At 43.5% G+C, this 143,622-nt stretch overlaps 3 protein-coding genes across 3 annotated transcripts; 2 read left to right on the forward strand and 1 right to left on the reverse strand.

Moving 5' to 3' along the window:
- Positions 1-4,801: 4,801 nt before the first annotated feature.
- On the reverse strand, positions 4,802-5,779 carry MC3R (melanocortin 3 receptor). Its single transcript, XM_041478495.1, has one exon. It carries the CDS (start codon positions 5,777-5,779, stop codon positions 4,802-4,804), a length of 978 nt encoding a protein of 325 aa, XP_041334429.1.
- Positions 5,780-19,421: 13,642 nt separating this feature from the next.
- Positions 19,422-47,518, forward strand: LOC121359458 (formin-like protein 13). Its single transcript, XM_041478403.1, has 15 exons — positions 19,422-19,552; positions 29,111-29,215; positions 30,107-30,193; positions 31,140-31,313; positions 32,680-32,828; positions 34,641-34,802; positions 35,850-35,927; positions 38,187-38,277; positions 38,816-38,902; positions 41,187-41,339; positions 42,284-42,413; positions 42,546-42,578; positions 44,185-44,288; positions 46,311-46,394; positions 47,021-47,518. Exons 1-15 carry the CDS (start codon positions 19,517-19,519, stop codon positions 47,123-47,125), a joined length of 1,578 nt encoding a protein of 525 aa, XP_041334337.1. The 5' UTR covers positions 19,422-19,516; the 3' UTR covers positions 47,126-47,518.
- Positions 47,519-57,914: 10,396 nt separating this feature from the next.
- Positions 57,915-62,248, forward strand: CBLN4 (cerebellin 4 precursor). The gene is made up of 3 exons (XM_041478512.1): positions 57,915-58,229; positions 59,503-59,619; positions 62,051-62,248. The coding sequence occupies exons 1-3, from the start codon at positions 57,963-57,965 to the stop codon at positions 62,246-62,248; spliced, it is 582 nt and encodes a 193-aa protein (XP_041334446.1). The 5' UTR covers positions 57,915-57,962.
- The last annotated feature ends 81,374 nt before the right edge of the window (positions 62,249-143,622 follow it).

A 143,622-nucleotide genomic window follows, 5' to 3' on the forward strand; every position in this document is an offset into this window, starting at 1 on the left:
GGCAGGGCTGGGGGATCATGGACTGATTTGGGTTGGGAGGGACCTTGAATCCCACCCAGTGCCCCCCCTGCCATGGCAGGGACACCTCCCAGTGTCCCAGGCTGCTCCAAGCCCTGGCCTTGGGCACTGCCAGGGATCCAGGGCAGCCACAGCTGCTCTGGGCACCTGTGCCAGGGCTGCCCACCCTGCCAGGGAGCAATTCCTGCCCAAAATCCCATCCAACCCTCCTCTGTTTCTCTCTGAAGACTTGAATCACCCCGTAAGAGTGGGTTTTGCGCTGGATGTGGGGCCAGGGAGCTGTGGATCAGCTGCTGTGCCCCTGCTGGGTCTCAGTGCCCAGGTCCCCCGGTGTCCCTCGTGCTGTCCCAGGGCTGTGGAGCTGAGACTGGGCTGCAAACAGCACAGGGGTTTCCAGTGTGACACCCCATTTGTGGGGTCCTCCCAGATCACCTCAGTGGTTTAGGTGAAGCCACCAAACAGCAAACCCTGGTCCCCACCTAGGCCTCAACAAATAGAAACTTCTTATTTCAGTGGCAATGTAATGTTTGTACTAATGGCCTCAATAATGACCTTGTTTGACTGCAGAGTTCTGTGCCTGACTTGGTTATTTGCCCAGTAATACAAATGCTGTCAATTATGAAATATTTAGACATTATTGATGGGGAAATTGCCTGCACAGTGCTGAGTTTAATATGAAAGAAACAAATGTGTCTGTAATTGGCAGAATATGCTGTGCTGAGTTGACTTAGCAGGATAACTCATGTTCCTGGGAATTCAAATATTTGTCTTAAATATATGAGGATTTCCTAACACATCTTTGAGCAAATGGCAATCCTACAGTGTCTGTGAACTTCTTGATTTTCCTGCAGAAAAACTGACTCAATAAATCCATAATAATGATACCTTTAGATGCAAAAGATATAATTTACCCTGTAATTTCTTAGACCATCTGGGAGAAACTGCACATATCTTGTTCAGCCCAGCACTCTCCTCAAGGAAGAAACATTTCTTGTTATGAGCAGATGAGATGTTGTTTTACAAGCGACAGCTCTGCAAGTGGTGGCATTTCACTGCAGCCCTGCTCAGGGGCAGATTCCCAGCTGGAAATGCTGCTCTGGTTGCCAGCAGGGACCCTGGGGCCCTGCCCTGCCCGGGCTGGGTTGGGTTGCTGTGTGCACAGCCCCAGGGTGCAGGGCTGGGCAGTGGGGCTGGGCTGGCACTGCCCCTGGGTTTGTGTCTCCTGCTGCATTCTGTCCCTGGGGTGCCTGAGCACCACTTCCAGGGCTCCCCTCTTATCAAAATGTTTGTTTGTCCAACTGGTTGCAGTGCAGCCCTGTTCTTCCCTTCCTTTCCCCTTCCTCTCCCCTTCCATTTCCCTTCCTTTCCCTTTTCTTTTCTCTTTCCCTTTCCCCTTCCATTTCCCTTCCTTTCCCTTTTCTTTTCTCTTTCCCTTTCCCCTTCCATTTCTCTTCCTTTTCCCCTTTCCCTTTCCCTTTCCCTTTCCCTTTCCATTTCTCTTCCTTTCCCCCTTTCCCTTTCCCTTTCCCTTTCCTTCCCCTTCCCCTTCCCCTTCCCCTTCCCCTTCCCCTTCAATTTCCATTTCTTTCCCCTTCAATTTCCCTTTTCCCTTCCCTTTCCCCTTTCCCCTTCCCCTTCCATTTCCCTTTCTTTCCCCTTCAATTTCCCTTTTCCCTTTTCCCTTTTCCTTCCTTTCCCTTTCCCCTTCCCCTTCCATTTCCCCTTCTTTCCCCTTCAATTTCCCTTTTCCCTTTTCCCTTTTCCCTTCCATTTCCCTTCCCATTTTCCCTTTCCCTTCCCATTTTCCCTTTCCCTTCCCATTTTCCCTTCCCCTTCCCCCCTGGGTCAGTAGCTGTGAGTATTCCCTCTGTAACTGCTGTTTTGGGGTTCAGCCCCATGGTCCTTCCCTCTTTCCCTTCCCAGCAGGGCCAGCCTTGCTGAGATCCTGCAGCCCTGGATCCATCAGTGCCCCACAGAATTCCAAAGCAGGGCTCAGAGCTGAGGGTGTGCACCTGGGGCTGAACAAACCCACCCCACCTCCTGGATAACCTGGTGCCACGAGGGCTGAGGGATCTTTGGGGGGTTTTATGGATTCTCTTCCTGTCGTGTTTGCACATGGCACTGAAAGTTTGGCTTTTTCCCCTCCTTTTTGTGGAGCTCTGTGGGCAGAGTGGAGAGTTCCAGACCAGGAGCAGCTGGGACAGTGGGAGCTGTCCCTGCCCATGGCAGGGCTGGGACTGGCTGACAAAGGTCCCTTCCAACCCAAACCATTCCAAGATTCTCTGAACTAAGAGGCTTTTGCCCAGTGTTAGAGTCTGTTTTCAGTTTTGTGAGCCCCCGGACTGGTTTGCTGTGGTGTGCTGCTCTGACAAAAGCAAACATGATTCTCAGTGATCTCTCCAGATTTTATTCAGCAGAGTATGTTTTGCATAAAGGCAAAGCACTGTGTGAATCAGTCTTGCTAAAATTGCTTTTAAAAGAGAAAAAAGGAGGACATCAGAGAAATAAGTAGGACATCAGGTGCAACAAGAGCTAAATACACAATAACCTGAGGCAGAACATCATGGCAAACCATGCTCCAGAGTGTAGGGATACAGAACACTGAGAAAAAGCAGAGATTTTTTACAACAGGTAGGCACAGTCTTTGCACACCACAAAAGTTCTGTGGTTCCCCATGCTGATTTCACCTGCCTGTGCCACATCAGCTGCTGCAAGGTGTGACAGGCTGGGCTAGCAGAGCACAGCTTGGTACTGCTGAGCTGGGCTTTGTGACACACACATAAAGCTGAAAGCATTTGGCTCTGCCAGTCACTGGGATTGTCTTTGGTCTCTTCTTGAAACAGGAGAATTTTCATTTGTGCCTGTTCTGCTCCACAGTGAGGTTTTGCTTTTTTTTTTTTTTAATTTTAAATTTAACATTTCTAAAATGAAGGGTTATAGGATTGGGTAAGTGTTGGAACAGAGAGAGTGCTGGAAAGGGGGAAGTCTGGAGGATGTCTTTATGAGAGGAAGTGAGAGCTCAATTAGGGAATTTTGGGTGTGATCAGAGGGCAGCAGAAATAGGGAACGTGAGGTTGGTGTGTGGTGGGACAGAGTGTGGCTGGAGCATGGGGAGAGGTGGTTCTTGGCCCCAGGAGGATTATCCAGCCCATGAGATTGGGAGATGGGGCTGCTCCCTGTGGGGTGCTGAGGATCAAACCCAGGCCAGGAGGTGCAGAGTGGGAAATGTGAGTCTCCAGGGGCAGCAGGGCTGGGTCTGGAGCCACTGGCACTGGAACACCAGCACCAGTGTGGGGCAGAACTGGGGACACACGAGCTGGGGAAGCTCTGGATGCATGAACAGATTCTCACCTGGCAGAGGGCAGTCCCAGAAAAAAAATAGAAAAAAATCAACCCAGTAACTTCACCCAAAATAAGAAGGTGGGGGGAATAAACCAGAGTTTTAAGTCAAATGAGATCTTTGAGATGTTTGAAAGCATTAGACAGCTCTGAGGGTTTGGGGATCCCCCCCCACTGAATGCAAGGTAGCAGAAAGGTGCCAAGCAGCCTTTAGGATGGCTCAGGGCGTTCTCAGCCTGGCACTGGTGGTGCCACTGCCCGTGCCATGTCTGCAGCAGCCCTGGCTCGGGGACACTCTGCTGGCTGGAGGCCACCTGCAGGGTTTGTCCTGCACAAAGCAAAGACTGAACTGGGGTAGCTGCAGGTGCTTGCTTTGTGTGCCACTGGCACAGGGGCTTGCAGAGGGTGGCAGCCAGCCCTGGTGCTCTCCTGTCCCCAGGGCAGGAGCAGCCAGCCCCTGAGTGCAGGCTAGAGCTGAAGGAAGGACATTTATATTGTCCTGCCCCAGGAGATTTATTTCTCAATGGATAAAGTCCTCTCTGCCACACACTTCTGATTCCTTCCGGCTGCTGAACTTAGAGGTGGATCCTTCTAAGGACTCCCTGCAGCTTTTACACAAAGCTGCATTCAAAGTATTTTGCATTTTAGCTCTTTCTGCTGTTCAGATCCATGGATCTTGTTAGTGAGGGTTTATCAAAAGGAGGCTTCTGTGAGTTTTTACAAACATAGCAATTACTACACTGACCAGGGCATTCCAGCTTTAAAAAAATAATCAAAAATTCAAGGGTCTAATACTCTTCTATCACAATAAATAATGCAAAAGCCTTCACATGAGTCAATCCTGTCAGGCAGCTATTGAAGCCACGCTGTCACTGTCACTGTAGTGATAACTGATTTCAGAGCAAGAGAAATGTTTGCTTTCACCCTTTGAAAACTGTACTCAGGCTGCAAGCAGCAAAAATGTCAACCTATTCTTTCATTAAAAGGTGGGTGTAGAACAATGCTGTTATCTGTTGGTGTTTGGAAAAATAGCTTTCCACAGAGGTTAGCAATGAAATCTTTTAGAAAACACTGACTTGTTGGCAGTGGCATGGAGATAAAGCAACAGGCACAAATGAATGCTAGAGGGAATATTATCTCAGTCTCTAGAAAGTGGCATTCCCTTTCAGGATTCCTTTTTCCCAGCAAGTTTTTGAAGCTGTTTTGTAAGCCACTCTGGATTTCCTTCCATTATAACTATTTAAAAAACGTCAAATAATTCAGTTGAAACCGGTTTTCACTCTAAAAAGTAGGAAACAAGGCATCATGTAGGAGGCTTTTGTCTTTCCTGCACCCTTCCTTCAGGCACTGTGTTTAAAGTGAGCTGCTCTGTATCTCAATATATACATCAATATATTGATATTTATACACCTAGGGCATGTTTTTTCCACCCAAAACCAGGTGTTTACAGCATGCACTGTCCCACACTCATGCCATAGCAGCAACACACGATTTCTTTGAAAGTCTTCCTCATCTCCAGGCTCCTGAAGGCGTAAATGAGCGGGTCAATGACCGAGTTGCACATGATCAGCACCAGGTAGGTGTTGAAGTGTGCGGTGTAGCAGATGCAGTAGGGGTTCATGGGGCAGGAGATGATGAGGATGAGGTGGAGGAAGAAAGGCGCCCAGCAGACAATGAAGACCCCCAGGAGGATGGTGATGGTGACGGCCCCCTTCATGCAGGTGCGCTGCGGGGGCACGCCCTCGACGGGCAGCGCCGCGATGCGCTTGACGTGCAGGCGGGCAAACAGGAACATGTGCACGTACAGCGAGGCCATCAGCAGCAGCATGGTGAAGAACATGGTGATGAGACACACAATGACAGTTTTGCTCTCCGAGTAGGCAATGAAAATGATGCCACAGATGATGCAAGCCACCCAAATGAGCACAATGAGGGTCAAGGCTTTCTTCACTGTCATGATGCTGTGGTAACGGAGGGCATAGAAAATAGTGATGTACCTGTCAATGGCTATAACCAAGAGGTTGCAAATGGAGGCTACCAGAGAAATACAAATCATTGAGTCAAAAACATTGTCCATGTGCTGGATGAAGCGGTCGTCAATGACCAGGTAGCCGTTGCTGAGGATTGCGATCATGACGGTCTCCAGGGCGTTCGACATGCTCACCAACATATCTGCCACGGCCAGGCTGCAGAGGAAGAAATACATGGGGGAGTGCAGGTTCCCGTTCTTCAGCACTGCCAGGATGACAAGGATGTTCTCCAGCAGGCTGATGATCCCCAAAGTCAAGAAGACCTCGGCTTTGATGAAGACCTGCTCGCAAAATCCATCGCCGCTCCGGTTGGTCGGGATGGAGTCGCTGAAGTCCTCGGTGGTGTTGAGCAGCACGGGCTGGAATGAGAATGCAAAGCGTGTGGTGTTCATTGTCAGCAGAGCAGCTGAGCTCACCAGTGACTGGGGACCTGAGGCAGCACAGGTTAAAAAGAGGAAAAAAAAAAGAAAAGGGAAAACGAGTCCTTCCAAGCTGCTGCTGTGCATATGGGGTGCAATCAAGCAGGACTTTAGTCACTTTTACCAGGGCAAACATCAAACAATCTGCATTTACAGTGAATTTTATGCCAGGCTGCTCTTTCCTTTAGAAGAAAGTGAGCTCCAAAGCCTGTAGGCAGCAAACAGCTCTCTCTGCAGGGAGGAATCGGCAGCAGGACATGGCTGGGCTCAGCTCTCCCGGTGATGAAAAGCCGGGAGTTTCCCCGTCTGCCGGGGCAGCTGGGCTGCCAGCATGCTGCAGCTCAGCCAAGCATCTGTTGCTATTTCAGTGGGAAGAAAGGAGACGAGAACGAAGGGATTTATACATGCAAGAAAGAAAAAACAACTCCTACTTCACCCTGCGAGCAGAGCATTGGCCACTGGAGAGCGAGCACCTTTGTGAGTGACAGCTGGAGCACCTGGAGAGGCATCCCGGCACATCCCAAACCGTCTGGCGCCCTCTGCAGAGACCCAGCAGCGTGGCTTGGCCGTAAAATCCCTCTGCAAAACGGGCTTTTCATCCGGAAAAACTTTCTGCCTGCCCCGTGGGAGGGTTTGGGGCAGGCAGGATGCTCGTACGCCCTCCGTGCATCTTTGGGTAACCGCTAGGACTGGTCTTAACTGGGATTGTACCCATTTAAACCTCGGCAGCATTGAGGAGATTTTCATTTATCACATGTAAGCAGGCAAGCATAAGGCAGATTTTCCTTGCACTTCATTCCTTGTATATTTCTGTGGTGCAATTTTCTTAGTTTGATTTTTTTAAAAGCACTTGCTGATGTCTAATCTCTTCCCACCTCATGTTTTTGCAGAAATACTTTAGAATCAAGTGCAATGTCACTTATATTAATGTTTGGGGCTTCTGTTGCAGGTTTGTAGCTTTAAAAAGTAACAAATCTCTCTCAGTTTCATTGTGAGCTCGCAGAATTATTGTCTTGCACCCATAATTCAATACCAAGAGGCAGCACTTCTCAAATTTAACCTCCAGGTGACAGATTTACAAGGACAGTGTCCAGTGCAGCAATTTTAAGTGAATAAATAGCTGGGGATTTGCTCACCAAGTGGCACAGGTAATATGCTGGGATAGGAAGTCATTAAATGTGTTGCATCATGAATTTCTGAATGTATGTGACAGCAGGACAAGCTACCATTTGCACTGAGGTGCAATTTGAAGTGGAAATGGAATGTTGTACACCCAAGTGGATTAATGGCACCATCAGCTTTGCCATTAAGTACTAAAAATAGTGGGCTGGAGCCTCCTGTGTGATAGCAAACTCACACTGGCTCTGAGACATGTGCTGAGAGGGGGAGAAGCTGTGTCTGCATGAAAGACAGCAACATGTGAGCCCTTATTTCCAAAAGGGTTTCTCTGCTCAGCACTGGAAAACCTCCGTGATCTGAAATGTCACTAAATATTTTGTATTCTCCTTATTTCCAAAAGGATTTCTCTGCTCAGCAATGGAAAACCTCCGTGAACTGAAATATCACTAAATATTTTGTATTCTCCATATTTCCAAAAGGATTTCTCTGCTGAGCACTGGAAATCCTCCGTGAACTGAAATATCACTAAATATTTTGTATTCTCCTTATTTCCAAAAGGATTTCTCTGCTCAGCGCTGGAAATCCTCCGTGATCTGTCACAAAATATTTTGTATTCTCATCTAGAAAGTTGCTTCTCCTCAGCTGCCAGCTCCTGCTTCATGTCCAGGGATCCAGGGAGTGACTGGATTATTGCAATGTAAAAATAATGGCAATTGCAATTATTGCAAAGCAGGCAGGCTGCTCTCACATCCACCCCAGTGCTGCAGTGGATTTGTGTCCTGGCAATGCTGCTCTGCACCTGAGGAGTGGAAAATTGCCAGAATGATGTCACACAATCCTGTCCTCAGTCTCCTGGACAGTGAAGTCCACTCGTCTTGGACAGGAGAGCAGAGTAAGGGCAGAGCATTGCTCCAGTCCGTGGTGTAGAAAATGAAATTATAGCTTGGTTTGGGTCTCCTTGCCATCAGAACCTGGTGAAGAGAAGGTTGGAGAGTTAGGGATGGGAATGTCTGTGTGTATTCCCCGAGTTTTCCTTGTCCATTGCTCTTCCACCTCTTTGCCAAGGCCTGGAGGGAAGGAGCTGCAGCCTGGGGCTGCTCAGGGCTGCTGGCAGTGCAGATCCACCGTGGAAAACAGCCTGGCTGGCCCAGCCAAGGCTGGCATCTCTGGGCTTTGTTGGCTCAGGGTGAGTCAGGAAGCTCATGGAACATCTGAGGGTTTCCTTGCAGCTCTGGCAGTATCCAGAAAGTGTCACCATCTGCTGAAATCAGAGTCTGAAATGCCCTCCTCACCTCTCGTCCTGCATCTCTGACCAATGCTCCGCTCACAGCCTGCTCTCCAGGCACATTTGTTTGGCACCCAGGGAGCAGAGTCCTCCTTCAGCTGTGTTCTTGGTCACTCCCTGGACCCAAACCCCAAACCTGTTGTTTTTCCATCCCCTGGTGAGTGAACAGTCCTTGCTGCTGTCCCTGTAGTTGCTATGCAGCTGGCACTCCTGGAGCTCTCAATGTTTGAGTCCCACGGCCCTGGGGCCAGAGGCCAGGGGAGAACGAGTTCTTGGGAGAAAAAACATCCCTTGCATCATTGTTCACTCCCTCTCTGTTTCCCCTCTGTATCTCCTTCCCATGTTTTATTCTTTCAGCCTCCAGGCCAGAATCCCTGACCTGTTTTGTTCCCTGCAGATGGAGAGGAAATGTGTATTTCAAAAACCTGGCGTGACTCAGGCTCTCACAGCTGTGCTCATCAAACAGGTAGGAAAGAAATCTCTGTGGGTTTGGCTGACAGAATCCCCCTTCTCTGAGTATTTCTTAGAAGCTTTCACACCCCCAGAAGTTTATAGGGACAAGGGGGGATTCTCATGCTTGTTTTACTTGACCCCTAGACTGATTCTGACTGCAGAGGAGCTTTTCAGCCCCCAGAGAGATTTACTGGGGGTGGGTTCTGGAGATGGGCTTCAGGGTCTCAGCTGAGAAACAGAAACCTTTTGGGATGCACCTCGAGCTCAAAACTTTTCTGTGTGCAAACTCCAGCACTTGGGTGGGCTGCTGCAGTTAAAACCTGTTCTCTAACTAGGGCACTTTTACTGAGGAAAACACCCCCTGTCCTTCTATAATGATTGTTTAAAACCCCACAAAAATGATGTTGAAGGCCCAGATTTGACAATATTTATCAGCAGCCTCATCCTTTTTAGAGCGTGTTCAGGGGAAAATTCCCCTGTGCTGTTCTGTATTCGGGGCTCCTGAGCTGTGCCCCTGCCAGGGATGTGCAGGACCCAATTCCCATTCCTTTCTTGGCCAGAAAAGGTGAGACATCCCGAGCACAAAGCTGGATTTGTCAGTTTTGCACTGTCAGACCTTTCCTTCAGCAGCAGCCTCTGATCCAGCCCTGCCACCATCTCTGCCTCTCTGCCAGGGCTGCCCTTCACTGTCTGAGGCTTCCAAACTTGAAATTATTATCTAGCCCAAGAATCTCTAACAAAAGTTTTATGTGCTTCAATCATAGCAGATGGATCCTTTGAAGAATCCTGAGCAATCCTTAAAAAAAGGTCAGGACAACCTGCCCCGAGCCCACAAAGATGCAGTGGGTTAAATGTGGAAATCAGATTTATTGTGATGTCTCTTACATTAGTCTCATTCATGTTCTGTCCTAAAATAACTCCTTTTCTAAGAAAAATAAGCTGTAAATAAGAGGATGTATGCACAGTCAATGAAATATTAGCTGTGATGAAGGGAAAGCAAAGGTTTGGTTGTTTTGTCTACCAGAAGAAATGAACAATTTGCCCAGGTAAAACCTCTGCCATGTTTTACAAGGCAGTTAAAAGCAGGGCTGATTTTTTTTTTTTTATGCTGTTATTTCTCAGTTGTTTCTTCATTAGTGGAACTATTTAATCTTCAGGGAAAGGTAAAGAGAAAGTAGCATTTACTGCTCAATGTGGATCATGGAATTTCCTAAGAGAATTCCCCTGTGATGTTGTTGAATGAAAAATCTTGTTTAACGCTTGACATGAGACTAGGCTGATAATGGCTGATAAATGTGTATCACTTTCCTTTATTTTCACTCTTTTTAACAACAGTTTCTGCCAGACAAAAGTGGCAATTTTAAAGGAAATTAGAGGATAATAAGCAGATATTTTCTCCCATGCAGCAGGGAATTATTGTTGTCCTGAAGTTTCAAGTAGCCAAACCAGTGAGTGAAAAACTCCTGAAGACCTTTTCTCTGTGTTATTCTTTATGGGAAAGGACTTAAAAGATGAAATATTTTCTCTCAGCAAAGCAAACGATGCTGGTTTTGAATTCTGTGCCCATTTCTGGAGTGTGCACTCGGGTTTGATTGGGAATATCTGTGAGCCCAGGCTGGAATTCACCACCTGGGCACTTCACAGAGGCTGCTCAGAGCTCTGCTGACCTCTGCTCAAGGGCTGCCTCAGTAGAGTTTAAGTTTTTGATAATGGAATACTTGACAAAATAAAGGAAACTTCAGATCCTGAAGAAACTTCAGCACTTGTAGAACATGAACTGCTTGACTACTGACTTAATTAAAGAAAAAACCTCTTTACTAATTTTCACTGGAACACAGATCACTCATTATGATAAAGAGCAGAAACACACTTTGGGGCATTTTCTATGATTATATAAAGTGATTATAAAATACATAAAATTATATAAAATGATTTCTAATTCATGATAACTCAAAAATTATCTGGACTTAGGAGCATCACAAGAACCTGGCAGGTGAGGAGATCAAAGTAAACACACAGGTGATTAAGTTCTGTCCAGTGAAATGCTGTGTTTTTCTTCAATATCTTGAGGTACCAGCTTTCCAAGAGCAATTTTTGTCCTGTCAGAGTCACAGGCTTCAGGATCACTTGCAATATCAGGTATTGAATACAATAATGGAAAGATTTCCATGCTCTTCCTCCAAGAAGTTGTAGTTCCTACAGCTCCCAGTCATGCCCATAGCTGATAATGTTATTTTCTAGTCTGAGGCAAGGATGAATCTGACACCAGCTGAGGTCAGTGGAAGTTAAATTTGTCTGCACCACATTGCTGGCACAATTTTCACAATGGAAAGGTAAATCCTCACCTTACCCAAGGAGCTGAGACCCTGCTGAAGCCAAGCACCAGGAGTTTGCATCTTTGGGATGTTATCCACTCAATTTTCCTTCAGCAAGTGGGGAGGCAGCCTGCCAAACTGTGATTAGTGAGGAGAAGGAGCACGAAATCCTGATTGCAATGAGGGGGCTTTCAGATGAAGATTTCTATAATTTCAGCCAGTTAAAAGGTTAATTTAAGCAGACTCAACTTTGGGACATTTTGGACAATTTTCCTTCTCATCCCTGCGTAAAAGGAGACAAAGCAGACCTGATTGCAAAACACTCCCCAGCACCTGCAGGTGCTTCTCATGTGAAAGGGATTTTAAGGACTTTAGACTAATAATGCTCAGTGTCAGTTTTGTTCTCTCATTTGCAGAGTGAGAGACAAGCAGACGTGATTGATCCAGCTGCATTCTGCTCTTCAGCTTCATCAGGGCCAGATATCCCTGGGATATCTTCCTCATCTCCCTGGAAGCTTCCTGAATCTCCTTGCCCTGTGCTGCTGGGGCTGAGGGATGGGTGAATTTGGCATTTTCAAACCCGACTGCTGCTGCTGACTGACCTCATTCCTGTACCAGAGAGAACTGAGGGATTTTGGAGGCTGGAAAGATTTAAAGATGATTTTACTGAGCTGTGCATGCTGTGGGTGGAGGGATATTGGGACCAATGGTTCTGCTAATGCTCAAAGCTCCTCAGTTTGTTGCAGGACTTGCAGTGCTGCAGCTTTCCAGACAAGAAGGACAGAAAAAAGCCCCACAATGAGACCCAATCCTTTAATTTTATTTACCAGTTAGGCCTAACTTCTGCCTTTCTAATTTAGTCCAAGGGTTTCCTGCTCTGTTCTTTTTGTGTGTGGAAGATGGTGTCCTATGGTTATAAAAATTCCCACTTCAGTGCTTTTATCTGCGCTGGTTTTGCCAATAACTTCTAGGACAGAGAGAGACTGGTTATTTGTTATGGTTTGGGGATAACAAGGAATTTGCTGCCCTCCAAAATGTTGCTCCTCAACAATAAAATGGGAATTAAATGTTCTTCAGGGTTAGAGAGTTTTGTTATTTTTTTTTTTTTTCCAGATTCTGCAGTTTGCAAAGGGAGCCAGCTGTTTTCAGTAATGTCAGACTACAGGGTGACAATACAGAATATTTTCTGTCAGAAACAGAAACGCCTTGATTTAGAAAGCAGAATAGATTTGGAAAGCCAATATGATTCATGTAACCTTGAATGAATTTATTATGGAAAACAGAAGTGACAACTAGCTATTCTACTGTTTCTTTCCTTCTTTTTAGTTTCAGTCGAAGAGTACAAGGTTATTTACACATCTTTGAGTCTAATAATAATCTATAGTTAGGTGTTTCTGAATAGCACATTTTCCCATTTGGCACAAAAGGAGAAGCTGAGGTTAAAGTTTTGTTTGCTCTGAATATTGTCTTGAAAAGAAAAGGGGGTGTCATGAAAAGGTTACATCTGTCACTCATCCTGCACCACTTCTGATGGCAGAAATAATGGAATTGCAGCTGATTTCACACCTTTGTGGCTGCTTGGAAAGCTCCCAAAATGTTCTGCAGCCTTGCTCTTCCAGGCCAGTGCCCTGGAGGACGCAGGTGCCAGAACCTCCAAGCAATCAAGCCTGACCTGAGGAGCTCCCTGGCCCACAGAAGAGTTTTGTGTCACTGCTCCACAGCCTACTGCAGAAGGGCAGAGTGACCCCTCAATGCCCCCCTGCTCCTCCCCAACCCCCTCTTTGAATCTGTGCTCTGTTATTGTCTTCTGGTGGTTATTCATTATTTTTGGATAGAAATCTGTCTTGGTTTGAAAAGGCAGATTTATATACAAAAGGCAGGAGCCTCCCTTGAAATGGAAAATGTAAACTCTTTCTCTCCAAACTGTGATAATTTTGAAATTAAGGTGCTCTCAGGGGAAGATGTGAGGATAGAATACACACCCCCAGCCACGTCTTTTAACCTAATAGCTGTGTCTAGATATAATATCTAGAGATATTATCACTTAGGATTTTCTTGATTTGAGCCATGCCAGCTTGAAATGCTTGTGTGGAAGGAGAGCCTCGGTGCTAACAGGGTGTCCAGAGATCTGTCACTGCTGCAAATTCACCCCCTGCCTCGTGGGTTATTGTTCCTTCCCTGGCTAATTAAGTGTCAGAGCATAAAATACTGCTTTGAGCATTGTGCAGAGCTGAGATTCGAGGCCAGGTACATCATTCCTGTATCTTAACTACAAGACAGGGGTTTTTTTCTCCTCAGTTTAATTCTCCTTTCCCTCTCACTCCTTGAAAAGCAGAGCAGGAAGCTCACTCAGCCTGGGATCTGAGTTTTCTCCTCTGCAGCAGGACAGGGATTTTTGCTGGAAATTTCCTTAATTTCCCTGTGAAGAGGGAAGTGAGGAGTGAACACAGCCAAGCTGTGCAGACTCCTGCTCTTCCCATTCCTCAGCAAAGAGCCTGGTGATAAAAAAGAGCAAAGAGCCTGAATAACTCCCTGAAGCAGAGGCTGGAATTTCCAAAAGCTCTCAGTAACAGCCTGTGGCTGGCAAACATCGATGGCTGAGGTTTCCTAAGAGCAAAAACACAGGAGAGGGCAGAGCTGAGTGCTCCCTACAGTGTAAAACAGAGAATAATGATGAATTCTTCCTGGAGGGAACGCTGCCAGGTCTGGGCTCAGTTTAGCCCTTTTCAGATTTGTGGCTGCTGCTGCCCAGGATTGTGTCCTCATGGCTCTTTCCCTGGGGATGCTCCCCAGCCCCTGTGCCAGAGTGCTGCCCAAAGGTGAGGTTGATTTCCATGGATTTCAGGGCTCTTCCCCTGGGGATGCTCCCCAGCCCCTGTGCCAGAGTGCTGCCCAAAGGTGAGGTTGATTTCCACGGATTTCCTCCTCTGAACAGCAATTCTGTCAGTCCTGGTGGAGGAAAGCTGGCTGGTGTTCTCTGTGCCACAGCTTCAGGAAAGATGGCCCTGCACTCCTGCTTGCTGAAGTTGGGTGTTTCAGTGCCTTGCTTGGGCTTCAATTCCACCACTGGATGTGAAAAGGGTGAGGATTTTGGGGAGTGCTTGGATATTGTCTGCAATTCCTGACTGCAATGGAATTCCCTGTGCAGGGCACAGGTGGGTGAGGAGCTCCAGTGACATTCCTGACCTGGGGCACAGTGGGGAACCTTTGCTTTATTCTCATCTTGCTGCCCAAGACTGAAAACAGGGCCAGGCACTGGGGCAGAGCTGCCCCAGCCTGTGCTGTCCAGACCAGGCAGGTAAGGAGGGGGGGAGGAGGCAGCTGCAATCTCCTGTTATGATTTTTAATATTTTGTAATTAAAAAAAAATTAATATTTGGTTTGCCAAAACCAGAATATCTGTTTTAATGATGAAAGGACTGAAGTTTCAAAAGGAGGCTGCAGGAGAAGGGGCACCCCTTGGTCACAGAGCTCTTCCAGGAGGAAAATCCACCCTGGACCATGCAAGACCCTGGCTCTGTGCCCCTTTAGAGGGTGCTGCTGTTTCCCAGCTTTCAGAAGATGGTCCAGCTGCCCTCAGGACTGCTTTAGCTCCACCTTTGATTCCACAGGCAGTTCCTTGCTTCTTTCAGACCTTTCAGCAGGTGCTGCTTGCCCCTGCAGTGCCGGCATTCCCGGAGCCATTCCCTGGCACAGTCCCTGAGAATCCCTGGCTTTCTGACTCCTCTCATTTAAACCCACAAACTCTTCAAAGGTTTTGCTTTATGATCCGCTTTTTATAGCCTGAAATTCAGGCAGTTTCTGGTGCCACCTTGTGTCACAGAGGAGCAGATCTGTGGAGCTGTCACTTCCTCTGGACATTGGAATATTGTGGGTTTAACTTCTTGACTTTGGGGTGCAGCATCAGAATTAGCAAGGTCAGATCACCAGGGAGATTCAGAGGGTGACACTTCTGCATGAAATGAGTTTGAAGCAGTTGAAAAATTAATTAAATTATGAATTGGTGCTTTGGCTTTGCCTGGAATTGTTCAAGGCCAGGTTGGACAGGGCTTGGAGCAACCTGGGATAGTGGAAGGTGTCCCATGGCAGGGGATGGAACGAGATGAGCTTTAAATTTCTTTTTCAACCCAGAGATTCCGTGTTTCCATGATTTCCTCTATTGCTGTTTGCTGCACACAGTGAGGAGCTCAAAGGAAATTGCTCAGGTAGATGAAGAATTGTTATTTTTGGAAATGTGTGGGCTGTCCCTTTCCTTGATGCTGAGCCACTGTCCAAGGCAGAAAGCTGCTGGGAACAGTTTTGTTGTTCAGAATTCAGCAGCTGAATAGTTTGTGCACTATCAATTGAGGGAATTACTAATAGCTCCATTGCTAATTACTGATTTGCTTTATTTATGTGTCAAGCTACCACTGTGCTTTGCAGATGTATTGTAAAATAAGTGAAAAATAAGAAAAGAAGCCAAAAAATGACACTTCCATCAATCAGGCCTTGTGTACCAACTTCTTCATTGCAATGAGCAGATGAATTTTCTCTACCTCCAAGTTCCTACTTTTACTTTTTTTCCTTTTATGGATCCTCCCATTATGCATTCAGAATACTGAATTAATTAAAAAATTAACTCATATTACCCCCCAAAAATTTAAACTCATATTTTATGGGAAAATATTTATTTTGTGGCATATCTGGTGAAACGTGGTAAAAGTTTAAATCTTCTTCATGAGTGAGGGTGCTGCAAAAATGGGCAAAATTTGTGCTGAGCATCACTAGATGTCACCCTCGACCTGAATTTAGTTTCACAGGAGTTTTAACTTTAAATTACTCCTGTTCTGTTCTCATACTCCCCCCTCTTTTCCCCCCACCTTGCTTTTAATGCATCTTCCAGTTCAGTGCAGCACAAACTGTCGTGCATCAATATTTTCCTTGCTTAAAACCACAATCAAAATTAGGCCAAATAGAAATTACTGGAATCTTCAATACCATCAATTTCTGTGCTAGATCAGCACTGAGGAAACAGAAAAAGAAAAATCTCCTGGAGAGGGTTTCTGTCTAACGGGTCTGGTTGGATTTTGTTCAGATCTTGTTGGAATCTCCATCGTGGGAAATGAAGAGGAATGCTGAGGTCAAACCCGCATAAAGTCACGAGGAGCTCTGACTTCTTCTCTGTTCCAGCACCATTTCCACAGGAAAAAAAAAAGAAAAGGCCCTTTTATAAAACAGGCTTAGGCAGTAATTTTCAGGTGAAGCAAGTTTTCAGGGAAAGGCTTTGTTTTTCAACTCTGAAATTCTTTGTGAGAGCATTCCAGCCCTGCTGGAACATTCATGCTTGAATGAGAGGCAAAAATGTGTTTATGAAGTTCATGCTGTGTTTATGGATTTATTTAAAGAATAATTTCATTCAGGTCTCATTTTTTTAACCTGAAATAACTTATTTAATGACATTAATTTCTTAGATATGAAAAGGTTTAGGAAAATTCTTTAATGAAATGAAAAAGAGAGTTTTGCCTATTAAACACATCTTTAGGTTGACTGAAAACATACTGGTCATAGATTTAGAGTTTTTTTCTTTAACTTCCACAAAAAGCACAGAACAATGAGTCCACATGGGGTTATCTGATATTGGAAAACCCTTTGGGGTTTAGAATTTCAGGAAGCAGGCAGGGAGTTTGGTTTGTGGCCTGTGAAGTCACTGTGAGATAACAGAGACCAGGAGATTGGAGGGGATGCTCACACCTCGTGGCTGGAAGGAAGTTTGGGAAAAGGTGTTCAGAACCTCTGGGAGTAAATCTGAGAGAACCCAGTCCTTTTAGCCTAAAACCCGTGAGGTTTAGGGAGAGAATTGGGATAGTTCAGCCTGGAGAAGCTCTGGGGTGAGCTCAGTGTGGCCTTGCAGGGCCTGCAGGAGCTGCAGCAAAGATGGAGAGAGGATTTCCAAGGGATAGCACACAGGGAATGGCTCCAAACTGACAGAGAATAAGTTTAGATGGGATATTAGGAAAAATTTCCTCCTGTGAGGGTGGTGAGGCCCTGGCACAGGGTGCCAGAGCAGCTGTGGGAAGTGTCCCAGGCCAGGCTGAACAGAGTTGATGTTTTTCTACAGCAAAACTTGCACTGCTGGTCCAAAACATTCACCTGGTGCTTTGCTCAGGCAATGCACAAAGAGTTCTTGTTCTTCCAGGTTGGTTCCAAGCCCTTTCTCCCATGATTTCCATCCCTTCTGGAGGGTGGTTTGTTCCAGCAGGGAATTTGCTGCAGCTCCTGATTCTGGCATGTGCTGGAATCCATTCGCTGAGAGCAAAGAAAGGGAAATTACACCAGAGCCTTTATTCAAGGAAGGTGTAATTTAGGGCTTCAGATTAATTGAAAATGTTTGCTCCAAGGGCAGCAATTGAGCTCTGCTCTGATTAAGTGCTTGCTCCCAGGCTCTGTGGCCTTGCAGAGGGGAAGGACCCTCACGTCTGCAGAACCTTTGTGAGGAAAACCTGTCATTTCCCCACTCTGAAATGTTCTGTGCTGCTGAAATCATGTTAGGAAGAGAAGTTCCTTGGGATTCTCTAATTTCCAAAGAAAATTGTTGTTCCTCAAGGGCTGAGCGTTCTAAGGGGGAACAGGCCAGTACTAGAAATGTGATTCTGAGGGAATTAGTTGCTATTTTATTTTAACCAAATGGCTTCAGATAATTGTCAAAGAAAGGTGTTTCCCAGGAATCCTTTTTCTAGTTTAGTGAAAAATTTCCATCTGTCACACTGGACACAGAGCACTCAGAATTGAGGGCATTGAAAGACAATCTTTTATTAAATATTTCTTCAGAAGAGCTGGATTTAGTCAGGCACTGTTATATTATTGGCTGTGTTAAGCTAACACTCCATCAAAGAATTACTTTTAATCAGTTCAAACGATTAAACCCTGGTTATATCAGCATGTATTGACCTTCCATTTAATTTCCAGTGCCTCGAGTGATCTGGGAGAGTTCTTTCCTAATCCTTTCTCTTCCACTTCTACCTGCAGAGCTCTGGCACTGATGGATGGGATTTGTACTGTGAGGGTGTCACTGTGATATTTTCTGGAAAAATCCCTTCACCAGGATTTCTCTCCTGGGAAGCTGAGAAGCCTCAGAGAAAAAGGAAAACAATATTATCTAATTTGCTTCTCCTGTATTTTGCTGCTTTGGAATGTGTTTGGAGGTTGTTTACCCACAGGTGATTGTTTCATTGGTTTCATGTGAATTGTGTTTACTTATTGGCCAATTGGGGTCAAGCTGTGTCAGGACTCTGGAAAGAGTCACGAGTTTTTCATTAGTATCTTTAGCTTTCTGTCTGTATCCTTTCTGTATTCTTTAGTATAGTTTAGGATTCTTTAACATAATATAGATCATAAAATAATAAATTAGCCTTCTGAGGACATGGAGTCAGATTCATCATTTCCTTCCAATGTCAGGGCACCCCCAAATACAAGAGTGGGGGCTGAGCCAGAGCCCACCCTGGGCTCACAGAGATCCAGTGGCACCTGCTCTGCCCCGACCCCCTCAGCTTCCTGTCTTGTTTCTGTTAAAAATCTGCTTTTAGAGCAGCAGAGGAAGGAACTCAACCTTCATCAACCCCAAACGTTTTCAATTCCTGTTGCTTCTTAAAAACTCTGCTTTGCATTGACGTTTCAGAGTTTTTGATTTTCTCCTCTGCCTCTGCTTGGAGGAGAAGAACTTTCAAAATGTGCAGGGTTTCACCTTCCAGCTGTGTCTCCTCAGAACTTTCAGCCTCCACATTGATTCTGACACGGGTTTGTGATGTTGCAGGAGTCACCAGAGAAAGGAGGGGAAACCAAGGTGTGCTTTCCCTGCAGCTGCTGAACAATTTTTGTCAGGGCTGGGGTTTGATTTCAGGAATGCTTTGCTGGTAATTCCCTCTCCTAATCACAATTCTCTCCAGAAGTACAGACAGCAAAGAGAACGTTTAAAATGCTGTTTATCTTTAGAGGGATCTTGTGCATTAAGCTGCAGGTGCTCCCCCCCAACGTGCAGCTACCCATGCTGGAGTTTGAGATGTGTTAAAATTGCTGCTGTGCATAAAAACACTGCTGGGAACATTCAGCGTTGTGTTTGTAGTTCCTCAGGCAAACTCCCTTACATTTAGCATGGAATCTATGTGGGAACTGACATATGTTGGGTGTTCAGACAGATGCAATGTAATAAATCATAATAAATAGTAATAAATCACCATTTCAGTATTCAGGGCTCAGTGATTTCAGGAAGGCTCTGGAACATAAATATCAGTTCAGGAAAAGCAAACAACTTCTACATTTTTTTTTTTTTTGGGTCTTTCCACAGAGCTGCCATAAGGAAGGAAAGCATCATTATTGTTTCTTTCAGTTCTCAGCATAAAAGGAAGTAACACTTAATAAAAGCCATTGGCTGCAAGATTTCATAAGAGAGAGAGGCAGAGAGAGAGAGGAGCAGCATGCTGTGGAGAAGCAGGAGTGATTCATGAATAAACTGCTCCTTGGCACCCTGTAGGATACTGATGAAACAAATAGAATTTCCCCAGACATGGATAATACAAGAACAGCAGACACTTTTTCACAGGTAAAGCACAAAGTGTTATGGCTGGTGTGGAAGTGCTGCTTGTTGTGTGTAGCTGAGATGGTTTATCAGAAACTGGGGGTGACTTTGTGCTTTATTGGCAAGGGATTTGCAGTAGGTTTTGGTGTAATGGACTATTATGTGATATGAGCTCAGCCTGCTCTAATATATCACAGAGTGTTTGCAGAAGGTGTGCAGGAGACAATATTTTTCTGTGCTTTATTCTTGAGAAAGTTGAAATGTGCAAAGTTTTCCTGATACAAGGAGAGAAAATCAGTCTTTCTCCTGCCATGCTAGAGAGGATTTATTAACACCTTATATTATCTGTGCTAAAAATTTCCATAAGGTAATTGGAAGGAAGAAAAAGTGCTTTGTATTATAGGCAAAAGCAGTCTTTTGATAATCCTACAGGAATCTGAGGTGATTGATATGCCAGGATTGAACACACATCAGCTTGCAGCACTGTGGATTTGTCTGAGTGCCTGCCACACACAGAGACTTGGAGCAGTCTGCTTGTTTCAATATTTGGGATAACTGAGTCGTGGGAAGCTCTTCTGTGCCTGGAACAACTGATGGGATTGGCAGAGGGAAAGAGGAATCAGGGAAAAGAGGAATCGGGGAAAAGAGGGGATTGGCAGAGGGAAAGATGAACCAGGGAGAAGAGCAGTCAGGGAAAAGAGGAATCAGGGAGAACAGTCAGGGAAAACAGGGGATTGGCAGAGGGAAAGATGAACTAGGTAGAAGAGCAGTCAGGGAAAAGAGGGGATTGGCAGAGGGAAAGATGAATCAGGGAAAAGAAGAATCAGGGAAGAGAGGAATCAGGGAAAAGACCAGTTAAGGAAGAGAGGAATTGTGTTGTGTGCAGGCTCTGAGCTCTCCTGGCCAGCCAAGGGTGAGGGCTGGGTGGATCCAGCTTGCTTGGCTCCCCTTGTTCCCCAGGTGTGAGAGATTTGCCAGGCCAAGCTCTGGCAAACCCCAGAGCAATCACACAGACGAGGAGGAAAACAAAACCTCTTTGTGGCTTTCTGCTTTGTCACAGGGGAAAAGGGCAGGGGCTGCTCTTGCACATTTTGGAAGTTTTTCTCCTCCGAGCAGAGGCAGAGGAGACAATCAGAAGGGCAGGGATGGGTGACCCAAACACTGGATTCTTGAGCTTGCCATACATCAGTTGCTCCAGCTGAAGTGCTGTAAGATTGCAGCTCGCATCTGGCACTGCTGCAGGAGATGCTGAGGCGCTGCCATCCCTGTGGAGCCATCCCTGTTGATGCCAGAGGGGTTGGGAGGGCACAAGCCCAGCCCTGCAGGGATTTTTCCCCTCTCCCTGCTGGCCCTGGCCAGGGGTTTCTGGCTGGCACAGACACTCAGGCAGCTCAGGGATCTCTCATCTTCCCTCTTGCTCTGCTGGGTGCTCAGGGGCAGCACAGGTGTGGAAATAATCAAATGCTTGCCTCCAGAGAGGGCTTTACTGACTGAGAACAAACAGGAAACCAGGGCCAGGTGGTGCCACTTGTCACCGACTTTCACGCACGGAGCTCGGCTTGCAGGAGCACCAAAATACCCACAAAGGCAAACTGTGCCTGAGAAAAACCAGTTTGAAACTTCTTGTGAGCTCCTTTTAAAAGCAGGCTTTGTGTTTTCCTGAGGCTTTTCATCTGAGAGCTGCTAAGATCATGCTGCAAGGTCAGAGCCTTTTGCCTTTCCACCCTGCTTTACTCTAATCAACTGCTTTAAAGCACTTTATCCCCGTGGATTTCCCCTACAATTTTCATTGGACTTTTTCTTAAAGGCCACCTCTCTTAGATGATTGATTTTTTTCCCCCCTATTTCTTTTTTTCAATTTTTTTTTATTTCCCTGGTCTTTTCTAAGGTAGTTTAAAGTGGATTTTCACCGTATACTTACCACGGGATTAATTCTATTTAAATGAGGCCAAATGAGCTAATATTTTCTGATGTGTGTGTTCATGAAGGTGCACCCAGCCTTGGCTGCAGCTCTGGTGGCCTGAGGGACAGGCCTGAAGCACATCCTCTCCTCCTCACACCCAAACAAAGTTAAATTTCCTGCTCCTGAGCCATTTGGAGCTCCATGTTCCTTTCTCAATATTGCCCAAATTCCTTGGAGATTCATATGTTGTTACAATTATTCACTCCACACCTTCATACCAGTAAGAAATAAATTACAATAAAATATATTTTTATATACCAGTAAGAAATAAATTACAATAAAATAAATTTTTATATACCAGTAAGAAATAACTTACAACAAAATGTCTTTGGGTTCCTCCAGCTCCTTCTGGAAGTGGCAGAATGAATATTCCCAATATTCATTTTCCTGGGAGCACAATGAATATTCCCAAGCCTTTTTTTTTTTAACAGAAATTATTTTCTGACTTTAAGACCCAGCTTAAATAGATGTCCAGGTAGCTGATCCTGAGGAATTGGCCCATTTGGAAAAAAACAGTGTATTTTTAAAGTGTTGAGAACTGAACAGAACAAAATCATTTATAGAGACAAGGATCACATCCTGCTGAATCTGTCAGAGTTCAGGAGGAGATGGACAAGGAGAAATTTACCTCAAGATTTTGCTGGGATGATTTATGAACAACCCAGAATCCTGGGGAAAGGAAAAGCCAGGTCAGAAATGATACATCAGCAGATGGATGCTCATTGGGTTTTTATTTTTATTTCTTTTTGCAAGCTCTTAATCCATGTTTTGATTAGTACATAATGAAGGGCTTGTTCATTAAATGTTCCAGCTAATTAAGAAGAAACTCGTGGACCCCTGGATCCTCAGTTAAAGGTGCATGAAATCACTGCTGCTTTCTCTCTGCCACACTTCATACCTTTTGCTTAGCAGGTGTTAATGTGATTTAATAAACCTCCAGCAGGATGAAACCTCTTGTTCAGCATTTAGCAATTTTAGCATTAGATTTAGAATTAATCTTTCTGTTACAAGACATGAGGGCACAAGGTGAGGTTGTGAGCAGAAGGATGCATGTTTTTCTCCTAAAAAATTAGATGTGTCTGTAAAATAGCCCAGCAATCTTTCTTTCTTCACAAAATTAATTTTACTCTCACATTAATAAGCAAATATGATAATCCTTGATACTTCTTATCACTGTGGATTATTTAAATTGCCATCACTAAGGGCACAGAATGCTATTATTTTAGTAGCAAACTGAAATGCTCCTGTATGAGCCACCTCCTTTATTCTATTTCAGTCCATTTTGTAGCAGAGCATTTAAACTGTACCTCAAGAAACTGCTGGGTAAGTTCACACTGAAGGATTGTTTTGAAATCAGGTCTAATTTAAAATATTCAGGCCACAGACTGTGGTGATGCTGAGGCTGCTTCTGACAAAGCAGCAATGGTGCCTGGAGGAGATTTCCAGGGAAATCTCTGCCTTGGAAATAAAGGCTCGCAGGCTGGATGGAGTTTTCCAACATTTTTAAATCTCTGCCTGCCCCTTTCCCCTGGAAAAGCAATGGAACCTTCAGTTCTTTGTAGGTTTGCACTGAATTAAAGTGCAAAACAAGGTTAGATATGGGCCAAAGCATTTGTTTAATTCTTCTTAAGGATGTGCAGTGATAAGAGACTCCATAATTTTCCTTGGATGGCTCAGTGTTATTCTTATATTTTCCAAACATCTCAGCAGAACCTCTTTTGTTGTAATTTCACTCTTTTGCTGGAATGTAATTTCTCTCTTTTGCTGTAATTTCACTCTTTTGCTATAATTAATTTCTCTCTTTTGCTGTAATTTTCTCTCACATTTCTCATTACCTCACCACAGAGGGAGCCTCCTGCTCCTTCCCTTATGAACCCGTGCCTGTCCCAGGCTGTGAAATCCCAATTCTTCCCTTGAAAATCCCATTTTTCCAAAGCTCTGCTTACTCTCACTATCCAGAGCTGGATCATCCAGCTCTTTTCATGGAAATCTTCCCTCCCATTCCAGCAGGATCAGTGCTGAGCACTCTTATTTCAGTGTTTTGCTGCTGTCTGGAATCTCCCCGAGGGAAATTCCCTTTTATTGCAGCAGCACCACGGTGGGAACTGCTGTCACTCTGCAAGCTGCTCAAACTTCTGGGCTTTTTCTGCAAAAAATATGTTCTTCAGCCAGTGCTTGTGAAGCTGGCAGCTCCTGCTGAGCATCCAGATTTTTTTTCCCCCCCCTCTGCTTGCTGAATTATAGATTATTGCTGCTCTCATTTGTCAAGGTTGTTTGGAATTTGAATCCCCCTCTCAGTTCTCTCCAGCTGCCCATCAAAATCTGCAAATTTAATAAAAATAATCTGCAGTCCTTCAGCAGATCACTGATGAAACAGTGATCAAGTAGCACAAAACTACATCAGTCTCCTGTGCAAGCAGCTCCACGCAATTTATCCTGAATTTTCACAGTGAAATTACTTTCCAAGTGTCATTTTCCTGATGAGTTCTCAGAGCTGGTGGAGCAGGAGGCTCCGTGTTGGTGACTGAGGGAAAATCTGAAGTGTTTTCCTCGTGTGAGACCTAGAAAGTGTCATTTTTTTCAGAGGGAATTTTAAGAAATGTTAAGGCTTCGAGATTTCTCAATATGGTGGTATTTTCAATACTGAAAATAGTTAAAATTGTTGGCATTGTGACCATGCTGTGGACACTGGGCACCAGTTTGTAGCTTCATGGTTTTGAGAACTGTTCTTGGAGATTTTGATGTTGTTGCAATCAATCACTCCATACCTTTATACCAGTAAGAAATAAATTACAATAAAATGTCTTTTGGTTCCTCCAGCTCCTCCTGGAAGTGGCAGAATTTCCAATATTTTCATGGAAATCAAGCTCCTGTTTGATGAATCCCTTCTTCTTTGAATAAATGTTGACAGGCACTATTCAGCCAGATATGGATCTGCAAAAAATAATGCAAAACATTATTACAGATGGATAATTTAAATGATGAATAGCAGCTCTGTTTGACAAATAATATTAGTCTGTCTCTGGGCTGCAAAAGGTGGAATTGCCACATAAAAATACCACATCAGTCACCTGATTTGGGATTTCATGTAAATTGAAACTGAAGGCCTTTCAGATACCCCAGTCCTAGGAGAAAACCACTGCCCTGGAAATGTTTGGGAGCACTCAGCACGTTTTGAGCTGAGTTCAAACCCAGTGAAAGTGAATAAATTAGGAGAGAGAAGTTGATAAAACCAAGCTGGAGCTTTAAGGCAATCCAGATTGGGTCTGTTGTCTTGAAAATGACACATTCAGCATGCAGGCACAGCGAACTTCAGTCAGATTTATGCCTCAAAATTAATGAATTCTCTGTAAAGCAGCAATTAGCCCTGACCTGATCCTTTTCCTTGGAGCCAGAAGCTGCTGCTGGAGGGCAGAGGATTTGGAACAAGCCCTCCCAGCCCCTTCCCTCTGCATCCTGCACACCCAGGAGCTGCTGGCTCTTGCTCCTGCAGGGAGCAGGTGAGGCTGTTCAATGTTTCATCAGGACAAGAGTAAGGAATGCTTAACAATGAAAAGCTTGGCTAGAGCTGAATGAAAACCTCTCTTCGGTGCAGGGAGCAGGATTTCTGCATGACTGGGCTTTGTTGTCTCAGGAGATGCTAGAGCAGGGTGGGTGAGCTCTGATCTCCCCCAGGTGTGCCTGGGATGTTGTCTGACCGTGTCACACCAGTGTTTGTGACACTTCTGTGGGATGGGGAGCCACATTTCCTGCTCTGTGCCTCCAGAGATGATAGAACAGGGCTGGGTGAGCTCTGATCTCCCCCAGGTGTGCCTGGGATGATGTCTGTCCCTGTCACAGCAGTGTTTGTGGCACCTCTGTGGGGTTGGGTGATCTGTGATCTCCCCCCAGGTGTGCCTGGGATGATGTCTGTCCCTGTCACACCAGTGTGTGTGACACCTCTGTGGGATGGGGAGCCACATTTCCTGCTCTGTGCTCCCGTGGGTGCACATGCACACATCCCAGGAGCATTTCTGCATGGGATTGCCTCATGCTGTGAGATAAGAGGAATAAGAACAAGCTGAGCCAAAGCCACCATTGGCTCCAATTCCTCTGCAGGCAGTGCAGGGAAGGGCTCTCAGCTGGCAGGGGGATTGTCCCCTGGGGAAGCCCAGAGAGCTCAGGGGGTGCCCAGGAGCCAGAGCCATCCTGTGACCCTCTGGGGCAGTGAACTGCAGGGTGAGGGTCAGAGAGAGCAGCCAGAGGAGCACGTTTGGTGTTTTACCCCTGGGCAGTGCCCCAGGTGCTGGGTGTTCCCTCTGCCTCTCATCCTGCTGTCAGCATGACCCCGAGAGTCTCTTTTCCCAGCCCAATGGGTCAAAGAAAGAGTCAGAATTCTTCAGCTCTGGTTCACAAGGTTGTTTATTGTCTCTTATCTAAAACATTCTTTTTCAGACCCGCAGAGCTCTGCTCAGCAGGTCTGTCAAGGGCACACTGCCACCCCCTGGGCTGGTGTCCACATTTTATACTATGAACTACGTGTACTTTATTTATCATTATTTTCCAATACCTATCACCTGTGTTAGACTGTCAACTTCTATTCTAAACCATTCCAAATGCGCCACCATCACCCAGAAGATGGAGGCTAGGAAGAAGGACAGGACAACACCCACATCCCTCCATCTTGCCTCCTAGACTCCTATAGTAAAATCCCCAAAACTCCATTTTTCACCCTGTGTTTCGTTCATTATCACTCTACTTAAACTTCTGTGACTTGTGATTCTTCACACAAGGTTGGTCATTTGCTCCATGGGTTAGGATTGAAATCCCAAGTGTCTTTGGCCCCCTGCCAGGGGCACCAGAGGGGCATCCTGGGCTCTGACATCTGCCCTGCTCAGACCCTCCTGGATGATGTGGCTTTAACCCTTTTCCTTCACGGGCTCCTGGCAGATCTGGGATTTTCCCAGTGGTGTTCTACAGCATCCAGACTCCCTGCAAACCCTCTAGGGGATCCTTTTAGGTCAGTGGGAGAGGCAGGAAGGCCTGGGAGGGCACTGCTGGCAGCTGCCCCAGAGCAGGGCAGAAATCTCCTCTCTCCCCACTAAACACATTTTATACCAGGCCAAAAAGAGAAAAACCTCAGCTCTCCTTCCAGAGAAAGTCTGGAGCCCCAGGCTCTTCCTTCAATTGTGAGTTCTTTCAAAGCACTTGTGTGGCTCTGCTGAATTTGGGGAGGGTGATGACAATTTAATCTGTTTTAAACAAGCTGCTGTAACCTGGCAGGTGAGTGAGTGCATTATTAACACAATCTCGTGTATTTCCTTAATGTGCCTGCTTTGTAATAGAAGAATTTATTTTTGTTTCTAAGTTTTGGTATTCAGTCTTGTATGAAACATTCAGTTTGGTTGCTCCAGTCACATTTTATTAGGCAATATAGCACAGACTGGCTTAGTGGCATTTTGGTGGATAACATGACAAATTTCTTTTCTTTTTAAGAAAAATGTAACCAAAACAAACACATGACAAAAATTGTGTCATGCTGAGAGAAAAGCCCCAGAGACACAAAATGATAAAGGTCAGGGTCTGGTACAGAAGTCTTATTTGCAAGTAAAAATACCGTGAAATGTGATTGTCAACAACCTAAGTGAGCCAGGCAGACTTCTGACAAATAATTCTGACAGTTCTCATGAACTGAAAAATGCCTTTTTTACCTCTCTTGGCTTTGGAAATGTTTCCCTCCTGCTTCCAGATGTGCAGAGAGTTAAGAGAGGTGTAAAATAACAAGGTGCTGTTAAAAATAACCTGCTCCAAGCAGAGTTTCTTTTGTGCTCCTTGGGGATGGATTCTCTGTCAGGAGTCTGACTCCCTAACAAACCTTCCTGGATTTAAATACACAGAATGATTTGTTTCTCTTTTGTAAACATTTTTTTCCCTTGTCCATTACTAAGCAAATTAAGAAATGTTTCTTCTTGCTCTCACGTCTTGGGCAGAAATGAATTTGAGTGTAGAAGAGACTTTGGTGAAGGTAAGGAGAAAGAAGAGTTGAGTGCTGAGTTGAATCTCTTCCTTTCTGCAATTTTTTTAAAAAAAGAAAATATCTTAAAACATTAAATTTGAAAAAAAAAATGAGAATTGTCATTGTGCTGCAAAAATTCTTTGACTCTTTCTCCAAAAGGCCAAAGAGGCAAAAACACTTCCTGAGTTCAACAGGCTCCTGCACTTTGGGGCTGGCACAGCTTTGCCTGAAGGTAACTCTGTTTTCCAGTTCAAATAGATCCACATTCCTGTTTGCTCACACAGAGCCTGTCCAGTGGGGAATTGTCTTGTCTGTCACAGTCATATTTTATGGAAAAATCTCTTTGCCCAGGATTTTCTCCTGGAAAGCTGAGAAGCCTCAGAGAAAAAGGAAACCAATTCTTATTTCATTTGCTTCTGCTGTGTTGTGCTCATGTAGAATGTGAGAGAGACTCATGTTTGGAGACTGTTTACCCACAGGTGGTTGTTTCATTGGTTTCATGTGAATTATTTTGATTTATTGGCCAGTCAGGGCCAAGCTGTGTCAGACTCTGGAGAGAGTCACGAGTTTTCATTATTATCTTTTTAGCCTTCTGTCTGTATCCTTTCTGTATTCTTTAGTATAGTATAGTTTAGTATTCTTTAATATAATATAGATAATAAAATAATCAATTAGCCTTCTGAGAACGAGGAGCCAGGTTCATCATTCCTCCCTGCCTCTGGGAACCCCACAAATATTGAGAATGAGGAGCCAGGTTCATCATTCCTCCCTTCCTCTGGGAACCCCACAAATACGACACTCATCCCGATCTCATCCCACCCAGTGCATGGGAGGTGTGAAAATGTGGCCATTTCAAATTCCAGCAGCAAGCAGGGAGGTCACTGTGGGGAGTGGCTGTCACACAGGGTCTGTCTCAAAGGTTGTTTTTCCCCCAAAACCCCGGCACTGCCTTGCCAGCAGTGTCACAGCTGCACTCCTGTGCCCCCCGAGCCTCCCCTCTCCTTTCTTCTTGGCTTGGCTCCTGTTTGCCATCACAGCCACACCTGCTGCACTCAGGAGTGACAGAAATTCCTCTGGGAGTTCACTGGCAGCTCAAGCTCCTGTTTTGGGCAGAGAAAAAGGGGAAGTGGAACTCTGGCTTTTCCTGTGCTTCACTGAGTCCCCGTGGCAGCTGCACCTCCCCGTACCAACAGCAGTTTGCCCCCTCTTCATCCTGAGCATTTCAAATGCTCCTGATTTTTCTTTCATGTTGTCCTGTGTGCAGGGCTTTGCACTCAGGATGAGACAGACTGCCATGCAAAATTGATGTTTTCACTTCTTGCCAGGGTTTCTAACTCAAAAGGGTTTCCCCCTGGCAGTTCTATCTCCAGATATTACCAACACATCTTCTGAAGTTGTAAAGGCCTCTGTACATTTGATGTCATGTGGACTTTGACCAGGTTTCAAAGGGAGATTGTATTTGCTGGGCAGGTTGTCAGTAGAACATAAAATATGAGTGAAATTGTAATTTTATGGCAGCTACCGTGGTTGTGTCACAAGCACTCTGTATCCTCCACAGCCAGATGAAAAACCAGTCTCTAAAAACATTTGATTGATCTTTTTTTTTTTTTTTTTTTCCTCCTAGTTAAGCCAGGAAAAAATCCTCAAAATCATGAACATGGTGAAAAATAAAGAAGTGAGCATTGAAGGAGCTCTGCATTTGGCACAGAAGGAGGTGTATGCTGGAAAGGTGAGGCTGCTCCTTTGATGAGTTTGGTAACACGTTCAGATGTTCTGGAGAGCCCTGCTGAGCTGAGAGGGTGTCTTGGTTGCTCTCCAGGATACAATCCTGGTTTGGGAATCACAAAGAGCCCAATTCCCAATCCGACAGGGCAGGAGCAGCTGGCTGGTGCTGCCTGTGCCCTGTGTGATGCTGCTCCATGGAAATGCTGGCATTGCCTGGGTTGAGGAGCTCAAACCCACACAAGGGTTGTTATTCCAAGGGTAACAACGAGTCCTGCATTAATAAATGTGGGGCAGAATCCCAGAACTGCAGAATCACAGACTGGTTTGGGTTGGAAGGGACCTTAAGTTCATCCTGTACCACATCCCTGCACTTCCCACTGTCCCAAGCCCTGTCCAACCTGGCCTTGGGCACTGCCAGGGATCCAGGGCCTGCCCACCCTCACAGGGAGGGATTTCCTCCCAATATCCCATTAAACCTCCTCAATTTCAGTGTGAAGCCATTCCCTGTGTGCTGTCCCTCCATCCCCTGTAAATCCTCTCTCTCCATCTTTCCTGCAGCTCCTTCAGGCTCTGCAAGGCTTCTCTTCTCCAGGGCTCACCACCCTCAGAGTAAAGAATTTCTTCCTCATATTCAATCCAAACTCACTCCCTGTCAGTGTGAAGCCATTCCCTGTGTCCTGTCCCTGCCCTTGGGAATAATCTTTCTCTCCACCTTCATTAAGGTGATTAACAAAAGTCAGGAGGATTTTTCCATCTGTCTCCACGTGGAATTCTCCTGCAGGGCTCCAGTGTTGTTTCTGCTCACAGAGAGATCTCACCTGAGCACAGCAGGATTTGGGTGGCCAAACTTCATCCCAGCATGAGATGTGTTCCTGATTTCTGTTCTGCTTTCCAGGATCCCCAGGATTTGTTAACTGGCTCCCAATTTAACTTCATTATCTACAAATACAAACACTACCGGTGGCAGAAGCGGATTCTGCAGGTAACCTTGACAATTCTCACTTTTGGTGCAGTGTATAAAATATAATAAAGCCAGCTTCTGTCAATAACACCTGATGGTGATTTCCTGTTTCATGAAGTCAGGGACAGAGGTTTCATGTTTTTTGCTGGATTTCACTAAAACTTCTTTCAGTTTGGACAACATTTGATAGTGAACAATCCAAATCATGCATGCTACGGGGTGGTTTTTATTTACTACATCTTAACTGTACAAAATATAAATTTTCCAGCATTATCCACCATTTCTTGGAATGAAAAGATTATTTCTTTAGACATAAAGTGGAAAAATGGAGAGACGTGTAGTAGATGTGGAAGTTATCAGTCTGGGAACCTGGATTAGCTTAATTTCAGTTCTCTAATTACCAGCAGCCTTCAAAAGTCAGAGATAATCTTGAGAAAGGTTCTGCTTTGGAGGTTTCCTGCTAGAAACAGGACCGAGGGAAAGGGCACAGTGTGGGAATTTGGTGGTGTGGTCTGTACAAGTTTTAACTTCTAACTTAGAACTGCTTTTCTAACCCCCTGCATTTCAGAGACCGAAGGAGTGAGGAACTGGACGAGTGGTTCTGCTGTTAGTTTGTGCTGAAAGGGAAGTTTCTGCTCTGGGTTTTGTGAGACAAGGAGAATTTAAAAAGAAATAATATCCCAGAGTGATAAATTGATGCATATTCATCAAAAGAGACATGTGGAAACACAGCTTGCAAGGAATATCTGGGCGGTTTTGTCACTAAAACAAACATTGGGCATTTTGTCACTAAAACAAACATTACATTCTTCATGGTGGAATGTAATTTTAAAATTATATTTATTCTGCTCTTTTATCTAAACACCTTCACCTGGCAAAATTGGGATTCTGCCTTTGCCTTCCAACAAAGATTTAGTAGTTTTTTTAACATCACTTGCCTGGAGTGATGCAGAACTTTCTCTCGCAGCTTGATTTCAGCAGCAGGACCATTTTTAACATCGAGAAGGGCACTATCAGGAAGCAGTTCCCTTTCTCACAAGTCAGAGGCTGCGAGGACTCGGAGAGGAGGCGTTTCAGCATCCTGTTCCACGGCAGGCAGCACTACGAGCTGGAGGCTGTGTCCCTGGATGACAAAAGGAAGGTGAGCTGGGGAAAGCGCTGCAGTGAATCCCAGCTGGGTGGAGGCTCCAGCACTGCTGGGCAGTGTGCAGGCAGCTGTGGCTGCATTTTCCTCCACAGAGAAAAGCAAGGCACAGCTTCCCAGCGATATTTTCTGGGAATCGCAGCAAGGAACCTCAGAGAAAGAAAAAACAATTTTTATTTCATTTGCTGTGCCTATGTTTGTGCCAAAGTAGAATGGAATATGAGGATTGTTTACCCAGAGTGATGGGGTTTTGTTTCTTTGACCAATCTCTGCAAGCTGTGTCCTGTCGGTCAGGAGACAGCCACGAGATTCTGAGCAGGGGAGTTGAGTGCTTGTGCAGATTCAGTTTAGATGTAGTGTAATATAATATAGAATAATATAGAATAACATAGAATAACATAGAATAATATAATATAATATAATGTAGAATAATATAACATAACATGACATAACATAACATAACATAATATTACATTATATTACATTATATTATATTACATTATATTACATTATATATAATATACTACTATTATAATGCTATAATACTATAATATAATTCTATAATAATACTTTGTTATAAAACAATAAAGTAATTAATTAGCCTTCTGATATCACTGGAGTCCTCCTCATGGTTTATCCCTGCCATGGGGGTCGCTTTGAATCCTATAGGCAGGGCAGGAGGGATGGATTTGTTCTGCTGGGACATGGAACCAAGGCAGTGTGAGCTCGGGGTGGAGCCTGGCCTCAGATTTTGGCACAGTTCAGAGGAGATGTAAAGGCAGCTCGAGATGAGATGGGAGAGTGGGGGCAGCTCTGCAGCCACAGCATGGCTGGAACTGCTCTGGAGTGTTAAAACAAGCAAACAAAGCTGGTGATGTGCACAGCTGAATCCTAATGGAGCTTTGCAAGCACTTTTTGTTCTCTGTATAAGATATTTCACAACGTGCCCCGTATTAAGGATGAATTAGGATTGTCCTCATGCTGAGAAAAGAGCCAGTGGTTCATCTTTGAGCATTGTCTGAGAATTTCAGCTGAATCAAGCCGAGTGTTGCGTGGGCTTGAACTGAGATGAGCAGAAACTTTGTCCTGGACTGCTTTGTACATGAATTTAAAAGTTCTGGTTTACAGTAACCCCTTCAGAGTAAAATTATATTCTCCTTAGACTGACAGGTTTAGGATTGTGGGGACAAAACCAAATTGCAGTTAAGGAGTTTTGCATCATAGAAAGACCTGGGTTATTTTATGCTGATTTATTTTACCCATTTGACTGTGGCCCTGTACTTGTAAAATCCAACTATTGATGCCTTATTCAAGGGAATTTATGTGGAAAACAGTTTTCTCTCTGCTGCCACTTATTATCTAGATAATCTACCTGCTGAGCAGAGTTATTCAGAGCAATTCTTACAAGAGACCAGCAGAGTCCTGCCCTGGGAGAGTTGCAGAATGTGATGTGATCCACGAAGGGCTGCTGGATCTGCAGCAGAACACCTTAACCTCCACTGAATGGGTGAAGTATGAGCTCTGGATTTTGTTCAAACTTCTGATAGATGCATTTTGATTTGAATGTGCTGATAGTAATTTTATTATTTAGTTGTTTTTTGAAGTATAAAGGTAGATGCCCAGTCTGCATGAGAAGGAAGCGCTACAATGAGCTGCCAGGGCACCCAGAAAACCAAAGTTGTGATCTGGAGCCTGCTGGGAGCATTGGCAGCACAAATCTCTAATGGTGATGGTGCTCAGAACCAATTTGATGCTGGAACTTTGTTTCTCTCATGACTTTTTCCCTCCATTCTCAGTAATCCAGTGGTTTTCCATGGTTTGCTCCCCATTCTGAGACAGCTCCTAAAACACCTGGGAATTTCTTAAACCATCAAAGGAGAGGAAGAGAGAGGAAAGAAATTCTGTCTAGCTAATGAAAAAAAATTCACATTGTAATTATCTGCACAGAGTAATTATCTCAAAAGACTTCACGCTTCACAGAAAATGATTTTAATTGGTTTTAAAAGGCTGCCACTGTTTGTGCTGTAAACACACCATCCTCGAGTGTGTCCAGGATTTGTTACCTTGCAACACTGAACAGGTTTGTTAACAAACAAAAATTGATTTCTATTTATCTTGTGAAGCAAAGCCCTTGTTGTGTTCTTCTCAATATTAATCCTCTCTCTTCTTCCTTTTTTTTTTTTTTAATTTTTTTTTCTGGCAAAGTAAGTGATGGTGGGAGCATCTGGAGATCCAATTAAACCATAAGTCCATGCTGGAAGAAAGGAGAGTTCAATAGCACTGCCAGCCCCATTAAACAATTCTTATCACTTTGACTGCTTGTATGGGAATTCATGCAATTTTTATTTTATGTTTAATTTGTTCTGGAGCAGCTAAACTTACTTAAATTCTTCACAGAACACCTCAATCAACCATCCACACCTTGAAGAGAGAGTGGAGGGAGAGTTTTGTAGAACTGCCAGAATGAAAAAGAAAGGCAGAAACCCTCCAGAAAAAGGAGGAGGCAAAATGTTAAATAAGAATAAATCCACAGCAAAGCCCAGCCTCTTGTTGGGACCTTAGTTAAAAGAGCAGGGCAGAATTCCAGAGGAGAGGCCAAAGCACAGGACTCTGCTGCAATGGAAGCTCTGCATGCTCAGGCCATTTCTTCCAGGATTAATTATAATTTAAAGAGCTTTTCTCTAAATTTTGGCACAGTCACCTCTGCTGGAAGCCCTCAAGAGCAGAATACTTTAAGCCTTTCCTGCCTAGTGACTCCAGGGAATGATGGGTCCAGGATGAGTTGCCACGGAGTAACAGGAGTTCCAGGAGAGGGATATTGGGCTGGATGATGGGGAACTAAATTTGGGGATTTGTTTATAGCTTGGTGGAGTGAAACCTGGAAGGCACAGAAACTCTGGAGCCTTATGCACTGCTGGAATCCACAGATGGATTCCTTTAAAAGCTCAGAGTCCCAAAGATCCACTACCCCAAATAAACAAGAGGAGCAAATGGAGAGGGAGGGACAGAGCGTGGCTGAAAAATCAACAGGACTTGAGTGATTTTGAATTGATGATCAGATTTAATTTTAGCTCTCACTGGGCATGGCAGGCTGCTCAGATTTTATGTCACACTTTCTTTAGGTGTCAGATGAAAACAAGAAACTCTCAAATAAGAACATCTCAAAGATTTTATTCTCTGCTATTGATATTTTTGACTGTTCCATGGAGGATGCTGTAAAAATGTGGAGATTTATTGACATTGGAAGGTGCTTTAACAAGGGCCAGGCTGTGTAAAGAAGACAGCAGTGAGGAATGAGCTGTGTCTCCATCCCTTGTCCCCCAGGTGCCTGGCAGAGCTGCGGGAAGGAGAATTGGCCTTGTACTGCCTGGGGCTGGGGGGCAGGAGCCCTGCAGCCACAATTCCCCTGGCAGCTGTGAGCGTGGGGGAGAGCAGGGACAGTGGCTGCAGCACCTTCTCCCTGCACACCAGAGACCACCACTACCTGTGAGTACATGATTAATGATCTGGTGCAGCAGAGCTGTGGCCACATTTCTCTCCACAGAGAAAAGCAAGGGACAGCTTCTCAAGGATATTTTCTGGGAATTGCAGTGAGGAGCTTCAGAGAAATAAAAGACAATTTTTATTTCATTTGCTGCGCCTGTGTTTGTGCAGAAATAGAATGGAATATGGAGATTGTTTACCCAGAGTGATGGGGTTTTGTTTCTTTGACCCATCTCTGCAAGCTGTGTCCTGTCAGTCAGGAGACAGCCACGAGATCTGGTTGAGTTCTTGTGTAGATTCAGTTTAGATGCAGTGTAATATAGAATAATATAGCATAATAAAGTAATTAATTAGCCCTCTGATATCGATGGAGTCCTGCTTGTCATTTCTCCCTGCCATGGAGGTTGCCTTGAATCCTGTACAGAGGTGTCTTTATCCTCAGCAGTGAGAGTTTTGGCATATCCTTATTATAATGGACATTACTCAGACCAAAAGTTAATTTGTTCCTGAGAATTCTGATTAATCTTCCTGCAAGTGCTGCAAACCACAGTCCTTAAATTAATGAATAAAAAGATAAAGTTCCAAAATGCCAGTAGGTTCAAAATTCTGGAGATTTTGAGTGGAACACTAGAGGAAAATGAGAGTTCTGAGAGATTTCCATGCTAAATTCAAGGCCAGTGTAGGAGAAAATACAAATAAAAGCAAAGTTCTCTAATGGATTCTTGTTGAAAAAGGACATTCTTGCCACAAAGGGAGCAGGTATCAGTAAGAGACAAGAAAATCATCCTCAGATTTGTTTTTCCTTCATGACTGCTATGTAAATTTAAAGTAAATATGAAGACTGAGATTTTGCCTTATGGTAGCAGGTGCTAAATATTTTATATTCTGGTTGTTTGGGGTTTTTTTTGTTTTTTAAATTTTTTTAAAAATTCTGCTAAGCATAGATGAGATACTTTGGTGATTTCTGTTCCCTTGAGCATTTCCTTCCAAGTAACCCCAGAATCCTTTTTCTCCAGACATTTTTCTTAAGAGTTTCCGTATAAAACCAAGTGAGCTGAAGGACAAACTCTTCATCATCCACGAGGAGAGTGGTGGGCTCACAGATGAGCAGATTACAGCACTGAGAAGGTAATTTTGGGGGGAATTGTTTGGGTTTGGGACCTTTTGGAGAAGGCAGAATCTTCTGCAAGTGATGTGAAGTTTGGAAAGTTGGTTGGGAGAGGAGGAAGGCAGAGAAGAGTTAAAGGAGCTTTGTGGGATGGTGGGAATTGGGAATATTTGTGTGAGTGGCAGGGATTGGGGCTTTAGAGCAGGGTGGACATTTCTGCAGCTGGACAGATTTCAGTGTGAGCAAACTATTGGGGTGTGAAATCCACATGAACTGGATTTTATCTTTTTGAATAATTTTGAATAGTTTCCTTCCTTGTAGAAGGAAAGGAAAGAAGTGGGATCCTGGAGTGGGATCTGTTCCATCCCAGTCCCCCTGTGATATTTGGGGCATTTTAATAAACATTTTTACATGCAGAAGCTTGGTGTGAAACTGATTCTTGCTTCAAAATGAGACAAAAAATGAATGTTAGCTAAAGAAAACTGGGGAAAAGAGGACACTGACAGAGAAAGTGAGGAAGTAAATAATTGATGTTTCTGTTGCTTGAGGAATCAGTTTAATTTTGGCCTTAAAATCCTGATCTGAGACAGTAATTTTGAAGTCTGCAGAATCAGATCTGTGTTTGGGAAGTGATGTCAGGGACATGAAACATGGAATTAATGTCATTCTGTGTCATGCTTTTTGAGGTATGAAGGGACATGGGTGGGACACTGGCTATTTAAATGGTTTTGATTGAGTCAAAACCAAAAATATCCTTGTTAGCAGTGTCTTATTAGATAATAACTCCTTAAAAGTTAAAAGGGTATTGTGACCTTCTGAACCACGCTGTAATGATGTGAGCTGAGCTCACCCTTCCTACCTGTGTAGAAAATAAGAAAAATAAACAGCATTATCAAAAATCAACTCAAAAGTCCCATCTCAAATTCCTTCCAAAATTCCCCACAAGTGAATTGTCACACTCAGGATTCAGTCCTGGCACTGCAGCCTCAGTCCAGGATCTCCAGGCTGCTGAAATTGCTGTGGCATCACTGATTTATGGCCTCTGGGGTCTTTGCCATCAGACAATAATAATAATAATGATGGCAATGAAGCTTGAAATATCATATTTTTTTTTCCTTGAAGTCTTTCTTTGATGGCAATAATGCTGAGGGAATATTCCCAGCAGTGGAATGTGTAAGGGGTATTGATTGTTGTATTGCTCTGTGCTGTATAATTTCAAGGATTCAAGCCATGTTATCTGGCTTCAAGGATTCTGTCCCTGGGATTGTTATTTACTGCCAAAATCGATGAATCCATGTGCAAATCTTGCACTGAGAGGAAGCAATTTTTTTTTTCCATCCTGAGAGTTTTGAGTGTAACTGAAACAGTTGAGATTCATCTCAAAATGAAGGCTTGTGTGGTGTTTGTGAGGGTCCCAGGACGAGGGAAGAGATGAATCTGACTCCATGTTCTCAGAAGGCTGATATATTATATTATATATTATATATATTATATTATATTATATTATATTATGTTATGTTATGTTATGTTATATCATATTATATTAATGCTATACTAAAACTGTACTAAACTATAGAGAAAGGATACATCAGAAGGCTTAACAAGAATGAATAATAAAAACTCATGACAGTCCAGGGCTGGAAAGTTCCTCTCAGTGCAAATTGTACCTGTCAGGGTGTCTGAGCCAGGGCACAGTGTCAAAATCCTACTATCAGAGAGTGAAAAATATTTAAAGATGTCAAAAATCCTTCTATCGGAGTGATGCCTTGGGCAGGCTGAGCTGGAACAGAGGGTGGACAGAGCTAGATAACAGAAATGATCCTTGTGGGTCCCTTCAGCCCAGGATATTCTGTGATTATGAGATAACAGAAATGATCCTTTGTGGGTCCCTTCAGCCCAGGATATTCTTTGATTATGACATAACAGAGATAAGAAAGGATCCAACCTCTTTGGAAATCAGGGCCTGAACTCCTCTATCTCATGATTTCACCTTTTTTAAAATATTCTGTCATTCTAAATTCTCTGAATGTCTGCAGGTGGACATTCTGGCTGTTTTCAAGCCTTATCTACATGGAATCATCTCCAGATATCCAGAGGTGTCTGCAGATCACTCTTGCTTCCCATCTCCCAGTTGGTTCAAATGCCTCCAAAGGATAAGCAGTAAATATGAACCACAAAAACCACACAAAATGTAGGAAACTCCAGGGCAAGGAATGGCAGAATTATTTTATCAGAATACAGAATGAAAAGGACCCCTAATTTTAATTTTCTCTTCACAGATATTTGCCCACACCCAAAGATGCAGAAAGGTACCTGTCCTTCAAGGGGCCTTGCTCAGAGCTGCACGTGGTTGACCAGTTTATGTTAGAGGTGAGGAGTTTCAATGTTAAAAGACACCACATCCTAGTTTTAGGACATTCTCCAAGCTAAAACCACTGCAAGAAGCTGTTGTTTAGAACTCAAATTTACAGTCTCACCCAGAATCAGTATGAAAGGATTATTCTGATGAAGACTTGGGACAGATAGATAACAAAAAGAGAATAATGGATCCCTTTGTGTCTCCAAGTCACACTCCCTCCTCTTCCTACAGAGCATTTATCCTGATCTAAATCTAGATTCCCAAAATCTAGAAGCCATAATCTATAAAATTACAGGTATTTAGCCATTTTTGCTCACAAGAAAGGACTGCACTTGATTTTAATCATGTCTGCCCAGGAGCATACAGTGAATTTGCAGGCCTGTGCCAGAGTGTATCCACAGGGTCAAGGCCCAGAATAAAATGAATAAATGAGCACAGAAATTAGGCAAACAATGGCCCAGCTGAATTGCTCAGTAAATAATGAAAGGAATATGCATGTTTTGGTATAAATGTGAGTTTTTTATTCCTGTTCTGCTCCATTCTGTGCAGATGTGTAAAATCCCCCAGCTGGGCCAGAGGCTGGATCTGCTGCTCAGCATCCGTGAGCTCCCCGAGAGCATCAGAGACCTGGAGCCTGTGAGTACTGGAGCCCTCCTGGTGTGTCTGTCATCCTGGCACTTTGATAAGAGAGGCCCAAATCACACATTTCAAGGCTGTGTAGTTTGGGAGGATTATTTTTGGGGTTTTTTTTTTTCCACTTGTGTGTTTGATATCATCCTTATTCCACCAAGGTTCAGGGTACTGGGCGTGGCAGTAGGAGAGACTTCCACAAAAGAGAGAGAAAAGAACAGGAAGAGATCTTCAACATTTTACTGGCGATATTAAACCTTCCTCCTTTGGATGAGGCAGAAGTGAATTTCACCTTTAAAATTCAATTCCCTTTGTGGGGAGGTTCTGGCCCCATGAGCTGAAAGAATCAGTCTAAGGCAAGGAGGAAGTTCATTTGACAAATCTCCAGGAGATTTATTATTTCCTGAAGACTGAAGGAGCTGTTCCCCCTAAGGATTACAGCTCTGGACTGCAATTTTTGGGAGCCAGAGCCCAAGTCCCTCTCTGCCTTTTCCCAGGATGACCTAGGGGTGGGGGGATGCAAACAAACAAGTGCCACTCTGGTGCCTGGGTCCTGCTGTTCCAAGCCCTGCCTTACCTGCCAGCTTTTGTCCATGCTTTGATTCAAAACAAGCATTTCCACACCACAAAAATGCTTCAGAGGTTTTGCCCTCGTTCTGCACGGGAATGAAAAGAAAATGTGGAAGTTCTGTGAGTTATCCTTTGCCTGGCTGTGATTCAAAGCACAGTAGCAGTGAGGGAAGCTCGGAAGAGGAGCAGATGGAAAGCACAGGGGAGATGCAGACATTCCTGACCCTGCCTGGAGCAGCTGCACCTCTGCTGTCCTCCACTAAAGCCAAATATTGAATATTTGGAAGTAATTCCATGCACTGTTTGCTTTGATGGATATTTAATGTTCACTGAAGAGCTAATTAGTGTCTAAATGTGTTCTTATACACGCTAGCACGTATTTTAAACCACAAAATATACACCTAAAATCCTAAGGGGCAATGTCAGTTTTGGCTTTCAGCAACCTCTGGCCCTGAGCTGGGCTATAAATTCTTTAACAACAGCTTTCAGTGCACCCATGTGCTTCATCCTCTCCCTGTTTTTAAATTTCTGTGTTGGTGACTGATGAAAAGAGGTGTGGTACTAAAAAAATACAGATTTTTTAGCTGAAAACAAAATCCCCTCCTGTGCCTGTAGGCCTAGAAGGGAGGTGGCTTCCCTGGGAAAACTGAATTATACTGAGTTTGAGTACAGGAATTTATTATTCTTCCTTGTGGGGAAACTGTGCTAAGAATTTTGATAAGAGCATTGAGCTGGTGTAAATGGAAAGGAGGGAGGTGAAGGATGGAGCTCCAGACTCTGCTTCCCCTGATCCCTGAAATTTGGGCACCCAAACAGCAAAAGCCTTTTGTGCACAGGAGCTGCAGTTGTTTTGGCAGCCACAAAGGATGTGACTCCTTTTTGGGGTGGCTGTGCCAGCACAGCTTTGTCTGGGGGAGTTTGGCCTTGCTGAAAATCCCTGAGGGATTTTGGCACTCTAGGACACGAAACAGAAAGACGAGGACAATGGGTTTTCTAAGGTGAAAAAGAGGGAAGTTTAGTTCTGACTCTAACATTTATAGACTTCCAAAAGTGACAGTGGGTTGGAGGGTGACAGTGCCACCTCTCCAATGGCACTGCATAAAGCAACAGTCCATCAAATTTCTCCCCCTCCAGAAAAGAATGCAAAACAATTATTTACATAAAGTCTGTGAGAAAGTTTGTTACAAGAAGGTCAAGATCAGAAGGCTTAGAAGAACTCAAAAGAACAGGGTGACAGGATTGGGACAGGGAGGTGGGGACAGTGAGGGGTGGCACAGGGGGCACAGACACCACGGGTTTATCCCCATTTTCAGCCTGTCTGAGGAAGGTCTGTCAATGTGTTTGTGGGTCCCAGGACAAGGGAAGAGATGAATCTGACTCCATGTTTCTTAGAAGGCTGATATTATATATAGAGAGAAAGGAATACATCAGAAGGTGAGGAGAGGAAAGGAAAAAAGGAATGAATTATAATAAAAACCCGTGACAGACTCAGAGAGTCCAACACAGCTGGACTGGGATTGGTCATTAAGCAAAAACAATTCACATGGAACAATCAAAGATGCACCTGTAGGTAAACAACCTCCAGACCACATTCCAAAGCCATCAGATTGTCATTGTTTACATTTCTTTTCTGAGAATTTTTCTCAGCTTCTCACGAGAAAAATCCTGGCAAAGGTATTTTTCAGACAATGTCATGGTGACAAAGGTCTGTGTGTTCCAGCTGATCATCCAGAACATCCAGGCAAGCAGGCAGCTGCAGTCCAGCCCCAAGTTTGTTGCTGTCTTGGAGTACATTTTGGCCATGGGGAACCACCTGAATGAGAAAGCTGGGAAAGAGGTGGCCAGAGGATTCCGACTGTCATCTCTGGCCAAAGTGAGTAAATGTCTTCTTGTGATTAAAGTCATCCTGTTCTGAGGTTTGCTAGCCTTAGTAGGCTAATATTTGTTAGCATGTTAATGCTATAAAATAATAAATTTAATTATTTTCATGCGGAGAGAGGCAATAATTCCTAAAGAGGAGCTCAGATTTTACCACCTGCCCTGGGTTAGAGGAGAATAAACTGCTGTTGAGCACTGAGTTCTCTCGTGCCTGGGATCACAAGCTGTGCTCCCCATTCAGGCAGCAGCTCTGGCTCTGTGCTGCTGAATGTGCCTCTAATGAGGCAGAACATCAAAATGCTGCCTGCCCTGATATTAAAATCCCTTGGCATCAGGAATTGTGTGAGCTGCAGGCCCTGGTTAGACAGCAGGTATGAGCCAGGAATGTGTGTGAAGCAGCAACATGAAAAGCAGAGGTTTGATTCTGTTGTTTTCTATTCTTGCCAAATACACCTGGGTGTGGTATTTTGGGATCCCCACACGATGGTGAGGAAAGGAAGGAATCTGACTCCATGTTCTTAGAAGGATTATATTATATTATATTATATTATATTATATTATATCTATACTAAAGAATAGAGAAAAGATACAGACAGAAAGCTAAAGGATAACAATGAAAACTCATGACTCTCTGCTCCAGAGCCTCGACACAGCTGGATTGGTCAATAAGTAAAAACAATTCACCTGTTGGATAAACAATCTCCAAACCACATTCCAAAGCAGCAAAACACAGGAGAAGCAAATTAGATAATTTTGTTTTTCCTTTTCCTCTGAGGCTTCTCAGCTTCCCAGGAGAGAAACCCTGGCGAAGGGATTTTTCCAGAAAATGTGACAGTGACTCCTGGGTTCTGTCAGCATCTCTGCTGATTCTTTTTTGGTGTTTTATTTATTTTTGAGGGCTGATAGCTCAGGGTGTGTTTTTGCTCTGCTCTGTTGCAGCTCTCTCTGCTGAGGGGCAGGGACAGGACGTTCACCCTTCTCCACGCCCTGGTGGAACAGATCCTCCTGCACCAGCCCGAGCTGGCCACCTTTCCTCAGGAGCTGACAGAGTTTGAAGCTGTTCCTGATGGTGAGAGGAGGGAAGGGGGGGAAATAATCAACAAATAAAAAATGAAGTCCTTCAACTTCTGTGCTTCTCACTGTATAAATGAAATTATCATTATAAATGTCATCATCATGATTTTCCCCTCTTCCTTTCCAGCGTCCATGAAGGGCCTCAGTGCTGAAGTTGATGGTATGTAAATGTGGTTTCTACATTCACAGGCAGATTTTCGTGCACTGTGCAGTCATTTGGAACGGGTTTTCACTGCACCTCTGTAGTTTGTAAAGAGAGTTAAAGGTTCAGAACATTGAGGTGAAGTGTTGCCATGGAGATGCTTAACCTGCCATGTTACTGTGAGGAATTAAAAAAAGAAAAGAAATATTGAAGTGCGTCCAGGTGGTTTAGAAATGTAAAAAAAAATGTACTGGCCATGGTAAATAGAGTTTATCATAAAATACAAAAGTTAAGTGGTACAAGTGCTCCATTACAGTGATGGCTGGGAGGGTCTCTGGGAGATGGGAGTGGGAATGCAGCGGGAGAAACTTCCTGGAGTTCGAGAACTTTCTGGAAACAAACTGGTTTCCTTCTCTGAAAAGGACTCCAGCACCAGTGAAATCAACAGGAGGGGCAGAACAAGGTTGTTGAAATGGAAGATGGATTTTGTAGGATGGATTTTGTAGGATGGATTTCCTGCTCTCCATGGAACAGTCCCATGACCTGTGAGCTCAGTGGGTTTTACACTGAACCCTTTGAGAGCTGACAGCAGAGTGTCAGTGGGTGGAAAATTTTATGTTGAAATCTATAAAAATCTGTGTTTTGAAGGTGTGACATGTGTGTTGGCCATAAGTCCAGACCAATATTGCCAATTTCAGCCTTTGGTAACAGATCTGAATGATGCTCACTCTCACTTTTGGGTTGGCAAACCCTTGCACCCCTTCTGGGCCCTGGGGTCAGCTCTGGGAGCAGCTCGAGGCTCCTGCAGTGTGCTTTATCCTGCTCCAAGGAATTCCAATCCACCTTTTAGGAGACAGAAATCACTAAATGCAACATTTACCTTCAGTAAACAATTCAAAACCAGTGAGTATTTTAAAGGCAGTTTTGGGAAATGCTGGGCAAAGCTGTGAAATGGGAACAGAACTGTTGGAGATGTTCAAAGAGGGGCCTCAGTGGTGCCTTGGGCAGGCTGAGCTAACCCGAGGCATCACCAGGGCAGCCAGGTGGGATTGCCTGGGCTCTTCCCTCCGTGGATTCCTGCTCTGCCAGGGCAGTCCCAGCAGGGCACAGAGGGAGGAGATGCACCAAAATCCGAGGAAGCAGCTTCTGCCAGCTCCAGGAACACCCTGGAGGAGCTGCAGGAGCTGCCAGAGCCCAGGCTGTGCCCTCTGTCCCAGCTGACAAGAATTCTTACTGATTTCTTACTGTTCCACAGAGGATCTTTATTCTTTTGTCTTTAAAGGAACCCAGAGTTTCCTACACAAAATGTGGCTTTTCAGGCTGTTATTTCCACGGCTGATCCCAGTGCTCATCCTAGGGAAGGTCAGGTTTATGCTGCTGCATTCCCACGCTCTCGACCTCTGCATTATCCTGCACTTGCAGGGATCGGATCACATTTTTTTCCCTGAGGAAATGCCTCCTTCAGGAGCTCTACCTCCCACCAGGAACTTAGCACTCCTAGATAAATGTACTGCAGACCCACATTCTCTTTTATTTTCCTTGTGCCCTAAATGAGGCAATTGCAGCCCTTTGGACAGCTCTTCATGCTGGTGAAATTCCTCATTTTCTGTTCCTTTTTTTTTAGTTTTAAAAAAAGAATTGGAGAACCTTGTCCAGTGCAGGAGGCTCCTCAAACCCAAAGCAAGCAAGGCAACGCCCCAGGAGTCCCAGTTCTGCAAGGAACTAAAGGTAAATCAAGCACAACCTCCCTGTGGGCTGGAGTAAGGGAGGAGTAACCTGGGAGTTAGTGCTGACACCTGGGAATAAGGAGAATTTGAGGGAAAGTGCCTTTTTATTCCCTTCTGAGGGTGTCTCATGTTGTCATTTGCAGTGTGGGAAGGGTTTTCAGGGTTTCTGCACCCTGTTTTCCCTTCCCAGGCAAGGATGAGGAGCAGGCAGCCCTTGAGAAGCACTAACAGGAATTTTAGAGTGAATTTTAAAGAATTTCTTCTGCCCTCAGATAGAAGAGGGTTTAGAGAGGATCAAAGAATCATGGAATGGTTTGGAAGGGACCTTAAAGATCATCCTTAGGATCACGCCCTGGACCACAGAATCATCCAGTCCTGATTATCCTTCAATCATTTCCAATCCTTCAGGTTGGAAAAGCCCTTGAAGAGCACAGAATGCAAAGCCAGCAGAGCTGACCCGTGTCCCCAAATGCCACCTCCCCTTCCTCTGAGCCCTGCAGGGCTGGGGGCTCCACCTCTGCCTTGGGCAGCTGTGCCAGGGCTGGGAATCCTTTTGGATGGGAAATTCATCCTGAAATCCAACCCAGCCCTGCCTGGGCAGCTGTGCCAGGGCTGGGAATCCTTTTGGATGGAGAAATTCATCCTGAAATGCCACCAACCCTGCCTGGGCAGCTGTGCCAGGGCTGGGAATCCTTTTGGATGGAGAAATTCTTCCTGGAATCCAACCTAAATCTGCCCTGGTCAGCTGTGCCAGCCCTGCAGAGCCTTTTGGATGGAGAAATTCATCCTGAAATCCAACCCAGCCCTGCCTGGGCAGCTGTGCCAGGGCTGGGAATCCTTTTGGATGGAGAAATTCATCCTGAAATCCAACCCAGCCCTGCCTTGGGCAGCTGTGCCAGGGTGGGAATCCTTTTGGATGGAGAAATTCTTCCTGGAATCCAACCTAAATCTGCCCTGGTCAGCTGTGCCAGCCCTGCAGAGCCTTTTGGATGGAGAAATTCATCCTGAAATCCCACCAAGCCTGCCCTGGGCAGCTGTGCCAGGGCTGGGAATCCTTTTGGATGGGAAATCCATCCTGGAATCCAACCCAAGCCTGCCCTGGAGGGCTGCTGGCAGCTCAGGTGTCCCCACTCTGAGTGGCCACGTCCACCTGTGCTGTCCCACACCTCTTTGTGCTTCCAGGTGTTTCTTTCACAGTTGTTTCGTCTTCTATAAATAACATTAATTAATAGTTACTACTGTTAATACTGCATAAATGTTTAAAAAAATATTCATTTCCTCAAACACTGACTACTAATATATTAATTATATAATATAAATGTACTGATTTTTATAATAAACATTATTTATAAAGTATTATTATAGTATTTATAACCAATTTTCATTATAGTATTTATAACCAATTTTCATATACTTTATCATCTGTTTATATAATCAGCTATAAAACACATATATTTTCAAGATCCTACTTTTTATTCTCCAACTACTTATACTCACTTAAACCAAGTTAACCCTCTAATTAGTCCCTACACTAACTCCATAGTTTAACTCAATACTAGCTCATAATTTTAAATGGTTTTCCGAATTCAAAAAGAAAAAAAAAATCTAAAATCTGGGTGTTACAAACAATGCAAAATGAAGAAATTTTATTTCCAGGCTTGTTTCTAAAGCTCTGTTTCTGCCCCTTAAGCACCTGGAACTGGCAGTGTTTGTTGCACAGGAAAAAAGGCCAAATATTCTGGAAATCAGGGCCTTGTGGTGCTTCTCTGGCTCTGCCACTTTTTAGGTTTTGTCATTTTATAATACACTTAAAATTCTCTAATGTTAATGTTCCTTTTATTTTTTTTTTTTTGTCTTTGATGTCTTAATTCTTGCAAGGGAATGTGTGTGCTTCTCTTTTGTGAAATGTGAAATTTTTATGACATGAAAATCTCACCCTGAATGATTTTGTTTTCACTGCTGTTTAATTCCTGCTTTAATCCTATGCTCCTACAGCAAATTAAGGAGTTTTATTTTATTACAGGATTTAATTCAGAAATATGAAGGAGATCTCTCCCAGCTGTCAAAAAGATGTGAGGAAATGAAGAAGCTTTATAGCAACGTGCTGGTACATATCACATTAAAATGCAATGAAAATAATGCTACATTTCTTTTTTAAAAGGGAAGAAAGGAGGGGAAAGCAGTGCAAGAAATTCCCACTTGCCATATATTTATTCTGGCTGTAGGAAAAGAAAGAAAATCCCATATTTAACAGTGGTCAGAGATCTTAAGGAAAGGGACAGAAATGCAGTGGTAACCTCTGAAACTGGAGCAACATCCCGGTCCTGGGATTAGGACATTTGGTACACATTTTCTTTCATGAATGGATTCACCTACCAAGCTGCAGAGCCAGAAAACTTCAGGATTTGCTGAATTTTCTCCTCTCCAGCTGGAGATTTGTGGTCCAGCCAGAGAGATTAACCCAGGTTACTGAGGTAATTCAGTGTCAGCTCCCTAGATCACTTTTATTTGGGATATTTTGGATCTCAGTTCCCTGGAGACTTCAGACAGCTCAAAGTTTGCTTCTTCCTCCTCTTCCCCTTCTTCTTTTACCTCTTCTTTCTCTTTTTCTTTATATTAATATGAACAATAATGGAGGAATTTCACTTTTCTCTGCTCTTTGAATTTCATTAAGCTCCTGGCTTGGATCACTCAGGTGTGCTGAAGTGAAATATTCTTTATTTCCAATTGCAGGTGAGGTTTGGGGAGGCGGCAGACCTGGACTCCCAGGAGCTCTTTGGGGGGATCTCTTCCTTCATCTGCGAGTTCAGGAAGGCTTGTGCTGAAGTCACACCATGAGAACACACATTTTATGGGCAGGTGAGGGAAGGAGGAGCCCAGGAAACAATTTTTAATTGTTTTTTTCATTTATTGATAAGCAGCACCTTGCCAAGCTCACCTGTGCAGCAGAACACCTTGATTTTGAGAGACATTCCATTTCAAATCTGTAATTTTATGTGGTATTTAACCTGTAATATCCCAGGTCACTGATGATCCTCTCAATTTTGTGCTTTTTACCTTGAGATTCCCATATATTGAAAAAACCCCCACTTTTGACCTTTTATAATTTCTCTTTTCAGTCATTTCCTTTGAATACCCTGACTTCTGACCCAGTTTTAATTATTATTTTCATTATTCTGTATGGTGATCTAATTTCTAGAAAATACTTCACACATTTGTATAATGAAATGGGGAGCTGTTACCCACAGAGGGGAATATTTAAACAGATTCTTGTTTATTTTGCTATTAAAACATTGCAAACTTACTATGTAATGAAGAAAGTGTCTGGCTGAGTGCTTTATTTTGCCTTGTCCCCACTAAGCAGGATGAAAAAATAGCACTTTTTATGGCAAATGTCATGTATTTTGCCATAAATGCTACAGGAATTAATCAATATATAAGAGTTGCATTGGCAGGAAGAGAAGAACATCAGAGCAGCAAAATAAAAACTGTCATGAAGCATCTAAGGAATGGATATGAGAGGGAATTATCCATGGTTTTTATAAGGGGAAATATTTCTGTTGTGTTTGTTGGCTTTTACCTGTTTATAATTAGAATAATTACCTGGAGCTCAATGTATGGGAGGAAAAGGAGGCCTAGAGATGCAAAGACAAAAATGTGTTTAGCATTAAAAGCAGCAAACAGTTGTAAAAGGGCATTGATAAAATCTGGCATTTTCCCTCCCAGGTTTGCAAGCAGTGTGGGCTGAGAGAAAAGTGAATCTGATTTCTTTCAGGAAAGTATTCTGATTTATTTTGGGCCTTTCTGCCCAGGGTTTGGGCTTGGATGGAAATGCTGAGCACGGAGAGGAGCTGGGGCTGAGCCCCTGAAGGCTCAGCTGGCCTCAGCACCCCAGCAGCAGAGCCCCCTCTGAGCTGGAGTTTAACCCTTCCTTCTCCACCAGCTGGAGTTTAACCCTTCCTTCCCCACCAGCTGGAGTTTAACCCTTCCTTCCCCACCAGCTGGAATTTAACTCTTCCTTCTCCACCCAGCTGGAATTGAATCCTTCCCCACCCAGCTGGAATTTAACACTTCCCCACCTGGAATTTAACTCTTCCCCACCCAGCTGGAATTTAACCCTTCCCTCTCCACCCAGCTGGAATTTAACTCTTCTCCACCAAACTGGAATTTAACCCTTCTCCACCAGCTGGAATTTAACTCTTCTCCACCAAACTGGAATTTAACCCTTCCCCACCCAGCTGGAATTTAACCCTTCCCCACCAGCTGGAATTTAACCCTTCCTTCCCCACCAAGCTGGAATTTAACCCTTCCTTCTCCACCAAGCTAGAATTTAACCCTTCTCCACCCAGCTGGAATTGAATCCTTCCCCACCCAGCTGGAATTTAACCCTTCCTTCTCCACCAAGCTAGAATTTAACCCTTCTCCACCCAGCTGGAATTTAACCCTTCCTTCTCTACCTCAGCATCCCCTCTGCTGCTCCAGGTGCTGTCGTTGTGTTCGGGGGTCCCAGGACGAGGGAAGAGATGAAAATCTTGACTCCATGTTTCAGAAGGCTGATTTATTATTTTATGACATTCTATTATATTAAAAATGCTATACTAAAAGAAATAGAGAAATGATACAGACAGAAAGCCAGGAAAAGATGGGATGGGATGGAATGGAATGGAATGGAATGGAGTGGAATGGAATGGAATAAGGAATAACAAAAACCCGTGGCTCTCAGAGAGTCCACACAGCTGGACCATGGTTGGTCATTAAGTAGAAACAACCAACACAGACCAATCAAAGATGCACCTTTTGCATTCCACAGCAAAAGCAGATAATTATTGTTTTTCTTTCCCTCTGAGGTTTCTGGAGACAAAAAATCCTGGCAAAGGATTTTTCAGAAAAGACCATGGTGACAAGGGGAGAGCCCAGGAGCTCAGGGGACAGAGCCTGGCTGCTGCTGCACAGAGAATTTCAGGGCTAAGGGTGACCACCAGCACTGCAGGGATGCTTGGACACTGCTGGAAGGTGGGGATGGAAGATTTTTTCCATGTCTGAGCCAGAAAAATGTCACATTTGGGTATTCCAGCAGTCTTGTTAGGGCTGTGCTCCCAGTTACCCTCCCCAGAGGCAAAAGGAATGCAACAGAACCAAAATTAGCACTCCTGAGACTTATTTCACATAAAAAAACATTTGCAGAAGCAATTCAAGTGTTTAATTTCACACCAAGCTGGCTGTGTTTGCCTCGAGTCAGCATCAGGGCAGTGACACCTGCAGGATCTGCAGCTCCCACCCCTTGTTCTGCCTGAGAGAGGAAAATTCAATTCCTTCTTGGTTCCTTGCAGCCCTGTTCCACAGTGCCCTGCCCTGAGAGCACCACTGCCAGCCTTGGATGTGTGTGAGCACAGCTCCAAAATCTGAATTCTCTTCATTTCCATGGGATGTGTGTGATCAGCCTTGGATGTGTGTGAGCACAGCTCCAAAATCTGAATTCTCTTCATTTCCATGGGATGTGTGTGATCAGCCTTGGATGTGTGTGAGCACAGCTCCAAAATCTGAATTCTCTTCATTTCCATGGGATGTGTGTGATCAGCCTTGGATGTGTGTGAGCACAGCTCCAAAATCTGAATTCTCTTCATTTCCATGGGACTCCTGTCAGATAATCCTGGATCCCAGAGCCATTTCCATGGCTTCAGGATCCCTGCATCCCTGAGCAGCATTTGTGATGCTCATGATAAGGTTCATGGTTTTTCAGCTCCAAAATCCTGCTAAGTCTCTTTTAACTAAAGATTTTTTCCTTTTTTTTTTTTCTCTCATTACTTTTTTTCCCCCAAGTCTTTCTTCTCCATTATTCTATTTAACAGCTTGTACTTTTTTTATAGCTCAGCTGGCAAGGCCTCTCCCAATTAAAAATATATCCTGCCCAGTGGTCGATAGCTGTGCCTTTGTGTGAACATCCTGGAGCATTAATTAAAAAAAATTAATTAAAAATTTAAAAAGTACCTTCTTGACATGAAGCTCTATCCCCTTCAGAGAGCACAAAGCTTTCCTATGGAGTGAGAGCTGATTCCATTTTCCTAAATAAGCTGCTCCTTCAGTGCCTGGGAGCTTGAGACATCCTGATTTATATGTAAAAATAACTTGCTCCCTACCTCATTCTTTATTTTTAAACTTATTTAGCATAAGGCTGGGGGTTTTCAGCTCTCTTAAATTGTATTGTTGTGTTTTAGTGGCATAGAGAATAATGCTTTTTACACCTCAACATTTATTTGGGATTATACAGATGAGCTCCAAGGCTCCCTGTGGATAATGTCCTGGGAATCCCTCCTCAGCAGGTGATGGTTTTATCCTGCAAAAGTCATAAAAGCTTTGGGTGATGCTTCTCTTGGTGGAAAATATTACTTTAGGAGCCGTCTGACCTGCAAGAGCTACAGGCTTTTTACATCTTTACATGTTCTTTTTTTATTTTTACATATTTTTTCCCAAAGAGCTGATTTTTGGCATATTCTGGAATATGAAATGTTAGTGAAGGTGTTACAAGAAGTTCTGGTCTCTGAAATTAATCCCAATATTTGCCTGTGTGGAGCTGTGGGGTCAAATCTGTGCTGAGTTTCCTCTGCTGACAGCCCAGCAGTGTCAGAACCACTGGCTCCAGGGGCAAAAGGAGATTTCTTTCCACGTTTTTTTTTTTCCTTAAAATGCTCATTTCTGGCAGGGTGACAGGAGCAGCAGGAGTAGGGAGGATAATTTCTCCACCTGATGTTGGACAGGAATGGCCTTCAGCAGAGCCAGAGCTCAGAGCAGCCCCACACTGGGCCTGGGGCTCCCAGGAGAAATCCCTGCCTTTATCCCAAGTCTCAGAGAATTTGAACTTGCCCCAGGAAATGCTGGAAGGAACGGAGCTGGTCGAGCTGCAGGTCACTGCAGGGATCTGAGCTCCCACAGGGGCACCACTCACAAGGGCTTTCCAGGAATTCCCACCTTGAAATACAAATATATTTCCCCAGGGGCAGAATTCCCCCAGGGTTTCTAACCAATAATGTAAAGAGCAGGGATTATCCAGCACTAGAGTCAGTGGGAAAAATTTAACTTCCACAAATGGACAATTATATCCCAGGGCAGAGGCTGAACTTTGCTTTCCAGTTTTCCTCTTTTTTTTTTTCCCCTTTCCTACTTGAACTGCAGGCACCAGGCAGAGTGCTGCTGCTAATTTGTATAAATGAGCAGTAAAATTAAAACTGTGGCCACTTGGAAGTTGTTCTGTGCAGAAAAGCTTTGATATCACTGATGAATGCTGGTTTCTGGTTTCAATTAAAGCCTTTCTAATCCAAACTGCTTTTAGGAGGAGGAGGAAATGCTGTTAATAAAGAGAATAAAAGTGGGGTTTTTGAAAGGGCTCTTGGGTGCTCACTGTGCAACAACCAAAGCTGGAAGAGTCCTCAGGAAATCTTCCCGTGCTCAAGAAGCTGTTGGCTCAGGAAAACCACAACCAAGTTTGGAACTGCTCATCTTAAAGAAGAAAATGTGGGAAACTCCAAACCCTGGGGCTGCTCTGGTGGAGAGCTGAGGTGCCTCAAAGAGCTCCTGGACAGAGCCTGCCCTGCCTCGCTCCCAGAATTTGGGATGTGGATATTCCCAGTGCAAGGCTCCGGTCCCTGCACGAATGGCTCAGTCAGGCTGCCAAAATGCTCAACTGGTAAGTGTTCTCCCCAAATTCAATGCAAATATGAATTTTTTCACTGTTTAGAAAGCTGAACCAGCTGCTTTATTCCCAGAGTAACAAAGAGCAGGAGAGACTTTGAAAGCTCCAACTAATTCAGGGGTGAACACTTGGTGAAAACAAGATTTTCTTTAGCACTGACTTGAATCCTTCACCTGCCAGCAGGGTGTGATGTGTGTGAGCAGCACAGAGGTTTTGGGTGTGCACAGAAATGATTGCAGGCATTGCTAAATGAGCTTTAATCCTCCCCACTTGCTGCCTGTTTACCCAGGGATGAATTTTGCCCACTGGGGACATTTTATAGCAGTAATTAAACAAGAGAAAGCCACAAAGCAGCTAAATATTGCTTTAAGCTCATTTGACAAATGAGACATTTGAAACAAAAGGTTTCAGCTGCAGATTTGAATCCCTGGATGCAGTTTAGAAATGCTGCAATGTGTTCAGAAACAGAAATCACTGACACTTTTGCATAAGGGTAAATAACTGATGAACTCTGCTGTGGTGATGTCATTTGCTCATAAGCACTGACCTAAAAAACCCCAAAGGTTATTGTCCAGAAAGATCAAGTACTGATGAGCAGATTTATACCAAAATTCTTCTTGTAGCTCCTAGAAATGTTCCTGAACAAGCTCTGCAGGACTCGGCCTGAAATGATGCAATTATAAATAGAAATTTGCTCAATTCCAGCCCAGAACTTTTCTCAGGCAGTAAATGACTCCCAGATAAGATCCCCAGTTGCTGTCATCAGTGCTTACACTGAAGCTTGCTCCTTGGAATGCTGCCATGCAGAACAATCTGATCTCTCCCTCTGCTGTCAGGAATTCAGCTGATTAGGAAAATCAAACCCCACCCAAACCCTTCAGATGATGGAATTACTGAACCTGCCCTGTGCAAGGACAGAGCAGGGGCTGCTGTGCTGCCCCTGCTCTCCAAGCAGCAGCTCTGCAGTTCCTCAGCCCAAAACGCACAAAGCTTTGTGGTTCAGGTGCTGTAAATCCTTTTTCTGCATTTGTCTCTCCCTTTCTCCAGGCAGGAAAGCTGTGCTGACACCCTCCCCAAAGGGCTGGAATTCATGCAAATATATAATGGAAATACAATAGTAAATAAAAATGAAATTTTGCTTTATAACAAGTTTGAAATGCAAATACCTGCTTTAAAAGCAGTTAACGTGTGTACTTGGTTTTTTGCCTTAAGCCACCTGACCTCTCTTTATACAGGAGGTTAAATGTGTAAATATTTCCTGGAAATATTTTGAATAAACATAAATACGAGACATATCAAGCTATTTGTGGATAGTTTAGTGAAGATTAATGACGACATTTGCAAACAGCTGACAGCTGGGGTCTCAGGGGGAGCAAGAGGAACTTCCAGGGTCGCATTTTCTCTCACTTTTATACTGATGCAAACCCAGACTGAGCCTTGGACTCAGAGCAGCAGAAAAACTGGAATATTCCCAGACATCCATCGAGGAGTAGGTGCTGCTGGAAGGACTGGCAGCATCTGCCTGGGAGAGTTTCAAAGCCCAGTTTTCACCTGGTGCTCAGCTCTGGCCAGAGAGAAGGTCTGGCTGCTCAAAAATGCTGAATGAAGACCTCAGATGGCAGAGCTGTCAGCAGATCTGAGCTCTGCTACCTCTGCACATGCAGGCATCCTGCTGACTCATTTTCTTAATCACCTCTGAAATTCACAGGCAGTTTGAAAATTCCCTTTCCTGAGGAGGCCATCAGAACACAGATTTATCATAACAGAATGTCAGGGAAACTAAAGCAGCCCAACAAATACATGTAGGCAATTGGGTTTTATTGTTTTCTCTGTTCTGCTGCTGCAGAAAGTTACAAAAATTCCTGAAGATGGGATGGACTGAGGTGAGGTGCATTAAAATAGGCAAACTACAGAAAAAGCTTACTTAGAAAACCAAGGAAAATTGGATTGTAGATTAAAATAAAGCAAGGAAAATCTAGGCTTGAGTCTGCACCAGAGTGAATTAAAGACCAAAAACCTTCCACTCCTTGCAGTCACGTGTGCAGCTGAAGATTTCATTCTACTCCTACAGGATCCGTTTACATTTTATGCTCCTATAAATGGAGTGAAATTTCCTTTATGAAACATTCCAGGCAGTGAAATTTCCTTTATGAAACATTCCAGGCTGTTTTTAAGAGCCACCAGGCTCACTGGGCAGGTGAACTTGGGCTTGCCCAACAAACTGAGCAGCACAGAGCCAGGAGCCAGCAGGCACACGGACACTGCAGCCAGCTGCAATTCCAGCCTGAAGGGATGCCAGAGCTCGGGAATGGCCTGACCATGAGCACAGGTGGGGATTGCCATCGCTATTATGGGATGGAGCCCCCCTGCTCCCCCTCAGCCCCATCTCCTGCTTAGGGTGGGCTCGGTGCTGTGCAGAACCTGGGGGGGACCCTGGAGGGGCTGGGGGTGCTCAGCTCCCTGCAAAAACCTCTCCAGGCTCAGCAAACAGAAGGGAAATATAATTAGGCTGAAGAAGAAAAGCCTGCAGAGGAAGAAGGGCTCTGTCACAGAGGGGTTAGAAAGATTCCCAAGGCCTCCAGGCACAAGAGGAAGTCTGAGGCAGATTATTCCTCCCTTTTGTAGGGCAAATGACTAATTATACAAAGCAGGATGTTCTGTTTCAGAAGAGATTTGGGAGGTATCATGCAGTATTGATGCAGAAATTGTATTTAATGAAGGTTTACAAGGCGAGAGGTAAAAGGAAATGTAAATGCAAACATGGTGTTTTATCCTGTGGCTCTTCCCTCTGTCAGAAATCTGCCTCAGTGCTGGAAGTCTCCTGTGAAACAGCAAAATTCTCCCAACTGGAGGCAGTTTCAGACTTCCACAGTGTGTGTCCAGAAAGGGAAAGAAGCTGTGAGCCTAATCTGACTGAATTTCCATTGTTGTGTGCTGTTGCTATTTATTTTACTCATTTTTCTTTCAAAGGAAGAAACACAAAATCCCTGTTAGAGGGAGCTGGATCAATACTGAGGAATTCTTTGTCAGATAAAGTAAGAGCAATCATTAACCTCGCTTCTTGTGAATTAAAAGCAATCTCCACTTTTCAGCTCACCTCTCCCACAGCAAACTTCCCTCATTTTCTCAGCAATTAAAGCCCAGCTCAGCCACCCAAACAAGGATTGCAGCAAACAGCCTTGGAGCCCTCTTCCTTCTGTTTGAGTGGGAAAAAAAGAGGTGTTTTCTGATGTGGATCAGGTATTTTGGTGGTAGGGACTCTCCAGGCTGCTTCCCCAGGTGTGGATTTGTGGATAAGGGGTATTGTTGATAGCCCTGATGTCTCTTGGAGCAGCACGTGGAGAAAGTTAGAGCCACAGCCCAGCTCTGCACTGCTCCAGCTGTGGGGCCCCTGGCCGAATTCCAGCCCATTTTACTCCAGTGGAAGTCATCCAGGAGCTGGAGCTGCTGGAGAGAGCCCAGAGGAGGCTCCAGGGTGGGCAGAGGGATGGGGCAGCTCTGCTGGCACAGCTGGCATTGTTCACCTGGAGAGGAGAAGCTCTGGGGTGTGTGGATTTGCAGAGCCTGAAGGAGCTGCAGGAAAGATGGAGAGAGAAGATTTCCAAGGGATGGAGGGACAGCACACAGGGAATGGCTTCAAATTGGCAGAGAGCAGGGTCAGAATGGATTTTAGGAAGAATATCTATAGAGACACCTGATGTCATTGTCCACAGCAAAGCAAAATCAAAACCCAGTTTCTAAAATGATTGTAAAGTTTTTAATCTCTGACAAATGATTGATCTTTCAAAATCATCAGCAGTTTCAAGTTCCAATTGAAATTTCTGTGCAGATGGAATTATATTTGCTGCTACTTGTGCAGTGTTAAAAGGTTATGGACAGAAGAGGTTTGAAGCAGATGTTGAAATAGTGTGGAACTATTTGTACATTTCTATTTACAATAAATATTTTTGCCACAGCTTTGTCTTGTCAGAGTCCTCATGTGCACAGGAGTGAATCTTTAAATCTGCAGATCAAGTTTCTACAAGAGGTACAAAGCTGTGCTGCAAGCATTTGTTTGATTTTTTGTTTCCTTTCCTTGCAGTAAATGCTGCTTCCCTGCTGGACCCTTCCATCCATCTTCGTTGTGTCACTGAGCAAGAGGCTATTGATGCATTCCTAGAAAACAGAAATATCTTTGCCTCTTGCCTGATCAATGGGATTCCTTAAAATTTGAGTTTGGCCTCCTGAATTTTAGGGAGCTTGATGCTTGCTAAGAATTTTGGCTGCTTTATGGTTTCTCAAAGATTGGCTGAGTTCTACAGAATTAATGCTGCACCCTCAGCTCTCCACACCAGCTGAAAACCACTCACCTTTGCCTACAGAAAGCTTTGGTGTTCAGCTGAGAGTGGATTTTGGTGTTTTTATTCCTCCTCTTACTTTCCTGTTGCTTCTTTAATTTCTTCTGTCTGCACCCAGAGATGCCTTGGCCAAGCAGGGAATGGAGGCTGCTGCTGGTTAATGGCTGACCCAGGCTGTATTCATTGCAAAGCTTTTACAGGCACAAAAAATTTCTGTACTGAAGGCATCTATCTAAAATTAGATTCAATTCCCTCAATTTCTTACAAACCCTTGGTGGTTTTTTGGTTAGGATGGAAATCTGTGCAGCCAGTTGTGCTTCTGGGAGCTCAATGCCATTTCTGTCAGTCCTTGAAGTGAGGTTTAGGTAACCCATGAGATTATTTCAAATGGGGCTGGGGGATGCAGGAAAGATCTTGTCTAGAAGCCACCACCAGCACCAAGCCACTCATGTTTTTAATAATCTCCAAATTCATGGGAGAACTGAGCTAAGGCACCTGCTCAGTCTCCCAGTCCTTCCAACACACACCATAAAAATAAATCTGTGTTAGACAGAGGTGTTAAATCCCACCCTAAGCATTGGCAGCACCGTGTGGGGCACTGGCCCCGTTAATCCTCACAGGGCAGCAGGACAGCCCTGCCGCTAATCTCAGGTGTGATTTGAGCAAAGCTCACATCGGGTGCCTGCCCCAGCTGCACACACCTGCCCAGCTGCACACACCTGCCCAGCTGTGAACACAAACACCTGCCCAGCTGTGAACACCTGCCCAGCTGTGAACAACTGCCCAGCTGTGAACACCAACACCTGCCCAGCTGTGAAAACTGCCCAGCTGCACACACCAACACCTTCCCGGCAGCCCCGTGCCCCGGAGGACTCGGGCAGGTTCAGGTGCTGCCTCTCAGGGAGGCTGCAGCTCTTTCCCACCCTCCTCCTCCTCCTCCTCCTGAAATCGGGGTGCTGCGATGTTCTGGCGCTCTCCCTCGGGCTGTGCAGCCGCCCCAGAAGTTGCCAGGGAGGACAGGAGCGTACGAGAGGAGGGGGCGATTCCCAGGGGAGCCTCTCTGGGGCTGAAACCTCGCTAGGTGAGAAGCGGGCAGGTTTGCTGTGACCTCAGCGCTGCGGAGGGGGGGATTTGTGACGGGAGAGCGGGGGAACAGGGACACAGAGAGAGAGGGAGGGAGAGAGAGGGAGGAAAGGGGAGTGTGCAGCTCTGCCGCTGCTATCAGAGCAGGATCTGGCAGCTTTGGGAAGCTCCCACTCTCCGCTCCGAGCATCCCGGATCCGCAGCTGGAATCGCCGGCATGGCAGCGCCAGACGGGCTCATTGCTCCGCCGCCTCTCGCTTCTCTCTCTCAGCAATAATTCACCTGAGGGCTTTTCTTCACCCCACCTCCCTTTCGCACGCTCTTTTTTTTGATGTGGAGCGAGGGGAGAAAAGGGCGTTCTGGACAGAGCGCGTTTCTCCGGGCGGCTTTTGGCGGCGTCGTTTAAAGAGCTCGCCAGAGGAGCCGGGGAGGGGAGGAAAAAAAAAAAAAAAAAAAAAAAAAAAAAAAAAAGAAAAAAAAAAAAAAAGAAGAAGAAGGCATAAAGCGGTGGCAGCGGGAGGAGGAGAGCAGAGAGGAGCGGTGGCCGGAGCGGGGCGCGGTGCGGACCATGGGCTGGCGGCTGCTGCTGCTGGCCCTGGCGCTGGGCGGCCGCGTGGCCACGGCGCAGAACGACACGGAGCCCATCGTGCTGGAGGGCAAGTGCCTGGTGGTGTGCGACTCCAACCCGGCTCCCGACGCCAAGGGCTCGTCCTCCTCGCCGCTGGGCATCTCCGTGCGGGCGGCCAACTCCAAGGTGGCTTTCTCGGCCGTGCGGAGCACCAACCACGAGCCCTCCGAGATGAGCAACAAGACGCGCATCATCTACTTCGACCAGGTGAGCGCCAGGCACCGCGGGCTGGGCGAGCATCCCCCGCAGCAACAGGTGCCCGCATCCCGCATCCCGGCCGGGAGCTGGGAATCCGCCCCCGGGAGAGGGGCAGGGCAGGGCTAGCTAAGCCTGGGGATGCACAGGTTCCCCGTTTGCCCCCCGGGTGCGGAACCCGGCCGCTCCGCGGCTGCGGCCCCGGGAGAAGCGCGGGAGGCGCCGCGGGAGCGGCAGCGCTCGGTGGCATCAGCGCGGTGACATCGCCCCGAGGGGTTTGGGGCGATCTCAGTGTTGGGTTTACATGGTTTGTGCAGCTTTTGAGGGGGGAAGAAGAGAGAATTGTAAGGGAAAGCCCTGTAACTTTCGCGGCACATTTGGCGGTCCAGCTCCGCTCAGCCCAGCCCCGGTGTTAGCGGGCAGATACCAACACGCGTTTCAATCCCAGCTCCCGAAGTCATTGAGACTGATGGCTCTCCTTGTCCCTACACCCTGCTGTGCTGAGCAGTCGGTTGTGGTGGCAGCTGGAGCCAGGTGTGCCCCGCAGCTTAGTGCTGGCACCGAAAATCACCCCAAAACTCCATGGACAGTCCTGGAGGCTTCCGAGGGCTCTGCCTGCCACAAAGGAGCCTGGAAATGTCAATTAAAAATGAAGCATAATTAGGTGGTAAGAGCAAAATGCAGTCATTACAGAGGATATGTAGCATATGGGTGATGCACTCATCTGGTACATTCCCCTCTGTCACTTCTCTCTGTTTAATTAAACCCTAATTATTATTAGTGCTGGTGCAAACAGCAGATTCTCGCAGCCAGGCTGTGCTGGCTGTGCCAGGTGCTCCAGTAACTCAGCCTGGCTGAGAGCTGGGTTTGCCTCCTGCTGTTCCTGCAGTCCTTGCTCACACCTGGCTCCTTGGGAAGGCAGCGTTGGCTTGGCCACTGCTCTTCAGCCAAAATCCACGTGCCACTCCCACAATTGGTGGTTTTATGTCATTTTGGGGAATGACGAACAAAAATGCCTCTTTAAAAACATGTGTGGAAGAAAGGACTTGAGGGTATGGTGTAGTAGCAAAATAAGAAATAATTCCCATCTTAGTTTATCTGTTGTCCTATAAATAAAACTAAATACCAATTTAATGAGTTATTCCAAAGTAATAGAGAGAAAATTAATAAACCAGCGTAGGTGCAGGTTAAATTTTCCATGGGCAAATGGTTTCTAAAGTAAATAAATTTTTCTTTATCACTCACTACCTGTACTAATCCCCATGCTGTATTTTTCTGTTTGTAGATCCTTGTAAATGTGGGCAATTTTTTCACGTTGGAGTCTGTCTTTGTATCACCACGGAAAGGAATTTACAGTTTCAATTTTCACGTAATTAAAGTCTACCAGAGTCAAACAATTCAGGTATGTTGATGAGTATGATTATAAAATCTTTATTTAAATGGTTTATTTAGGATAGACTATTGACTGAGCACAGGAGCATTTAATATGATTTTAAGGAAAAATAGCTTCATTTACAGCAACCTGTGGTGTTGACTACCTAGCAGTAGAGCCCATTAATTGAAAATGAACAGAAATAAGGCAGGATCCTCACCTCAGATAAATCACCACAACTTCACTTCCATGCCATGAATATCTGGGGTGACATAAAGCATTCCATAGAATGAATGATCCAAGAGTAAAAGAGAGCTCAGAATTTCCCTGACATGCTGTTGAAGAGTCGTGTTTGCTCCAGGTTAAACTCACAGTGTGGAGCACAGGAGTTCTGGGTACCAGATTTGAGTGGTTTTGGAACAATTTGTGCCCTGGCATCTGGTGCCAGGTACCTGGTTATGTCCTCAGTGTGCTGAGGACCAAGGTTGGTTATATCCTTGTAGCAATGTCTTCTAGGGAACCTTTACAGCAATTTAAACTCCTTTTTTTCATCATGTAATGTATAAAAAGTGTGTGATGTATTAGAGAAAAGGGGTAACTCTGCACTCCCTTCTGTAGCTTAATAGCAACGGAGCTGCCTGATAAAACACAAGAGGGAAAAGCCTTTAAATTCCTGAACATCCCCTTGCTGAGCCAACAGCAAATTCCTTAAGTAATTCCTTCATCTCCCTGCCAGGTCACGCAGCTGCTGTGACACCTCCTGGCTTCCCGAGCTGGAGGAACCTCTGTGGCTCCCCTGGTTTCCAGCCAGGAGAGCTCCAGGTCCACTGAATGTCTGAGCTCTTCCTGCTCTCTGCTCTCCTGGGTGGGTTTGAGGTGTGCCAGGCTGAGCTGAGCTGGATTTCTGCAGGAGCAGTGCTCAGGGATCTCTCTGTGCCTCTCTGGGCTGCTGGTGGAACTCCTGGCAGAGCTGGTGAAACCACGACCCCATCTCTGGGGAAATCCCCCTTCAGTGCACACTGGAAAATCCTAATTCCAATCAGGTCAATGACAAAGGCTTAAATGAAACACTGACCTCACAAAGATCTCTACAATGAGCTTTTAATCTGTTTAATGTGCTCAAAAAGTGTTCTTTTCACTCTCGGGCATGCTGAAGGTTGAATAACTGTATGTCAGCCCCTCCAGTGGATTTAAAATGCCCATTGCCAAGAAAGATGCCAAGCCTTGGCTTCTGGAAGTCCAGCTCAGGCTCTGGAATTTCACAAACCAGGAGCTCAAACCTGGGAGTCTGGGGCTCGTGGCAGGGAATGTTCCAGCCTGTGGCTCATGGCCTGAAATCTTTCATGGGTAAGAGGTTCTGAAGTGATGGATGGGTTTTAGAGCAGTGAGTGTGAGACCATCCCCTGCAAACCTGTCACGTGCCTTCTGTGATTAAACTCCTGTCAGATTATTCCAGTGGAACCTGATGGAACAGAAAGAGTGAGAAACCCAAGCCAGGCCATGAGTAAAGCCCTGGTGTCCTTTTCCTGTGGGGTAAACGGGGAGGAGAACCAGAAACCATTGCAGTGGATCAAACTGGTGTGAGCCTCAGCCACAGCCAGCCCCACTAAATCACCTGCAGGCTCCCCACACAAGTGATGCTGCTCTGCCCCCACAACATCTGTTAGAGCCATTAAATACCATTAAACTGCAGTTGTTTCCCTGGAGACACCTGATTAAGTGGATTTCCCAGACAGGTGAATCCCAAATAAATACCAGCCTCTGCTGCCCTGACTTCTGCTGAGCACTAATTTATTCTGTGGTGACTCCCATTAAAATTAATGGGACCATATGCACGGCCAGCACAGTGCATGTGGGTAAGCATCCCATAATTCACCCCCTGTGACTGCATTAGAGCTGCTTGGAAAGGAAAAGCAGCAAAGCTGAGAGCTTGCCATGGGGGAAATGAAAAATGCCTGGATCTGCCCATTCCCCCAGGCCCTGCCCATCTTTATTTAGAGATGCTGCTTTCAGAGCAGAGGCTGTGCTGCCTTCAGAAGTGTTTTATAGAAAAAATGGAGCCAGTTTATAAAGCTAAAAATCTGTTCTAAACTTCAGAGCTAAGTATTGAGAGGGACACACATTTTGTTCCCAGTGAAGTGTGAACTCCCAGCCCACTGTGGTCCTTCTGACACCTCATGTAACATCTCTGGGTGCCCAAATTTTTTTAAGATGTATATTTCTTTTTCCTGTGTGACTAAATAACCTTGAGACAGGCAAAGTTGTACCAACTGAAGTGATGCCTCACTCAGCTGCAGGTCCAACTCATGAACATCCACATTCTTGTGCCAAATAAATGTCATTATTACTTTAAAACAACCCAAAAAGCACCGAAGATTGGGCCCTTGCACTGTGTTTAATATTCAGGGATAGTTCTTGATGGTTTGCAGTTAATTAGAGCTTCTCAGGGGCTCTCTTGCAGGTGAATTTGATGCTGAATGGGAAGCCAGTGATCTCTGCTTTCGCTGGGGACAAGGACGTCACCCGTGAAGCCGCCACCAACGGGGTCCTGCTGTACCTGGACAAGGAGGACAAGGTTTACCTGAAGCTGGAGAAAGGAAATCTGGTTGGTGGGTGGCAGTACTCCACATTCTCTGGCTTCCTGGTCTTCCCCCTGTAAAGTCAATTCTCCCGTGGCGTTCATCCAGGTGTGGACTCATCCTTGCCCCTGCTCTGTGAAGATCGTTTTGCCAGCATGGAGTGATGGTTCCTAATTTCTTTCTCATGGGTGGTTTTGGATTCTCTCCATGGATTCTGGCCCCATCTGAACTACTCAGAAGTTCCACAGAATTTTGTGTGTCCAATATCTTTGGCCTGAGACTAAAGCAGACAATAAATATCGACGCTTAAGGTTTCAGCCTAAAGCTGCCTGCAAGATTTATGCCAACTTCACTTCCTGGATTCGGGGAAGAAGTGGATTTCCTTTAACTGTGAAAAGACTGGCACTGAGTCTTTCATGTAGGAGAGTTTGAGTTCAGACTCCAAGCAAGAGTTAGTGTGTTGCTGCCAAAGAGCTGTGTGTTGATATATTGAAATATTGGTCATGTTTCTGTCCTGGGCCTGCACTGCCACCATCCATCCCACTGTCTTAGAGAGGTCATTCACATCCTGAGTGGCTGGCTTGAGCTCTCCTCTGCGTGTTGTATGTTGGATGGTTCTCCCAAATATTTCAGCTCAGTCCCAGCCAAGTCCAGCCTCCATGAACTGAGGGGTCATGGATGTGTTCTGGTTGGGTATGGAAGGGGTTCCTCTTTTCCACATGCTGATTCCTAAAAGGAAAAGCAGATTCCAACCATTCAGGGTTAAAGGTGGGCATGCAGGTGCAGCTTTGCTAAACAGCTTTGCCCTGCAGGACACCTCACACTCGTTCTTCAATTTAATTAACTTGATTGATAATTACTGCTTCATTCAGCTCCTGAGGGATTCCTTCCTTAGACACAACCACTTTGTCAGCTGGAGATGAGATCCCCCTTGTTTTTATTTCTGTGTATTTTCCAACCCTTCTGTTGTGCTAAATGTCTTTTCTGGTTTTGCCTTAACTCCACAGGTGTATAAAATTTTAGATTATTTGTTTAACAAATATGAAAGGCAAATAACTGGTACCTAACTTGGTACAAAAGCTTCCCAGCTTTTTGTACAGGTCATGTGAATTCATAAACTTATTTATTATCTCATTGTTCCATAATAAAGATTAACATATATTAGCTGAATTTTTGACCTTTGGATTTTGGGAATTGCTTCATACTATTTTTTTATTGGATATAATTATTATATGCAAAATGGAAGCTTTTGGGATTCACAGAAAATATCCCAGGAGGCAGAAAAGATGCCATGAGTTAGTTAGCAATCAGAGTGATCTAGAAATAACCTATGCATTTAATTTAAAAATAGAATTTAGGCAGAAATCCTGGCCTCACTGAAGTTGGTGTTAAGAATCACATTGATTCCAAAGGATTTTGGATGAAACCTCTGCTTTAGGTTCTGCCATCAGCATCAAACTCCAGTGCCATCAGATTGATATATTCAATATTCAACATTTAATACTCAATATTCAATAAAATGATTTTCACATGAGCTGCTAACACAACCTTCATCCCTCGTGCCCCAAATACACTGAATTGTTGGATCTTTGTGCCTTGCATATCATGAAGGATGTGGTTCTGAATTAAAAACTTCTGTGTACTTGAAAATGCGTGTGGGTGGAAGCATCTGCAGCAACCTGGGGTCTTCCCTGGGAGCCACTTTGGGCTGGGATTTGGGATCTGTCTCCAATTCCTTCCCTTGCTGGCCGAGTGCAGTGTGTCCTGTTGGCATTCCACTGATTGGGAATCTGATCCGAGGCTGCTTGCTGCTCCTCCTGAGGATATCAGGGAATTGGTGGCACAGCCTTGTGCCCAAATTCCTGATTTCTTCACCCACCACACGGGAGATTTTGGGCCGTTTCAGGAGGGTTGTGGGTACTTTGCACTCCTGTAAGTCAGCTAGGAGGTGATTTTTTTACACAGTTTTTTTTTCTGCACTGAGCACTGCAGCTGGGGAAGAAGTGGAAGGACCTGGCAAGAAGGTGAATTATTCACATTGCTGAAAAATCTTAAAAAGTTGTGATGGCCGATCAAAATGTGTTACTGCTGTACCCCCAAATGTGTGTATATAAATATATGTATATCTAAGCCACCTGGAACTGCAGGTCATAGTTTGCATGATGTTATAAAGAGGTTACTTGTCCTAAGAGTTTATTTCAGATGGGAGCATTGGTATTTTGTATAAAATTGGTCAAATCTGCCATCTCCCCCTGCCCATGGATATATCTGTAATGTACAAGAAATGTTGCTACTGAGACAGAAGAAAAATGGCATTAAAGGTGTCAGTATAATTTCTGAATGAAGTATTTAACTTCTTTAATTTGTGAACACATGAGCTTTAAAGGCTGTTTCAGCAGCCAGCAATAATCCTGAGCTATCTCAATATTGCTTTGATTGCCCCTCAGCAAAACATTTCTGATTTCTTCAGAGTCATTAATGCTTATTTAAACTTGAGCTGGAGAGACTGAGGAGCTATTCACTGAAGGGATACATTTTGATGGAAAAGCTTCTAAAACCAGAACTGCCAATTAATTATTTTGCTGGGGGAAGGAGAGGTTTAAGTGGAGCTGCTGTGATCACTCAGAGGTGGCCTCTGGGGCCAGGCAGGTCACACTTAAACATTTAAATAAGAACAAACTGCAGGGTTTAGACCCAACTTGAGCTACCAGGTCTGCCCTCATTTTTATTGTGCTGTCCCAGCTCAGCTGTGCAGCTGCTCCCAGAAGAGAGAGGATCAGCCAGGCTGGAAAATAAAATTCCTTTTCCTTCTGCCTTCCATGTCCTGCCACAACATTTTCCTGCTGAGGAGCACCAGCTCCACTTCACTTTTTAAGGGTGTTTATGGTTTCAAAGAACCCCAGCCCTGCACTGGGCTGCTCTGTAAGGTTAGAGCTGACTTTCTGATCCTCTGCACTTCCAGCAGCCTCACTGATTTTGGGGAGGGCACAATCCTCCCCTGCTGCACGAGGTGAGGATCCACACCCACATCCCGCACCCACTTTGCAGGAACTTTGTACCTCACAAAGGCTGATTGTGCCAGAAAGCTTTATAGATGTCTTTAGAAATCTAAAAGAATCTAGAATCTAAAGAAATCTTCATAGCCACACGTGGTAAGGACAAAAGAAAGAAGTTACTTTCTGAGAATAAAATATTTATTTTATTCTCAGTGATTTCTTTATGAACGAGAGCAGGATTGTTACTTTTTTTTTATCTGGTTTATTCATATTTTATCCTTTTTTTTTTTTGGTGAAACTAAGGGGAAAACCCCTCTCTTTTTTCCTTTCTTTCACTCCTCAGTGATGTAGATGCTGTTGATAGAGCTCACCTCTGTTCACCCAGTGTAGAAATCTGCTCTGTTTGTTGGATCCTCTGTGCTGTGAGCAATTTGGGCTGCACAAGCCAAAAAACTGCAGAGCCCTGAAAAATTCTGCTCAAAAGAACTTGGTGGCAAAAGTATTTTTGAAAAGGCACCGAGGTAGCTTTGAACTTTTCACAAGCACTTTTGTCACTAAATACAAAGGGAAAACCATCTTTGAACCATAGAGAAGGAAAATATATTCCCTTTTCTTAACAAGGCTTTATGTGTGGTTTATGTTACATCATTTTCTAGCAATGTCTGAACATTTTATTAATTCAATCACTTTGGCCTTTCTATTGCTCAGCAAGTGTTTCAACCAACTGAGAAAATGGAGAGGGTTTGGGAAATGATTCCCAGGTGCCAGCACATCCAGTCCTGGTCCTGTTCAGTTTGCTGGATCAGTTCTCTTTCTGAGACAGGACATTTTTAAAATACAAAGGATGGTTCTGGAGTAAATGGAATTCTGCTGTGTTTTCCCTTTCCACATTTTATCTACATATGATTCCTAGAAAGACAAATGCAGTGGAAGAGTGTGAGATGCCTGAAGAATTTCCCAATTAGCTCCAACTCTTTGTTTTAGCCCCCAGAGGAACACACCTGCACACAGAATATTTTTACAAGCAGATTTTAGAACAGAGAAATAAATGCAAGGAGCTCTATGTCATAATCACACCAAGGAGCTGAGCCATTAATATGAAATACAGGCTGAAGGAAACAGAGAAATGTTCCCTTCCTTGATGTCCTCCTCCTTTTGTAGGGGGTTCTGAGCTGGGAACATCTTCTACCTCAGACATTCATGGTGCTCTTTACATTGTAAGGGCTCTATGAAATATTCAGACTCTTTGTTTCCCACAGATAACATCACCCAGATCACTCAATGGGAATACATGAAAAGACCCAGGGACAGAATTTATTGGCTGGCATATGCCACAACAACTTTTTTTTTTTTTTGTGCTCTTGCTGTCCAGACAGAAAAGGCTCCTTTGAGAAAAGAAAATTGTCTTAGGCCCTCAGCTGAGGTTATTTATCTGTTGCTGGGTGGGAATAGGGAGGGGAATAAAGCCGTTTCCTTCCCTAGGGGGAATTCATGTGAAGAATGATGATCAGATCAGTGCCTGGGATGAAACTGGTGATGGGGACAGTGGGAGGTGGCTGGGGGAGTCTGTCTGGTGTGAGCTGAGGTGTTTGATGGAGTTGTGATCGCTGTTTTCATCCTCACACTTGGAGGGAAGGGAAATTTGCATCATTTTCAACAGGTTCTTCTCCTTTCCCTCTTCCCCCCATTTTCCTTCTGCCTCGTGCTTCTTCTTTACTGCAGAGGAACAAAGTGATCTGCAATGGTCTAAGAAAGGCTCATTTCTGGAGAGGGATGGCAGACGTGGACATTTTGGCTTTTGGCTTTGTTTTATTTTTGGTATCTGATGTGGGGGAAATACCCAAGAGGGGGATGAGAGGAACAAAATAATTCAACCTGAAGACATTCTTCTCCTATTATCCACTTCACTGAATTCCCTAAATCTTTTTGTTCATACATTTTCTGCAGTGCATGACCCTGACCCATCCTGTGGTAACTGATGCCTTTTGGTCCTGCAGGAGGAAAAAAAAGATGTCCAGGTGCAGGAGGTGGGCAAATAAAACAGCTTTTGCCCTGGATTCCCTCGGGGGTGGATTTATTCCCTCAGCCCAGCTTGGTCCAAAGGCAGGGATGAGCTGAGAGCAGGGAGGTTTGGGAATTGCTGCTGGCACGAGGGAAATGCTGGATCCTGCATCACTGGAGGAGATCCAGAGGGGATCCCCAGTGCTCCTTCCCTTCCCTTCCCTTCCCTTCCCTTCCCTTCCCTTCCCTTCCCTTCCCTTCCCTTCCCTTCCCTTCCCTGTGGACTTTTAGACAATGACAAATATTTAAAATCAATACTGAAATATTAATAAACATTCAGCAGTTATTGGTACAAATTAACCAACTCAGCTCAGTTACCCAACACTATGAAATCTGGGCAATTTTTGACTTTTTTTTTTCCTTTATTTTCATTAATAAATCTCCCTGGGCACTGAAGGAAGACACTGAAGAGAACTTCAATACCAGGAAAATGGAAATAATTCCATTGAGCAGCTGCAGGAATCAGAGCCAGAGTGGGACTGCTCAGTGCAACCCAGATTTAAGGCAGAACAGGAGATAACACGAGCTACAGATCTCTTTAAGGACACCCCATCCCTCATTCCTTGGAGGGAAATAAACTCTGGCTCATTTCTAGAAAGCCAAATAATGGAAACATTTGAAGAACGAATACCTAAAGCACAGGAATGCTGAGGAACATCAGGGCTGTGTAAGAAATGAATTCTCCAGCAGCATCGAGTGTTTTACTTTCTGTGGAGTGCTTAAATGGATTTCCACAAAAATAATAAAGGCTTCTGGAGGAGATAACTCCAAGGCCATCTATCTCTGTTGCCTTGAATTCAGTAGTGCTAAGTGAGATAGTCTGGGCTTATTCTGCTGCAAACACTGATTCAGTGGGCAGGATTCAGCTGTCAGCTCCTCTTTGTTCAGGGATTATTTCCCTGAACCTTTTCTTCAGGTTTTCTGAGAGACAGCTGAGGGTTGGCAGCTCTGATCACACACCAGTGTCAGGAGCAGGAGCTGTGCTGAGTTCAAAGCCTGACTGAGCTGCAGCCCCAGCTCCTGAGGTTTTAGGAGCTGGATTGAACATCCTGCACATCCCTCAGGTGGAAAAGGCTTTTTCGTGCTTGTAGGTGTCAGCCCTGGCTCAGACACGGGGGTGGCTCAAATGAGGTGTGCAGTAATGACAGCAGCCAAGAGAACAACTCTGAGCACCTCTAAACTCCGATGATTTGTCAGGAGCTCACCCTGAGAGGAGAAATGTCACTGATCTGAGGGTTTGCAGTGAAAGGCTGCTCGGCAGAGCAGGACAAAATACAGCAAACACATTTGGTGGAGGAAGAAAAAAAAAAAAAGGTGATGGCTCACAATATTTAATTATTTTTTAGGTGCAGGAAAAAAATGAGCAAAGCCTGATGTGCAACAGCACCTGCAAAACTTGCTGAAATAATGTTTTAAAAATCACAACAGGAACACATTGTTTAAACGATCAATCAATCAATCAATCAATCACTCTTTAAGCACTGCAGGTTGTGCAACTTCAGGGGCAAGCCAGGGGTGCCTATAAGTGGAGTTTTTCCCTCTGTAGTAAATCTGAGTTTAAGGTGCCTAAAAGGGCATTGTTGGGTTTTTTTCTGGAAATCTCAGCTAAGGAATTTGCTTTTCATGATGCCCCAGAGGGTCCCCACAAAGTAATAAGTCAGCATCATTTTCTAGCTGCAGCTGATAGCATTTATTGCTAATTCTTTAAACCCTTCTTTAAAAGAAAACAAGTCTGCAACCTGCATTGCACCCACAGGAATAATCTTTCTTTTCCTCAGTTTGGTAATTCAATTGTGACTTGTAAACTTGTGCAGCTGTAGCAAAAAAAAAAGTCTACAGTCAACTCTAATCTATCCTGAGGAGAGTAAAAAGTGCTTACCAGCACTGGTGTAGTAAATCCTGGCTGCTTTATTAAATAAATGTAGGATTTCACTCAGAAGCCTTAAGGAAGAAGAGTTTTAAAATATCTGAACAATTTAGCACGTTCTGAAGCTGAATGAAGGTTGATTGAATTTTGCTGTGAGATAGAAACTGATGAGAACCCAAATGCCACTTAAATAAACTTGGAAATGTGGCCATTATTGGTGTCTTCTGAATGGTGAGAGACAAACCAGGAGAATCCTCCAGCCTTGGGGGATTTTTGGAGCAGAACTGACTGAGGGTCTGGGGTTGCAAACCCAGCAAGTCAAAATGAGTGTATGAGGTGCCAAGAACATCTGCTGCTGGTTTGGGATTTTGTTGAATACGACCTCAAGCACGCAAAAGGAAGAAAAATTCTGCTTTATTGCATTGGTCTGGCCAGAACTGATCTGCTCAGCAGATGATCTATGGATCCAACAAATCCTTCAGATGAAAAGTTCTTACCTGATATAGGACACTTCCTGCAGGAAATGACACAAATTGCAGAGTGATGTGTGAAGAGAGCTCTGAGCTGCAGTCTTGAATTTCAGATTTCCAGGGGTGGAGGAGCTGAACTCGACACGCAGAGCCCTAATTCACCCCTGAGACTCCAGTAAAAGTCACATCCAAATGCAAAATGGAATTGCTTCTGCAAAAATCCTGGGAGAGAATCATGCATATTTCATGCTGGGACTTGAGCTTGGTTCATTCTTGTTCCAGTTCCCGCATCTTTAATGCACACTGGAAGTGTCCAGGGCCAGGCTTTGGGGTTTGGAACAACCTGGGATGGTGGAGGGTGCCAGGGGGTGGAATGAGATGATCTTTAGGCTCCCTTCCAACCCAAACCGCTCTGGGATTTTCTATTTACAACTTTGCAAAGCTATAGACAACAGAAATCAAATGAACAGCCTGAAAAAAATGGTGCAGAGAAATATCTTCTAATGGGACCACAGCTTGGAAAACCCTTGATGCAAGAAAATTGATTGTTAATTGTCCATTCTCCAACTAAAGCAGGGAGCAAAATTAATATCCTGATGAACAAAGTTACACCAAATCACCACTGAGCTTTCCTAAAATTCCTCCCACTGCCTCCTGCCAGGGCTTTCTGGATGCCAAGTGCAGGCACAGATAATTCAGCCTGAAATAAATAGATAAACAAAATAAATAAACAGATAAAGAATAGATAATAAATTGATAAACTAAATAAATACAAGTGATAAACATCTACTTAGGTAAGAATTTTCCCTATTTACTAAAGCCCTCTCCTCCCTGGGTCAGGAGTGGGGATAAAGAGCAGCAGAAAAAAGAGGGTTTGAGTTCAGTGCTGCTCCCACATGTCTGGAGTAAGAACTGAGTAAAGGCAGCTTAGGAATGGCTCCTCTGATTTATGGGAAGAGATCTCCTCTTATTTCAGAGGGATTGGAAGGGCAGTGAGGGCTGTGGGCACAGGGAAAGGTCAGGAGCAATATTAGGAGGAATAACAGAAATCCCAGCACTGGATCATCCTCTGCCTGCAGCCTGGACCAAAACAGTCAAAGTAGAAGAAGAAAAGTAGAAAAATAACATTTCAGGGCAAGCCTGTATCAGGAGCAGCTCAGGGTTGTTTCTCTAAGAGCCTCGGGTGGAATCCAGATTGCTCAGGATCTTCAGCCACTGAAAAATAAAAGATCTTCAAATAAAAAATTCTACTGAAAAATACCAGCCAGAGAGTCTGTAAATCTGAGCCATTTGTTCAGTTAAATGCTGAATTCCCTCCTGCCCTCTCCCTCTTTTCACCCTCACCACAGATCAGGTTTTTAGCATTCTGTTCCCTGAGATGATCTTTAGGCTCATCACCCAGTTTGGGTTAAAATCACCCAATTTGGGTTAAAATCACCCAATTTCTTGTGTTTTATGAAGCAGCAACATCTGGCAGAGCAGCCCCTGGCATGGGTTGTGCTGCAGGTCCCTCCTGTGGGGCTGTCCCTGCCCCCTGAGCCCCAGAGGAGATTTTGGGGTGAAACTCCCTGAAACCCCACTGGGATCCTGCTGGGCAGGGACCAGTCCCCCTAAGGACATTTAATTGCTTTATAACTCACAGCAAACTGAGCTGATGTAACTGTGCTGTGAAAGAAGGCTGTGCTCTTATTTCTTTGCAAACCCTGGCTTGCTTTTGGAGCATTTAAAATGCCTTTTTTAATGCCAATTAACAACTGACAAACGTGAAAGAAATGTGTTTATGACACGCTGATCTCAATCCTCACACCCCTCAGTCTTGGAATGTGTCATCACTTTTTTGCTCAAGTGTAGCTTTTGTTGGAGGCTTCCCTTATTTTAGTTTTAATGAGAATTTAAGAATGGAATGAAAATATAATCCTGCTGCTTAATTCTGGCATGAGCCTAATCGAGTTTATGCATAACAAAAATGTCAAGGCTTGTATATTCTGCTGCAAGACCTTACTTTGAAGCAATGCAATTAATTACACTTGAACATCCTAGAGGTTTATTGCTTCAGATAAAAGCATCCTGAGCACCTTCTTTACTATTATTTCCAGAAGAAAAACAGTGTAAAATAAAGATAATTGAAGTATCTCTGACAGACAGGTTGTTTTTTCTTCTGAGGAGCTGCGTGGCTTTAACAAAGAACCTCCTTAAAGAAATTTAGGAGCAGCTGCTTTGCATAGAAAATTTTGGGTTGTGGCAGCCTAAGTCATAATTTACTTTATTCTGGGCCTTTAAATACAGCACTATACATTTCCTTGGGTGATCTGGATGCCAGTTTAATTACCCAACGTGGCTTTATATAAGACTGATCAAACTATTAAACCAGAGATTCAGTGCTGCTAAAACTGAAAAATATCCCTTCAGCTCTGGCAGCAATCCTGGCACAGCTGAATTCCCTTCCCTGGGAAAGGTGTGGGGTGGGAGAGATGCTGGGAGACACACGGAGCTAAATCTGAGGGCTCTGCCTTCCAGAATGGTCCTAAACTGGGTCTTTGCTGGGGTTAGGATTTTGACACTGCTTTGATTGACTGCTGTGAGCATCTTGTGGAAGAGGGGGGAAAAAAAAATCCCATGAAAATGTTACACTTAAATAAAAGCCCCCAGCAAATTGCTGTGCTGCAGGGGGTGTTTGCATCAGAAGGAAACAAGGATAAAAGAAGCTTTCCCAAACTCCTGGCACTTTTATTCTGATCAAATGTGTAATTCCTGCTGCTCACTGTGCATTTTCATCATCATGTCTGGCTGTAAGAAACTCACCCTGATTTCAGTCAATTTGATTTAAAAACTCTGTATTTTTTTTCCCCAACAGCCAGATTTTGTAATAGTTTCACATGGAGCTGCTTTTATTTTGTGGAATCAATGATATTGATTTCCCTTTAAATATAAAGATTGCCCAGTTCCACACTGGATGTACAGCAGCATTTCAAAGGTGAAGTGACTGCTGGCTTTTTAAGGGCTCTTCTCAATAAATCACCCTTTGTTTCACAGTTTTGGCTAAAATGAATCCTCAGGAATGAGTAGGTTTTGATCCTCAGCAGTGAAAACTTTACTGCATGTTACACCAAAGGTTTTATCACTGGCCAGCCAGCCTATACAAATTCTGGGTTATTTTTGCTGATTGGTGTTGATTTCAGTAAAATACCATTAAACAATTCAGGGCTTCTCCTGGCCTCACTTTTCTGAGTCTTTCCCTTGAAAATGTTGGAGGAAAAGACTGAAAGCAAGAAAGTTTCAAAAACCTCCAAACTTGTATTTCTACAATCTGATAAGAGTTTTAATTGAGAGTATTCAAAAATATTAATAAGTAAGAATACCTTCAGAGCCAGTCCAAGTTCCTCATCCCATTTTTTGCTTTCCACCAAGGTTTTTCTGCAATAAAAGAAGCCAAAAATGAGAAAAAATAATCTTTACACTCTCCCCTTTCTACTTTGTTAAAACTTTCTTTAAAAGAACTTAAGGAATGCTGGACAATGGTAGTGATGAGGGGAATCTATTCCCCAAATAACTCCCCTTTTCCTCTGTGAGGAATTGAAAGGCCCCAAGTTTTTATTTCAAATTATTCAGCTGGAATCCAGCTGGAGGAAGAATGGCTGCTTCGTCTGGGAGTGGAACTTTTGAGAACTTTAATGGGAAATTTCTGAATGGATTCAGGACTGCAAGGAGGAGAAGAAAGAGGGAGCTGAAGCATTTGGCCACGTGCAGCAGGAAATGTCCAGGGCTGATCTTTTTCATCCTCTCTGTGCAGTCAGGCTGGTGTCTCCTGTTGGGATTAATCCCTTTTCTGACCCAGAGATGGGGCAGCTGAGAGGGGTTTTAAAAACTTTTATTCCACTTTCAGTCTCATGTGAAGGGTGAGACAATACAAATGTTATAATTCATGCCATCACCATCAAAAACTATTTCCTAATTACAACACACTATAAGTGTTTCTTGGCCTATCAGCTTTAGCCACACCATGCTGTAAATGCCTTGAAGTTATTAATTTATTAATAATCTAAAATTATCCCTGGTGGGTCCCACTACACAAAAAAAAAGCCACCAGCAGGATCACTAAAAAGCCACCAGCAGGATCACTAAAAAGCCACCAGCAGGATCACAAAAAAAAGCCACCAGAAGGACACAGAAAAGCCATCAGCAGGATCACTAAAAAGACACCAGCAGGATCATGAAAAAGCCACTAACAGGACACAAAAAAAGCCCCCAGCAGGACACAAAAAAAAAAAAAAACCACCAGAAGGACAAAAAAAAACCCCAGCAGGATCACAAAGAAGCCACTAGCAGGACACTAAAAAGCCACCAGCAGGATCACAAAAAAGCCACCAGCAGGACACAAAAAAAAAAAAAAACCACCAGAAGGACACAGAAAAGCCACCAGCAGGATCACAAAGAAGCCACTAGCAGGACACTAAAAAGCCACCAGCAGGATCACAAATTGGGAGATGGGAATGTTCCCTCTGCACTGGGAATCCCTTCCAGGCTGAGCAGGAGTTTCAGTCCCAGGGGCCACAGAACCCTCGTGCTGGGAGCTCCAGGTCCCCACAATTCACCCTCTCTGCTCTCATTTGGAGTGTTCTGCCCATTTTTAGGAACTCAGTGAAGCCACACAGATTTTGGCCACCTGGAGACCTGGGAACAGATGTTTTTGGAGCAGGAAGAGCCCAGGAAAGAGGGAGATCTCATTGCTCAGGAGTTCCTCAGGGTTTCAGCTCATGCTTTTGATTTTCTGTCCTTGCTCTTGGTCCTGAGCCCCTGAGCCACCTTTCCCTCACACCAAACCCTGTTTGCATTCACTGCCTCCACAGCACAATGTGTGATATCCTATAATGCAATAAAAGCCTGCTGCTCTACATTTGACACCTGAATTGTGTTAAGAGAGGAGAATCATTATGAAATGAATATGGAGAGACTCCACTGCTCTGGATCATTCCCTGCCCAGGAGCCACTGAAGCCAAGGAGAAAGAAAGGACACCCTAAATCCCATAAAAGGTTTTTTCCATGGGCACATTGCTGGAATGTAAACAAACTCTTATTTACTTTGTTCAGTGCCACAATTAGTGGAGATCAAAGAGCCTGCAAGGGTGTTTTATACTGTAAATTATTAGGTAATTAACCTTAATGCACCCTGCTTAAAGTCTCCAAAAGAGCTGAGAATATCCTTCAAAAGCAACAGCACATGACTGCATCTCTGGTTAATTATAAATAAAATGAATAAAATAAGCCTCTAATGGGATGTGAGGGATTGGGAGAGTGTGCAGGAGGAAGAGGGAGAAAGAGAATTAAATCATCTTTCTTCAGAGCTGAAAGACAGAATTTCACATCACAAAGATGCAAACAAAGCAGCATCCAACCAAAGGATGCTTCACTGGCAAAGCAATCCATTTTATGATGTTTATTGCATTCCATGAGGGATTAGGATTCTTTTCTTTCACAACCAAAACTGGTTTATTTTTATAAAATTATCTGCTATTGAGCTTCCTCGTTGTGCAGCAATTGCTACACAAATTTTCGTGTTGTTTAAGAAGCATTTTTGACGTTTGCAGATTTCAATTGCAGCCTGATAAAACAAAGCCTTGGATCCAAGATCAACAGTCCTGTTTTACATTCCAGTTCCCCAGAAACCAGTGTTAAATATTTTATACAATAAATATTGACAGAGAAACTCCTTTTATTGTTTCCTCTTGCAGGCAAATTGACAAATAGAGAGTTGTAGATATTATAATAACCCTGCCCAGCTTCATAATCATCCATCTTAAAATAAAATCTATTTAAGAAATCAGAAGTTTGTCCTTTAGTGGGAAACTTCCTGGAGCAGGAGGTGTCCTGGTGGGGAACATTCTGGAATCAATGTGTGGAAAAGGACTTTACATTTCCTGTGGAAATATCCTGAGGATAATATTGTGTATTTCCTGTGATTACAGACTGACTCTGTCACAATATGATGGAGAAGATCCTTTCACTGGAGTTGGCTGAGGGAAAGGAGAGGAGCAGGATGTGGATTTTTCTCATCAGGCTCTGATTTGGCTTTGTGAATATGGAAATAACTTTGGGCAACTGTAGAAAATGGCATGAGGTGCAAATCCTGGGAAAAAGGAGCCAGACCTGCTTGCAGAAAGCAAAATCAGAACTCACCAGAGTTTGGGGAGAGTTGTGAGCAATTTTTAAGAAGAGGTGACATTTCCTAAAGCTTCCCCACGGTGGGGACAGCTCTGAGAGCCACAGAAGCCCTGGGGGGACCCAGTGGCCCCAGAGCTGCACAAGACTTCTAAATACCCTGAAAATGGCAAAAAAAAAAAAGCTAAATAAAAAGAGAAGAAAATTTTTCAGCAGCCTGAACTGTTTTCTGTTCATAATTTCAGGCTGTACAGATGTAGCTGGCCAAGGGAATGAGAGCTGGCAGCCAGGCACGTGGGTTCCAGCATCACCCATCACACACAGGTTCTACCCTTTCCAACATCAATCAAAGCTGCAGAAGATCTTTCTACAATTCTAATTTTACCAATTTCAGAGTTTTATGGCCTGGGAAAAAAAAAAAACCAAACAAAAAACAACAACTGAATCCTTTTTAAAGGGTTTTAAATTATTATTTCTCCAAGGCAGAGAATTCCTGAGCCACAGCAGTGCTAATGCAGAAAATAAACACATCAAGAGCTGGAAATCATCACCTAAACACAGAAATATCCTGGAATTACAGCTGGAGCTGCCCTGACTGCAAAGGTTTGGGAGGCAGGGCCAGAAATGTCTCTCAGTTTTTCATGATTTCTGGAATGCTGCTGTATTTTTATGGATGGAGCTCTTGGAAGTGACAGAACTGCAATGACTTCCATGGAGCAGTGCCAGCCCAACCTTTCATGCAATCTGGCTCTGTTTGGGAATGAGAGGTAAGATTAAATATAGTTAATATGAGAGTAGAAGTTTTTTTCAGCATTTGTTAAAAATACTCCCATTTTCCTCACCATTTTAATGAGTAAGTAACCTTTTGTGGTAAAAGTATTCAGAGTTTTTTGGGTTTTTCTCAAAAAGTTGATCATAATCATAGGAAGCTAAGGAAGTTTTTTGATCTTTGAAAGTAGCTGCCATTTGGAATGTTCTCTGGATGCTTTCAAACCAAATTAATTAAACCGTTTTCCTATTTTAATTATACTCTTCTGGCTGAAAAGGTGGTACAGTAATTAATTTATTCATTCCAAACCACGAAAGCCCAAATTACACAGAGCTTTCAGCTGCATTTCTGTTCAAAGTTCTGCAAACTCGAAGTTCATGAACGTGGTCAGTATGAACCAATTCAGACCCTGGCAGAGGAGAATAAAAATGTTGATCCCATGAACCATTGGAGCCATCTGGAAGCATCAATTGCCACGGAAGGAAATTCATTCCCAGACAAAACATTGGCTCCAGCTCTCCCCCAGCCTGCCAAGCTGAGCCAGCTCCTTCCAGGGGAATTATTTCTCTATTCTCTGACAAGTTATCAAGCACCAGCTCCCCGAATGAAGCTCACATCAGACAGAGACTTTGTCAGAAATAAATGGAGTTTCAAACTTGGATTTGTCACTGCAAGGCAAATTCTCATCTCAGAGCTGCTCCTCCTCAGGGTCAGCCCAGAGCTGGGCACCTGAAAGGGCTTCAAAAATCATCACTGGGGTTTGAGGAAAAAATACAGCCTGCATAAGCTCCAAGGGTTTGTTTTTTCACTCTAAAGATGAGCTTAGTGACAGGATTTTTTATGTAGAGACAGGAAATCATTTTCATGGAGAAGCAGAGCCCTGCCAGGGCTGCTGCTGTGGTTCCCTGTCTCCAGGAAGCTGGGATGGAGCTCCTTGGATCCCTCTCTGGAATTTGTGCTTTATTGCTTGTGAAAAATGGGTATTTTACAATTGGCTTTATGCAAATATTCAAATGAATATTATATGTGTTATGTTAGACAGTTATGCTGTATCAATTTTCTTAAGTAGTGCGTTAAATATAGTTTTAGATTATAACATAATGTTAAAATAGAAACTATGCTATGTAGGACAATTTTTTTTTTTAAAAAGGACTCACACTGCGATAGCAGCCACAGGACACCTGAATCTTTCAGAGAAAGAGAATTTATTGCTCCATTATCAGAAGAAACTAACTTCTTCCTACCTTGCTCATTAGGATTAAGAGGAAGAATCTGACACTGACCAGACAGAATCCTTTGTTTGAGTGGAATTTATGCATCATGGATAAGACATATGAATATGCAACAGGCTGTTGTTTTTAAGGGTTAGTCCTCTGTTAATGTGGGTCCTTTTTGGGTTCATTTTGTCCAGAAAGAGGTACCTGGGCTGTCTGCAACTCTTTGTTTTTATTGTCTCGTATTGTCCTAATCTCAATTGTTCAAATTTTTATTACTCTAATTATATTACTATTTTTATAACCATTTTATTACGACTAAACCTTTAAAACTTTAGAAACAAGTGATTGGCATGCCCTGGCCCGTGGGCTCTCCTGCCAGCAGCATCAGGGTGAGCATTCCATCAAGCACCAGAACTGCTCTGGGTTCTGTCCCACTGGGCAGCTGAAGGGAGAGAGCAGAACCCAAAACCCAAAACCCTGCTGGGCTGGGGAGCCAGCATTTCCTGCCTGACCCCCTCCATTGGTCTCTGGAGCATTTGCAGGAGGTGTTTTAAAAGGAAAAAACATTTTTAAAGCCACAGCCAGGGGTTTATTGCTTCCTCATAACTGATTTAGTGCCTCAAATCAGAGGTTTTACCTTCCTCCTCTAGCAAAAATATGCAGAGCACAGAGACAGATCATCTGTCATCTCTGTAAAAACGTCACCCACTATTACTTCCTTCTATTAAAATGCATCTTTATTACCTGCTGTAATTATGAGGCATTTGGGCTGGTTCATATATTTTCCAAGGGAAGGGAATGAACAGCATCTCCTTTTTCCAGTGGGCCTTTCTCAGAGCCAAGCCTGCCCTTAGCAGCTGGGCCCAAGCAGGGGTGCCCAACACAGAACACTATTTTAATGGAATTATTCTAATTTTGTTATTGGTGGCTGGAATGGGCGCAGCAGATCCCAGAGGATGTGAGAGCTTTTCTGATCCAGGATTAAACCATCCCAGCCTAAGGAGCCCTTGCAGCCCAGCTGAGACTGGACATCCAGAGGCAGAGAAAAGGGAATTTCTACTGGGATTCGGGACAAGCTGACGTGAGGCTGTTCATCAGTGACATGAACTTTTAACAAGCCTTAGTTATAACACCAGGCTGTGTTTGGACTTTCAAAGCTGTTTTCTCCCAGGTCACAAATTCCCCCGGGTGGGTTTTTCAGAGCCTGGCAGGTTTCACACCCCTGGTGAAGCTTTCTCAGCCTTTTGAACCTGGAAGTGTTCGTAGCTCTGCTGGCTGTGCAGATTCTCCCACTCTAGGTTTTTCTCACTTGTTGGGCAAAACTGGAACCAAACAATGGAAATCTGGAGAAGGCAGCACAGAAGGACAGATGTATTTGCATAAACCTCCCACCCACCCTAAAAACATGAGGGGTTCCTTAGGGAACCAGGCTAAAAATGAGAGGAAATATCCCTCAGGCACCTCCCAGTGTTTGTGTACCTTTGCAGGAGCTTGTGCTGCCTGGAATACAGAATGGAATTCTGCCTGGAAAGCAGAGAATTCCCTGGAGATTTCAAGGTATAACAGTGCAGGAATTTGCAGCAGCAGGAGCACAAAGAGCTCTTTGCCAGGAAGCTGAGCAGCTCTGGATCTCCACATCCCAGATTTACACTTTGCTGCAGCCCTGCAAGGGAAGAACTGCAAACTCATCATTATAAAGAGATATGCAGATCCCTCTTCTGTTTTCCAAGGAACCATTTAATTGTCTATTTTTCATCCTCAGATTTTCCCCAGCAGCTCCATTAGCTGACGTGACAAAATGCCAGCTTGTTTCATATTTAAATATAGGAGCAATTTGAAATAATACATCTTGACTTTGGGAGCATATTCATCTGTTATTACTCCATGAATTATGTCCAAAAGAAAGAACCTAAGCCCTTTTCTCTTATTTGCAAGGTTGACAGAAAACTTCTATTTTCTGTATGAAACAAGGTGCTTTTGGTTGGTTTATTTTTAAATTTTTTTTCTGCTTTAATTTCTTTTTCTCTGTCCCAGCTCCCACTAAAATAAAGGGTGTAGGTCCTCTTGCTTGGGAATTTCCACAATAAGGCAGAGCTTTGATCCCTTTTCTCATGAATGCTTGGATTTATTGCCTGAAATCTCCACTTCATTAAGCTGTCAAGTGTTCCTTGGTGGCCTGCTGGGGAGTGAGATGCTAAATTTGATTTAAAGGTCAGGGGAGACGTGTGGCACCTGCAATCTGCCTCGGAATTGTTTTTGTAACACTAAACAGAGTTTACAAGGAGGGAAAATTGGAGGTGGTCAGCATAAGTCGGTGCAGCCCCAGTGTCTTGGAAAAGAGAGTTTTCCTTTGGCTCCACTAAAAATAAAGGAAATGGACACATCAGGGTGGTTCTCTGGGATTTATGGAACCCCAAGCAGAGTTCTGGGGCTCCAGTTGTAGCAGGGAAAACATCAGGAAAATGCTTCTGCTTCAATGTTAGTGCAGCAGCCACAATTCCAACACAGCTTCATTTGGGGAGACATTTTAATCTGAATTTCCTAGAGGTCTAAATAGACTCTCACCAATTGTCTCGGAGCATTCTCCCAGCAGACCTTGTTATTCTTCCTGCATCTCCACATCTTTTAATTCACCACCCAAATAAGGCCCCAGAGGAGATCGCTTTCCTTTAAAATAATTTTACAACCACAGCCCAATATATTATCATTTTAATTAAATATATGAAGTATAACAAGGGCCAAGGTATAAATTTCCAGGGGACTGAAGCTTAATTTAATTTCCACATTGAATATATAAAGCTTGGGACATAGAAAAACTCCTAATATCCCCATTTGCCTCTCAGCACAGCCCTTTATCTTGGGCATTTCATTAGTCACAGAGATAAAAGAAAACAATTACAAACTAACTGGGAATTCTGTAGGAGACTTTCCTTGGGAAGGAAATTAGGTATTACACTAAGTGGAAATTTCTGTCTCAGGAAAAATTTAAAAAAAAATGTTGTCAGGCAATTTCCCTGTGCTCATTAAAGGAAATAGAAATTCACTCGTAACCAGCAGGCAGTTCTCTGGGAGTGCCAGCCTGCTCCTGATTTCCCTGCTTGGAAATTGAGAGAGCAGCAGCTCTTCCCCAAAAATCTGGGAAAAGACTGAACCTTCAAGGGACCACGCTGAGACCTTGCTCCTCTCGGTGTGGAAAAAGAACTGAAACAACCCAGACTAGAGTGAGAAAAATGAGAATACTGATACTCAGCAGAGGAAGCAGACAAGAGTGAGATAAATTAAAATGCTGATATTAAGCTCAGGAAGGAGCTGGGACCTGAACTTCCCCCAAATTGCTGGTTGCACCTCGTGCCAGGGGAATGGGCAGGGCTGACCCCTGGGGACATTCCCTGGATTCAGCAGGGTGAGGGGCAGGGATGAGCTGGGGCTGCTCCGTCTTGTCCTCCTGCAGCTCCTGGGACAGGATGGTTTGTGCAGCCAGGGAGCTCAGCCCTGCCCCTCAGCAGCCTGGCTCGGTGAAAAACACCCATTTTCTGTCACTCTGTCCCATCTTCTGTCACTCTGTCCCATCTTCTGTCACTCTGTCCCATTTTCTGTCACACTGCCCCATCCTCTGTCACACTGCCCCATTTTCTGTCACACTGCCCCATCTTCTGTCACACTGCCCCATTTGCTGTCACACTGCCCCATTTTCTGTCACTCTGCCCCATTTGCTGTCACACTGCCCATTTTCTGTCACTCTGCCCCATCCTCTGTCACTCTGCCCCATTTTCTGTCACTCTGCCCCATCTTCTGTCACTCTGCCCCTTTGCTGTCACTCTGTCCCATCTTCTGTCACTCTGCCCCATTTGCTGTCACACTGCCCCATTTGCTGTCACACTGCCCCATTTGCTGTCACACTGCCCCATTTGCTGTCACACTGCCCCATTTGCTGTCACACTGCCCCATTTGCTGTCACACTGCCCCATTTGCTGTCACACTGCCCCATTTGCTGTCACACTGCCCCATCTTCTCTCACTCTGCCCCATTTTCTGTCACACTGTCCCTGCAGAGGCTGCTCTGAAGCTCAGCAGCAGGATCCCTATCAGACCACTGAGGAAATGAAATAATCTCTGCCAGGTTCCCCAGTGACCTCCACAAGTCCTGGCTCACCACCAGTGATATTTGTCAACAACAACATTAACTTTTATTACTTCCTTTCTGTGACTGGGTTGGCCAGCGTTCATTTTGGAAGCCACTGAGAGCAACCAGAGGAGATAAATCAGATTAAATTTGGTTTGCTGGCCAAGATGTGAGGACACAAACATAACTGAGGCTTGCATTGAGGCGTGGTTTGGACTTCATAGAATGCTGTGCAGGCAGTGAGGGAGAGGAAGGGAAAGAATTTTTATCCCTGGTGTTCACAGAGCATCCCCTGGGTGCTGCATCCACCAGCAGCCACCTCCCAGCCTGACACGCAGCTTTCCCTGCTCTGTGGCAGGTAATATAAAAAAATACTGATATTTCCAAATCAAATCAGTGGAATCTTTCACTCAGGGTGTGCCAGTGGGGCTGTGCAAGTGCTGAGCACCAGATCCCAATGTGGGGACACAGGGTGGGCTCTGAGCTGCAGGAACTGGGCTCTCCTGCCTTGGTGGGCACAAAAAGTGCCTGAGGTGCCCAAAACTCATCACTGCTTCCAACAGGAGGGAAAATAAAGGGAAAGGAGTGATCAGGGTATGGGAATGACAGCCTCAGGCCCTGTTAATGGTGGATCCCAGCTTTGGAAGTGGTTTTTCTCATGGAAAAGCCGTGCAGGTGGCAATATCTATAAAGAAATAATTATTTTGGAAGATTTTCTTTGGCTGGGCACTGAGAGCTGCCCTGGAGAGCCTGAGAGGCTGTCCCAGCCCTGCCTCAGCTCCTGGCAGGGCTCATCAACTGAAATCAACTGAAATCAACTGGAATAAACTGAAATTAACTGGAATTAACTGAAATTAACCGAAATTAACCGAAGTTAACTGAAAATCACATTCTGGGGGGTGCTGATGGCCACAGGCAGGACAATTCTGAATTTTACTTCTTTTCTGCTTTGCTGGTGTCTCCTCCTGTGTCAGAGCCAAGGAGAGATTTAATCCAGCTCTGGTGCACACTGACCTTGGCTCTCACTGTGAAAATCTGCCAAGTAAAGAGAGAAATGATTCCTTTTTATCCCATCAACATTGTCTACAGGCAGCAGAAAATATATTTTCTTAATACATTGCCTTGATTCTGGTGTTTTCCTTGACACGTTTGTGCTGTTTATGAAGAGGGGAGCTGAGGATCCTTGGCAGAAATGTAAATTACGTTGATATTTCCTTAACAATTCTTCAGCTGGAATTTATGTGAGAAACCAGAGGTGAGGATTTATGAAGGACACTCCTGACAGGTCTCCCCTGCAAAAACCGAAAAGAGGACAAACAATAAACAGCATAAAAAAAAAAAATTAAAGCACTAAAATAAAGCATTAAAATAAAGAATTTTTTTAAAAAAAAACCTTGAAAATGTCTCCAAATTTTTCTGATCCATCTCTAGCCAAGTTCCCATCAATGCACCAATAACTTCCAGAGCTCTGCATTAATCAAATGATGTGGAGTAAGACAATTAAAAGTGCAAAAGGAACTGAAGAGATAAAATTTATCTCACTCCAGCTTGACTTATTCCAACTCTGCAGCTGCTCCACTGAAGTCCCCGAGGTTTTTCACGTGGGAATTCCTGGAATGCCCACGGGGCAGTGTCACCCCTGGGACAAAAATCACCCTGGGCATGGAAATGTGGGGGGCTTGCTTTGGTCCAAAAAAGGGAAAATCCCTAACTTTGACCTGGAGAAGAAACTTTTTCCTAAACCATCACTCCTCAATGTGCAAAGACAAATGATCTTCCAGTCCTTCCTTTCATTGCTGGCTGACTTTTGGCCCGAGAGGCACAGCTGGCATTACCTCTGCTAATAATGCTAATATCTCTGTCATTATCTCTGCTAATAATGAAGGGAAGGGGCTGTTCTGGGTTAAGAACAATTTTAAGAACAATTTATTGCCCAGATAAACATCAGTCTCAGATGTGTGAGGTTTTAGAGGAGCAGGCAGCCAGCCTCAGCTCAGAGCACTCCCAAATTCTTTGTTCCAAGGCAATACAGAACTTTCTAACCCAATGAACTGTTGCCACAGGGTTTATTTTGCTTTTCTAACCTATCACTTTTACTCACCTCTGCTGCACTGGGGATACTTTTGTCCAGTGGGTTTTTGATACTTTTATATACAAATGCTTCTATTATAACTGTTAAATTCCCAGTTTATTCCATACAACCACACTCTTTCACCATAAACCCTTCACCATTTTATCAATAATTTCTTACTTAATTAAGGCATTTTCTTTCTAACAACTATAGAAACATGTTGATGATTTTCCTGCCTAATGTCTGTGTATTGCATTTTTACATCAATCCAAGCTTCTTTAAGACTGTAAATCAAACTCTTCAGTGCCAGTGGAAGTTTCTGTCTCAATTCCCAGGCACAGCCTTTGAGAGGAGGAGTTATTCTGTAAAGACCCAGCGATCAATTAGCCCAGGATCTGATGAACTCAGAGCTGTGACCAGTTTTATATTTCCTTGGGAACTCCTGGGGTAACCTGAGCCCCAGAGCTGCTCCAAAACGTGGAGTTCCAGAGGCAGGGAATTGTTTGGGAAGGGAGACCTGTGCTCTGTGCTGAGCCTGCAAAGCAGCAGCTGCACTTTAATTAAAACTTATGTCCTGTATATCTCTGTGTGTTTGAGTGTTGCTTTGTTTTTAATGAAATTTTTTAGATAAAGGGAGCTTTTCTAATTATACTTCTGCCTCCTGGTGCTCTCCTTCCTTATTCATTTTTGCTATCATGCCTTTTTTCAATTTCTGCGACCAGATTAGGCCGTATCAGAGTTTCAGAGTTTATTAAAGGTGATGGCAGCAGAACACAGCTCTGTTCCTTCATCCAGGCAATAAAAATCTCTTTGCTCATCCTCCTTTATCCCCCTCCACTCCACAAAAAGCTTTAATTAAGGTGACACATATGGATCTTAACCATATTTGACAAAGAGTAATGAATGAATTCTCCACAATCCTCAAGAAAACGCTTCGGCATTTGCATCATTTAACACCGGTGTGCTTCTGGGGACCTGCAGGGTAAAATTGGGGATTTTTCACTCGGGGGTGGGGCTGGAACAGCAATTCCTGAAGAGCTGCTGTTCCAAAGGCTTTCCTTGGACAGAGCAGGTTGAATTTTGGCAGTGCTGAACTCCAGCCCAGCAGGAGCCAGGGAAGGATTTTTGGCTGCTTTAGATCCCTGTCAGTGTGGAATGTGGAATTTTCTGAAGTGCTGGCTGTTAATTTTCCTGCCATTGCCTTGCTCATGTAGAGCCTCCTTCATTTTTCCTTTTACAGACTGAGAAGGGCAAATTTTCCTTCATTTGTAGAAAGCAGAACAATTTTAATGTATACATAAAATACAATAACAATATAATGCTATCGTTGAAGACCAGGAAAATCTGGTTTAAATTTATTCCCAAGGAACTGGTCAGGAAAAGAAACAATTTGGATAAAAGAGGTTTACTTTTGAGATACCAGTCCTGGGAATTTCATTTTCTGAGCCTCTTTTTTTGTCAGGACTCCATGTCTCACCCACTGCTTGCTTCAGTTTTAATCTTCCTGCAAAACAGCTGCTGAGCATAAAAGTGTGTTTACATCCATCGGCCCAGAAAGGTAAACAGACCAGAGGCAGTGGAATTATGAATGAAGGGTTGATTAGTGACAGAGATTTGTGATAATGAAGGGATCAGCAGTGCTTGCTTGGCCATGTGCCAGTGACTCACAATTAATTTTGGGCAGCAGGAAACCTGCAGGGTACAAGGGCAGCAGTTTTCTCCCCAGGTTGGTGTGCAGCTACAAACCACTCTGTAGTAAAATATTTGTGATACTGGATGGCTCTGGGCTGGAATAACAAAAGCACAGTCGATGTTGAAGCCCTGAAACCATTTGGTGTTAAATTCAGGTGCTCTAAGCACAGATTGTTGTTTCCAATCCTCAAAGCCCTGCCCTGAGTGACTTTTTGGTGGCAGTGACAAAGGAACAGCTCAGTTCACACAGTGGTTGGAGAGCGTTGATAGGAGGGAGTCCCAGATTTATCTACCACCAAAATCACCCTCTTGTGAAAAACGCCAATCACTTGTTTTTAAAATTTTAAAAGTTTAATAGTAATAAAATGGTTATAAAAATAGTAATGTAATTAGAGTAATAAAATTTGAACAGTTGAGATTAGGACAATATGAGACAGTAAAAACAAAGAGATACGGACATCCAGCTACCTCTTTCTGGGCAAAATAAGCCAGAAAAAGGACACACATTAACAGAGGATTAACCCTTACAAACAATCACCTGTTGGCATATTCAGACATCTCATACATGATGCATAAATTCCATTCAAACACAGGATTCTGTCTGTTCATCATCAACCTCTTCTCTTGATCTTAACGGCGTCTTTTTGACTGAACCAGGAGGGAAGAAGTTCATTTCTCCTGATAAAAGAGCAATAAATTCTCTTTCTCTGAAAGATTTAGGCGTCCTGCAGCCACCCTCCAGTGGGAGCCCCTCATTCCTTTCTAAAAAGAAAACATTCCATGTACATAGTTCCATGTACATTTTAACTACAAAAGTTACCTTTTAGCTATGAAACTACATTTACCATAATATTAAAATGTTGATATGACTCAATACAACTTCATGTGCATAGTAAATATCTGTGTAAAGCCATATAATATGCACTTTTCACACTCTGCAGGTGCTGAGGAATGAGCTCTGAGATGAAAATTGACTCTGGCAGTGGGACAGTCCCCCTGGCTCTCAGCAGCAGGGCTGGAGGTGTTCCCTCCCTGCTGGACACACCTGGGGAGCTGGCTGGGACTGCCTGGGGTAATGCCAGCTTCTCCTCACTGAAACAAGGCCCTCAGAGCAAGAATTAGGGGTGCCACAGCTCAGGATATTGGGTATCAAATATCCAGTATTGGATATTGGCTGGGGAAGGAGGTCTGGGCTTCAGACCCTGCCCCATGAAATGGGGGAAGAGAAGCCACTCTCCCCACTGAGCTCATCTGCCCAGAAAAGCAGATTTTTGTGGGGCATTCAGCAGTTCTACTTCAGAGAGACAGAGGTGAGCTGAGAGGGACGAGCTCTCATTTCGGAAGAGAAGCCACTCTCCCCACTGAGCTCATCTGCCCAGAAAAGCAGATTTTTGTGGGGCATTCAGCAGTTCTACTTCAGAGAGACAGAGGTGAGCTGAGAGGGACGAGCTGGGACGGTGCCAGATGCAGAAATGTCCCTGAAATCAGAGGCAAAGGAGTGACACACGTGGACAGCAAAGCCCTGGTGCTGATCCCAGCTCCCAGGCTGCCTGAAGAACACCAAAAACCACAAATCAAACCTCCAGGAAAAGCACAGGGTCAATGAAACAACTCCCTTACACGCCTTAAACTCTGCAAAATGCCCATTTTTATCTGCTGGCTGAAGTGTTTAACTATTCCCCAGCGCAGGCTGATGATCAATCAATGCCCAGCCAATCAATCCATGAATTCAGGAGGACCCAGCACCTCACACACTTTGTAAGAGCTACTGAAGGAGAAGGATTTAAAAAAACCCATCAAATTGAGTGGGCCCAATGTTCCTCTCTGTTACAGACAAATTATCAACACATTACAAAGGAAGTCTGGAGGTAAGATAATTAAATTGCAAAGTTTTTCTGATTATATGGTTTGAAGCATGAAGAAAAAGCAGGAGGTGAGAGTGTGAAGGTAAAGTAATAAAAGGAAAGTAAATGATTCATTAAACTGAAGGGCTGATTAAACTTGAAGACTTGTTATATCTCACATTTTTCATTAGCAAACATTTCTATTTAGGGGATTTTTTTTTTCATTTTCTTTATTGAAACTCTTGCAGATACAGTGGGTGATTTAGGGACACTGCTTCTTTTGAAATCTTCCCACTGATTAAAAAAATCAGACTTTATACAGGCAAAACTCCTTTTTTTTCCCTTGATGAATTCTCATTTCAGCTACAGTTTTGTCAATCCCAAATGATTTTATGATAGAAGACTTTGGTGTCACAAAATGTTAGGAATGCAATTAGATTTTTTTTTTTTCTCTGTGATATTACTGAGATGTAAAGGATCTTAGAACCTACAGGCAGAGATTATAAATTCCCTTCCCCATGATTCTATTGCATTGTCAACACTGGGCACAGTTTTGTTATTGAGATCTCTCTTAGAGGGCAAATTAATAATTGTTATTAGAACAATATTAAAATTTAATGAGGTTGCATTTAGCTGGTGCCAAGTAATTAAACAGAAAGTAATTAAGTGCTAAATATATCCAAAACTTTGAGATCTGGGCTTTTAATGTAGGATTTGTGACAGAGAGCAAGAGGGAGAAAGAAAGAGTCCAAGTCATTTAATCTTTTCTGCTTCTGTCTTTTAATTTCCAGCCATTCATCCACTGGAACAGGCTCATTTCAGATTTCACTGTGCAGCTGACAAGGAGGGAAATTAAATCTTTTCTAAAATGTGCTGAAACTGCCCCAAAACCTTGGAGACCTCGTTCACTCCAAGTTGTACTCAATTAGAACTGTTAAAACCACGGTTCAAACTGTGTGTGCACAACCACACGAATTAATTGCTGGGTGAAAAATGAACCTTTCCTCAGGGGCACCTCTGCACACAGAATTTCAAACATCAAGGTCCAGAATCTTCCCCAAGATCTCTGGTCTGTAAAATTCTGCAGAAAATCTGCATAACACTGAAGCTATTTATCTTTTACAACTCCCTGACTGACACAGCCCAAAGGCAAATCCTTGGTCCCCAGAGGTGAAAATTGAGAGAGAAAATCTGGGCCCTGGGAGGGTTTAATTCCAGATTCCTGCCTGGTGTTTGCTGGGCAGAAACTGGAAATTTAAAATGTTTAAAATGTTCATTCTCTCCGTGTTCTTGGCCCAATAAGTAACAGATTTGATTTTCCCCTCTCAGTCAAGCACGACTGTTGCATATATGCAGCAATCAAGTGAAAATGTGATTTATAACTAATTACAGCCACGGAGGAATTTCAATCCCAACACTTCTGTGCTGATTTCAATGAGAATCAATCCTGCTTCAAAATCCTGGTATTTGGGAATAAAATATAAATCACTGCTTGTTATGAATGCATCAGTAAAGATTCATCAGTAAATGAAAATTCACGGTGCAAAATTACACCTGTAGCAGGAGATTTGTGCCACATTTTAAAAGTGATAAAAATCCCAGCATTTTATTGATAAAATCACTTAAACTCTCTCTCTGTTCTTCTCTTGGGAGCTTTAAACTCAAACGACTCTGATAAAATATGAAAGCTCCCATTGATTTATTGATAATAGCAAATAAATAAATGTAGGGGAGAAAATACTCTCAGAGACATTATTGGCACTGAGGGACCAGTGATATCTTCAATTTCCATAGATCTGCAGAGAAATCTGGTGAAAATCTCTTCTGCATGTTCCTGGCCGTGGGCATTCCAGTGGGGAATATCTACAAGCAACATTTTTCCTTCTCTCGTGTCTTTGGTTTACAGGAAAAAACTCATTCTGAGTATTTAACTAAAAGTATTTCTAATATTAATTATAGAAACATCAATATTGTATTAAATAGAATGTTAAAAGTATTTTTTCCTGGAGTGAAACAAAAAGGACGTTTATAGAAACATCAAGGTTTTCCTTTTCTTATCCCAGTGTTAATACAGAAGGAACCAGGAATAGTTTGGATTGTTGGATTTCTTAGGAGTGTTTCTGGCAGTGTATTTGCCTTGATGACAAAAAACCAATACACTGCCTTGGATTTTATTTTCCTTTTTCCTCTGTTACTTTCTTTATTGCTGGAGTATTTTAAAATATTTTATTGCAGATTCTGTGCTGCATTTAGGGCTAAAAGTAAATATTATGCTCCACACTGCTCCTAAAGTAAAGCTTATATTGTAGTAGTTACTGGCAGCAGACTCTGTCTTATCTTCCATATTTCACAAACGTTGTGAAGTCTCACTTTAAAGAAAATCGTGGTCTCACAGCCTAAAGCTTGTTATTTAAAATCAAAATTTTGGGATAAATCAAGCCCACTACATAGCAATAAAAATTTCTCTCCATTCCTCCAGAATTCCTTACACTTGCTGTGCTCTCCAAGCGCTGAATAAAAACATCATCTCTGCTGAAATGCCACCCAGCTTGGCCAAGCAGGAGGAAAATGCCTCCAAACCCACTCCTCCTCCCTCCTTCCACAGCCTATAAATACAAACCACCGTGGAGATTTATGAGGGAAAAGACAAGAGAGAAAAAAGGCCCAGTCTGACACTTTGTTCCAGCTGAAGGCTTGTTTAGAAAAATGTGATTTATGTCTCAGCTGACAGCTCATCCATGGAGTGATTTCCCAGCCCTGCCGTTTTCCCATCGCCCACTTGAACCAGAATTTCATTTTCCTGGTGCAGAAACCCGGCTTGGGATGGAATTTCAGTGAATTCCAGCCCTGGAATGAAAAGAATAAAGCAGTGGGAAAGCCAGGCTGTCTCCAGGATCACCAAGGTCTCAGCAGCAGATCCTCTGGTGCTGCAGGAGATCCACCTTCCCCTCTGCCCTGGAAGGAGCCTCTGGAGGGGCTGAGCTCCAGAGGTGTCCCCAAGGCCCTGTTTGTCCCCAAACACCCACGGGTGTCCCCAAATCCCTCCCCTGAGCCCCGGGTGGGCAGAGCCCTCCTTGGCCCCACAGAGCCCTCCTCCCCCTGGGGCTGCTACAAACACAAGGAGCACCAGGGATTCCCTCCATTAAGAGGTCACCATAATGAACGAAAATGGTCAAAACGGCCCCAAATGACCCAAAATTATCCATAAATTACCAAATATTGCCCAAAAAATGGCCAAAACCAGGCCCCAAACGGCCCAAAATAACTTCGAGTGACCCGAGTGACCACTGAGTGACCACAACCCCAAACTGCCCCAAAAATTACCCCAAAATGCCCCAAAAATTTAAAAAATGGCACAAAATGCTCCCTTACAACCACTTAATTCAGCATCCTGGCACATGGAGAGCTGCAATTGGACTCATTTCTGTATGGATTTACAGGCTCCCAGTCTGGGGCACAAACTGGGCAAGCCTTTTGTTTCCAGGGTTGTAACAGCTTTGCTTTTCCTGCACAGAGCAATTTCAGCCTCTCAGCTCTCTGTGGTGACCAGAAAATGCAGTTTGGAGTGGTTTGGCTCAGATTTTCGAGCAGCTGTTAAAAAAGAGCCCAAACGTGAGGGAGCATTGCTGTCACCTGAGGGCTCTTTGCTGTTCCTCATGAAAGGAGCTCGACCTAAAATATCCCAGCACGTTTGACAAGCTCATTGAAACCTTCAGCAGAGAGGCCTGTTTCAGTTTTACAGGTGACAACTGAGGCAGAAAATGCGGGGTTGTGAGGATGTTTCTTCTTTTCTTCCACTGATGTTGACAACTTCATGTGAGGAAATCTTTGCCCAACAGGTTTTGCTCACGTCCCAGATCAGCAAAGCTTTTGGGAGCAGGCAGAACCTTAGTGCTGGGATTTTTCTGATTAATTCTCTGCCAGCTCCTCACAGGACTCGCTGTCCTGAAAATATTGATAATTTGGGGCTTGGATTCGTGCGGAGTGCGGCAGAGGAGTGAGAAAGGAAAAGGGTGTGATGGTTTCTTATTGATTTCTGCTGGTTTGGTGGCATTTTCTGTGGCTTTATTGAAGTGCTCATTAGCACAGCCTCGCCTGCTTTGTCATCTACCGAGATAAATAAAACAAACCTTTGCATATGCAATGAAAATGCAAATGAAGCACCTCGTAGCAAATGTTCCTCATAGCAAAACCAGTCTGGCTGGTGCTGTGTCCCCTCTTTGGGTGTTTTATGCAAATATTCAGTCAGATATACAACAGAAAAGGCGTTTGGGGTACAAGGAATCAATCAAGAGAGCACTGAAGTGGTACCAAATTCCCAATTCTCACAGCATAAATGACAATATCACCCTAAACTCACAGTACTTGGAATCCTTTGCATCCACCACCTTCCCTTCCACTTTCCTCTTTCCTCCCCCTCTGTGTTCTGGTTTGTGATCTGCTTCCAAACTCCCTGAACTCTCCAGCTGGGAAAGCACAAAATCGAATGTGGGAGTTAATACCTGATTCTCACCTTTTGTGTCTATTTTCTTTTGCCATTTTCATTTTTAGCTGCAGTGTAATTTTTTTCCCTGCTCCCTCGAGAAATTTTGCTTGGAAACAGACCTGAAACTTCACAGGTTTTATTCCCTTTCCCTCCACTGTCCTAATCCTTATAATACATAATTTTGGATTCTTTGTGGTTATTGAACTTCTTCTCTCTCCATCTTTGAACTGTCTCAGTGACTGAGGAATGGACTGAAATACTGATATTGAATCACAGTAAGGGAGGGAAGAAAACTGCTGTCACCCCAAAAATCACCTTAAAAATCTCTGTATGATCCAAAAACTGAGCAAATTTTTTGTGGTGAACACAGGAGTGAAGGGAAGCTGAGTGGAACAAGCACAAGCAGACTCCTCATTTTACAGCCCCTTTTTACCTCTTTTCTTCCTTTTTTTAAATTTTCTTTTCTTATATGGGACCTCAGACCAGGAAGATTGTTACAGTTGGATGTGTTAATTCTTCAGTTTATGCAGCCCATTAGTACAATCCACTTTATTTAATAATTAATGGCTATTTCAATTAGTTGAGCAGGAATATTCAAGTTTAACAAGCTCATTTACTTTAAAGACTGGAGCCCTATGCTGAAGCAGTGCTCAGGGATCTGCCTTCCTTGCAGTGCCCTCCCAGCACTTCCCAATTCCCAGAATTTCCCATTTGCTCTCCCATTCCTCTGACTTTTCCAGGGTTTTCCATACCTCAGATGAATCCTGCCTGCTGGTGTTTGCAATTCCTATTTAACAGCATTGTGTAACAATTGTTCAGAGCTGCTCCCATCCTTCCCTTCCTAATCAATGGCTAAAGCAATTGGCAGCAAAAGTCAAATAGGAAATCAGGGCAGTAGAAAAGGTAAAATTGGCCCAGAATGCCACTCTCAGTGTCTATAAGAGACTGATTTCATTACCAGTTATTTCCCCAGGTTTGAGCTTTTCTCAGTTGCTGGTGATTGATGCAGCAAATTTTATTTCCACATTTAACAGGTTTTAATCTGGGGAACGTTTCTGTATCACAATGAACCTGGAGATGCTTCTTACAAGGTTTACCTGGCAATAAACTTGTGGGGACCTCTCCCAGGCTGGCCCTGAGCCTGTCAGTCCAAGTTTAGCAGCAGATTTTTGGGAAAGGCTGGGCCCTGGTGACACATTCACAGTGCAGTAATTTCACTTTGTCCATAACCTTGAAGAATCCAGAATTACTCCCACACTGGAATGCACGAGTTTTGTTTCCTGTATTAAGCCTACAGAGCTCCAAGGGGGATAATTAAACACATAATTAATGTTTAGGAGCCTGGGGAAAATCCTACAATGAGACAAAACACAGCTCCATTCATACACAGCTCTGACCTGACAAAATTGCTCTTAACACATCAAAATGTGTACAACAAAGTGGGGCAATGCTCGAGCCAAGCTATAAATGTACCACAAATCCCATTAAAACCCCAAATCAACAACACCCACCCCGTTTTCCACTCCTGACAGATCTTGACTGTGCTGAAACCACCTCTCAACAAAACCCTTCAGCATTGCAAATGAAAATAAAGTTAGGAAATGTTTGGGCCAGCTCCAAGGTTTGGTGTTTTTTTTTGTTGTTTTTTTTTTAATTACTTGGGCCTGGAGATTTGCACAGACAGACACAGAGCTGGGAGAGCACAGGGAGCTTCACACACATCCATGGCATCCAGACCCTGGAAAATGCAGGCAAGGTCTCACATTTCCAGCAGTATCTGGTGTTACATAGCTGAAAAATAAAATCAATTTCCATCTGTCATTGTAAAATGATAATTTTAACACCCCAAATTTATAATCCTATTATCTGACCTGTCCTTAGCAGCTCATACACCAAACAGAACACTGAAAATATTCACCTTTGAAAGCTGCACTTCTCATTTTGGGAGATAAAAGTAAAAAGCTGCCTTTGTTTTCTATGGCAACATAACCCAGCATGGGGGAAATGATGTTTTAAATCAGAAATCCTACAGTTCTCATTGTTAATACAAGCCTGAAAACTTGATTTAAGTTACACCTGCCTGCCTTTCTGCAGCAGGTTTTCTCTGAGGTACAAAGGGCTTTGCAGCTGTAACTAACAACAATTATAAAGTGTATTTGATGTTGGAAAACTCACCCCTCACTCTCTGCAGTGACTTTTCTAATGTGCCAAGCTGAGCCTGTTGAGCCTGTCAGTGATTATAGACAGGAGCAGTGATTTATCCTGCGAGCACACAGGAAATGCTCTTGTTCTGGAGGCTGCAGCTCAATCCTCTTCAATTATTCAGTGTTTTATCCTGCTGATGGTACAGGCAGCACCCTGTGAGGAGGAGGTGAGGAGGCTCAGGTTTGTTTGGCAGGTTTTGGCTTTCCTATTTTTCAGATCCTGTGCTGCTTTAGTGTGTGGGTCTGGATTCATATTATGGGATGGTGAGCTCTGTGCACAGAGCAGGGAGACAAAACAATTCCTGCTCCAGCTGGGGACCAAGGACAAATGATCCAAATCTCAGCCCAAGAGCACAAACCCCGTGGGCTGGAGAGAGAAAAACAAGCAGGATGGGAGTGCAGGGGCTGAGCTGGAATTGGACACTGAACTGCAATGTGCACATGGAGCAGAGCTGATCCCAGGGAGAGACCCCGTGACCATCGTGCATTTTGGGACCATTTGGGTTCATCTTGGGTTCATTTTGGGACCATTTGGGTTCATCTTGTGTTCCTTTTGGGACCATTTGGGTTCATCTTGGGTTCATTTTGGGACCATTTGGGTTCATCTTGGGTGCAGCCCTGGCTGGGCTCTTGTGCTGCCCAAGGTGGATCCATGGAGGAGATCCTTTGAATAAATCCCTGCTTTATTCTTTAGCTCGATCCAGTCTCTGTTCCAGCTCAGCCTCTCAAGGCATCACAGGTACACACACTGAATTCACACTCCTTGGGCAGCTTTGAGCACACTTTAAAGAGACCACCCTGACTCATCCCTTAACTGGTGGATGTTCCATTTACAAAACTGGCTGAAAACCAGTTCATAGCCATTCCTGTGCCTAAAATCCTTTTATTTAGCCATAAATCAGTGCAGTGTCTGTTCAGGTCAGTGTGAGAGACTCCCAAAGTGACGAGGCAGGAGTTCACACCCTGTGGCCCTCCCTGCTCCCCAACACTTCGGCTGTGGATGCACAAAACGGGATCACCCTGAGATTAATGCAGACAGACCTTCAATAGAACTAAACCCCACAGCAAAGCCCTTTTAGAGCAGCATTTGCTGTAAGGAATCAGGCTCTGAATGAGTCTCATTCCCCCTGGGAATGCATTGCACTGTAACCCTTCATCACAGCAAACACCTTCAGGATTATTGCTGTTTCTCCTTTGATTTTATGGGTGACAGAACCCTGGAAAGGCTGGGAGAGACTTTTCCTCTCCTTTGCTTCTCAGCAGCCACAAATCGCATCAGTGCTGTCTGTGCAGGGAATAAATATGGTGCTGAGCAGTAAATTGCAGCAGGAATCCAAGGATTATTGCCAGGAGTGGCTGTGGGCAGGGCTCCCATCCCCTCTGCCCTGCTGCACATCCCCCCTGCCCAGATTTACTGCCCTTGCTGGCACTTCATTTTGTGCAGCCCTTCTGCTGGAATTTGCTGAGGAAAACGAGCAGGGCTTTCCTTCCTCTGCTGCTGCCAGGGAAATCCCAGGGCTGGCAAACTGAGCAGGGTAAAACACATCAGTAATCCCTGTCTGGAGACTGCCAGCACCCCTCCTGTCAAACCACACTGCCCACACAATTCAGTGATCACTTAAGGAGGGAAAAATCAGTCTTGCATTTCACTCTAACTTTTCTGAGAAGAATTCACAAAGAGTTAAAAGAGAAGGAAATAATTTCCTAGTTAAAAATCTTCCCAATGCATTGTTCTGTCAGCTATTATATCTCTGATATATCTGATTAAAGAAACAAAAACCAAACCCAAACAACACATTAAAGCACAGTGTAAATTGGTTTTCTGGGATAAATACAGAATGGACAGAGCTGTGGGATGAAAATAAATCAAAGTGCTTTGTCATGCACTTGATCTTTGCACAGAGGAAGATATTTCTATTTGTAATACACCCTCTGAATATTGTTTCGTATTAAATGATGATATAGACACGTTGTGTAGCTGAGCAGGAGGAGAAAGACAAGACAGAGTGTGTCAAAAAAAGATGATACAGGCATGAAACCCTGCCCTGCTGAACTCATTGTGAATTCTGCAGGTGCTTTCAGAAAAACCAGCATTATCAGAGCTAATCTTATAAGTGATGGAGGAAAAAACCAACCCTACTAACTTCAGCTGAGCTGAATCGCTTTCTAAAGGAAAAGTAATCCAGTTTTGACGGGGCCAAAAAAATGGTAAGAAAAGATTTTGACGAATAATGATAGGAAGTTAGGCAAGAGGAGATGAATGCAGTGCTTTGTGTCTAATTGTGTGCCTGGAGTACAAAACCTTTATTTCAGGAATAAAGTGCTATGATAGCTGCCAAATACCAAATCTATCAGTGCACAGCATCCCCCAGAAACTTCCATTTGAAGTCATCCAGGCCTTCTGAAATAACTGTCAGGTTAAATGAATTATTAGCCCTAAGACAAGAAAGTTCTTTGCTTTTATTACTCAACAGAACTATTTCATCTGATTAAAGTTCTGTTTGCATCATGTGGCTCCTTTATCTCTGCCACTCTGAATTATTAATTTCAAGTCTTTCCATTTGGTCACTGGGACATTATTTTGTCACAGAATTTTCACTGAGAGTGATTTCCAGCTGCATCCTGAGCTCAAACAGTTTAGGTGAAATGACAGCAAGATTAAATATTAGCTCTGCTTTAATTCCAAGCTTTACATTTGTGCTGCTAACACTAACTGAGTTGGCTCCTTCTTGTCACAGCAATCTCTGCTCCAGGCCAGTAATTCATTAGCAGGATAATGAATGAGTAATTTATTGACTTGCAGGACAAAAGAGGACTCAGAATCATTAGGGAATGACCAGGGCAGTGGCTTGTGCTGGAAATGTGGTGCAGGAAGTCGATTATTTGGAATTTCTACCCAAGAACCAACACACAAACAGCACATGCAGTGTTGGAGTCAAATGGCTAGAATTAGTAAATAGGAACCACTAAAGCAACCCAGGTTAGATCAATGATAGACCACCCATGATTGATCATGGATTTATACCCCAAGTCTTTCCAGAGGTACAACTCCAAGATAAAATGATGATTTCTGCTCAGTCCTGGAGGAAAACACCACACTCCAACCAAGTCCTGAAGTGGGTGGGTGTTTGTGCCCAATCAAACAGCAACAACCTGCATTTTACCCCCCGAGACAGAGGGGACTCACTGGGAAATTGGCATTTATTCAATATACCCCTTGCACGTGTGCCCAGTTGTGATTTTCCCTGGGAAAACTGTGCACAGGTGACCCTGAACATTAAAATAAGATTGAGCCCTTCCCTGGCCTTCCTTCATTGCTTCCCTGGCAGCTCCCTGGCAGTTTCCTTCTTGCTTTTTGTTTGTTTTCATTGCAAACTTTGCATTTCAGCTAAGCTCACCAGCCATTCAACAGCACCATTTGCAATAATTCCCTGAATAATATCTGATGTCTTCAAACTTTTATAGCACTTCAGGTTTGCAGGCTGGAAGGGTTTTTACAGCCCCTGAAGCCACCACAAATCAGAGAATTCATTATACAACAAAATACACTCTCAAATGGAGACTGTTCTTAAAAACAAGCCTATGTTTTCCTGCAATGTTGTAAAATAACTGGAGGTTTAAAGCCAAATGGACTCCTTCACCCAGGAAATAAGAACTAGCTGTGTGAAAATACTTTTCCAGGCAGACACAGAACTCCAGTGCAGAGGTAGTGCAGAAAATTCACATTCCAGCACAGAGAGAGTTCCCACCTCTCTGTTCCACCAAAGTGACCTGGCCAAAATGAATTTTTAATCACTTGGGGAGTGGCTGGAAAGGCTCAGATCACTGCAGCTCACATTCAGCTTGCTCCTGGGTGACCCTCTAGTGAACTATTGACTAGAGAAAGAATTTGGGGTTGGGTTGGTTTGGTTTTCTTTAGCTCAGGCTGGGGGAGATGTGCTCACGCTTTGAAATATCAAAAGCAGGGTTTAATCACAAAGAAAAATAAATGGGAACGAAAAATAACCCTGGAGTTGGTGGTGCTCTCTGCTCCCTGTTTAACTGTGCGGGATCAGGAAGAGTGTGAGTGCATTTTGGGGCTCCAGCAGGATGATTCCAGTGGGCAGAGGCAGAGGAGGAGCAGGTGCTGCTGTGGCTCAGCAAGCTGAAAGCATTTCATCATTTTGCTGTGGCTTGTAACAGAAAGGGAAAGAAGTTTTGGGTGTCTGCAAAGCAATGCCCAGGAAATATCACAGAAAGAGAGTTTCAATAGAATCCAGTGCCACCCCTGCCATGTCCCAGTGTCCCAGCCCTGTCCAGCCTGGATTTGGGCACTGCCAGGGATCCAGAACAGCCACAGCTGCTCTGGGAATTCCATCCCAGCCCCTCCCCACCCTCACAGGGAAGAACTTTTTCCTGATATCCCATCCAAAACCTGCTTGGGGTCAGTTTGAAGCCATTCTGTCACCACAGACCTCTGTGAGATAGGGCAGCTTTATCCAGGACACTCCCTGGATTTCTCCTTTCCCTGGACATAAACTGATGGCTTTTGGCAAAAATCCCATCAGCACAATCTCACTGCACTGCTTTGCTGAGTGTCTCCACATTACAGGAGATCTACTGCCTTTAGGAGAGGGAAAAAAACCTCCAGTAATTTGCTTTAAACTGGGATAAGAGATGAAAACACTTCCTGTTGCTCTTACAAACTTCATCTCCTTCCCTGGGAAACTCTGCTGAAGACAAATTGGGCTTTCTCACTCTTTTACTAAGTCCTCAACAATCAAATAACAGAATTGTTAAGTAACACACGATGAAGTAAATAATTTACTTACTGCAGGGCTTCCTAAGCAGGCTCTTTCCTGTCTGAAGATAAAGGGCTGTCAGCATCCTTCAAAATCTGTTGCTTTTCCCTTGCCAGGAATATATCTGCCTCATCTGAGTGCCTGAGAACGCTGAGCTTTAATTGCTTGCTGGGAAATCTGCATGACAAATCTACAACCCAGAGTCCTCATTTAAAGAACTTCCTGAACATCTTTATTGAGGGGAAAAAAAAAAAACAAAAAAACAAAACACCAAAAAACCAAAACAAAACCTGCAGCCCAAACCTGGCTTGATCTCACAGCTGTACTTTTTTCATACTGCATCAAAAGAGGAGCAACAACAAAAAATCCCACATTTGTCTCTGTTTTCTTCCATTCTTCTTATCCTACACTTCAGCTGCTGCAAAAATGAAATGTGTGGGTATAACTTTAAACACAAAGGGTCGCATTTTAGACACACAGAGGCAAGAAAATGATGGTAAATGCTGGTCCTCTTGCAACCACACTCAGTTTTCCTGCAGCAGCCCTCCCTGGCACCAGGAGCACAGGGGATGGCACCAATCCCAGATCTGTGGGTCAGAGGGTACCAGGAGCACAGGTGATGGCACCAGGAGCACAAAGAGTGGCACCAACCCCAAATCTGTGATTCAGGGGGTACCAGGAGCACAAGGAATGGCACCAACCCCAAATCTTTGGGTCAGAGGGCACCAGGAGCACAGGGGATGGCACCAATCCCAGATCTGTGGGTCAGAGGGCACCAGGAGCACAGGGGATGGCACCAATCCCAGATCTGTGGGTCAGAGGGCACCAGGAGCACAGGGGATGGCACCAATCCCAGATCTGTGGGTCAGAGGGCACCAGGAGCACAGGGGATGGCACCAATCCCAGATCTGTGGGTCAGAGGGGACCAGGAGCACAAGGGATGGCACCAACCCCAAATCTGTGGGTCAGATGGCATCAGGGTCACAGGTGATGGCACCAGGAGCACAAAGAGTGGCACCAACCCCAAATCTGTGATTCAGGGGGTACCAGGAGTGGGTCAGATGGCATCAGGGCCAAATCTTTGGGTCAGAGGGCACCAGGGTCACAAGGGATGGTACCAGGAGCACAAGAGATGGCACCAACCCCAAATCTGTGGGTCAGAGGGCACCAGGGTCACAGAGGATGGTACCAGGAGCACAAGGGATGACACCAGGGTCAAAGGGATGGTACCAGGAGCACAAGAGATGGCACCAACCCCAAATCTGTGGGTAAAATAGCACCAGGATCACAGGGAATGGCACCAGGGCCACAGGGGATGGCACCAACCCCAAATCCGTGGGTCAGATGGCACCAGGGGCACAAGGAATGGCACGAGGATCTGTAAGTTGAATTGAAACACTTGACCCCAGCAAACCAAACACTGAATATTTCCAAATACTGGATATTTCCTGAGGTGGGCTGAAAACACCCCAGCACAGCCAGGCAAAGCCCTGAAGGACACCCCACACCTGGAAGATGTAAACTGAGCACAGTTTTTATTAAAATAAAAATCCCTACCAGTGACAATACCTGAGCAATAATGGATGCCGGTAAATATCTGAAAATTCTCTAAGGAATTCAAGTTTTTTAAGCTTGTTTCATGATGTTTTACCAACTTTTCTCTCACTAGTTAATAATGAAACCCCACTCCTGCAAGTATTTTGCATCTGAGACATATTTTATGGTTTTCAGCATCACCCTCTACTATACACAATTATTAAAAATATTTCTGTATGTTGAATTGAGGAACATTTTGCTGCTTGGATAGGGAAAAAAATATTTTTCAAGGCAACATCAGCTGTACTGATTGTGCTGAAATATTAAAAAGTATAAATTATTTATACAGAGACAGACAATGCTTTCTTCAGAACACCACATATATAACTGATATACAATGCTTGATTCAGGATGTTGAGTTGGTGAGAAAACATCCACCTGAACTCACTTCTTTTCATTTTCTTCTTTTAAAAATCAATGCTAGCAACAATAATATTGGAAATTGAGCTCATCACTTTGAAAATGAGGGGGAAAAAAGTTCCATCAGCTACAAACATTGTCTAGAACAGACCCAAGTGCATTTATTGAAGATTAAGATGTGCTCTGAAAAAAAGGGAGCAGATTTTTATTGCAGCAATAAAGGCCTTCATCAAATAATTTCTGAGATATTGTTTCAGCATTGGAGTTCTGAGCATTCCCTGCAGGACAGCTGCAGAGCAAAATGCCACCCAAAACCTCCCAGCTCTTTATGGCTCTTAGTGAAGTTTTTATTTAATTTTGTTGCAGTAAACAAGCAAAATTGCTTAATAATAATAAAAAAACCCTTCCAAAGCTTTCTAAGAGCATGGTTTGTTTTACTAAAATAATATTCTAAAAACCCTTCCAAAGCTTTCTAAGAGCATGGTTTGTTTTACTAAAATAATGCTCTCTCTTGTATTATTTCAGGTTTATTCAGGTTTTTCTGCTGAGATTTATTGAGATCTGGATCAAAGCTCCAGCTGAATTTTATTTTGCACTGGGCAGTTTCACTTATCCCTTATAAACCTGCAGCAGGGAAATAAATATCCCTCACCTTAAGTGCTCATTTATTGCTCTTGATCTGTCACACTTGATTAAAACAACTGGGCGATGTGCTCTGAAAAAAAGGGAGCAGATTTTTATTGCAGCAATAAAGGCCTTCATCAAATCATTTCTGAGATATTGTTTCAGCATTGGAGTTCTGAGCATTCCCTGCAGGACAGCTGCAGAGCAAAATGCCACCCAAAACCTCCCAGCTCTTTATGGCTCTTAGTGAAGTTTTTATTTAATCATGTTGCAGTAAACAAGAAAAATTGCTTAATAATAATAAAAAACGCTGTGACAGTGACAGTGACAGTGACAGTGACAGTGCAGAACTGGGCTGTGACAGTGACAGTGACAGTGACAGTGCAGAACTGGGCTGTGACAGTGACAGTGACAGTGACAGTGCAGAACTGGGCTGTGACAGTGACAGTGACAGTGACAGTGCAGAACTGGGCTGTGACAGTGACAGTGACAGTGACAGTGCAGAACTGGGCTGTGACAGTGCCAGTGCCCCTGGGGATGGGGACAGTCACACAGAGGCTGAGGAGCTCAGCTGAGCAAGCAGAATGCTGAGAGGTTCTGAAAATCCTCCATCTCTTTCTCATGGGACAGAGGTAAAAGAGGGGAAGTTGCCTCTAAGCTGAAGAAAAGCAGGACCAAATAAAGCAAAAGACTTTGACTGGCTGTGAAATCAGGTGGGAAACTTCAGGGCTGTCTGGAGAGTGATCCCTCTCCAGAGGGTTGAAGTGATTAATCCTCCTTTTCCGTGGTTATTTCAATGTTTGTGTGGCGGTTTCTCCTTCTTTTAATGTATCAGGAGGATGCCAAATACAGAGTCACAGAATATTCTGAGTTGGAAGGGATCACTGAGTCTTGAATGAATGGTCCATCCAGGATCAAACCTCAGCCTTGGTGTTTTTAATCACCAAACACATCAAAGTTTAGAATTTGTCAAACCTTTTTGTCAATAGAAAATTCCTTTCTTTCTGGAATTCTTTTCCCTTTTTTCATTAAACCCTAATTACTAGGGTAGAAATATACCAGTGATCAGAACATTTTGGCCCTTGCTTAGAGCCTGAGTATCTTTTTCTAGGTCTTTCATGGTTTCAAGCCTGTTAAAACCCCACCATGACACAAAGACCAAGTTTTAAGGAGTTTGCAAGGATCAAACCCATGGAGTGAGTCTGACCAGATCCAGCAGCACCACCAAAGTGTTCCCAAGGAGGGAACCACCACAGGGAGTTAATCCCTTACAGCTCAGGGCTAGCTGGAGCTGTTTGATGTTCCTCCCCAGATAAACTTTTCTCAGAAAAGCTCAGTTTTGATGGATCAGATGTCAGCTCATTTCACAGGGCTGTGAATCCCCTGGGGGTTTGCCACAACAAAAATCCCATTTTTTGGCCAGCCACCATCCAGCCTCCAGTCCCTGTGAGCAGCAGTGACAGCCCTGACAAACCCTGGGGTGCTCCACCCTGGATCACCTCCAGAGCTCTGCTGGCTCCTTCCCCATATTTCTTCCCCTGGAAGATTATTTGGTTTGATTTTTATTATTTTGGTCCCCTGGGACATTAGTTGATTGAACCTGGTGACCTTTCACAACTGTCAGCCCAGAGTAGCTCCAGCTGTCCTGAGCATCCCTGGCCCTGCTGGAAGGGAAGGGGGTTTTGTCTGGAGTCAGGGACGTGCTGGAGCCTCAGAGGGTCCCCGAGGAGCTGCAGTGCCAAGGAAAAGGACAATGCACAGGAAAATGACATCTTTTGGTTTTGAGGTGTCTCTCAGGCCCTTTTGAAGTGAGCACTCATGGCTCTGAAATGCCTTGCTCATAAATGTATTTCAGAAACCTCCTGGATTGCAGTTATTACAAAAATACTCATAGGAATTAGAATATGAAAGCAGATAAAAGACTCTATTCCTACACTTTCGTACTTTCAGCTTCATAGATTATGCTATTAAAATCTGACAAGTTGGCAATCAAAATAAAACACTGGCTTTGTTCAAAAGCAATAAAGATTCAGACTCTGCAACCGTGTTAAGCAGGAGAAAAAGGAATAGTCTGAGTATTTTGTTTTTGCTATTACAGTTTCTCTGGTCTCTCCAGGCACAAAAGATAGTGAGAATACTCTGATTTTTGCTTTTCCTGACAGATACAGTGAATCCAACCCAATGTGTGGGTTGAAATTAACCCATTTAATTTTGTCACCCGTGATAAAACAGATCTGCCCAGACAGATCTGCTCAAGCTCATGAAGGCAGAATTTTCAGTGAGTTGATCTACTTTACAGAAAGAGCCTCATAAAAGTCAGAAGAACTCTTTTAAAAGGAGCTGGGAGGAAGCAGGAGCAGCTCCTTGAGCAGCTTGAGGCAGCAGGAGCACCGTGAGCTGATTGGCAATCCAGTGCCCCGTTCTCACCCTGAATTCCCACTGTGCATGTTCAACACAGCTCTGTATTTGCCAGCCAGCCCTGCTGGTTATTTATTCTCATTTCTGCTCAGCCCCTGGCTGATATTTACAGATACCCGTGCAGCTGGTAGCTGTAAATGCTGTAAATACATTAATATTTTAAGGATGAGAAGACAGCCAGCTCTGTCTCCTCTCCTGTGTCTGTTTTACCACCTGCACACTGCTCTGCCCTGAGCTGAGCTGATCTGCACATAAAGGTGCTGAGAAAACCCATTCTGGTGCTGGTGCCAGAGCCAGGGAATGCTTTGGGCTGCTTTGGCTGGGAGGGGTCCCTAAATCTCATCTCATTCCACCCCCAGGGACCCTTCCCACCATCCCAGGGAGCTCCAGCCTGGCCTTGGGCACTGCCAGGGATCCAGGGGCAGCCACAGCTGCTCTGGGCACCTGTGCCCACCCTCCCAGGGAGGAATTCCTCCCCAGTATCCCAAAATCCCAATATCTCATCTGACCCTGCCCCTTCTGTTTGCAGCTGGCCTCCCCTGGCCTTGCTGGTTCCTCATGGAATTTCTCGTGCTGCAGGTCCTGTGAGGAGCAAACAGAATTTCCTCCCCCAAATCCAGTTCTTTTTTCCTCCCCATGCTTCATTACCCCCACTATCAGCTTGGCAATTCCTCTTTTCAGTTTTAAAGGTCTTTTTTTTTTTTTTTTTCCATGTGGGGAGATTCCAGCAAAGAATCCCTAACCCTGTCAGCTGAGGGGAGTGATTGATGCCCTGAGCATCCTGAGAACTCCCAACCAAGCTGTTCTTGACCCAGCAGTCCCTTCTCCACATGCAGGTGCTTCATTTTCCTTTAATTTCCTTATATCAAACAAATCCATAAAACTGTTTTGGTTTATGAAACATTTCAGCTAGCACCGAATACATAAAATTCATTGCAATCAGAGGAGGTTTGTTTGCTTAATGAATTTTATAAAGGAAGTGTATGTGAGTTATGGATTTGAATTTGGTTCCTATGAACAAGGTAAATGTTTTGGGACTCATTTTTTACTGTTGCCATCACACACAGGAGGCACCAGAGGAAAAATTCTTTAGTTTAAGAGTGAAATTCCCCAAAAGGGATGCCAGTCTCTGGAATAAATTCCTGACAATTTTCTAACAAGGAGCCAAGGAAGCCAGGCACAATAATACCTTTGGAAGACTTGAATAAAGTTGCTGACAGGAGTTGCCAGTTTTTAAAGATTAAATTAACTCCCCTGGTTAGAAGAAACATCTCCCTCCCTGCCTAACCAGTATCATTTTTGGTGATACATTGATTTTTTTGTCAAGTTCCCCCATCTTATCCATTATTAGCAGCCTGGGAACGCTGTTACAGAGGGGAGGAAATGGGAGAAGTCAAATCCTTCACCTTTCAGAAACTTTTCAGAACTTCACCTTTCAGAACCCGCAATGTCAGGAGATCTGAGGCAGATCAGTGCTGTAAATAAATGTTCAAACCCAACAGTGCAGCAATAATAGGAACTGGAACGTCTGCTCCAGGAGGGGCTGTGGAATTCTGGCCAGGCAGGAGATCACAGAACAATCCCGGGGCTCCGGGCTCCTCCGGGGGCTCGGTGCAGGGAAGCAAAGCAGATTCTCTGGCACAGGAGAGGAAGAACAGTGAGATCCCTGGGAGCAGCCCCTTCCCAAAAAGCCACCAAATGGTCCCAGGAGAACCTGAGAGCAAGGAATGGATAATGGAGCTGGAAAAGGATCACCTGGGGGAAAAAAAAAAACCAGGGAAAATGTGATGTTTTCTGCTCAGGGAGAGGTTAGGATGAGAGCTGTTTTATGCTTGTTTTACCAGGTCAGAATTCCCCACAGGTTTTTGGGTTTAAATGCACGGGGTCAATACCAAATAATCTCTATTTTATTCCATAGCAGCAAAATTTTATCCCAAATCAGTCCAAATCTCCTCAAAGTGGCTCTTTCATCAGCAGGTGGAAGAGGGAAGAAAATGACTGCAAACATCTTGGTTAAGATTGCACAGCTAATAAAAAAAAACTGCAGACAAAACCTCTTGTACCATTTCTTTCTCTGGTAATTGGTAGTTGTCAATTCTTAAAAACACAGATAATGAAGAAACACAGCAGAATTCTCCTCAAACACAGCATTCCAGGATGCCAGATGGAGCCTCGTGGATTTTAATAGCAGCCTGATTTTCTGAGGTTCTTTAGGAATTAGCCTTTTTTAACAAACTGTTAGCACACAACCAGCCATAGGAATTTTGCTCATTTTGAGTGACATGTTTGGAAGGAATTCTTTCCCAACAATCTCCTCTAGGTCACTGCAAGCTGTTGGCACCCCAAAGAAATATTTCCTGCAGTGAAAAGGGTCATTGGTGATCAGGGGCTTTTAACTCTGGGTTTCTATGGATGGTCTATAGGGAAAATTTCCATTTCACCTCCAGGGGCTTGACTGGTTTTTACGTCAAAAATCAACCAGCAATTGCATTAAAAGCTTTCAACTCTTTCCAAACGATCAGGAAGGAATTTACCCATGTGTTTAGCAGGAATCCATTAACACAATGCCATCAGCTGGAAGAGAAGTGCCAGAGCTCTGGCACACCCTGGTGAATAAATATCTCTGAATAAACATCCCTGTCCTTGCACAGGGCCCCTGCAGCTCTGCACTGGCACAATCCCTGCTCTCCTTGGCCTTGGGGACACCCCAAGTGACAGCAGCTGGCCTCCTCCAAGGCCTGCACTTCACAGCACAGCAGCATTCCAGAAAACAGCAACAATCCTCTATTTCTCTTATCCTTTATCTTTTTTTTTTTTTTTTTTTTTGTCACTTGGGCAGATGCTCTCCTTGGCCTTGGGGACACCCCAAGTGACAGCAGCTGGCCTCCTCCAAGGCCTGCACTTCACAGCACAGCAGCATTCCAGAAAACAGCAACAATCCTCTATTTCTCTTATCCTTTATCTTTTTTTTTTTTTTTTTTTTTGAGCACTTGAGCAGCTTCTCCGGGCACAGAGCCAGAGCAGCACTTGTGGAGATTAATTTGGGATTTTTGAGTGGTTCCATCACACTCAACACTCACACCTCAAACTCCTCCAGAGCAGGGACAGGCAAAGGAGGAACAGGCCGCCCTGACATTTCCCTGGCTGTGTTTAACAAACACCCACAGAGAGGGAAAAAAACTCCTTCACATTCAGAAACCTCTGGAAAGCAGTCAGAGAGCATAACGGAGGAAATGTAAGGGGAAAGCTCTGGATGCAGGATAAATCCCAGAGGTTTTCGCCTTGTTTGAAACATGGACCAGGATGAAGGAAACTAAAGAGAGAAATCCATTTGAGGAACTCCCAGGAAGTTAAATACCTGTCAGCCAGGCAGGGTTTATCACTCAGCTGATGGCAAATCTATTTCCCTGCGATGTTTTCCCACCTAACTGAGCTCCAGAGCTGCTGCTGCCCTCCCTTGGCTTCCCCAGTAAATGAAATGGAGCAAATCTCATCCTTGCTTTCGGATCTCCCCTCCCCAGAGCTCATTTCCCATTCTGGCTTTCAAATCCAGCTGTTCAGATCCGAATTGCTGCACCCACACAGCAAAACCCAGGGGGGCAAAGTGGAGTTCTTTGTACAAATAATCCTGATATTATCCTCATTTCAATGATCACTTGGATGTCCAAAACAGGGGAATATCAGCATTTCTGCAAGTGGGGGCCCAGAAAATCAGGTAAGGAGTTGGGAAACTGAGGAACACCAGCAGGGATGAGCTGCCTGCACACAAGGAGTGTGTGACAAGAGCATGGACACATCTTGTTTTGCCTTCTCCCACCCCCTTATTGCACTGGAGAACTTCAATGCAACAGGAATTCCAATGGAAAATGAATTTCTTTGCTGCAAAGCCTCAAGACTCAGACATCATTTTCATGCAGCTACTGAAAAAGACAAATCCCTGTGAAAAAGGTAGCACAGAGTCTATAATTAGCTGTGGCATTTTTTTTTTCTGTGACAGGGAGAAAGACCAAAGTTAAATTGCATTGGCATTTTAATGCTGGTGTTTCCTAACACTTGCAAAATTATTTTTGGCACCCTTCATAATAAGTATTCAAACAGGAGATGCAATTTCGTAGCGACGCAGCAGGTTTAGAAAATAAACAATCTGAGGGGAAAAAAAACACCTCAGCACAGAGAAATGTCACCCATATAATCCATCATTACCTTTGGATGTGCTTGGAAAAGCTCAGAAACCATTTATTTTAGCATCAGCCTCTCAGCAGTGAGCTCTCCTGGGCCAGGAGCTTTGTCAGGACTTCACCAGGAGCTGAAAGGTTCCTGCAACCTCTGATTAACCTGTCCTGGCCCCTCTGCTCCCCTCCAGAGCCCCTGGGACAGAGCAGTTGCAAGGAGTACTCAAAATAAAGTAATTAGGCAAGGAAAGGCCACTGCTCACAGTAATTAGTACAAGAACTGCTGCAGCACTGGCTAGAAAATTGGGCAATTATTGAAAGCCTGGGTGGGAAATTTGTATCGAGGTCACACTTGGAGCAGCAAATATTTTAACTTTTCTTTTAGTCTTCCATAAACTCAGCATGGATAACAAGTGAGGAAAGGCTCCTCTGGCCACTGACACCTTGTCCAGGGTTTGATTCATTTGCTGCTGAAGTCAGAGGAGATTTTTCACTTTGAGTTCAAAGCTCTAGTATTAATTTATGTCTGACTGCTGGTACAATTTATTTCCCCTTCCCCTCTATTGTTTTTTGGTGCAGGCAAACACCAAAACTCCTTAAATATAAGATGCTCTCCATGTTTTCTTTGGTTTCTACTGGAAGAAAAATGTGATAATGTCCTTTGCTCTGTTATTGGACATCAGATTTTCAAAAAATTTACAAGACAGCTGTATTTTTAAAAGGAAACCAATCCTCCAATGAAGCTGCACACCTTGGACACTCCCAAATGTCTGAGGCTTGGCCTAACACAACAAAATGATGTTTTTAAGACAGTTTCTTCCTCCCAAGTATTTCACAGGCCCCCAGGTCACAGCTCTGCAATATTTTAATGCTGAGGCACAACAGAATCCTCAGGGAGGGGCTGATGCCACCAATAACTCTGTGAGACCCGAACTTCATTCAGAAAATGTGAAAAGGTCACAACTTCTTTATCAGGAAATTAAGTTAACCCTGCAGCAAGGAGTTTCTGGTGGTTTTAAAGCTGATATTTCCCTCGAGACTCCAGGGATGTCCCTCTCCTGTTTTGTGTGTGTCTCACTGGCTGCTGCCCCAAAGAGGAGAACAGGGCAGCACACAGCTCCAAGCTGCTGCTGTCCCTTAGAAGGAATTTCCTGATGGCTTTACTTGGCCTGCCACATCCCCAGCTCTAAAAATTCTTCTGCAATTCAGTATTTTAATATAATGTGGACAGAGGAGATGAATTTATTGTGGCACTTTGCCAGAAATTGATGCCTAGAGGGAGGAAACCTGAAAAACGTGGCTGCAGGTTTATTTTTGTGGACAGAATATTGTTTGTTTATTTTCATTTTATTCCCTGAGGACAACAAATACTTAGGAAACTCCCAAAGCACTTGAAGAACGACCAAAATAAATCAGAAATTCAGCTCAGCTCGGCTGATTTGCCCTTTCAGCCCTGTCGGACAGGCAGTGTTTAGTGCTGGAATGTTTGAATGGAAGCTGTGCTCCCCAGCCCACAGGGCTCAGCTGGATGCTCCCAGCTGCAGGCACAGAGATCCCTGCTGTTCCTGAAAGGGTCAGAGGCACAAAGGGACAACCTGAAACATGAAAAGATCACAAGGGATGCAAATCACAGAGCTCTGCTTTGCAGCTGGCTGCAGGAGGTGGGGAATGGTCTCCAGAGGAGCAGAGAATTCTCCTTGGTGGAGCTGGTTCATCCCAAATCTTGGATTAAATGAGGATGCAGAATTCCTTAGCATTGCACCTGTGCCTGTTTGACCAAGGGATGCTGGAAAAATCAACCTTGCTGGGTGCAGCTGAACCCAAAATAATCGACACCACCTACTCCAATGGACTAAACTCTCCCTATTTTGGCTCTCCAATCATTACTGCCCAAGAATTAAACCCAGACTATCTGCAGGAAAAGCTAATCCAATGCTGGATGCTTGTTTGTAAACAAATCTTGGTGCTAACCCAATATTGCCTCCACTCAGATGCAGCTTGTTACAATATTTGCTATTTAAGAGATTTTTTGACTAAAAAAAAAAAAAAAAAAAAAAAAGAGAGATCATAAGTTTTGCTGTGTTTGATCTAAAAAAACCCCACAAACAAATCCCTCTGAGCCTGTTCTGCAAACATGCTGAATTTTGGAGGATGAAAGGCAAGGCAGGAAAAGGTCATGCCTATTAATTTCAATCCTTGTGCAAACCCAGCATATTCCACACTTGCCTTGTAAGATTTGTGGCATTTGGGTAAATACATTTGTATTCCTTTCATGCCATTTACAGGCTCCATGCTCTGCATTGCTCAGTGCATTGCAAGTGGGGTCTTTTGCAATGCTGATGCCCCTTAGTTAATTCAAACATGCTATTTCAGGTTTATAATTTACTATTTCCATCACATTAGCTCCATTGAAGTTGGTGAAATCCTATATGATTTGACAGGTTTGTTGATAGGATTGGACGTTCTTTATGCTTTCCGCTATAAATTTGTACCTTGACATGGCAATAATCTGGCAAAATCCTGAGATATTTGAGCAATTAAAATGGAATTGGGAAGACTTGAGAGGAGCAGGACAGCCCCATCCCATCAGCAGAGTCTCCATGATTTGTGTGCAGCCACAGGATGGGGAGAGGAGCTCCTCATCCCCTGCCAGCCTCTGCACATCCTGCCTGTATTCACCCCACAGTGAAAACAGGAACAAAAAAGTCTTTTTTCATCTCAGGATAAAACCCAGCTCCTGCTGAGCTTCTGTGTGAGTGCAGAGAGAAGAGAGAGCCCAGCCCAGGACAGTCTGGTATCAGCACCTCCAGCTGGGGAGCAAAACCAGGTTCAGCTGCCAGGTCACTGCCAGGGACAGCAGAGGGGCTGCAGGGACACTCGGGGACAGCACAGGCCACCACCACCACAGGAGATTTTCCCTCTGTGTTTCCTCACTGCCTGTGGCCAGAAATCCATCCTGGCTGTGAGGATTTGCAGCCAGAGATGGAGAGTTTGGTGTTGGCAGGGGAACTGTGGTGTGTCTCTGTCTCAAAAATGTGTGTCCTGCTCTGTCATCATGATATTTTCTGAAAAATCTCTTTGCCCAGGATTCTTCTCCTGGGAAGCTGAGAAGCCTCAGAGAAAAAAGAAAACAATTCTTACCTCATTTGCTTCTCCTGTGTTTTGCTGCTTTGGAATGTGTTTGGGGATTGTTTACCCACAGGTGATTGTTTCATTGGGTTCTGCTGTGAGTTGTTTTCACTCTTTGGCCAATCTGTGTCGGGATTTTGGAGAGAGTCACGAGTTTCATTTTTATCTTTTTAGCCTTCTGTAAGTATCCTTTCTGTGTTCCTTAGTGTAGTATAGTTTAATATTCTTTAATATAATACAGTAGTATAAAATAATCAATCAGCCTTCTGAGAACATGGAGTCAGGTTCATCACTCCTCCCTTCCTCGGGGCACCCCACAAACACAACTCTATTCCACGGCATTTCTCAGTCAGCATTTCCCCTCTCAGAGTTTGCACATGGATGCCCACTGTGTGAGCCTTCTGCCAGGCTGAGATCTCTGCAAATCCGTGTCCCACGCTGTGGGAGGGAGGCAAGGGCAGATCCACACGGGGAGCAGCAGAGCTCAGTTTTGTCCCCACGCTGTGAGCAGTGACAGAGCCATGGGTGGGCAGTGGGGGCTGTGGGGAGCAGCAATCATTCCTGAGCACTCTGTGCCTCAGCCTGCACACAGCAGGCACGGATTTGTCACCTCCCTGTCCCTGCTGATGGCTCAGCAGAACGGCAGGAGTGGGCAGGGCAGGAGGGGAGACACTGGAAGGAGCTCAGGGATGAGATGGACAGGTAACTGGGGATGGATGTGCAACACTGATCCTGTCAGTGGGCACTGGTGGGTTTGTGGTGTTCATCAGGTCTGCTTACAGCAGGTGGGGGATGCTGCTGAGGAAATGCTAAAAGGAAATGCTGATGAGGAAAACTGATGAGGAGATGCTGAGGAAAAGCTGCTGAGGAGATGCTAATAAGGAAATGCTGCTGAGGAAATGATAAAAGGAAATGCTGCTGAAGAAAAGCTGCTGAGAAGGAAATGCTGAGGAAAAGTTGATGGAGAGGAAATGCTGAGGAAAAACTGATGAGGAAATGCTGCTGAGAAGGAAATGCTGATGAGGAAATGCTGAGGAAAAGCTGCTGAGGAAAAGCTGATAAAGAGGAAATGCTGAGGGAAAACTGATGAGGAAATGCTGCTGAGGAGGAAATGCTGCTGAGAAGAAATGCTGATGAGGAAATGCTGCTGAGAAGGAAATGCTGATGAGAAAAAACTGATGAGGAGATGTGCTGATGAGGAAATGCTGAGGAAAAGCTGCTGAGGAAAAGCTGATAAAGAGGAATGCTGAGGAAAAACTAATGAGGAAATGCTGGGGAGGAAATGCTGAGGAAATGCTGCTGAGGAAAAGCTGCTGAGGTAATGCTAAAAGGAAATGCTGATGAGGAAAAACTGATGAGGAAATGCTGGGGAGGAAAAACTGCTGAGGAGGAAATGCTGCTGAGGAAAAGCTGCTTAGGAAATGCTGCTGAAATGCTGCTGATGAGGAGATGCTGCTGAGGAATGTTTTCCTGCTTTGCCTGCATCAGGATTCACTGGAGAGGGCTCTGTCAGGAAATGAAGGTGAAATAAGAGCTCATCAGCAGCTCTTGGGGCTGTCCATCACTGCTGAGGCAGCAGGCACAGGGGATCCTGTCTGTGCTTGGGGAATGCTCTCGTTAGCACGGGGAGGAGCAGCTGAATGAAGCACTAAAATGAGAATTTGAACACTAATTACACCACTCCCTGACATAACAGTATCAACAGCAATTTGCTGTTCCATCTTCATTTACTAAACACCAAGCCCACGCTCATTAATTAGGGATATGATCAGCCAGCAGCACAAACAGAGCAATTTTATCCTGGTGAGTGTATCCATTGATGGCAATGTCATCTGCTCCTGTGCCTGCAGAATTGGACACCAGACACACAACCTGCCTCAAACTCCAGCCCTATCAAACATTCCCTGCCTGAAAACAGCCTCCCAGGATGAAATCTGGCTCAGTTCTGCTGCAGAGAAATCTATGTGCATATGGGTTCAGACCTGTTGGTGTATTAGCTCACTTCACATCGGATTTTTCAGAATGAGCTTCCTCTCTGTACAGGTTCTCAGCTCAGGGCTGGAGAAGGGATTGGAATTGGTAAGGCCATGAGTGGTTTGGGGCTGCATTATAAATCTGAAGTGACCATGAACTAAACATTGATGTTTTCACAGCTTTACTGGCTGTCCTGCGAGGAGCTCTCTGAGATCAATCAGTTTTCAGAGGTGAATTCCCTCCCACAGCCCCACAAGCACAGATCACCCTGTTCCCCTGAGCTGCAGCCCCATTAATTCATGTCACAGGACCCTGCTCGGGGGTATTCACACCCTGACCTTGTTCTGGAGCAAATGCATTGGCAGGCAGGGAGGTGCAGTCCCACAGCAGATGAGGAGTTCTGCTCTGAAGCCAGACGTGGTCACTGTGATGTGGTTCAACTGCAAAGCCAGGAGATGAAACTGGGATGGAGACTCCAGCACCCACCCAGGCAGCTCCTTGCCACCTTTCATTTTGGTGCAGCAGCAGCAAAGATCACAGAGAATTTCTCATCGTGTTCTTCCATCTGGGAAAAAAACACCTTTTACCTCATCCAAACCCAATGCCAGAATATGCCAGCAAGGACTGACCCCTTAATACAAACTGAAAATATTTAGAATTTCTCTTCAAAGGCAATATTCCTCCTGCTGAGCACTTTCTGTCTCCTCCACTTTTCCTTATTTTTGAGCTGAAGTCTGAGTCCTTCACAGAAGTTTTATCCCCCTCCCACATAAGGAAAACCCAATTTTTGGGAGCAGTAGATCACAGGCAATTACAGCTTCATCATGGATGCTGCAGCTGGGAGGGGAAATCTTCCCAAATATCCAGGCACGGTGTAAAAGCCTTCTGAAACCATTCAATTCCCAGCAAAATAGAGGTGGGAGTTTATTGAGGCTCTGCAAGGCTGGGGAGGGTGATAGGAGAAGGAGCCAGACTTTTATTTGCATTATTTCATTCTTGTGCAAACCCAGCAAAATATGGGATTGACCCTGAGTGAAAGAAGCCTCAGCTGCAAATTCAGTGGAGAGTTTATTTTTGAAAGATGCAGTTTTTACCTGTGGAGAATTTTAGCCCTGTTTAGTGTCAGCTCCTTTATTGCTAAATCTCTGCCAAGGATTGAGCAGTCCTTTCAAAAAGAAGCAATTTTAGTGGTTTTAAACCAAATTTCAACTTCACTTGGCACAGATGGGAACTTCAGGGACTTCTCACGAGGCCAAACTCTGAAGATTCTTCATGTTTAGGGTGGCTTTATATTGTTACATCTGCAAAAATAAAACAAAAATTGAGAAAATAACACTTTTTTCCCAATTTGCAATTAAACCATAGAAGGAAAATTAAAACATTAAACCTAAAAGAAAAATCCAGAAAATGAACATCAAAATCACCTTTCAGAGACTAAATTCAGACAAGGTTTGGAGCCTGAATTAAATGTTAGACAAGTGAGTATTGATCTTAATTAAACAAAGGTGATACAGGAGGAGATCAAGGGCTCACCATTCCTCAGAGATAAATGAAATAAATATCTTTATACTAAAGATAAAGTGCACAGTCCATTTTCTCCAGGAATTCCTGCAGCTTGCCTACAAAGGACCACAGGGATGCTTTGGAAGGAGATGGTTCTGCTGCTCAGCTGGAGCTGGAACACAAAACAAAGGATGTGGCAGGGTCTGAGTGATTCCCAAGGCAGGTCCAGACCCACAGAGAAGCAGGAGAATACAGCAGCAAAAAAAAAGGAAAGGAGAAAAACCCCTGAGAGCTGAAATTCTGCAAAAACAGAAACTCAGAGGGATTTCTCTTTTTTCCATTCTTTTCCCAGACAATATCTTCTTCTCCAGCTCTTGGTGTCTTTAAATAGTTTTCTTTGAAGTTGGGCAAAGCAGACTTGCCATGAACTGTAGCATAGAAATTTGAGGGATAGTGCTTGAAAATGAAACCTAGAGTGGGGTAAAGAAGGAAAAAGTTGTATAAAATGAATTATTTTTGATACTCTAAAAATTATCAATTATAAACACATCTGCCACCATCCTTTGTACCCTTCCTGCCCGCCTTTTTCTCAAAACAAAAGTTACTTTTTCATTTACAAATAAATGGGGTTCATGCAGTTTCTGCTAGTTTATGCCTTGAATTCCCACATCTGAAAAATCTGGATGAATATTCCCACATCAGCTGGAAAAACTCCAGAGAATTCACCAGCACAGTTAAAAACAACCCAAAAATCAACAACAAAGTGCCTTGTCCCAGAGAGGAGTTGCATGAGGCTCAAGAAAGAAGGTTTGGCCATGGATAAAGAGATTAAAAAATGCATTTATCTCCCATATTAGCTGTAAATATGATTAATCCTGTCTGGGTTCTCATCTGTTGGCTTTTTTATGGCAGGAAATGAACGCAGAGATGCCTCTAAAGTTTCAGGGAAGTTGGGCCCAGGGCTGTGGCTCCAACTTCCACTGCAAAAATATTCACCATAACTGAATTCAAATAATGAATTCTTTTAAAAACACCTTATTAAGAGGGGTTTTATCAACCAGCTTGTTCTTTGGTGGGCCTCTGGGGTGGCTGAGAGGGTTTTCCTTTGAGAAAAGCCATTTTCCAGTGCTTTGGAAGAGGCCCTGAGGTCCCACCTGAGCTGGCACGGGCTGAAGTGATGCAGAAATCTTAGAGGACCTCAGTGGGTGTTCAACTGGAGGACAAAACTAAAAATACTGCAGTTCAACAAAAGAATCCTTCTTTTTTCAGTTGGAAAAACGGCCTTGAACTGGAACAAATCTCAGCACGGAGCAAGGTGAATCTCCTGGCCAAACGTTCAGGGAACAAAAGAGTAACAGAGCTGATGGACCAGGCCATGGCAGGAGAAATAAAGAATAAAACCTGAGGAACCTGGAAAAATTATGGCAACAGAAATAAAAATAAAATCTGAGGAAGCTGGAAAAATTATGGCAAGAGAAATAAAGAATAAAACCCGAGGAATTTGGAGAAATTATAACAGAAATAAAGAATAAAATCTGAGGAACCTGGAGAAATTATGCAAAAGAAATAAAGAATAAAACCTGAAGAAATTATGGGAAGAGAAATAAAGAATGAAATCTGAGGAACCTGAAGAAATTATGACAACAAGAATTAAGAATAAAACCTGAGGAAGCTGGAGAAATGATGGCTGAAAAATTAATTAAAAATTCATCAAACCAATCAAGAAACTTTCACACAGAGAAATTAAAGGAAACTCTCAACTTCAGAGTGATTTTGGTTCTGAACAGAACTGAGAACATCTGTTAAGTGCTGAAGCAACTTTTCTTTTTATTTTCCCATAAAGAAATTATGTGTCACCCCAGCATTGTGTGTGTCTGTAAGAAAGCAGGCTGGGAAAAGAGCAGTGATTCCATTCCATTTCTCATGGAGTAGAAGAACAAGGAGAAGGATTCTGAGCAATGCAGCCCAAGTGCAATGTTGGGCCACGTGCAGCACACATTTTCTTAATGGAATAAAAGGGGGAAAAAATCCAGACTAAATTTGATTTCACAAAACGAGTTTGGGTAATCTAGGCTGAGTTTTGGGGCAGGGTAGGCAGGCACTGATGAAAGACACAGAAGAGGGAATGAGGAAATTTCCCAGTGTGTATTAGCAGCCACAATGGGGGTGATAAACCACATTTTTTTCTGCTTTCTAAATGCAGCATCTCAACAATTTTCCCCCAAATGCCACTGAATTTAGGAGAAATCCACATTTTCAACTCGCAGGAAATGGCATCAAATCAAATATTGAGTTCTACTGAAATTCTAAATGCAAATTGCTCTTTTACTTTTTCGTCATTAAATGTAGCATTTTAACCCCAAATCCATCTGACTCACTTTTTTTTTTTCCCACACAAGCAGATGGTATTTTAGCTGCAAATAAATGTGACTTCTCTTCAGGATGTTTCATCCATAAATATAAAAAGAGGCAGAAGAAAATTTCTTTTTTTCCAGAGCTTTCACTTGAGTTTGGACAGGGTGGAATGGAGCAGAAGGAAAATTTGTGTTTAAATTCCTGTCTGGTTTTGTACACTCACAGAGCCAGACAATTCCCATATTTAAATCCAGGAAAAGTTTCACATCCACTCATTTTTTAGACCCTCAGGGGCTCCATCCCTGCCCTGGGTGTCTGTTCCAATGTTTTACCACTCCTCAGGGGAGGAATTTTTCCTGATACCCGACCTGAGCCTCCCCTGGTGGGACCCGAGAGTTTTTCCCTTGTCCTGTCCATCAGGACCTGCTCAAACCTGAGATTTCCCCTTGGACCAAGAGCACTCTTTGTCCTCCTGGGAGGAGCAGCTGGAGGGAGGAAATTGAGTTCCACATTTCCCTTTCAGCCCTTTAATTTGTTTCTTTTCCACTTTTAGGTGCTTTGATTGAAACCCATTCAAAGAATTCCTCCCCCAAATCCAGGTTCTATTCAGGCTCCAGGTGAACATTAGGCTGAAATAATCAGAGCCACCAACAACAAAAAACTTCTCACTATTTTTGTACCAACATGTTATGAATAGAAACAATTTCATATAAATACAGATACACCCCCACATTAACCATGGACAGAGAAACACTTTTAAAACCCTTCTCATTTTAAAAAAAAGGAGTTTGATAAACACCAGGTGTCATTTTACTTTGGGATGATTTTGTGCTGTCAGAGCTCTTTTCTGCCATGCAGTCCCATTATTTTTGCAGATGACAGGACAGGAGCATTTATCATGCCCTGCCCTGCTGAGCACAGACCCATCTATCTGCTCTGTGAGAGCACCACTGGTGCCTTTATTTATTTATTTTGGGAGCATCCATTCCATCCCTCAAATTTAGCTTGTCTGGGAGAGGAAAGAACCCTGTATTCAGATGGATGGGGATGATTTTGCACTGTGCATTTACACAAATGTCATTTTTCATCACTTAATTGGAGCCAATCCTGGCCCAGTGTTTGGGTGGCTTTGTATTGATGGTAAAAAATTGTGACAGCAGAACAAAACCAGGTGACAAACTGCATCATGTACAATTAGCAAATCTCACCCTGCTGCTGCTAGAGGGGAATGAGAGGCTGATCCACTCTGAAATGATCCATTTTGGGGGGCAAGTCGTTGCAAAGATGATTTTTCCACCCTCTGAGGCAGTAACTCAGCCCTGGAAATGCCTGTCATGAAATGCCTGGAATGAAAGGCAGATCCACTCTGAAATGATCCATTTTGGGGGGCAAGTCGTTGCAAAGATGATTTTTCCACCCTCTGAGGCAGTAACTCAGAGAAATGGAACCCTGGAAATGCCTGTCACGAGGCCTCACAGGGAACATTTCCTTCTTAAACCTCATTTTCCTGTAGGCACTGAGCATTCCATGCTCCTCTTCCCTTTGGAGAGCCAGTGAGGCTTCAGGGAGCAGGGCAGGGATTCCATCACTGCTGGAATCAGGATTTATGGAGTGCCAGCCCCTGTCTGTCCTAAATCTTGGCCTGAACAAATTGGGAAGGCAAAGTGGAGCTGCTGAGGATGAGGGTGAGAAACAGCCTGGCTAATCCTTGGGAACGGTACAAATAATAATGATAAATATTTAGAGAACACAAGCTTGGAGCAACCAAAGTCTCCCAGTTCTTGAACACAGAAAATCATTTTGACAGGGAAATGGATATTTGGGGGGTGTTTCTTTCTGACTTCTTGTAAATTAATTGTTTTGCCTTCCCATGGGAAAGGAGGTCAGGAAGGAAATCAGAGTTGGGGGAATTAGTAATCAAAGTTCAAGTACTGCAAATACTAAAGGCTTCCTCAGAAGCAGTAAAACCCGCCAAAATTGTATTATTTTAACTTTCTCTGCAATAATGTGGGCTGTGCTTTCATTGCCAGCCTTTCAGGATAACAGCATTACCAGACTGAGGTAATAGCTGAAATATTTATGACACAGAGCTTGCCTGAATATGTTGTTTTTATGTAATTAAGGGCTGTGTTTGACACGGATTAATGCTCATGGAAATGTGGTATATTGAATGTTTTGGTAAATATTTCCTTGCTCATTCTCCATGCTATTTTATGCTGTTTTTAATGAAACCATCAAAAAAATTTACAAATCTGCTCCTGGAATGGCAGCTTTTGATGTCTTAATTTTCCCATGAAGTATGGTTGGCCTTCATTAGAATTCAGGATTTTAAGACTCTTGGATATAATCCCTCTATTTAATTTACATGGAGCTTAAAACTAATAAACAAAACCTTTCCTCCGTGGTCTCTCTGAGAACACAGAGCTTTGTTTGGCTGGTTTATTTCAATTTAAATCAGAATATTTCTGCAGAGCACAGGGGATGTGCTGAGCTAGAGCTGCAGAGTGAGAGGTTCAGTTCCTGCAGGTGTGCAGAACAGTTTGAGGGAAACTGTAGAAGAAATAATAAAGATTTCACAGACTGGGAGAGGTTTTATCCCTGGCTTTCATGGAGGTGATTTGGGGTTGGAATAGGGATCATTGAGGGGTTACAAAAGACAAGGGAGGTGGAGCCACCCCTTGTAGGTCAACCCCTGTATTGTTATCTTTATTATTATTATTATCGTATTATCTTATTATATTATTTATTCTAATATTATATTATATTATATTATATTATATTATATTATATTTTCTACCTAAAGAGATATTTTCTGATGTGCAGGGATTGAAATAGTTTGTTCAGCATGAAATATTTCTTATTGTGTGATTTCCCTTTGAAATGTGGACTAATTCCATGAGAAACACTTGTCTGAACATCACCAAAAATGTAAAAAATAAATGTCTTTTTTCCTCATGGCTCGCAAGAGTATAAATGAGAGTTTTAAAAACCCAAAAGTGAACACAAAACCCTGGAAAATCCCATTGTTTTAGTGCTGAACCATCAAATAACAGCTCTGGAAGGACAGGAGGGAAGAACATCAGCTCTTTATGGCCTGGGTGAAGTCACTCCTTGGTTAATATTTTGCTCTGTGTTATTTAACCTCTCCTAAATGGCAGCTCAGCTTTGAACATTGCTCTGCTGTGCTGGCAGGAGGAGAGCTGAGAGGCAGTGAAGCACTGCTTTGTGTCAGCAATAAAGAAAAAGGATGTTTGTTTACAGGGCCATGACCCACACAGACCTTAAAACCCTGTCCTGCAAATGGAACCCTCAACTGGAGTGCAGGAGTGTTCCACTGGTTTTCACTTTAAATTTTAATTTAAATTTTTTTTTAATGGAACCAAAAGCTTGGTGCCATGAATGCTGGAAGAATGTCTGTTGGGCACAAGGATGGGAAAATCTGATTGAAATAAACACTAAATTTAACACTAAGTGTTTAAAAATAAACATTTTGCATGAAGCCAGAAGATATCTGAAAAATTAAAAAAAAAATTACAAAGTTGTTTTTTCAAGCAGCACATTTTTCCTCTCTTTCCCAGGTTAATTTAGATGTTGAGAGTTTCCTCTGAAAATATTCCAATTTTTTTTCCATAACAAAGTTTCTGTATATAGGTTTTTTCCTAAAAAACCCTGCCTGGTCCAGATCTTCAAGGCTTTCAAAGATGAAAATGGACATCCCTTATATTAATATGAATTTCTTCAGTGGAAAGATCAGGCTCAACTTCTGAGTATGCAAAACCACTCAGAGAATCAGAGGTTGGCCTAAAAACACCTGTGCTATTTTTTGGTACCCACCTCTCATATCCTGGGGGGTTTTGGTTAACCCTCAGCCTTGCCACTTTCCCTCTGGATTTATGGCATTCTGTCCCAGATTGCAAGGCAATGTATGTTTGACATCTCTCAGACGTGGAGCAGTTATCTTCTGTTCATTGGGCAGTTTCCTTCATCATTTCCACAACCAATCCTCCCTCCAGGAGATATCTGCTGTTCATGGGCCATTAATTATTAATTATCTGCTGTTAATAGGCCATTGATTGTTAATTATCTTCTGTCCATGGCCACTGAGAGTCCCTGCATGGCTGATAAAATTCCATCACCCCACTGGGAGATCAGGATCCCTGCTCCAGCAGAAGCACAGCTGGCACTGCAGGAGGGCTGAGCCCCCATGGGATGGGGCTGTGCCACCACCCTGACCCACAGGGCTCAGCTCCTGCTCTGACCCTGGCAGGCTTGTTTCGTATTACTGCATTTTTATTTTATTTTTATTTTCTTCCCTAGTAAAGATCTGTTATTCCTGCTCCCATATCTCTGCCTGAGAGCCCCTTAATTTCAAATCCATACCAATTCAGAGTGAGGATGTTTACATTTCCCATTTCAGGGGAGGCTCCTGCCCTCCTGAGCACACACCTGTCTGTTCAGACCCAGACACGTTCCTCAGGATTTTCTTTCCCTGTTTAATGGAAGGGGAGTCCCTGCTCCTTGCAGGCAGCTTCTCTCCCAGAGAAGGGGTTAATTGGGGAGATCTGCACCCAGCATTTCCCTCAGCCTGTCCAACAGCTCAGCAATTAACCCAGGTTCAGGACAGCACATATCAGCAATTTGTTCTCACATTTCAGCTCCAAGTCTTTCTCCTGGGTGTCTGACAAACCTTGAGGATTGTGCCTTAAATCCTAGAAGGAGAATAATTGTTTCCTAGACAGCGTATTTGTACATATCTCATTTTTTAAAAGACATATCTATTTTTTTTTAAAGACAAATGCTGCTCTGCACACCCAAGGTGAGTCTGGAAGCCGCCTGGACCCCTTCTTCAAGGTGGGAGAACATCTCCATAACCCTCAATTCCTCTGCTTTTGCCACTTGAATTGAAACTGGAATAATTCCAAGGAGGCATCCAATGATCTACAATCAAACTTTTTATAAAGAAATCAAAGGAAGATGCTGTAACTCCCCTCTGAAATTTTACAGAATATTTAACCCTGGGGTGGTGGTTTCAAGCACTGAGAAAGTGACTCCCAATTAATAATTTATCCAATGGCTTTAATTTGGTTTCTTCCTTTAGCAATATCTATAATCAGATTGGGATTTTCTCTTGTGCATTTGTTCCGTAAAAATGTTTCACAAATTAATTTAGCAATTTGCTGTAGCCCCAGTTATCTGGTTAGCACAGGAGAGGTTGAAATGTTTTGCCAGTGGGAGTTTGGGTAAAAGGTGGAATTTGGAAAGGTGAGGCCCAGGCAGGTGCAGCAGGACACAAAGGTGAAACACAGAGATGGCACCAAGGCTTTTCTCTTCGAATTAGAATAAACCTTTCTAAAAGATTTTATAAAACCACCACGTTCTGTTAATTCTTTGCTTTAATATTAGCCTCAGAGTTCAATTTTGGTAGTTAATAGAGTAGAATAAATAGAATTTTTTTTATCAATACCCATTAAGAAAAGCAGACACTTGCTAGGAAACAAATTTGCTGTTTCATTTTTCATTAATTCACCTGCTGTGTATTTACACTTTGTGTACAAAATCCAGAAACCTCTTCAGCCATCAGTACAAGGCATTATATTTTATGGTTTTTATGCATTTTTTTCTCTGATGCCAGCACTCTCCAGATAAACACCTCACTGACTGACAGTTAGTAGGTGTCACTTTCTAATTTAAACCCCAATTTAAATTTACCCATCACATTTTTGAAGAAAAGTGTTACCTTTCATTCACTGATTACTCTTAATTGGCTGGAAGGTTGAAATGCTTCATTGGCTCCAAACATTTCAAGCTGGGCAGGGTGTCTGAGAGAGACTGAGCCTCCTCCTGGATTTAGAGAAATCAAAACCTGCTTTTTCCATCTTTTTGCCTTAAAGTTGATGGAAACAAATGGCTCCACAGGCAGGGAGGGGGAATAATTCAGATTTTTTTTAATGACATCTGGCAGGACAGGGAGAAGCTGAAATTGTGTGTGAGCAAAGAGCAGGAACAGCTCCCAGGGAAGGAGCAGGGATCACACACAAACCAAGATTCCTGTTCTTCCACCCCAGAATTCCATTCTCACTGGCAGTGCCCCCTTTTAGGGTTTAACTCAGCAGCTTCTCCTCCCTGCCCCAGCCCACCTTTACTCCAGCACATCCAACATTTCCTCCACCTCCACATTTTTCCTTGACATTTCTTTGTTCCCCCACTTTCCATTTTTTCCATCCAACATTTCCTCCACCTGTTCAAAGCTTTCCAGACCTGTGTTCTCCCTAGCAATCCAATAATTGATAAATACCACCCCGCTGCTTCAAGACACAGCCCAGAAAGGGAAAATCTGTATTTTTTGGGCAGCAAAGCACTTCCAGTGCTGGGGACCCTCTGCCAGAGCACTGGGATTTGCCTTTCAGAGCAGCACCTCAGTCTGAGGCCAGAAGAATTATTATTTTTTCTCATGTTAAATCAGCTCCAGTGATCAGCTGAGCTGCCCACAGCCATCCCGAGCCTTTGAACTCTGTTTATTTGTGTTACAACTAATCCATGGCTTTGTTCTTTCCTCTTCCAAGCCCTGCTTTGAACCCTTTTCCTTGTAGGATTTGGGTTCATGACTTATTCCTCCAAAAGCTCTTTCCTGTTCTGACTTTCTTCAGCCTAAGTTTGGAAAGGACCTTGAAGAATTTGGTCTCCATCACCTAAATAAACATTTATTGTCCATAAAATTCTCTACAGCCCAGCCCAGAGCTCTGAGTGCCACATCCAGTTTTTCCCTGGACACCTTGAGGGAGGAGAAGGAAAAAGGAGAAGGAAAAAGGAAAAGGAAAAAGGAAAAGGAAAAAGGAAAAGGAAATGGTATCTCCATCTCTGCTGGCTGAGCTGGGAAGGTGGGGCAGTGTCTGCCTTTTTTCCAGAGAGGAAATGTAAAGGAGAGTTTGGATCAAGACAGCCTGGAAACCCTACCAGAAACCTGACATCAGGAAAAGTTAAAACCACTCCTATGGTTCCATCAAATATTGGGAAATTATTTTTCCTTTCTCTCCTGCCCAAGCCAGAAAAGTCAAAGTGGTGCCTTGTTAATTAGGAGTGTGCTGGCAGAGCGTGGCTTTACAGATGAACAAAGATTTTATTAATAAATCTTTCCCTGTCAAACACTCTTCCTTTGGTCAGGGCAGAGAGAGGCTCTTGTGGCAGTGGAGCAGCTCTTTGTGAGAGCTTGGATCCACTGCATTTGAAGTTGTGCTCCCCAGTCCATTGCAGCCCCATTTCATCCAAATATCAAACAGAACTCAACCCTTCTGAAAACATTCCGAGGTAAAAGGAGCACGGCTTTGGGCTGGAAAGGAGATTTTTCATCCCGCTTCAGAATATTCTTTTTATATATATATATTATTTTAACGTGTCAGGTGCACGGAGATGACGTTCATTTGCTCTGGGAAAGGTGAAAATTGGCAATTTGGGGTCACTAAAGCCCAAAGTGACCCTGGTTTGTGTCACTCATTTGTTGCCAGCCCACGGGAGTGGCATTGCTTTGAGCAGGATGATGAAATCATCAAATTCACTCCATCATCTGCCCGTGGTGCTCCTTAAAATGGAAACTGGGGAACACAGAAGTGCCAAGGGAAAATATAGAAATCTTTGGAGAGAAGGTTAGTTTTACAGGAAAATCTGTGCATTTAATACACTGAAAACCAAGGTTGTGGTTTAATATGAAAAAGGATCCCTGAAAATTGCCAAGGGCAGTGAGTCCTTGCCCAGCCCTTCCAGGCTGGGAAATGGAAAAAACCAGATTTTTTCTGGGCTGTGAATTGAATTTTGTGTGTATAAAAGACTTTTGTCTAGAACTAGATGATCTTTACCATCTTCTACAATCCTATGCCGTGGTTATGAAAATCAGATATTTTCATTGTTCTCATGCAGTGATTTTGAATTTGGACTGATCTGAAACAAAGACATCACCCAGAAAACCCAGCCTGCATTTGGCAGACCTCTGCAATTTCAGCTCTTCTCTTATTCCCTTCTCCCAAAACCAAATTTTTACAAAGCATGTTTTAAACACTGAGGTGTGACTAGAATATCCCTTACCCACATCTTAAACCAGGTAACATTTGCTTTTGCTTTGGGCTAACTCAGAGGGGAATTTTCTCCAAGTCTGAAGTTTTGTTTAGAACCCTTAAACACAATTTCATGCTCAAGCCAGTCATCCTGACAAGTTCCATTTTGGTTTCCTGCAACACCATCAAGCTGCTCCAGTTTCACTTAAAAGGTTTAAGACCTGAGCCAGTAAAAAAAAAATCTGAAACCAGTTAAATCACCCAATTGCCTTTTTCTTCCTCCAGCTCAGAGGAGCTGACATTTCCAGCCTGGCTCACGCTCTGGTTCCGTGGGAGAGGGAAAAGTTTCCATTACAGCTTTTCCAGGAGGTCACATTCACTCAGGAGAGCTTTAAGCCCCAGAGCCATTAGCACCGACTCAGCTCTTTGAAAAATCACATCATTTCCCCCAAAATAGTTTTGCTTCAAGTGCTCTTTTCCCATTGAAGGGGTGTTTCAAGGAGCATTTCAATCCCCAAGACAATTTGCACCTTCAACAACAATCCCAGCTCCAACCATCTGTGCACCAAGACATGGGGATATCAAAACTGGCCAAATTCCAGCTTTTAAAACTGTTTTTCTGACTCTGCTTCCTGAATATCCATCAAAAAGACAGAACTTTCATTATTCCTAATGCAGGTTTTCAATCAGATAATCAATCAGATTGATCATCTTCTTCAGAAGATCAATATTTTAAATTAATAGCTAATATTTCCCCCTATCAGACATAAAACACACACCAGTAATTCCTGCAAAGTCCCTTTGCTTGTCCCCTGAGCAAAAACCCCAAAATAAATTCCTCTTCCACACAACCCTTCCCAAGGACTCCAGGATTTACACTTCAGGATTTTATGGCTTCAGGGTTTGATTTGTGTAAGGAAGAGTTTGTCCTTTTATTAGTCAACAAGGCTGGTTTGACAAATTTGTCTAATTATGTGATGTATTTTATATTATTTGTTTTAACTTGCTGACATCTAACGATTGAGCAGAGGTCAGGTGGGAAGCTCAAGGATGAGCCAGCACTTGTTTCATATTTCATCTTTCAAAGCCAATAAAAAATGGCACCCAGCTGTCTGTCAGCAAAAGGGAAGAAACCTCATAAATAATAAACAGCATTTTCTGTTAAACTTCTCAGAGAGGAAAATCTAAACAGGAAAATATGGATTAAATGGTGTTCATTTAAAACAAACTCGATGAAAATAGGAGAAATACCTATTCTTTCTGCTATCTGTGTTTGTGGTAATTGCATTTTAAATTAAACTGCTTAAAAACAGGGAAGAAGAAAGCACTTGGAAGACTGAAAAGAAATCGTGGAGTGATTACAAGTCTATCTCAGTAAACATCTTCCTTTTTGTAATGGATCAGTACCCAGGATAGAAGAAATCCTTTGGTTCTTTCTTAAACTCTGACATTCCTGTCCTCGCCTGAAGTGCTCTCTGATTCCATCCAAAATTAAGGGTTTGCTCTCTGTGTGCTCCCACTGGCCTGAAAACCGAGCCTGATCTGGAAATTCTGATTTTCCAGCGCATCCTGGAGATTTTTTTTCTTTAAATGTCTTTTATTTCTGTACCTGAGCCAGTGATGAGCTCCTCACTGCATCCACCTGGCAGCTCTTCAATGCTTTCTGGTTTACATGTTGGCGGTGGAATAAAAGCTGCTTGCCTAAAAAGCTTTGTTGTTTCTTGCAGATTGATCTGATTTCAAGCACTTTCCATGCTTTGGTATGAAAATGAGCTGTGCAATGGCTGCAATTATCTCAGCCAGCACGGGAAGGGTAAATAACCTCATATCAACCCTTCTGATACTTTTTATTCAGGAATATTTCTTTATTTCTCAGCATGCACTTTGGTTGTTTGATTTCAATACAGCCTTGAGAGAGTGAAAAAAAATAAATAAATAAAATTAAAGTTCTCTGCTTTCTTACTGGCCATTTCTCCACAATTTTCATACATGGGTGTTCAAGGTTGTGTCAATTAAACTCTTCATGTTATGAGCAGACAGTTATTCTGTCTTGGAAAAGAAGGTTACTTATGGATTTGACTTCATAACTTATTCAAATTGCTTGGGACATGCTTTCAGAAGCACTTGTGCATAATCTGAAGCTTTGGAAATAAAAACATTGCTTTATTGTATTTTCCTTAATTCTGAAAATCCCATGATCTCATTTTCTCTGTCACCATGGCAGGATGAAAGGATTCCCATTGTGAAACGCTCTTTCCTGAGGAACCCATTAAAGTGCAAGGCTGCATTTCATCAAATATTTCTCCATTGACGTCCCCAGAGTGCAGCACAACTTTCTTCGTGTCACTTTGAGTTCCAGGGAACGGAATTTGCAGGGGAAAATGTTCTTCAAGGCTCTTTTCAGCACCAGGGCTGGGGAAGATCAATGTTATTTAGCACAATTTGCTAATTGGGGATGAGTAACAGCGTGAACAAAGGGAGGCAGATTTAGAGTAGATTGAGGCTTTTGTTAAAATACTGCAGAGTTTGGAGGGAGTTTGGAGAATTAGTCCGAGGAAGCAAAGCAAATATTGAGGTGAAAACCCCCTGCATCTGTTGAGAGTGATTGAATTTTAGGAACAGAAACACTCAAGATTCCAAATCAGGCAGCAGAGGAAAATCAGGTGTGCACTGGGTACAGGGAGCTACCCCACATTACGGAATTCCCCACATTTTCCCAAGGGGAGCCACAAATCCTTGACAATTTGGTTGAAATTTTAGGGGGAACAAAAAGGACAAGGTGCAAAATCTTTCAATTTTAACATCTCTGAAGCATCTCTGGGCTTGGTGGGCAGGAAGGAGCTGGTGCCTCCCAGTCTGGCCAAACTGAGCTCAGATTTCCTGCCCATCCTGCATTCCAAGCTTTGGTTCTAATGCAGTGAATTTTGCTTTGGGGCAGGTTATTAGAGGTGTTTTAGGGGTGTCAAAGAGCACCAGTGTGGAGCCCTTTTTAAAAATCCAGTTTCAGCTGCCTGCAGAGCCTGCTAAAAACAAATTAAATCCTAAACACTCTTGGGCAAGAGAAGAAAAATCACGTGGGAATTTACTGTTTTCCTTAATTCAGTCACTTTGACCACTGAAGAAAAGCACAGAGTACAGGGAACATTCTCTACAGTCAATGGAGAAAGGAAAAAAAAAATACATTTCTAGAGGGAGATTTGTCCATATTCTTTTGGGATGGAAGTAATTCCTTCTGGAGATGCCTGTCCTACAACCTCTTACCTCGGGATAATGCAATTATTTTTAAAGATCGTGCAAACTTCAGACTTTTTGTGCCTGAGGAGTTTGAAACATGCGGCAAAAATATTGAAATAGCAGTAAATAAAACCAAAATTTTACATGCACAGATTGAGTGCTGCGACTCAGAGACCTGTTTGTATCACTGGAGCCTATTAATCACAGTATTAAATACAGCTTTTTCCTTGCTAAGTTTGTGTTAAATTCATTAAATTTACTCATTAGACAGATTTAATGGGTATGAATTGGCCACACTATTGACTTGTGAGACTCTATAAAAAATATGTTCATAAACAGAACATAAAATATGTTCACAAACAGACTTTAAAGCACAGGAAAGTTCAGTCCCCTCTCTCCCAGAGCAGATTTTTCTTTCCTGAGGACATCAGGCAGCACAACCACCCTGTGCTCAAAGCATTCCTGCCCAGACTGCCTAAACAGCATAAATCAAAATACTTCAATTGTCAATGATTTTTCCCTGTGGGGTGGGAAAGATGAGGTGAATAGTCACTAATGCAGGGGCTGGAATCCAATAATACAGAAACTTTCATACAATATACTTTATTGCAAATCAAATGTTATTGCTTTTAGCACAGCATTTATAAACTGCTTTTTTTTCCCCCTCCTAAACTGCCATAACACCTAAAATTTAACCTCTTTCAGAACAGAAGCAGCAGGAAAGAATAGCAACAAATTTCTGGGGTTGGTTCTGAGAATGTATCATGAATACCTCACTGAATGCAGTCCTGGGGAATACTAAGTGATAATCAAGCTGTTAAATGACATTTTAAATCCTCACATGGAGCTCCATTTCTGTAATCCAAGTCTGGATGAAACTGCACAGGATTCAGGAATGATTCTGTCAATTGATACAGGAAATTTTGGGTTCATTCCCACCAAAGGATCAGCAGGGCACAGCCTCCAAAATCCCAGGTGCCAGCAGGGGAAGTTCCTGACCCTTGGGGAGCCCAGCCTGGCTTCTCCCCTTCCCTAAAAACCAAAACACCACTGAGGGCACCTCCCCAGCCTGCCCTGCTCCTGGGGCTGCCTGCAAAATCCCAATTTATTCCTTACTCCTCACTCAGGGTAAATGCAAATCAGCACGAGAGCATGGGGAGCTCTTAATTAAAGCAGGGGAAAACTTCAGTCAGGGTCGCCTTGGATTTATGGGCTGGAAAAGGGATCGGTTCTGTGCATTAGTTTCACCTGGGGTGGGGTTGTTTGTGGCCTGGAGCTGTCCAAATGCTGCTGTTTTCAGCCAGAAAAAGCTTTGTTGGACTTGCTCTGTTTCTCAGGCTCTTCGTGGATGTTCCAAGGTCCCTTTTTTTGTTCGGGTTTAATGCTGCTCTCTGTTCCTTCAGAACGCTGCCAAGGATCAGAGCTGATCCTTGGAACTCTGAATGCAACACAAGCCATTCCCAGAGAGCCTTTTCCTGTAAAATTTCCTGTAAAAGGAGAGCTCCAGCTCTGAGCTGAGCTGACTCCATCCACAAAATCCCAGCTCAGCCTCCAGCTGACCCCTCCAATTCCTCCAGCCCTGAACCCTCTGCTCCAGCCAGCCAAGCTCCCTCCAAACCACAGCAAGGAGCTCCAGGAGATGCTTTTGAGGAATCACACCCAGGTTTTTGAGCAGTTTGACCTCCAACTTTGCAGCTGAGCAGGAGCAATTGCAGGCCAGGCAAAGCTGACTCCTTGCACCAAGTGAAATGTTTATTTCAGTGGCAATCGTTGTGCTGCCAAGATCACTCTCTGTTGTTAAATTGGGTATTGACTTCATTAAAATGATGAATTTCCAGTTCTGCTTCCAGCTGTGCTTTAAGTGAAAACCAGAATTAAAATCTCTCTGCCCTTGCCAGCAGCAGTTTGAGGAAGAAAAGGCTGTTTTGACACAGTTTTCACTCTGTTCTCACTCTCACAGCTGATTAGGGACTACTCAGTGCAGGACACACAAATCTCATCTATTAAACACTCAGAAATCAAATGAACAGAACCCATAAATCACAGGAAAACCAGGCTGGAGGAAAAAGCAGCAAGACAAACATTTACACAGAGAATCTCTGCTTTTCCCTGTTGGGACTGGTCATAATTTCCTCAGTAAAGTTCCTTTCAAAGTGATTTATTGTGCAGCAAGTGTTTCTGATGCTTCTTTCTGAGGGTGCAAATATTCAGATATTTTTTCTTTTGGTCTCATCATATTCTGCTCCTCTGACCCTCCATCTGAACAATCACTGCATTGGAAATGTTTTTAGGGTAAAGTGCTTCATACTTGAGGCAGTGAACAAAATGCTGTCTTTTAAATTATATTGGTGAATTGTGCTCTCTGAAAACAGTGATTTGGGAGAACAATCATGGCAACAGACACATAGCAGGGTAATAAAACAGCTTCAGGGCTGTCTGAAGGAAAATAGAACCTGAAATCAATAATGAAGAACACACAGACAGTCCTGCTCATCCCACTGATTGACATAAATCCACCAATGGGAACTTGCACTTGAGAGAGAAAAAAACAGCTAAAATGTGGAATTTTTTAATGTGGCGATTAGGTTTAAAATAGAATTCAAGCTTGTATGATAAAAATAATTAAAAAGAAATCCAGTTGGATGTATTGGGAAATTCTTAACTGTTAAAAAACTCTCCTTTGAATTACACACCAAAAAATTATTGTGGTCCAATAAAAACCTAACAAATATGAAGGAATCTTAGTTAAAATTCTACCAATATCTTTTAAACCTCATTAAAACACGCTAGTGAAGAATCAATAACTGCTCTCACTTCAGGGATGTTTAAAGCCTCTTTGCCAGTGCTGACACCCTCCAGCAGCAGCTTTTAATAAAGCAAACATTTCCCCAGCGAGGCTGGGACTCCTCCCTCGGCGCCTAAAATGACTTTTAATTTATACAGACTCTTCACTTCATCATTTCATTGCCTTCCTTCAGTTCACAGCAATGCTTTGGATGCTGAGAAATTGCCACTCGGTGGGAATATCCCTGGAATTCCAGGAGGATCTGGAATTGCTAAAAACAACGTTGATAATTGTTGTCTCCCACAGTGTGCAGCCCCTCAGATCAGGGCTGGCTGGAGCATCCCTGAGGAGCAGGGGCTGAGGGGATCACTGCTGCCCAGCCTGCCTGCACAGCACAAACCACATTCCTGAACGGTCAAGGAATTTTCCCTGCAGGCTGGGGAAGGGTGGATGGAGGAGCAGGAGGCACCAAGGCCAGCCTGGAGCAGCCTGGCACAGTGGGAGATGTCCCTGCCACCCTGGGGTGAGCTCTGAGCTCCTTCCACCCCAAAACATCCTGGGGATGCAGGGGGGATGGCTGCTCCTGGCTTCAAGGCAAATTCCTTCCCTGGGTGCAGCTCCCTGGCCCCTCAGGAGGCTGAGAAATCCACCTGGGCTCTGGGGGACACCGGGGCACCTCTGGGGTTATGGAACAGAAATCCTGCCCAGAGCCCAGCCCGTGGGTGCCCCACATCCAGGTGATATCCTTGCTTATGGAAAGGCAAGAAATGGGGAGAAAATGCAAACTCTGGGGTGGGGATTGGGGAAAGGAACTCCATTGCAGCTTTTATTCCGAGTGCTGGCCAAGGGCACACAAAGATCTGCTGTCCCACTCGGCCTGGGGACATCTGCATGTGGCAGGCACAGCAAAATCTGTGTGACAGCTCCAGCTCTGCCCATCCATCATCCCTCCCTCTGCCACTCTGAATCATCCACTATCACTCTGCCAAACCCACAGCACGCAGCTCCACTCATCATTTACCAAGTTTCAGCCCCAAAAACCATTCGTGGAGAGGAAGAAAATAAACATTTTTCTACAGGAAGGGGTTGAGCCTGTACCTGGAACACCCAGGGAGGGAAATTCCCTCTGGCAAGCTGCTGCTTGGACTTTGTGAGCATTTGGTTTAACCAGTTTGTAATTTTTTTTGTAATCAGAGCACTGCCTGGCTATTCACATCTTCTGGAGCAGAGTTTGTTGTTCAGGATGGAAATGTCTCTAACTCCATGGGAAGCTAAAACTCCTTAGCTGGAGGAGGGATGGAAATGTACTTGGACGTAATTCTGCCATGAGAGACAGAAATCATCTCCTCTGCCTTTCCCCTGCCCTTGAAAAGGCCATTTCTGTTCAGAACCTTCTGTTGTGGCTCCACAGATCCATTAAAGTTGTAACTATGGATCTACTCCATGTATTTATTTCAAACACAAACATTCAGAAACAGAATAAACTGAGGATTCAGAATATTTCAGCTGTTAAGGAATCATTCCTCCCTGACAGCTGAAAGCCTCACTCACACGTTGCAGGAGTGAGAAGCAGCAATTTGATGTTTCAGCAGCTTGGCTGCAAAAGCTTTTTTATTTTGTTGTACTTCCCCTGCTTCCAAAATAATTTCTGAGCTTAAAAGGTCTTCTAGAGGTTAAAAAGAACCTCACCTGTTTCCTGTCCAAAGAAACATTCACTTTATTGCAGTGTACAGAGAGAAGAGAAGGTCACAAGCTCCTGGGGGTCCAAGGTCAGCTCTCCTTGGCTTTTCCTCTCCTGTTTTAAGTTCTCCAGGCAGGATCAATATTCGCTGTGAAGCCCAGCCCAAAGCAGGTGGTTCTGGATGGAATTCCATGGATTGGATCCCCCTGCACCCCTCCTGCTCAGATCAGATCAGACCCTGGGGCTGGCTGAGCCCGGAGCGTTTTGGGTTTGCTTTCAGGATCACCCTGCAGAAGTGACACTCCTAATTAGCAAACCAGTAATCAGCTGAGCTCAAATTCCTCTCAGTCACCTCCTTACAGCTGATATTGGATGGCCCAGCCTGAGCAGTGTCAGAGCATCAGGAAACTCCTCAAGGATCAGAGGGAAAACTTGGGAAAACTTGATCAACACCTCAGTGAGTGCCAGGGGAGGGCCATTACTGCCCTGGAGATTTATTTCTCAGCTCAAAGCAAATAATTAATTATTTAAAAATAAAAATTTATATCTATATCTAGATAGATAGATTTGAAAAAGATATGATTTTCTCTCTTCTCAGGCTTTGTCCTGGCAACGTTTTTAATCTCCACCCTTCCCTCACATTTCTGCTGCTTTGCAGAGATTTTGCTATTTTGCCATTTGGATTGTGGGCTCACCCAGGGGGTCTCTGGTCGGTGGAAATTCTGAAATTGTGGCAAAACCCCTCCAAGAAGTCAGGCTAAAGGTGTCTTCTGCCACTGAGAGTATTTACAGCCCCTCGTGCTGCCAGGCGTTAATCCCTCTGGGGAAGGCAGGTCAGGAACAAATTGGCAATACTATAACTCCAGCAAAGCTCGAGGGGAAAAAAATAACTGTTTCTTTGTTAGCTGTATAGATCTGCCTTCATCCCTGCTGCAGAAACAGTTTAGGGTTCAGTTCTGAGCCAGGAGCTGTAACAATACATCTTATTATGAGGTGGGAACACGGGGATGCTGTGCCCGATAAATCTGCAGCAGCACCGGCTCCTCCAGGGCTGCTCCTGCTCCTCCCGGGGCTTTTCCCATCCCATCCTGCCCAAGGCCAATCCCCCAGGACTCTCCCCACCTCTCCAACCCCACTGCTCAGTTATTTGTTGAACCATTTCTGTCAAGATAATTGGACTTCCCCGAGAGGGGAGGATTTGCTGTGTCTGAATCAATTCCCCTCCTGGCAGCCTCTCTCTGATAAAAACATTTTTCTCTCCTTGCACTTAAAAGCTCATAAATACCTCTTTGGAGGAGAAAGTCTCTGACCTTTGGGGCTTGCAGCTGCATCTCTGTGAGTGACAGAATGAGCTCCCCAAAGCTGCAGTTTTTGGAGAGATGAAGTGTGGATTTTAACAAGTCTGCCTTCAGCATTCCCTTCCTTTCCCAACTTTTTCCTTCTTTACCTTTTGCCTCCCTCAGCTCCCCTTCCTCCTGCCCAGAGCATTTCAGAACAGAGGAAAAAACTCCAGAAGTTCTTTTCTCCCTCCTGAGCACAAATATCTGCTAATGACAATGTGAATTATCTTTGTGGCTGGGGGGAGTCCCCACCCTGCCTTCACCAAGTAAAACCTGGAGATTTAATTGAGCTCAGTGTTCACCTCCAGGGAGATGTGCAAAATGAACAAAGGTTCATATCCAAAACTGAGCCAAACTCCTCAAAAGTTCATTAAAATTCATCTAGAAGGGAAGAGAGGATGTAAAATTTCTTTCTTTACATGGCACAGTGTCCCAAAAACTTGATTTTTTTTTTCTCTGCCAGAGCATCTCTAGTTTTAGATGATTTATAACATATTTCTTAAGTTTTTCTTTGCTGAAATTATTAATTTTTTCCTATTCTTGATGGGAAAATAATTCTTTGTTCCTCTTCTATTCAAATATCAGTAACTTGCTGGTGGGTTGCTCTAAAGTGGTATTTGCTGGAAAAGTGAATGTGTAGCTGAGGAATTTTACTGACAAAAAAGCTCAAAAAATAACTTGTGTGAACAAACCAGAACAATTTGCACAATTAATGAAGAGAAGAAAGAAGCTGCTGAGTGCTTTCTGAGCTTTTCCCAAATAAATCCAAAGTCAAGAATAAAAAGCACATTTGGTGACAGGAAGGAATCATAATATGAAGCTGAAGAAAGAGGCTCAGACCTAAATTTAAATTATTTGTGGCAACATCTGCTGCACTTTTCTCCTGCTCCAAGAGAGCTGCAAACCAATGCTGCAACACCCAGGGAGGGGGAGCAGCAGGAAGAAAGAATTTGAAGGTTATTTACCAAAAACCCAAATTAACTGTGATTATCCATTCACCTCACTGAGAATCAGCTTTTATTTCCACTCAGGAGGTCGAGGGTGTGACAGGGATTTTATTGGGGTGGATTTGCAGTGCTGCTCTATTTATTTGGATCAATTTGCAGTGCTGCTGCATTTATTGGGGTGAATTTATAATCCTGCTGTATTTATTTGGATCAGTTTGCAGTGCTGCTGTATTTATTTGGATCAATTTGCAGTGCTGCTGCATTTATTGGGGTGAATTTATAATCCTGCTGTATTTATTGGTGTGAATTTGCAGTGCTGCTGTATTTATTTGGGTGAATTTGCAGTGCTGCTGTATTTATTTGGGTGAATTTGCAGTGCTGCTGTATTTATTTGGGTGAATTTGCAGTGCTGCTGTATTTATTTGGGTGAATTTGCAGTGCTGCTGTATTTATTGGGGTGAATTTATAATCCTGCTGTATTTATTTGGATCAGTTTGCAGTGCTGCTGTATTTATTGAGATGGATTTACAATCCTGCTGTATTTATTTGGTTGAATTTGCAGTGCTGCTATATTTATTGGGGTGGATTTGCAGTGCTGCTGTATTTATTGGGGTGAATTTATAATCCTGCTGTATTTATTGGGATGAATTTGCAGTGCTGCTGCATTTATTGGGGTGGATTTGCAGTGGGAAGAGTTGGACAAGTCCAGGGCTCATTTCTGTTCATTCTTGCAGCAGCAGAGCTCGTTTGGGATGAGCAGCAGCACCTGAGACCTTTTCTGCTTTAATTCCACCTCCCTGCCCAGATTTTTCATGTGTTTAACTCCTTCAAATTGTTACTGTCGTGGATAATTTATCTAAAGAAATAATAAGATCCACAAGAAAAGATTTGAACTCCTACAACTCCCTTGCTTTTCCTAAAACAAATACTTGGAAAACAATTGTTTGGTGGTTTTCCCTCTGGAGGGACAATGTAATTCAGGCTCCCTGAGTGGAATTTTTCCAGCTCAAGAAGGGTTATTTAAAGCAGAAAAGGATCAAGAAATCATCAGCTTTTTTTCATTTTTTTTCTGAGTTCTGTCTTTTATTTTCCATTTCTACTCTGTATCAGAGGGGTAGATAACTTAAATCTCCTGGTTTTGCAGGAAAACATTTTATTTATCAGTTATTTCCCTGTTCCCTACACCTGTTGAAACACATCAGAACACACACTCCACACTCAAGTGAAAGCCCTGAAACATTTCAGAAAATTTCCTGTTAGGCATTTTTAAGACAAAATTTAATAAAAACAAGCAAAGTCTCACATTTCATTCAAGTGTTTTTTAAGGGAATAAGAGGATTGATAGCAACCTGATAAATGTTCCCAAACATGCTTAAAAATATTTAATTTGCAAAATTTGTGTGAATTTTTCATTTGTTTCAGGAGAAAAAAAAAAAAAAAGTTTCATTGACTCAGTGGAAGAAAAACCCCCCAGTTTTTTGACATTAACCAGTTATAAAGCAAATAAAGTAAATGTGACAAGTTAAAACAGCAGGAACTCCGCGGTGCCTGGCACAATCTGGGCTGTGGTGATTCTTTAAATGAATTCATGAGGTTAGCTGTGATTACGCACTACAGGGGGAAATTTTGATTTCCAGAATAAAATCAATGCAGAGCAGAGCTCGGCCCTGAGCTGCTGCACAGACCCCTGCAGAGAATCTGCAGCTTTACAGGCAGTGTTTGGGTAATACCAAACATCCGTTTTAATGACTCTCTCTTCATCAGAAAGTGGCTCTGAAAGTGCAGCAAAATATCCAGGAGCACTGCTGGGAAGCTGAGTGAGCAAGGTGAAATCATGATTATGGGTAAGTCTAAGAGCAAATTGTAAAAATAAAATCTGGATTTAAAGCCAGCAGCCCCCCTTTAAGAGCTTTGAGTATGAGTCCAGGTTTGCATTATTGGAAAATTAGTATACAAATGACCTACTAGTGGGAATATGAGAAACATTATTTATGGGTGCTTGGTGTTAAGTAAGAAATTATTTCAGTATGAATAAATTATGTCTTATATATTTCAGTAGGAATAAATTATATATTATATATTTCAGTATGAAATAAAATAATATAATATATTTATAATATAATATAATATAATATGTGTATAATATACTGCATATTTCAGTAGGAATAAATTTACTCATTGGAATAAAGAATGACCCATGCCAATGCTCAGGGAAATTGAGATGCAAACTGAGGCTGGTTTTTTTTCCTTTTTAAGGCAAAATGTTTGTGAAAGCAGAGCTGAACTGATCGCAAAGGTCCCGTGTCAGATGGTGTCACACAGAGCCCGTGCTTTTCCTGAGGATGGAAAGTTGAGCCCGGCTTAATTTAACATTCCAAAGCCCAGCTTTGGGGCTGGGATAGGCTGGGATGGATGAGGGGAGCTGAAGGAAGACCCCAAGTGATGGAACCCTCACCAAGGGATGAGTTTGTCTGGACAGAGCCAGGTGAATTAATTCATGTGGCAGCTCAGAGCAGGGGAAGATTTAAGCCCAGCACTAGCACTCATTTAGAGAGGAAACGATGCCACTTTTGGTCCGTGGGAAGCAGCAGAACCAGGAGTGGGGGATAAAGCCAGTGCCTGCCCAGGGGGCCCGGAGCACACAGCACAATATGAAAGTCAAACACTGGGATGCGCTCCCTGACATTTGAGGGCAGGTTCAGCGCTCCCCAAGCCCAGCAAATAAAGGATTGCTCAAATGCCAGAGTGATTTTTAATTAAAAAGCGCAGCCAGAGGAGGGAAGGGGCTGTGCTGAGGCAGGGCTCAGTCTGGGTGGGCTCTGGGTGTCAGGAGGCAGAAACTCAGAGCAGAGCACCCTTTATCCTCCAGAAGGATCATTCATTGCAGATGCACTGAGCTAGAGGTGCCAAATATTTTCACCATGCTTTAAATAAAGGTTCAATTTCTCAATTTCTTGTGTTTTGTTTGGGGTTTTTTTGGTTTTGTTTTTTTTTTCCTTTTCTTTTTTGCCTTGTTTGCATTTTCTACTTGAGTAAAAAAACCCCTATGACACACAAAAAGGAATAAAACAAATGAAAGGTTTCATTTCAGGGCTTTTTAAACCCAAGTTGTGTATATCTTTTCCCTGGATTGATCTGGACAGCTTTGCTTTCAATCCACTTTAATTGAAAATATGAAAATGAAACATTACACTTTTTCCTCATAAATAATTCCAATTTGCTGCTCTGCAGATGATTGGAGGGTTGCAGCTTCTCTTGTTCTGGCTGTGTAAAAACCAAATATTGATATGATGTAAATGTCAAGTTTCATTTAAAACAAAATAGATCCTGAAGAGCTGCAAAACCATTACAAATAATTTCAAAGTAGCAGGCACAGGATTTTAGGGATTTTTTTTTTTTTTTAACTCAGTGCTGACTTCAGCTGAGGGGCTGAATTTGAAAATGCAGATTTCAGGTGTCTGCCATGCTTTGTGATTGTCCAGCTGGAATTTCCCCTGGAAGGGTTCCCAGCCCCTGGGAGGTTTCACACCCATGAAAAGTGACAAACTCCTTGTGCTGGGCTTGGCTTTGCCCCCTGGGACTAGCAGTGAATAAAAGATCTGAGGGGGAAAATGCCAACATCATTTGTACCATAAATTATTAATTTTAAGGCATTTACAGCATGGTGTGGCTAAAGCTGATAGGCCTAGAAACACTTATAGTGTAATTAATAAAGGTAACTTCTGATTATGATGGCGTGAATTGTAACACCTGTACTGCCTCACCCTTGTCATAAGACTAAAAATAAAATAAAATCTTTTAAAACACCTCTCAGTTGCTCCATCTTTGGGTCAGAAAAAGCCTTAATCCAACACCACAGCACTGGGAGAGACTGAATTTTAAACACAGGGTAAATTCTGCTGGGTAAATTCATTTTGGTGGCAGCTCTTTGCAAGGAGAGGTTTCCAAGAGAGCAAAAACCCAACATTGTCCAAGGTCCTGTTTGAAGATCACTTGGCAAAGCTTTGTAAAACACAGCTCTCTCCATGGTCCTTGGGAATGCACTAAAGGAGAATAAAACAGAATTGAAATCAAGGAGAGTTAAAGGAGAATGAAACCAGAATTAAAATCAAGGAGAATTAAAACAGAAGGAGAATTAAAAGAGAATAAAACCAGAATTAAAATCAAGGAGAATGAAAACAGAAGGAGAATTAAAGGAGAATAAAACCAGAATTAAAATCAAGGAGAATGAAAACAGAAGGAGAATTAAAGGAGAATTAAACCAGAATTAAAATCAAGGAGAATGAAAACAGAAGGAGAATTAAAGGAGACTGAAACCAGAATTAAAATCAAGGTCAAGGCAGAGTGAGGGATGTGCCAGCAGAGCCTGGACAGGACTTGGTATTTCCCAAAGAGGACATGAGAAACAAAAACCAAAGTTCTTATTGCAGCCTGTGAAGGATCCAACACTTCAGGAAATTCCTTGGATTCCCTGGGAGATAATTGGGAGAATTGGGCACCTTCATCTTGTGCTTCCAGTGCTGCAAACAAAATCTCTGTGTGCAAGGAGCTGCTCTGCTCTCTCATTAATTGGGCTGCCTGAATAATTTTATTAGAGGAGCCCATTGACATTTATTTAGTAAATCCCCTTTTAATGAGTTTTTCACTCATGTCTACCCCAGCTAAAACTTTTGGCCAAAAAGCAAACTTTTTTGAGGGGGAAAAAAATAAAATTAGGAAATGCAAAAAGGAAAGAAGCAATTTATTTCTGGGATTGGCATTATCTATAAAGATTCCTGCACAAAGCAAACAGAAGTCAACAACTTCATCATCCCATTTGTTGTCAGGTGTGTGTCAGCTTTTCCACAATTTAGAACCATTATTATTTACATCATTAGCTTGTAATATATATATATAATATATATATAGTATATATATACTAGCTTGTATATATATATATAAATATATATAAAAACCACATAACTTACATAAACAAAAATATAGAATATATTATATATAAAATTATAAATATATATTATAAATTACATTAAAATATTTTCTATAAATATAAATAAAGCAATCCATATATATTTAACAGAACTTGCATAAACAAAAATATAGACTATATATTATATAAATATTTAAAATATAGAATATATATTATATAAACATTTAACATATCTGTTATAATTACATAAAACATTTTATATTTATATATATAAATAAAAACTCTCTCTCTATATATATATGGATTGTTTTTATTTTAAAAACTATCTGTGAAATTCAAGGTCCCCTGTTATTTTTCAAAGGCAGCTCTCTGTCATCTTTATGAGGACTCCAGAGAAAATTTACTATCCTGGACAGTGACTGAAGTCTGCAAAAAAACCCTCTAAAAGTGAAAATATTTAGCACCCTATCAGATGGAGACATCTTTTTTAAGAGGAGGTCTCACTGCACAGAGATTTACAGCAGAATTTGATATTCTTGGGAATTCAGCTCTGAAAATCTGCCTTGAAATGGATTCACCTGAGCCCAGCAGCACAAAACCTCCTGATGAAAGAGTGTTTCTGCAGGAACAGGAATTGGTCTCTTCCCCCCAGCACTGGGCTTTTCCTCCCCAGTGGATTTTTGGGATTATTCTGGGATTCTGGCAGCCCAGACCTGCAAAAGCAGAATTGGCTCTGACTCAAGGAAACGTCTGCAGACAATGGATGGCTACCAGAGATAACAAAATCAGCTGTCAGTGCATTAAACGTGTTTTTCCCCTGACTGGCCATCACAAAATATCATCAGATCTGCCCTCAGAAAGGGCAGCCTGTTATTAATGGGCTGATGAGCTGGGAAAGATCAGATCTGATTTATTTGATCATTATCAAAGCCAATGCAGAGTTCAAAGATGCAGAACTCTTTGTTGTTCTGGGCTTGTTTTCCTCACTTTCACGAAGTCAGGGTGAAATTTTCATACCCAGACACAGAATATTTCAGGGGCTGTTGACTAGAAACTCATATTTCACTGACTACAGGAACTTTGAAGGATAACCTAATAAATATCATGACCTAAAAAACTTTTTGCCTCTAATGAAATGCTGGAAAAGGACTCTGGGATTGACTTTGTTCAGAACTTCCTGGGATGAATATGGGAAAATAGAGAGGGAAAATAGAAAGTAAAAAGGAAAAAAAAACCCACTGATTTTCATAATCCATATATAAAGCCCCATATAATCCATCTGTAAATTCATGTACCATTCTTATTTAATCCACATATCTGTCATGTCTCTCTCTTTACTTGGCCAAAGAAAATTCTTATCCATCCTCTTGGAGGATTTTAACATCCCAAAAGCTGCACAATATTTAATAAAGGCATTAATTGAGTTTGCAGTGCCTCCCTCTCCATCTGCCACCAGCTTGGTGCAGGCAGAACAAGCTCATCTCTGGCTGTGGGACACAGGGAGATTTGTGTGCAAGATTTAAACACCTCCAGAAATAAACAAACCACTCAGACACCTCACGTGAAGTGAATTTGTTTGCTGCTACAATAATTCAGTAAATGGTTTGATGTTAGAGAGAAATTACAGCCTGCAGATGTTGGATCACTGCTCGGGGCATTTGGACACTTCAGAGATGCATTAAATCCCCTGAACACCTGTAATTAAAGGAGGGATGGAAATTAGGTTCCATTTTATTTGGTTTTGTTGGGAAGTCAGATATATTTGGATTTTTTTTATAGTTAAGATACTAAGCAGGATGTCAGGGATTTACTTAGTGATGCACTAAATTCTTTTCTTCACAATTAATTCAGCATCTGTTTGATGGCTTTGCTATGAATATTCCAGTGTATGGAAGATCCTCAGCTGAAAAATAGATCTGCCTAAAGATTACATTTGGTATTTTACAAATATTGGTATTTACAAATATTGGTAAAAATTGGGTATTTACAAATATTTACAAATATCATGACATAAAACTCCCATACTTTCGGGATGTCAGGGATTTACTTAGTGATGCACTAAATTCTTTTCTTCACAATTAATTCAGCATCTGTTTGATGGCTTTGCTATGAATATTCCGGTGTATGGAAGATCCTCAGCTGAAAAATAGATCTGCCTAAAGATTACATTTGGTATTTTACAAATATTGGTATTTACAAATATTGGTAAAAATTGGGTATTTACAAATATTTACAAATATCATGAGTCCCATATTTTCACCAGAAATGTTAAATTTTGTGTTCCAAAAGTAGCCCAAAACTCAGCCCTGAAAATACTGAATATCGAAACCTAAAGAATTTATCAAAATTTACCAAAAACTAAAGAATTTATCTTTTATTGCTCATAGCAATTTAAACCAGACTCTGCTAATTGGCTCTGACCTTGATTAACAGAGGGTTACAGGCCAGGGCTGCTCCAGGAGGATTATCCAGCACAAATAACCAAAATATATCAAGCTAATTTCAGGCCATGCTTTCCCCAGCTGAAAGGGCAGAAAAAAATTCCATATTTGTGCTTTTGCAAAAGCATAAACTCATCACAGTTTGTGTTTCGGCTGTTAATTAACGACAACACATTAATTAGAGACTCCAGCAACCGTGCTCCGAGATGGGAATCACAGTCCTGGGCCGAAAATGCCATTTCCACACTTTTTTCTGCAAATGTTTGGTTTTTTGCCACATTTTTTTTTTGCTGCTAGTATCAATTTTGATTAATTAGAAGGAGAAAAGGGAAGTTTTTTGTTGGAGGGAGCCATGGAAATTTGTACAACCTTGGTGCAGCCGAGTGTGGAGGACAGAATCCCAATTAACCCGGGGCAGGCTGGAGCAGGGCTGGAGAAGGAAAGGATTGTTCTTTTTCCAGCCCTCCCTGCACATTTCCAGCTGGAAATGAAGGCTGGAAATTCATCTCTGCCCTCTGAGTAAGCTGGAGGCTGCTGGATTCCCCCCTTGGCTGGAGCTGCTGAATAAATGGAGTTTTGGAGGCCTCGTTAAGGCAGGGAAATAACGAGCGAGTCTCCAGCCAGTGTGGGAAACACAGTTTCCTAAAGAAACATGAATTTCTCTCAGCTCCCCCATAAGATCCAGCAGGATTTTCCATTTATCCTGACAATGAGAACAGTGGTCCTCAGATAACCAATGCCACTAAAATATTTTTGTTATATCAAAATTTACGCAGTACTACATGAGACATTTTAACTCAGTTCTCCCTTAGCTTATTTAAACTCTTTCTTTCCTTCCTTAAAACAGCCAGCTCTGGGAACACATTCCTGGATCACATCCCAACCTGAGTGCAAACTGAATACCATTAAAATCAATTTATTTTTAATAAAATCAATTTATTAAATTTTTTGAATCAATTTTTCTCTCAGTGTTTGGATTTCAAGCATGTGAAGATTGTCTTTTTCCAGCCCTGCCATGGCAGGGAAACCTTCCACCATCCCAGGCTGCTGCCAGCCCTGCCAGCCTGGCCTTGGGCACTGCCAGGGACCCAGGGGCAGCTGAGGAATGTTCATTTTGTTGTAAATTTTTATTATTTGAGGTAAGGTTGGTCGTGGATTAGGTAAGGTATTAATTATGTGTCTGTATT

Source organism: Pyrgilauda ruficollis, unplaced genomic scaffold (assembly GCF_017590135.1).
Source record: "Pyrgilauda ruficollis isolate IOZ18807 unplaced genomic scaffold, ASM1759013v1 scaffold45, whole genome shotgun sequence".
Classification (NCBI taxonomy): Eukaryota; Metazoa; Chordata; class Aves; order Passeriformes; family Passeridae; genus Pyrgilauda; species Pyrgilauda ruficollis.

Coding starts and splice junctions, on each gene's coding strand:
- LOC121359458 (XM_041478403.1), top strand. CDS start 19,517: ATGGATAATACAAGAACAGCAGACACTTTTTCACAG. Junction 34,803..35,849: donor ACCAGAGACCACCACTACCT/GTGAGTACATGA, acceptor TATAAAACCAAG/TGAGCTGAAGGACAAACTCT. Junction 44,289..46,310: donor AGTTCTGCAAGGAACTAAAG/GTAAATCAAGCA, acceptor ATTTTATTACAG/GATTTAATTCAGAAATATGA.
- MC3R (XM_041478495.1), bottom strand. CDS start 5,779: ATGAACACCACACGCTTTGCATTCTCATTCCAGCCCGTGCTGCTCAAC.
- CBLN4 (XM_041478512.1), top strand. CDS start 57,963: ATGGGCTGGCGGCTGCTGCTGCTGGCCCTGGCGCTGGGCGGCCGCGTG. Junction 58,230..59,502: donor GCATCATCTACTTCGACCAG/GTGAGCGCCAGG, acceptor TTCTGTTTGTAG/ATCCTTGTAAATGTGGGCAA. Junction 59,620..62,050: donor ACCAGAGTCAAACAATTCAG/GTATGTTGATGA, acceptor GCTCTCTTGCAG/GTGAATTTGATGCTGAATGG.